Source organism: Amphiura filiformis, chromosome 18 (genome assembly GCF_039555335.1).
Source record: "Amphiura filiformis chromosome 18, Afil_fr2py, whole genome shotgun sequence".
NCBI lineage: Eukaryota > Metazoa > Echinodermata > Ophiuroidea > Amphilepidida > Amphiuridae > Amphiura > Amphiura filiformis.
In genome coordinates, this window is record NC_092645.1 from 17,423,732 (window position 1) to 17,550,806 (window position 127,075).

The 127,075-nt window shown below is 36.5% G+C and overlaps 2 protein-coding genes across 2 annotated transcripts; one reads left to right on the forward strand and one right to left on the reverse strand.

Moving 5' to 3' along the window:
• The first annotated feature begins 6,205 nt into the window (after window positions 1–6,205).
• LOC140139000 (uncharacterized) lies at window positions 6,206–116,312 on the forward strand. Its single transcript, XM_072160781.1, is given in 12 exon segments — window positions 6,206–6,705; window positions 71,005–71,310; window positions 71,579–71,738; window positions 71,741–72,971; window positions 92,545–92,710; window positions 95,377–95,548; window positions 104,431–104,524; window positions 109,235–109,506; window positions 112,546–112,734; window positions 113,544–113,778; window positions 114,177–114,258; window positions 114,261–116,312. Coding segments are annotated over 12 exon segments (3,189 nt in total). The 5' UTR covers window positions 6,206–6,573; the 3' UTR covers window positions 114,411–116,312.
• On the reverse strand, window positions 95,547–97,757 carry LOC140139948 (E3 ubiquitin-protein ligase TRIM33-like). Its single transcript, XM_072161732.1, has one exon. It carries the CDS (start codon window positions 97,731–97,733, stop codon window positions 96,186–96,188), a length of 1,548 nt encoding a protein of 515 aa, XP_072017833.1. The 5' UTR covers window positions 97,734–97,757; the 3' UTR covers window positions 95,547–96,185.
• Window positions 116,313–127,075: the final 10,763 nt, after the last annotated feature.

The window sequence follows — 127,075 nt, forward strand, 5'->3', positions numbered from 1 at the left end:
ACGCCATCAAGTCAACCACATAAGCAGCCACACTTTCATTTGCTGGTAGTCTGCTGGTAGGATCTAATGTGTCGGTAGGATCCAGTGTAGAAGACATCGCTGATAGGATTTCATGCCTTCACAGGCAATGACTACAACTCCTCCTTTTTTTGTAAAGGTAAACAAACTTGTTGGAAGATACTTGAATGCAAGCCTAAATTCCTGGATACCTTCTCCAATCTTGGGGTGTCTTCTGCTGAAACCCTGGAGGCAGACCTTGAAGAATATGTTGCCTTGCTGTATGGCATAAAGTGTAAAAGCGTCAACGAGGCCGGTATATACTCTTTGATCGGAAATTTACCAAACAGAACAAGATCACTGATGTGTCATTGCTACCACCATGCCAGCATACACTGAGACTTTGAGATCAAACTTTATCGCTAGAGAATGGCGCTCAGCAGTCCTTTGTAGTTATGAGGCTGGAAACATTGCTGACAATGGATGGACAGAATCACTAGAACTGAGATGGTTCGAGAAGGTTATGCCTGATGATATGCAAGAACTGTTTATAGATCATGATTGTAAAGACTTTGTAGGCAACAGCGATGAAAGCGATACAGAGGATTAAGTAAGCATAATTGGTAGAACTTTAAAGCAAACTTTATAGTACAAACAAGTATTTGTGCCCTATTTGAACCCCCCACCCCACCCACACAGTATTGTTGCCATCAAGTTTTGGAATAACATATCAACATTAATTTTGATTTAAGGGCAGAGTAATGGGAGAGAACATGGACCTTTTCGAGCTTCATTATTTTCGAATTGTATGTCCAAAGTATATAAAACTATACATTTTTGGAAAGGAAATGAGTCAAGGAATCCCATGGTGACGTCAGATTTGTTCAAAATTCTCAAGTTTTTGAAAAAATCACAAAAATTCACTTTTTACCCCATTTTTTTGTGACAACTTAGAAAAAATCCGTTAGAGTAAAAAAAAATTCAGTTAGCTTTTCATGAAGAAGAGACATGAACTTAGGGAAGGTTTTTTATTTTTTTGAAATTAAGTCTCTTTTTGAAATATTGAAAAAACATGTGAAAAAAAGCCATTTTGTCACTCTATTAAGCTAAAAATTGCACATAATGGTGTATATTTTTGTTTAAAACAAATATTTTGAAAAAATGAAAAAACCTTCCCTAGACTTTGATGTACTCTAAAGGATAGTGCAAAAAGTTTACCCTTTGCTTGCATATTTTTTTCGAGTTATCTTGTCACAAAAATCGTGCAATATTGTCAACAGTGAACTCTGAGAAATCGACGTTTTAGTAAAAAAATGTCAAAATTATGCACAAAACGTCCTTAAATTTTAAAACGGTAAGACTTTCACACTTGTAAAAACTGTATCTGGTGCATGGTCTAAATATGCATCTTTTTGCACCAATGAATCTATAATGTCTGCTTTCAGTGCGCCAAAATTCAAAATAATTAAAAAATCTAAGTGGCATTTTGACTGCAAATTTTTGTTTTGTTTACACCTCATTTGCTGGCGTTAACAACACAATCGAATGCGCCTTGACTGTTGGACATACTGCGCAGAGTTGCGCCACGTCACGCCGACGCATAATTCGCTTTCAGCGTAATCACAATATTTCGCATTCGCATTTCTGACTCATTATTTCCGCCAATTTACTAAGCTGTCTTGAGCCATGTGACTTTTTAGAGTTGAAAAGAGTGAAATAAATCAAGCAAAAATACGAATAAATATTAGCAAGTTGTATTTTATCAGTTTCAAGTGAAAGAATACATCTTAGTGTTGATAAATATCAAAAAATCTCAAATTCGGTCGTGGACGAATGTGTCTTCCATTACTCTGGCCTTAAGTTGTAAGATGTGTTGCATCATAATTATTTGAAATTACAGTATCATACGTTATTACACATTATATTCTCAAAATGCTCATAACGCCTGAATGGCACCCCTGTTTGGGGGTGGGGTGGGGTGGGGAGTTGGTGGCTGGATGTTTGTATGAAGGAGTTTGACTTTCTTGGTCAAGATATACTTAATCTTCATAAAAATCTGGTCATACCAAACAAAGAATACACTTTAGGCAAATTTCACTGGTGTTGTTTTTTAAATAGGGGCCATTTAGAGACCCCCTTCTACACCCCACCCCCATATTGTTACCACATCAAATATAAAGGCTTATTTAAATAAGTGGGTTCAATCTTGGCATTAAAAAGAGTGTACTTTATACTATTTTGTGTTAAAAGCGTAACTTAGGGTATGTTTTCCTTTAAAATGGACCCCGCCCGAAATAGGGGTCCTTTAGAGACCCCCCTACTACTCTTCCACCCTCCAGATTGTTACCACATCAAATATGTTGGGCTTAATTTACTAATTGGGTGTACATTATGAGATTTATAAGAGTTTGCTCTACACTATTGTGTTTAAACGTAACTTATGATATTTTATCCTTAAAAAATGGACCCCCCCGGAAAGAACCCCCCCTTTGTGGGAGCCTGTTCAGGATAGGGGCTTGTTACCCAAGATATTCTTATTCCTCATGAAATTCTGATCTAGAAAAACCATATGGGATAAGTTTACGCTCCAAGTGACACCTAGCTCATCTACAGCCTGGTCTACAGCTTGAAAAATGCATTAAAATGGTACAAACAAGCCTAGCATTGGTTCAGTAGTTCTTAAGATAGCTCTTGATATTTTGAGAAAAAATTTCAAAACTTGAATTTTTTCTGTTGAAGCGCATGGCTAGCACGCAGAGCATTAATTCACCCTACCATCAAACCAAGCTAGCTGCTTAGCCATTTATTGCTCTGATAAAATCAATTAAGTATTCAGCATGGAAATTGCTTGGAAATTGTTTCTTAATTACAGCCATCAGTTGCGTTTGTCTAAAATTCTATTTCCGTAACCATATCATCATCTCACCGGTCGTCTCAACAATTCTGACGACGGAAGACGCCGTATTGTGCTTTTGTACTCATCGACAGGGTTGCCAAACTGGTCATTTGGTAGCCCAATCGGGTGACTTTTAAAGTTTTCATCAACGAATTTTGATCTTTTCCGTCCCATAGAAACCAATGTTAAGACAAAATTTGGGAGACTTATCAAAAATGGCCCTCGTAGTTTGCTGTCTCATAGTTACGAAAAAAATTGGCTGACTTTTTAGCGATTTGGCTGAAATTTTTTTTGGCAAGTCTGCTCATTGAGTGCGGTCAGCTGGTATGGCAGCTGTAATTTAAATAACATGCTATGGTTAGGATAATGTGTAATTGGAATTTTATTGTATAAAATAGACCATAATTATAGGCATTGTGCTTGTTTACTATTCAGTTGCTGTGCGGTTTTAAGTTTCCTGTACCAAAATGTTGACTATAAATAGTATAATTCACATTCCATAGTGAGGTGGCTTATGATCAAGACAGGATTGATCTTGGAAGTGCACCTATTGAGGATTTTTGTGTTCAATTTAATGAATGTCATACACCGTGGATTCAATTCTAAAAAAAAAAAAAAATCAGCCCACCACCCCCACATAATGAGTGAATATCTTTCTATTGTCAAATTGGCTGTACAAGTTTTGTTCCTTGGTAAAGTAGCGTGAAAGTTGATTCGAGTTTATCGTCCCCGCCAAGCGTCACTTTTTGGACACCAAAACACCCGCGTCAAATTGTCAAAAATGCCAAAATAATTCATTATTTTCAAAGTATCAGTGTTTTCACCAGTTTTAGCAATTGGAAACATATATTTTTGTTTGTAAAACATATAAATTTATAACTTGGAACCAAAACCAGGCTCTTTTCTAACTTTTCTAGTCCCTACTCACATAAAAACATGTTTATAAATAACATGTATGAGCGTGGCTTTAAATCAACACGCACTTTAGGTCAATAATGAAATCTGATGAAATAATGAAAAATGAAAAAGTCACCTCACCAACCTGGGAAAAAAAGGGATGATAAACTCGGAATTGACTTCCATGGGCCTAAAGGCATGCAAATTATTTATTCAACGCATCATTAATAGTTTGAATCCGGTTTAGAACTGAGAGATATTTAAGGTTCCCAGTCTCCGACACATATGTGACATGATCAAGGGGAATGGGTCACATGTCGACCCTTGTCGAAAATGAGTTTTACATAGGTTCCTAAAGAGGACATTTAGAGCTTTCAGAAACTGAAAACCCAATGTTGATATGTCTTTCCTTTGTGAAGTTACGTCAATTTATTAATCGCCGAAAACAAAGTAAAACTAAAGAATTTGAACACTTTCTTTGCCAATATCTCAAAATGAATATTAGCGACATGCGACTCATTTCCCTTGATCGTATCACATATATGGAGTTACCTTGTCATCTATTGCATTGTTAAGATGTGTATTGGTTCCATCTGTGTGGAAGAGATGGGTGTGGTGATTAATGCGATTGATGGTAGTGTTAGATATTTAATGTAAAGATTAAACATATCGAAGGGTTGTTGTAAGAATGTGCCATCTGCAATAGCTGCCAGGTGTCATATTCCTATGATATATTTCCTATATATAATGCAGGAATTATAGAATGTCTATAGGGCAGCCATTGCAGATAGGTCTCTTTTACGCTAACTCCATGATGTGAGCATATTAGACTGGTTGATTGGAATTAACATTAGGTGTGATTAGCATGCATTGGATGTACAGTGAGAAATGTGCATAGATTTTTAGCTTGTGATCACAGTGGCTAAAACATCCTATAAAACCATTTATCAGCAAACAGGGACTTCTAGCTAAGAAGCACACACCCTAATTGACATTTTATAAGATAAACCATCACAGCCGGGTCAACTCCTCAAGTGTTGTGTGTACAGGAATCCGGGACACTCGGCTACCAATGTCAGGAGAATTTCTTGCTAGTTCAAATTTTTCCGAAGAGTGAACCGGCTGTCACAATAGAGTCAAGTGCCAGTCTATTCATATTGAGCCAATTTGACTACGCATCAGGGCATTGAAGGAGTGCGTTTATATGGACAGTGTGTGTGACTGAATTTTAGTCAGGCTTGGACAAAATTTGAAATGACATGCAAGCAACATCTGTGGATTATAAGCTGGAAGTTAAGATGATTGGCATTATTTGAAAATGATTTGAAAAGTGAATTTGAGGAGATGAACTGAGACGTATGATGAGCTAACATTTAAAAAGGATGTCATTATTCAGTATAAGGAAATTGTGCTATCGGAGGGAAATATACCAGATTGCTAATAATGAGGATTATGGACTGACGAATTGATATCGAATTATGATTATAAGCAAAAGAGTTGGCTACATTTGAATTGCTGTTGAAATCAAAAGGGATATGCTATACTGGACTGAAGAATTGATATTAAATTATTATCATAAGCAGGAGATTTAGCTATATTTGTTTTGACATTGGAATCTAACAGGATATAAACCATGCTTCATAAATTTTAGTGAATATGGATGGAATTTAATTTGCATAATTATGTGACATGACACGCAAGCAGTTAGTGGTGTAAGGTTGAATGCACTGGACTGTCGTCACACAGTAATGACCGCTGGCCGTAGAACAACTAATTAACAAGGTGCTAGATATATAGTTTTGACGGAATAAGCTGACATAAAAACCTTCCTAAAATTGTTCCAGCTCTAATGACATGTTTACTCTCATAGCCGAGGATCAATGACTCTAGCTGCGACAGAGACAATTAGCGTATCTCCTCGCATTCATGCATGCGTGCAGAATAAAACATATTCTTCCAAGTGTGATGCCTACACTGTGGACCACAATGGCCTCATCCCAATTGCATAGTTCAATAACCTCAAGTAAATACTCATAGTGTAAAATTTGACCTCAAGTTGCAGAGTATGAGTTTTTGTACCAGGTCATTCAATGAATGTACAAATGTATTGGGGTTAAAGAACTGTGCTGTGATAGATGAACATGTTGTGAATCCTAGTGCTAGTACACCCAGCCAAAAGCATCTCATTACTGGTGCTATCATAGATCAATAACCCATATAGCGCAAAATATCAACCTCAAGTTGTGGTGTATGAGTTTTTGTACCCAACATCATCAAAGGTCATTTTGTTAGCATACAAGTATATTGGGGTTAAAGGACTTTGTATTGATAGGTGAGCATATTGGTAATTATGAATTGGATCAACTTTGTGCATGTGTCATTAAAGCTTCAGACATCATGATGGATGGTAGTGGTGTATAGGTGACAGAATATCATGGCTCATAGTCGATTGCGTTATGCAGCGCCAGCTGATCTTGGCACCATAACCTATTCATGACTCTAACTTTGTTCCAACGTCGTCGACATGAGATACTTGAGAGCTCCAATACCTGTTGAGTTATGCGTCGTCTGTATCCCCATGGGAACGACGCCAACTTGTGGATGATTCTCAGTCGAGTTTTGCCGCTCGGTTTGACTTTTACGTACTTGTTATAACCTGCTGTATAGGGATGGCATGGCATTATACTTATAGGAAAGTCCAAGCATTGTCTGGGTGCTAATTTTGTTTTGTTTAACTCCCCACTGGCTAAGAGCTTAATGGATATAGCGTATACTTTATCTTGATGATTAGTTATTTTGATGGTGATGCTTCGTCTCGGCACATCGTGAGTGAGGATATGGCGGGTAGCGCTAGGGTTGTGCGCTTTACTGGCAACCATCACGAGTGGCCATTCTACTATGCTAAAACTAACATGGTACGTATGTAATACTAGTGACGATGTTCTGTGTTATATGTGTAAAATTACTAGTGGCAATGTTGTACTGTGTAGAAACATTGATCCTAAAGAATCCATGGTTATGGTGCAGTGTAAAGTTACTGAATTTCTATAAACATAAGTCCAAAGGATCTATGCTTTAATGCTTTTCAGAAAGTGTTACGTTCTGTTCAGATACTTCTGAGATCAGGTGACACTGTTTCATATGGTAAAATGAGCTATTCCATTTAAAATCTATACTACTCCTGTGGATGATTTTGGAAATATCTTCCACAGAAGGAGTAGGAATTTCAAATGGAATGAGCACATTAAACAGCCTCATTTGAATTTTATACACCCTCTACGAAAGATTCAGCCTAATTCTTCCAAAGAGGAAGGGTGAGTTTCAAAGGGAGTTCCTGATTGTGTTCATTCCAATTGAAATTCATGCTCCCCCCGTGGAAGATATTTCCAAAATTTTCCACAGGTGTTGTGTGGATTTTAAATTAAATTAATGCTGCAACTTTTTTTACTAGAAATTTAAAAGGCTTAGGCAACAAAAAACACACACCCTGTTTTATGGGCCCGACCGACCCAGAGTTTGCATTTGGGAGAATCTTATTTTTTTAAATTTCCATGTTATGTATGAAAAGCACAAGAGATAAAGTAATTTAAACATTTAAACCTAAAATTCACTCCTTTAAAAGGGCATTTTGTGATCCACAGCATCATCCCCCACTTTTCTTTTAAAATTGTTTATACCACTGGAAATCTCTGGCTCCAAAACGTTTATGTCCAAAATATTTCTTGCAAATTATTTCGTTTGGGAAAAATATAGCGAAATTTGACTTGTGCCCACCCACTCCTACCCCAGAAAAGTTGCAGAGGACAACCAAGCAATATTTTGTTGGCCTGTGGTTATCTAAGACCTATTTCTATTCATGTATGAGTGTGTCAGGAAGTATATTACATATTTGTTTCTGCCTGGTTATTAACCCCAGCCTGGATAGATCTGCATGTATACTGCATTTGACAAATCCCTACGTTATTTCATATACTTGTCAAAAACTGTTGAATTTTACATTTTCATGACTATTAATGCATTTATGTAACAAAAGCATACATATGAGTACATGCATACATAATAATGGTGTGACATTTTTCGGCACTTTTACTTCTTAACTGGAGACAGTTTTGTGAATTCTATGAATTTTGCAGTGGGAATTTGAGTGCAAGGTTATACAATGGGCGAATTCACATGGGCGGCTGAATCCGCATTAAAACGCATTAATGGGATGCGTTTCAATTTTGGTGGAAAATGGGCTCTTGCCCTTTTTCTTTTTCTTTGCCTTCCCCATTTTCTCTTTCATTTTTTGTCAGAGGGGCACTTTTCTCTTTCATTTCTTGTTTGGCTCTGCTCCCTTGTTCCCCCGCCGCGCTGGCTACGCTACTGCCATGCCCTACGTGCACTGTATCATACTTACAAGAAACATGTTCATGGCGAGATCAGTGCTGTGTAGACACTTTCTGTTATGGATGCGCAATTGCGCATCCCAGGAGAACGCATTGAAACGTTTGAATGTGATTCGAGTTCTCAATGTGGAGTAACAGGTGAGCGAAAATTCTCAAAAATTGACAAAATTGAGAAAAATGAAAAGTACATTACATTATTTTTCATGGGCATATTTGAAGTATCTGCGAAAAATGTATTCAAATGAGTACAAACTTAGCTAGTATTAGTTCAGTGGTTCTTGAGATTCAATTGAGTAAAACATGCCTTGGTTCAGCGGTTCTTGAAATAGCAGATCTGAAATGGGGAATTTATGTATGTTAATAATTTGACTTTTACAAGGAGTTTCTATTATGCAAAACAATAAATTATTCATATTTGAATGCTCATAGGATTGGTGACAGGAACGTGACATTAGAATTTGGAAATATCAAAAATTGACAAAACTGTTCGAAAGAATATAATCTTACATTTTCATGTGTGTATTTGAATATCTATGAAAAGTGCATTCGAATGAGTACAAACAAGCTTAGTATTGGTTTAGTGGTTTTTGAGATAGGTTTTTTGTTTTATATTTCTTTTATTCGAGTTTTACGGGAAGCAATAAATTATTCATGTTGCAATAGTTAAGGTGACAGGGACGTGACAACAGAATGTGACAAAACACTACAAGCCAAATAATGATCTTTTATCTCCTATAATAATATGCCTAATGAAAGTATCTCTTATTGAACTCGCCAAGTTCAATAACCTCTATCACTATGGACCACAATGGCCTCATCCCAATGCCATAGTCCAATAACCTCAATTAAACACACATAGTGCAAAATTTGATATCAAGGTGCAGAGTATGAATATTTGTACCCAAAGTTTCAAAGGTCATTCAAGGAATGTATAAATGTATTGGGATTAAAGAACTGTGCATTAATAGATGAGAATGTTTTGGATCCTGTATTCAACAAGCATAGCTCAAAAGTTGACCTCAAGTTATGGAGGAATTTTTATATCCACCAAACTCCAGAGGTCATTCTATGCATGTAGAAGCCTATTGGGGTTACTGAATTGTGTACTGACAGATGATCGTATTTGAGGCCCTTGTGAAAGGAAATGGGGTAAGATGGCTTATGAGCATTATAGTACGAGTCAAATTAACCTCAATTCTCAATGTATGATTCATTGATCTGTAACATACTAGTGCAATTTTACAGTTTGACCCTTTTTGGTTGGGGATGAGCTTTGATACACAATCTCACAAGCTTTTCAATGGCTATTACTAGGGTTAAAGAACTGTGCCTGTGGAGATTGTGTTGTAAATTAGAATTTCTTCTCTCAGCATGGTTTAGTAACCTACACTATTTAATTATTGGTAGAATTTTCATAATTATTGGTAGAATTTTCATCAAACTAAAGTTTGTTCGGCTTATAATTGGCGAAAATTATTCGGTTACTGTTACTGCACCTGTCAATCAAGTCCAAAATCTAAACTATGCATGCAACTTACCTGAACTGCTGTGCCAACTTCGTGCACACCATTTTATATCAATACACAATGTTATGAGTCTTATTTTTTTCGCCAATTATATGCCGAATAAACTTTAGTCTTTGTTATCTCATACACCCTTTCCAAAATCATGTTCCATTCATCTTTCTGTAAAAAAACTAAAGTCTGTTCTATAAGTTGGTAACATGACCTTTGCCCCATTCGTATAAGAATCATGCATTTTCATGTAGGACCAACTTACTGGACAGACTATAATGAGTACTTTACAATGATATGAACCAAAATAGTCTCATGTCTAGTGGCACAGTTCATTGACCTTCATAGCTTAAAATTTGACCTCAAGTTGTGGAGTATGAGTTTGTACCCAACACATTGATCAGGTCATTCTAATTTATATGAATGTACACACATGCAAGAACTTGGCATGTGGGCATGTTTGAGATTTGTGTGATAGAAATTAAATCAAAAATCTAATTAAGTATCTTGTCATCAAGTGTTAAATTATCTCAGCACTTGCAGTCCATTGCTTCTGGTTGAATCTCAGATGATTCTTTCATGGGTGAGTTTATATTTTAATATCTAATTTGGTAATTTGTCATCGCTAAATTATTTCAACACTTGGCCATGCTGTTAGTTTAATTAGGGATGGTTCATTTATGGGTCTATATATATTTTGTTAATGTTATGGTCAAAGTCCTTATGTTATAGTCGGTCTCTAATATATGTGTAGTTATACTTTGATCAGCTCGAAATATCAGCTTTTATCACTACGCCAAAAAGTAGACCCACGTTGAGAGTGATATTGTTGATCTTTCTGGTCTATATTTTGCATCTTAAAGAAAGTAGACAAAGAACAAGACTTCAATTAATGATTTGTAATACTTCTGGTTGGATGTCACAAGACAATTGTCCAAATAAAATATATTGATATTAATCCGCCATGTTATATGGCCCGCCGATTACGAGCTGTATCAAACTCTGGAATTATTTTCTGTGTTTTCCAGTTTTAAAAAACTGCAACACATTTTAGACAATTTAAAATTAAAACAAAGCCTCAAATAAAGCTAAACATTAGTCTATTCCAGTTAAAATCCATACACCCCCTATGGAAGACATGACCTTAATCTCCCACACAGGGGTGTAATTTTACAAATGTAGTCACCCATTCAGGTGACTCCATTTGAAGTTCACACTCCCTGTCTGGATGATTAAGACCACATCTTATATTCATAGGAAGCATGGGGTGTATGGATTTCAACTGGAATAGCCAAGTTAAGTGGCATCAATACAGGATTGGAAATCACCGTGAAAAAGTGGAAAAGTAGCGTCGGTTAAAGCCGAAATGCATACGATAAAATTGACTATATATACTGGGCCTTATACTTCTTATGTACAATTATTGGGACCCCATTATTTTCTGTCCTTGTTTTATTTTATTAAATAAGTGTCATGCTATGACCTTGACCTTGTGCCATTCGTTTGACAAAGATCAAGATATTTCAGGCAAACCAAATTTTGCCATTTAGTACTAAAATAGAAGATTGCTGACATATATGCCAATATAAAGTACAATAATATAGCAATTAAAATGTGCAAAATCACGCAATCAGTTAGTAGAACTGACCTTCATCATTATTGCTCAATGTAAGTGACATGTGTCAATAGTGTACTATTTTAACAAGAGTCATAATTATGATATTTAGAGAATAGGTATTGGTTTTAGCCCTGGAGTGCATCTATCGTCTCATATAACACGGGCGACATCATTATTTTAAGTAAAACAACGAGGCGAAGCAGAGCTGTTTTACGCCAAAAATAACGATGTCGCCTGTGTTATATGAGATGATAGATGCACGACAGGGGCTAAAAACAATTCCTTTATTCTCATTCTTATACGTTTCAATTCAAATAGAAATATCATAAGTATTACAAATTTTAATCAAATTAAAATTATAAGGAACTACCTAGGGTTTAAAATCGATCTGTCCCGTTGTTGCTATGCGCCTCCAATTGGTTCAAATAGCGAGCACGCTTATCGCGTTGATGCACACACGCTGACCTGTGTGATATTGTGTCATATCACACAGGTAAGAACCAATGAGATTGCAGGAACGTTCTCAAGTGTTTAAGAATGCTCTATATTGTAGTCAGTATTTGAATTAAGTAGTTGACCCTTTGCTTGAGGCAACCAAAATGAGATAGAGAAAATAACATGGTGGAGAACCAAAAGTATACACTACTCAAAATCAGACCTATTTATTAAACAGCATTAAATCCATATTCAAACTTTTCCTGCAGACAGCAATTTTGTTTGTTGTTTGCATTAGACAGCATTTTATCGATGCTATCATCGGTAGATAGCATTTTGACAATGGCTATCATCAGTAGATAGCAATTATTAATGTCTCTGACAATGCTGCCATCAGTAGATAGCAATTTAACATTGCTGTCATCAGTAGATGGAATTTTATCATTTATTTTTATTGCTGTCAGCAGTAGAGAGCATTTTATTACTGCTATCATCAGTTGATAGCAAGTATTAATGCTTCTCTGATAATGCTGTCATCAATAGATAGCAAGTTTACATTGCTGTCAGCAGTAGATGGCATTTGGTCAATGCTATCATCAGTAGATAGCAAGTAACAATACTGCTGTCAGCAGTAGATAGCATTTCGTCAATGCTATGATCAGTAGATACCAAATCAATGCTGCTGACAATGCTGTCATCAGTAGATAGCAATTTAACTTTGCTGTTAGGATTAGATAGGATTTTATCCATGCTATTGTCAGTAGATTGCAAGTTGCAATGGTTTTGACAATGCTGTCATCAGTAGTTAGAAATTAAACATTACTGTCAGCAGTAGATAGCATTTGATCAATGCTATCATCAGTAGATAGCAAGTAACAATGCTGCTGTCGTCAATAGATATCAATTTAACATTGCTGCCAGCAGTAGATAGCACTTTATCAATGCTATCTTCAGTAGATAGCAAGTATCAATGCTGCTAACAATGCTGTCATCAGTAGATATTAATTTAATATTGCTGTCAGCAGTAGATAGCATTTTATCAATGCTATCATCAGTGGAGCAAGTAACAATGTTGCTGTCATCAATAGATAGCAATTTAACTTTGCTGTCAGCAGCTGATAGCACTTTATCAATGCTATTATCAGTAGATAGCAAGTATAAATGCTTCTGACAATGCTGTCATCAGTAGATAGCAATTTAACTTCGCTGTTAGCATTAGATAGCATTTTATCCATGCTATCGTCAGTAGATTGAAAGTTACAATGGTTTTGGCAATGCTGTCATCAGTAGATAGCAATTTAGTATTGCTGTCAGCAGTAGATAGCATTTGATCAATGCTATCAGCAGTAGATTGCAAGTAACAGAGATTTTGACAATGCTATCATCAGTAGATAGCAATTTAACTTTGCTGTCATCACTAAATACCAAACTATAAATTTGTTTTGTGTTCATGTTGTTAATTACCATTTAATTTCAATAAAAGATAAACAACAAAATATGAACAGCGTTCCAGAACTGGACCAGGCATCTAAATTACCATTTCATGTCTGCGCATAATTCTTGTTTTGCATAATACGCGACAGTTTGACTGTTAGCTTTGCATCTTTGATGCACTCATAATTGATAGCAGTGCAATGTAACTAATTATTGATTTCTACACATGATTAACTACAATGCACATTTGCATTTCATTGTGTCAACACATAAATTGATTCCCAAACATTCCAATGCAATACTGCCTTGTCAAGTAGAAAGGAAGTATGAGTAATTATAAAATATATCAGATGCTGTCTTTTTGTACAAATTTGCATTTTATTATTATAAAAGATTTCATTGGAACAAAACCAAAATTGAACTCACTATAGCCGACTTAGACTGTTCATTCGCCGGATCATGCGGTCCAGCAAAATCATGTCATCAATTGGGACAATGCTAAAATTCTTTGTAAGGAGGATGACGCCAACACAAGAAGAATCAAAGAATCCATTTGGATCAGGAGATAGGTCCTAATGTCATGAACAGAGATGAGGGGGGCCACTTCCTAGCTTAGTCACATGTATGATCCTCTCCTGGCTGATAAAACACCCTCTTCAGTCGGGATACATCCAACAGGAAATAAGGATCTACAACCATCATTCTGATGATGCCTACCGACCATGATAGGCGAAACCATCAATAGTGAGTTCAACTTTGGTTTTGTTCCAATGAAATTTTTATAATGTTTATCAACAAACCTGATGAATTTATTTAGTGATATTTCCATTTTGCTTGACAATTTAATCAAGTGAATTTGTACTCATTTGAATATTTCGTCCTTCACATCTGATGAATTCATCAGGTATGACTGATCATCTGATTCAATTTCCCGGCAAATTGGTTTCCGGTACCTCTTACACTTTTCCAGTCTTTAAAAGCAGATCGTAAACGTTGCTTAGTATATTGTTATCAACAAACCTAATGAATCTATTCAACAATACTTTCTTTTTGCTTGGGATGCAGATGTTTTTGAATCACTTAAAGTAAAAAGGCAGTAACTGACCTTGGTCTGGGCCGGACATTGAAATTGAAAATGAAATTAGAAGAGAGCAGGCGACATCACTTGTCCAGCAGATGAATCTACATTATATGCACAATTTCAGAGGAAACGGATCATGCTTTTTGATTTGATGGCCATTTATCTATATGTGATGTAGTCCTATGGAAGGCATGCCCATAAGGGTGCTAAAACTTTTTGTTAATTGAATGGCAATATAATTTTGTTTAAATTGGTCTTTCAAATTGTCCTGAAAATTTCACAGTATGCAGTATGAAGATGTAGAATCGTAAACAAATAAGTGTTGTTTGAATTCTCTTGCTAAAAAAATCCAAGTCCTATACAGGATAAACAAGCAAGATAAAGTACTTAAAGTCATATTATAACATTTGCTGAGGAAGATGCCCTCACTGAATTTTTAAAATTCCTTTTTACACAATTAAATTGTACTTTATTAAACCAATATACCCTGCAAAAATCAAGACTCTAGGTGCTGTAGTTTTCTCAAAATCCGAGATTTTGAATAAAACGCCGGAACCGGCGCTTTATTATTACGATGGAATTATTAGTCGAACGCATACACGATGTTCATAACACACAGTACGCATACGGCGGTGATATACACAACAAAGGGTCGTACCACAACATGACCGAAGGAGTGGTACATATTGGCAACATGTGCGCTGGTAGTAAATTCCAATTTTCTTTGCTTTGCCGTAGTTTTTCGGCTCAAAACTAAAAGGGGATATATCTGACAGTAAAAGCTAACATTTTATGGCAAAGAAAAGCTAATCTATTTTGTTTGAAAATGTTATAATATGGCTTTAATTAAAAAATGTTCATAGAGGAATACATTTATGATTGAATATAATGACTGCGGCATAGTCTATGGGATGATAGGCAAAATGTAGCTTATTATTATGTGGACAAGAATGCATGTTAATTGAAATAAAAATTAAATTAACCATTGATTTTGTCTTAGTGGTAGAATAATATTAATAGTACTGATAGAATATCAATATACATCAAATGCACATTGTTATTGGCAATAAAGAGTGTTATTAATGAATGTTCAGTCATTCATGTTCAATTTACGGTTTGGGACCGTAAATGAAATTGACAAATTGATGCATTGTTATGGGAGAGATGAATAACTCTTAACTGTGTAAATTGCCATTGGCATACTATAGGAAATGAACAATGTAGTTAGAGTCACATGGTAGCTGTGACCAGCATGTTTTAAAAGTAAATAAACGACTGATAAAGAAGACTAAAAAATGTTACTGCCAAATTCTTTCCACATGGTTAAAAAGAAATCGCCGAAAATCTCAGCATTTTGGGGAGAAAAAAGAATATAAGTCAATAAATAAATAAATAGAAAGATAAAAAATAACCCTTTTTATGTATGTCAATTTAAATTAGATTAATTCTTGGCATATTTCTATCCATTCTCATACATTTTGAAAACTATAATTAAACCAAAATGCAGCAAGAGTATATATGGATCTGTGAATTCCGATGAGTTTGTGAATTCACAGTGCCCCTGAATAACCCTACTAGATTATAAGCCTGCAGTGACCACAGGTTTGAGCAGTTCTGGGAGTATATAACATGTTTGAAAGGCTCTAAAATCAGTCACTGGGATTTAGTAGTTATTGAGTATATTGTGTTTAAAAGGTCCTATAGTAGGGCTACCCTTGAAACGATGGAATAAAGCATCAGGGGAAGACCAATTCAAAACAGATTTAAATATTTGTATAGCATTTAGAACGAAGCGCTCCAAGAACAAAGTAAAAGAAAAACATGACGAAAAAATCAGCGAGAATTGCCTGTGATAGAAAAGCTACAAAAACTAAGGAAACAAATGTGACTTTTGAACCCTCTTGAAAATATCCACATAATAATTGTGATTCCCTAATACCAATTGGCAGTCTATTCCAGGTGCGAGGCACAACATAGGAGAAGGTCCTGCATTCAGATCACATAGGGATTTTATTGTATTGTGCTCAGTCAAGAGGGTAGTATCAGTGGCAGAACACAGGCCAGTATGCACAGGGCAGTGCAGGGAAACACAATCAGACAGGTAGGCCTACTCAGGAATACTCTTCGTGAGACATTTAAACACAGTGACTAAAAGTGATGCGCTCTTCAACATACAGAAGCCAGCACAACTGGTCAACTTTTGCACATGAAAGTTGCCATTAGAATTACATAACATCATGTGCAAGTTGATGCAAACATGGCCCCCATTTTGATTCAGAAGCAAACATGGTCCCCATTTTCAATTTAAACATAATATCAGGAAAGTCAGCTGTGCCTCAAAATTCCCATTAAGCTGTAATTAATGGTTAATTACCTGAATTAGAGGTTGTGAAGTGCTTAGTAACAACACACCACATTATACACTTTTGTTGCTTTTAGATGTGGCCTCCAATGGGAACTTGATCACAAATAGGCCTCTCGAAGCATCTTGGATTTTTGCATTAATAATTGACTGCTTAATGTGTAAAAACAACAACGAAGGAGATATGTGACATTAACAATGTAAATTATGTGTGTTACATGTGGGTGTGTAAATAACAAGGGGAAATACAAGGCTCTTACATCTACTTGGTAAGATCTGCACATGTAGTTGTATGCTAATGAGTCCTTTCTGTAAGGATTCATTATGAAAACATTGTCTTGGGTGCAGGTAGCCGCCTGGGGTAGCCGCCTGGGGTAGCCGATAGCCAAAAATCACTTGTTGGAGCGTTGGGGCACAGGTTTCTTTCCAGGATCTGTGTGAAGGAAGCATATTTCAAAATTATAAAAACGTTACCAGAATGTTTTTTTTACATATTTTCAAAGGTTTTCAGGTTGTAGTCATCAAATATGTGTTGAAATTGTTGCTATATATAAATCCCTCCTCAAATGCAAGTTGATATTATGGAATGATATAAAAGCCTAGGGATTCATTTTCCCTTTGTTTTATATTGTTGTTTGTCTAAAAAATGTGTCTTCTGTAAAGTGTTAATAAGGCAAATATTTCAAGAAATTTTGACCCATCGATATACCAAACTTTAAATTTTTGGCCAAATTTAACACATTGTCTTCATTTTTACAACTTTTCCCAAATATTTGGGGAAATTTTAAATTTGGCAAAATTGGGCTATTTTCCAAAAAAAAAATGGTGAAAATGGTGAAAAAGGAGCCACCCATATACCGTAGAATTCTGTCTAGAAGCATATATGCGTCTAAACGAGGGTTTTTTTTAACGAAAGATATGAAAGGCCAATACCCTTCTCAAAAACATTGCAATAGATTGGTCTAACACATATACATGTTTGTACAGCCGCCTTTACAATGTATCAGTAATATAGTTGTTCAAACCCTTAAAAACGTTTTTGTTGAGAGTGTCTGCCTCTTGTCTCTTGTGTCAAAAAAACCTCGTTTAGAGGCATATTTTTTATATGCTTGTAGACGGAATTTTACGGTACCAAAATTGGCCTAGGAAAAAGGGTCATTGATAACTAAAAGGCCAAAAATACTCCCCAGGTTTGTGGCACTTCCCCTGTATGGTCATTTGTACTAACTATCTCCCCCCGGATCTGATCCCAGGTTTGGCAATAGAAAAAACAAGACCTTTGCCATAGCCAGAGTACACTGAATATTTCAAACTGGTGCCTTATTAGATACCACACACATACACATTATTAATAATGCACACATAATTTGCCAATCATTTATATGCACAGTCACTAGCTTCCTGGTATGCAATAACCACTCTGCCAGTGAGAACTTTGAGCTTGATTAACAGAGCGTGATAAACTTGATGATGTGAAATATAAACATGGTTATTCATATTGTTGCTCTTATATTATTAGTGGGCATTAAAGCCATTATGTGCGATTTGCACCACAGCGACGCCCCTTAATTTTTCTTGAATTTCTACTTTTTGCATGATTGTAATGCCCAGTGGTGTACTAAAATATCATGTGAAAGACTTAAGTCTGAAGTGCTTTAATTACAGTAAAATTTATATTGATTGTGGGATAGGCTTTTACGACAGGAGTTTTTAGGCAGGTCGCTGGGGGACAAGTTTAGAACTGTCAAGCTTTCGACAGGAGTATCTCTGACTTCTTCAGGACAATGTACCTAAGAATGAGACATGTAGGCCGCCCGTACCTACTGGTGACTCTGACAAGAGGCAGTCTTCAGTGAATAGCTCTTTTCAGAGCCACCAGTAGGCATTGTTGTGGTTATTTAATTGCAAGGGATTGCCAAAATGAAAACTTTTTTCTGCAATGGGCTATTCTGTTTAAAGTCCACACTCCCCCAGGTGGAAGATTTTTTGAAATATCTCCCACAGCTCAAGTATTTGATTTTCAAATGGAATTAGCACATTAAACCAACTCTATTTGAAACTCATCCTCCCTCTGGAAGATCTGTGTTGAATCTTTCTCAGAGGGTGTATGAAATTCAAATGGAGCTGCCTGTAAAATGATGTGTTATTCCATTTGAAATTCATGCTCCCCTCTGGAAGATATTTCTCACATCGTCCACAGGGATATGTAGATTTTAAGTGGAACTAAGCCCAGTACAGTCTGTTAATGTTTTTTTTTGCATTACTGATGAAGTCTTCCGATCTGAAGATGAAACGTCTAAAAACTTGAGTAAACTAGTGGACTAGCTTGTAAAGCACAATTTAAAATAAAAAATAAAATAAATTTTGGATTTATAAAGCGCCTTTCTCCAGATCTTAGAGGACTCAAAGCGCTGTAATTTCGCTGCATTGGTGAATCATCACAATCAGATCGCATCAACTAGGTTGCTGCCGAACGGCGCACACCTATCCGCATTTAGATTGTAACATCCATCAATTATCTGTGCAGCTCCCCAAATTCCATTGGGTGAAGGAAGTTTTTGATAACCAAATAACTAATCACCGATTTTTGCGATACAGGAGGAACCCGGAGATCCCGGAGAAAACCTGCGAGAGCGAGCATGGAATCGGGATAAGCCAAGTGCACATGAGTCCTTGGGCCGCACCGGGCTTGAACCCGGGACCTCAGTGGTGCAAAGCGAGGAATTACCGCTCGCTTAACTCGCCCTCCCAATTTACCAATATCCAATAGAGTATGACTAGAAAAATCATGATACAAGTGATGCACTGCTCTTGGTCACACCACCCTTTGCCTTACCCCAGCCTTCAATTATTCATTTTTGATGCAACTCTCGCATATTCATACAGTACTTGACATGCTAACTCTCTCCATGCTGTTGTCGACTGCAGACGACAAGTTTCAATTTTTTATCCAAAATTCCAGAATTGTAAATTTTCATGGCCATATTTGGAATCAATATGTAAAATGAATCAAAATGAGTACAAACAAGCCTAGTTTTGGTTCATTGGTTCTTAAGATAGCTCTTCATATTTTGAGAAAATATCTCGAAACTTTGACTTTAAAGCCTATGATCAGCATGCGGAGCATTAAATGGATGGCTTGCTAACTTGCATCTTGTTTCTTGTTATGTTAACCCAAGTCTATGTGCTGACGACACTTTGGTGTGTTGTTACTCATCTTTGGCGATGTTTTTACTGTACGATGGCCAGGTCTTATTACACACTTGATATTTGTAATTTTTTGTCTTCCCTGACAGCCATTTTGAATATTGAATGCAAATGATATGATATTCCGTTTCCACATAAGAGCACCAGAATTATTGGTGTATTACTTATGTTGATACTTATCTTTGGCTGTGTTTTTACTGCATGATGGCTAGGTCTAATTACAAACTCGATATATGTAGTTTTTTGTTTCTTCACAGACAGCCATTTTGAATATTGAAATAAAATGATATAATATTCCTATCCACATAAGAGCACCAGGCTTATTGGTAAACATTCAGTGCTGTACTATGTTGATACTCATGTTGGTCTGAGTTTTTGCTGTGCGATGGCCAGGTCTTATTAGATTATATTCCTTTCCACATAAAAGCACCAGGCTTATATTGTTACTATTGAGTGCTTAATTTACTAACAATTCTTGTTTTCTGTGGTTTTTTTTCTTTCCATGTCTTACCTTTGGCCTCCTTGTGGAACATACAATTATCCAGGTAAGTTCATTCAACTAATATGTATAGTAATAAACATTGTCAGTTTGATTCAAGGTGCCCGCTAGTTTTTATGCACATATGTGATGCGATCAAGCAAAATTAGTCGGAACTCGGAAATATTGATTGTGAGACATCGCCAAACAAAGGAAATATTTCCTTTTGTTTCTTCTTGTTTTGGAAACTCTTTAATTGCTCATATCTTTAGAACTGGTTGTTCAATTTCAATGGTGTTTTCTGGAAAAAACAGATTGGTAAATGCTTTTTACTATCGTATAAGAAACTAAAAATTTAATATTTCAGAGTTCTGACTGATTTTGCTTGATCACATCACATATGGGTTTTTACTATATTATGTGAAGGTTTATTTAGTTTTGTATGTGAATAGGGGATGGGTATGTAGTATTTTTGTAGGTGCTTGTGGGGGGTGGGTATGTGGAAGTTGTGTTGGGATGAGAGGGTGTGTGTCCAGTTATGAAATCAGAAGCAAGTTCCTTTTTTTAACTTTCCTTTTTTGCAGATGTGTAGAATATTGTTTATTGTTATCTCCTCTCTGTGTGAATTGTTCAATTGTACTGAAAGTAATTTTATGAGTTTTCAAAAAGTTTCTGCCAGAAATTTGGCTAAAAACACCATGGGATTGTGTACACAAGATTTTTTTGGCTATTATATAGCACAATATGATGAAGGTGTATTCACATGGAGAGGTGACAGGTCCCATTGATGGCCTGCCTGCCCATGCCATAACTGGCAACCAAGAATTCTACCCTGGACCAAAGCATCTATGGTCGGGTTGAGAGGGTTCCGTACAGGTCCCTCTTGACACACCCTCCAAAATTAGGGGTCTTTTTGATGATTTGACCCTTTTTTATCTTCTATAGTCAAATGAAAATTGGACTATTCCAGTTAAAATGCAAATACCCACTATTGAAGACATGACCTTATTCTTCCACACTGGGAGTGTAAAATGGGGTTACCTGAATGGGTAACTCCATTTGAAATCTACACCCCCCTTTGTAGGTGATTAAGGTCTTAATATCTTCTATACAGGGTGTATGGACTCCAACTTGAATAGCCTATTTGCCACATATACATAAGGTCAGATTTAATATCAGGGCCTGGTCATAGAATAATAGATTGTAGTGCACAGTGGCCTGGGGAGTCGGTCCAATCAGGAGGCCATCGGCTCTCATACGTCTACTGTCATTTATTTTCAATTATTCCTAATAGCATGGGTGTTCTGGCTGCATTAACGGTGGTATTTTTATATTGTGAGGTGGGTTGGTTTACTATGGTAGCACTTAAATATTGCCAGGTACAGGCCACTGTATTTCTCAGGATTTAGCTTTTTTTTTCTTAAGGAAGAAAAACTAAACTTTATAATCCTTTCACTATGTGATTTTACTTGAGGGTTACAATAAAAGCAGCTCACAGTGAGTATTTTATAGTGACGATTTTTATTTTCTTCAAAATTTATCGTAACCTTTTCACCAAACAGTTTCTTATGGTAAGTGTATTTTAGATACACTAAATTGTAAACCTATAATGTTGACTCTCAACTGATTTAGTGATTTGGTTGGATATTGTATGGGTATTCAACTTTGGTTCACCTGAAATTTGGTATTGACATACCGTATTTCGTCAAACAGTCGCCCCCCTCAAATAAACGCCCCCCACCACTTTTTTCAACCAAGATGTTTCAAAAATGCTGATATTTCCATGCTATCTTATGTAGTAAGCTTACCAAGTTGCACACATGGTCGATAATACTATTATCGACCATGTGTGCAACTTGGTAATTAATAGCATCACTTTTTGGCGAAAATCTGGATTGGAAACCCGGAAGTGAACCAGAAGTCAGTGTTTTTAGTTCATAGCTTGTCATTTTAGCGTAAGTTTTAAGTTTACCTAATGATTTTAACGGGAATTGTCGTTCTAAAATTGACCTTGAATAAATGCCCCCCCTTGGGAAAATGTAACGCCCCCGGGGGCGTTTATTTGACGAAATACGGTAAGTACATATTTCACGGATCGCTGTATCAAATCACACACATAAAGTTAATAGCCGCGCAGCTCACACACATACAAGGGCAGTGTGTTGGCACGTATGTGGCGCATTGGGCTATTCCAATTGAAATCCACGCTGTGGAAGATTTTGGAAATATCTTCCATAGGGGAGCATGTTTTTCAAATGTAATTGGTCAGAGTTAAATATTTTGAAACCCATTCTCCCCTTGTATTATGGCTTTACATTTATCTTTCATAACTGGAGTGAGTATTTCAAATGGAAGTTATACAATTGTCTATTTTATTCAAAACTCATACTCCCTCTGTGGAAGACTTTAGCTAAATCTTCCACAGGGGTAGTGTGGATTTTAAATGGAATAGCACATTACCGCAAAAAAGCATTGCCGTTACTACTGAACTTGAGGTGCCAAAATAAAATATAGAGGTCAATTAAATGCAGTTGAATTATAAACTTTGCCCTCTGGACATAAGATCGCGTACGACGAATTCCCAACATTTCTCGCGGACTAATAATTTCATAGCTAAAGTAGGGACACATTAAGTATAGAATCACAGTAGAGCATACCAGCATACGGCAGGATTTGTCCTCAAAGATGCTTAGTAGATACACATCAGTAATTGTTGATGTGAGGGTTCAGGTACAGGTAATTATCAGAGTAAGCTTACCCCACCAGGAATATGCAGCATGCTGTAATACCTCATTGATTACAACTGAACAATATTTAACCCTTCCCAGAATCCTTTGCAACATGATATATCACCTCATTTCATCAAATGACACTCCCATTACTTTGTTCAGTTTTCCTTTGTTTATTTTTATGAATAGAGAATGGTTAAAACGTGGATTGATAATCATGAAATAAATATATTTTGCAAGATCTGGATGTGCTCTGTTCATTGAGGTACTTTTTGTCACTATCGACCTATGTTGCACTAGATAGCAGGGAGCAAATTGGTATAGAAAATTGAAATGGGAGAAATGCATTATGGGAAGTTTAAGATATCTTCTGTATCTTGTGTTAACTACTCACATCTGTAGGGTCTGGTTTAAAGATAAGGATTGGTAACAGTCCCAAAATGCAACAGGATTTCCCACCCCACTCTCAGTATTGTTGATATGAGGGTTCGGGCACAAGTAATTATTGTAGGTGTTAACCCACAAAGAATATGTAGCATGGCTGTAATTTATGCTTTGCTGTAATTTTGCTGATCACATCCATGCGATCACCCCTCAAATCTGTAGGGTCGGATTCAGAGGTGGATTTGTAGCAATCCCATAATGCAACTGGATTTTGGGTTTTGTTGATGTTGAGGGTTCATGTTAGCTTACCCCACGATGAATGAAGCTTGCGGTAATACCTCACTGATCACTTCCGTGTCTTATTCACTAAACCTGTAGGCCCTGATTCAGAGCAGGATTTGTAGCAATGATCCCACAATACAGTTAGCTATCACACTCTCACTTTTGTTGATGTGAGGGTTCAAGTAATTTACAGTAATTATCATAGTAAACTAACATGCTGTAATCTCACTGATCACATTGAACACATTAGCAATCCTACATTGCAGTGGGATTTTCTTTCTTCATATTTCAATGTGGTGCTACTCAATCTAATTGAAGTTTGGTTTCTTGGGCAAAAGAGTATTTTGCGAAGAGTTCATTTCATCCGCTGGATTTTATATTGCATACTTCATCTGAAAGGTTTAAATATATACTGAGTTGGAATTATATTACTGATGGTTTTGTGCATGCACAAAACTTGAAACGGAGTGTCGACGGACTAAAAAAACATCACCTAACACGAAACGCATTTGGCGGATAATAGCAGGACATATGAAGAACATAAAACGAACATTGACGAACACTAACGGATTTGCTAAAATACCGTCCGTTTCTTGTATCGGAAGACCGATCCGGTGTAGTGTGACACTAAGACGGACTGGGTCAAAGTACGTCACGCCGACTATTTGGGGGGTGAAGGCCTCACAGGAACGTGTTTGCAACGAACACGGGCCGAGTGCAACGAACAAAGAAATCGAACATGAGCGAAAGGAGAGCGAACAAACTCGGCAATATGCAGCACCATACGAACACACATCGGATAAATACCGAACATGTGTATTCGGTACACTCCGTTCAAGTTTTGTGTATGCACAAACTTGCCGACGGACTTAACGAACAGCACCTAACACAAAACAGAGTGGGCTGATGATACAAGGACATAAAAAGAACATAAAAGCGATCATTGACGAACAACAACGGATTTACTAAAATACCATCCGTTTCTTGTACGGAAGACCTATTCGGTGTAGTGTGACAGACCTATTAGGCCCTATTTGACCATTTAAAGTCTGCCCCAAGCTCCCAAAAAAGTCAATTTTCTGAATCATTGCATTGTGGGATGGGTAATGCGCAGAACTAGTCTGTCCTCTAGGTTGTTTTATAAAGTTGAAAATTGTGGGATGCAGGGTTATAGCTAGAGAATTTTTAGTACCGGGTGGTATTTGGGGGGAATTTTTCATGAAATAGACAATTTTAATGAAAATTGCCTTAATTTGGCAAAATTCTATGTGATTTTGCCATTTTTGACACTTGAGCACTGGGTGCTAAAGTTTTTTAAACAATTAAATTTGTTTGTAAGTTACAGGTGGGCTCTAAATCTGAGTGCCGGGCTCTGCCGCCCACTACGGCTTGCCATAGCTACATCCCTGGTGGGATGAGTACTGTTCGTTCTCTAAGCCAGATTATAATATTTTCAATCTCATTGAAAAAGTTGAAATTGTAGCAATTTTTATCACAAGCGTTATCGTAAACTAATCAAACAGGAGGGATGCGATGATGTCGATGATAATTTTTCCATTTAGTAATTACATCGACATTAAAATGTTAAAAGACAACTGTAATAATCAAAAGTGAAAAAGTAAATCATGTTTTGCGGGCAAAGTTTGCAGATAATTCAAACATGCTTGTCACTCATGAATTAGGTTTGCAATTTTGATTGTGTTTTGCATTAAAGTTTATGATTTATTTCTTCATATTAGGTAATTCCAGTTAAAAACTACACCCCCACTTTGGAAGATTTTTGGAATTCCAACTAAATTCAGCAGTTTTAATGATTCCAGATCCAACCATTTTCCTTCATATCAAACAGGTGGGAAAAGGTGTGGAAGATTATGAAATTCCAAACAAAATGGTATAATTTTAGTCATATTGTGCAAAATTCAAGTGGATTTGATCAATTTCTACAACTTTCAACTGGAATTTTAGTTAAGGGGGTACTACACCCATGTGGTAAATTTTTGACTATTTTTGCATTTTTCTCAAAAAATAATAACACACTGGTAACAAAATTTATGTATATTATTGGGGCAAGGAATCCAATTACTACACTGAAATTTCAGTGTTTCAAGACAAGCGGTTCCGTATATATGATAGGAAATGAGGTACATCCTAGTGGTACCTTATTTCTTATCATAAATAACAAACCGCTTGCCTTGGGTCACTGAAATTCCAGTATAGTAATTGGATTCCTTGCCCCAATAATATACATAACTTTTGTTACCAGTGTGTTATTAATTTTTGAGAAAAGTGCAAAAATAGACACAAATTTATCGAGGGGTGTAGTACCCCTTAACAAAACTAAAGTTTGTTTGGCTTATATAAGATTGAAAAAAATAAGGCTCATAACATAGTGTATTGATATAGAATGTCATGCGCACAGTTGGGCGCAATTCTTACGATAGTTGTGCGTCGCGTAATGCGTGACTGGCGCACGCTTATGTGAATTTCCCCGAGCGTGAGTTGGGACTTTATTGATGCGCAGTAGCAAAAGCCGAATAATTCCAGCCTTATATAACCCGGACAAACTTTAGCAATAATTTCCAGCTGGGTTGAACAACTGGAATTGAGATGGCAGTGAAATCTTCCACAGGGGCTGTGGATCTTAAATGAAATAGCACATTGTTTTATCAAAGTGGAATGTAATTTTCGATATAATTCCAACATACTTTCTTTCATGAATTAACTTAAAATACATAATTTACTTTTCACATCGTGTTCTGCAAGCAATTTAAAAACAAGCTAAGCATTGTCATCATTCTGAATTTGAAATTCACAAATTTATTCTTCAGATTGTATCTTGCGGGCAAGTTTGAAGATAATTCCAGTACAGGGAATAAAATTTAAGAAAAAAACCCAAGTTTGAAGATTATCAAACACTTGAATTTTTCACAAATCAAATTTCTTTATTCGTTATTTAGATAAGAGGAAATGGAGTGTTTAGATTATGGTGACTGATTAGGAGATCTATAGTGTTATTCCTTTATGAAACTCAACATTAAGGTGGGTCGGAGGGGAGTATGATCTAGCAGTATTTGCACTCAAATATTGAGACAAATAAAGCTGGCACACAAGAGGAAACGTATGGGTTCTTGAAAGGCGATCACAAGGATTGATATTGTGGGCATTATTTTCATCCATGTTGTTGATGGTGGTCTTTTTTGGGAGAAAAGGAGAAAACACCAAAAACTTTTTGATATTACTAATGGCCTTAACTAAAGAACCATAAGATCTGGAAATATAAATGGGATTACTGGCTAACTGGACTCATTTCCTATAAGATCACTGTATTAATATTAAGAAGTACATTGCAGGTTTTAACCCCCTGAGCACTACCTGCTGATCTAACATTGCCTCTGATTGGTCAATTACATGATATCTTCACTTTAATCAACAATCAGAATGGAGCTTTGCAAATAATTTACCCAATTTTTTTGCATGGTGAAATTATTCTAACAATGTTGCTGATTGGTCCAATTGATAATGAAAACTTCTTTTTGGCCAATCGGCAGGTAGTTCTCATGGGGTTAAGTAAATGACTAAAACTGGATAAATATGGCTGCATCCATCCCACTTACCTTAAGTTTACATGTTGAATATATTATTGAATGATTTAGATCTAAGGGGAAATGAATTGCCAAATGATGTATGTGATTTTATCTCTATATCGACAAGTTAAGTCATAATTGCAAGATTAGTTTACAAATTGTCTCATTAAAATGAGATGCGTGTTTCAAACTTTAAAACCTTCCTATAACTTCAATTTTATTTCCAATTTACAATACACATATACTAAATAACACAATGCTATAGAGGAAGGAGAAGAATTGTCTACCACTACCAGGGCAAATTCCCAGCAAACACAAAAATACAATGATGTATATTCATATGTAGCGGTAAACATAAATAGAAAGCAAAATTATACTTCTGCTGCGTTACTCAAATTTCACTCACCAGAGCACTTTCACCGTGTCAACCAGCGTCTTCAGTGGATGTTATTGCTCTGAAGATTTGTTGTGGCTAGTGATGTTGTTGAGACATCACAGTCTTGCTAAGACTGTGACTCCCTATACACATTGGTGAATCTGGACACAAGCTCGAAAAAGACGCTAACAGAACATAAATTAAAAGCGGCCAGTTCCAAGTCAACAATCAAGGAACATATTGACAGGAGCAAAGGGCACCAGATTGACTGGGAGAACATAAAAGTGTTAGAGAGGGAGTCTAAGGACTTCCCTCACAGGGTCTTGGAAGCTATCCATATCAGAACTAAAAGACCCAGACTGAACCGTGACAAAGAGTTAGACATTGACCCTGTTTAGGACAACCTCCTGACCCCCGGAACCAAGGGGCACCACAACATCTTCCAGTTTGATGTCATCTACATCTGTGACATCATCAAAGCAGTAACATCCGCTGAAGATGCCGGTTGACCTGATTGAAATTTGAGTAGCGTAGAAGTGTAATTTTGATTTCTATAAACACAAAAATGTTTTTAACCAGTATGTGTTCTTTTAACAATTTGTACAAACTTTGACCAAAATCATGCATGCATTATGGATTTTAAAAGTTAGAATAATGGTGTCCCCGATGGTTTCTTAAAATAGCCAAGCAATGGGCTATTCCATTTAAAATCCACACTACCCTGTGGAAGATTTAGCTGAAGTTTTCAACTGAGGGAGTATGAATTTCGAATGGAATAGACAATTGGGTAACTTCCATTTGAAATACTCCAGTTGTGGAAGGTATAGGTAAAGCCATATAATAGAGGGGGGGGGGGGGCCGGGTGTTCAAAAATTATGATTAACTCTGACCAATTACATTTGAAAAACATAATCCTCCTGTTTCCACAGGGGTAGTTCGGATGTCAACTGGAATAGCCCAGCAATATTTGAGTTGAGCAAAAAAAAACCTGATCACCTGCTTGTTCCTTGATGTTACTGGCCTCTGTTGGATACTGTAATGCGTTTAAGTCCCTATCTTGTTACAGGGTGTGAAAAATGGCTTCCGTTGTATTACTCTTCTTCCCATCACCATGGCAACAGTGAGGCGGTTCCTGAGGTGACGGGTTGGACACATGTCGGTGATATCATACCCGGCACTGAATTTATTGTATGCATATCATGACAGTAGGAGGGGCTAAATTGAGGTGTTAGATGTTATTGGCACTTTTCTTGAATTTTGAATTACAAGGGGTATAACTGTATCCATATTGGCCTACTAACTAAGATCAGCATGCCTAGAATCATTCTACAAAGTTTTAAACATCCTTGACCGGATCGACAGCTTCATCCACAATTTTTTCTTCATCTAAACTGAGATTTTGGTATCAGAAGAAAGCTCATATGTGACCATCCAGCACAACTGAGCCCTGAAGTAGCCAATCATCATTTTTGAGATATTCAACCAAAATATTCTGCTTGAAATTAGCTTTAAAATGATGTATATCATGTCTATAGTACTTGACATTTAAGTAGTGAAAAATCAATAAAACAGTCAATAAATCCTTTGTTTCCTATTGTTTATTGTTAAGTTCAATGGAGCATATCTCAATAGTGGCACTGGCGACATCTGGGCTCAGTTGTGGTGGATGGTCACATATTTTCATTACTCCAGTGAAATTTAATGCCTGAGATATTTTTTGTTTGGATGGTGTGAACAAAAATGTAGTGATTTGTGGTTACCACACCAGAAGTGTATAGTACTATCCTATGAAGCATTGTTATACGCATTTTTGGCTTCTCATATCAAAACCGCTGGATATGGAGCAATGTGACTTAAAATTTGGAAACATATTGTTTTAATGGTAGGCCTAAAGATAGAAAACAGAATGTGAAAAATCGGACCATGCCTCTTTAAGATTATACAATTTGTTAAATTTGTGCCTCTACTTTATTTAGAAAAGGCAAGAATCCAATTTGGATTTTTGTTTGCAAGCACCCGAAGTTTGTCACTATGGACCACAATGGCCTCATCCCAATGACATAGTTCAATAACCTCAATAAAACAACCATAGTACAAAATTTGATCTTAAGTTGCAGAGTATGAGAATTTGTACCCAAATTTTCAGAGGTCATTCAATGGATATACAAATGTATTGGGGTTAAAAAATTGTGCCCTGATAGATGAGCATGTTGTGGATCCTAGTTTGTTGTGATGTGAATCCTGATTTGGAAGGTAGGCTACTAGCTATCTCTGCATAATTTGTTTGATACAGGGGAAGAATCGTGATAGCTTGGTTGCTGTTGCCATGCATTACATAGGGAAGGGTTGTGTAGTTGAAGCTCTGCAAGCAAATAGTGTCTATAGATTGGTGTGGCATGAAAGTGACATGAATGCTAATGGGGAGCTGATAAGAGGTATTCAGGGTATACGATGTATTGTTGGTCGAAGCAGCAAAAAAAATGTAGTTCACAGCATCTTGCGAATGGTAGTGAGCTTTAGCAAAAATTGCATTGCTCAATTTATAGCCAGCATGTAGAAGAATTCAAATATCAAAGATATACTTTTGTAGGTCCTGTGGTTCTTGGGTCAGTTGCAAAGAGGGCTGAAACAACAACACTTTTGTAAAATGTACATAACTCATTTTAAACAACAATAAATTAAGCAAGTTTTCAAAGTATATGATTTGTAGAATGAACTTTTGCAAAACAGTGTTATTTTTCAATAATATATTGATTCAGATAATGAAAATCGATTTTATTTTTGGCTGCTTCGACCAACAATACCTCGTTAAGGGCAGAGTAAAGGGAGAGAGAATGTGGACCTTTTCCGACTTCATTCAGTCTGATAAAAAACAGTTCTAAGTAGAATTTCACTAGGTTCTTGAGCTGACCTGTATGTGGAACCTTAAATGAACAATGAACAAAAAAGGGTTCTGGAAAAGTTAGAAGTATTTTACACCTTTGTATCAAAATTATCACTACATAGGTTATCAAACATGGCACTGTTCCTTAATCCCAATGTGCTTCTGAAAGAACGAACATTGGATATACTAATATTGGGTACAAGTACTTGTGATCTACAACTTGAGGGCAGACTCTGTGCATTACTTGTTTAAGCCATATTGTAATATTTGCTATTTAAAATAATTCAGTGGTTTTTTTTTTGTTAACTAACATTAACATACCCTGCAAAAATCAAGACCTTAGGTGCTGTAAATTGTCAAAAGCTGAGCTTTTAAATAAAGCGACTGAACAAGATGTTTAATTAACACAATGGAAATGTTAGTTGAACGGGGGTATACATGCGATGTTCATAACAAAGTACGAATGTGGTGTGTGGGACAGTGATAACATATCAAAAGAACCGACCCGATTCAAAGTGGCTTGCATTGGCTACATGCGCTAATATTAAATAGTGATTTTCTTTTGACTTGTCTGTTTGGGCCAAAATTAAAAGTTGACCCATCTGACAGTGAAAACTAACATTTTGTGAAGAAAAAATACAATTCTATTTCTTATGGAAATGTTATACAATGTGGCTTTCATGGAGTGATAGAGCTATGCTGTTGGGATGAGATCATAATGTCTTAGTTATTGCACTTCATAATTTTTGATGTCTATATAATTATATCTAGCGTCAGGTTGGTCCACTTGCAATGACTTTTTTTGTAATATAATTTTTTGAAATTTCTTATTTTTCCTGTGTGAATTTGTATTTATGCCGTCCACACCACCAGTGGTCTGTGTGGTGTGTTCTGCTTCACAATGTCCTGCCATCTATCTCAGTTGGTTGTTAGCCTGCTCATTTCTGTTAGGGTTGGTATTCCTCTTGCTTGCCCATCTGCTTTAGCACACTCCAGCCATCTTTTACTTGATCTTCCTCTTTTGTTTTGCCTTCAATGCTCAGCTCTGGGTCAGTTGACAAATACATTGCCCAATTTGTATTTTCTGTTCGACAGACAGAAATTACAAAACAAGTGGGCCATTGTAAACCATGTAATGTTGCCTAACTTTCAAATTCATTGTCTGAATCAACTGAAATTTGGAAATGTTTTTTTTCATCTAAAAGAGTACTATAGACCGAATCCAACGAGCCAAGTCATGGTCAGGATTTGGTCGGCCATCTTTGGTTTCCCGCTAGCACCAACCTGGGGTTTTGAGCACCCGATTGTGCAAATAAAAGCCGCCTAACACCTAGAGAAGATGCAAAGACGAGGAAGGTTAATAGAATAATAATATACAATAGAGGTAATCCTGTCGCATCTATTCATACATAGGCCTATAGTCCTTTTGTTCATCCATTTGTATATCTATGAATAGATACGACGGGATTACCTGCTGAATTATCTCTATTGTATTATTCTATTAACCCTCCTCGACCTTCTCTAGGTGTAAAGCGGCTTTTATTTGCACAACTGTTGGAACTGTATTGTGTTGTAAACTTCTTTTGTCTACCTGTGTTTTCGCGGAAGGTGTAAAACGGGTGATGGAATGCAGTTTAAAATTTCCGCCAAGGCGAATCATTTCACATTTTGGATGCATTGTAGCCGACGGGGACCCAACTAAAGGCTGCTAGTCAGGTGTAGGAATGCGTGTATTTGGATTCGTCTATAGAATCATCAAATGCCCCTTTAATCTCTGAAAACAAGGTAATATAATGAAACTGATGCATTTGTATATATGTATTTTAAAAATCAAGTAAGCATATTTTTGAAAATAATTACTTTAATAACCACCACAGAGTTCTATTACTGAGTGCATACTTCATAGCCGTGATTGTCACTGCAGGATTGCAACGTGTAATTAATCTGGCATTTCCAATTTGTCAATGAACGCTGAGGTCAGTGATTGGCATAATGACGCAAAACTGGAAACGATGACGTAGGGATGGTCAGACAGTGTACAGGAATGTCCAGTTCGGCATGGTCATGATGGCGGTGGGGTGTGTTGAGGGGGTAGACGTAGGGATGGTCAGACAGTGTACAGGAATGTCCAGTTTGGCATGGTCATGATGGTGGTGGGGTGTGTTGAGGGGGTAGATGTAGGGATGGTCAGACAGTGTACAGGAATGTCCAGTTTGGCATGGTCATGATGGTGGTGGGGTGTGTTGAGGGGGTAGACATAGGGATGGTCAGACAGTGTACAGGAATGTCCAGTTTGGCATGGTCATGATGGGGGTGGGGTGTGTTAAGAGGGTAGACGTAGGGATGGTCAGACAGTGTACAGGAATGTCCAGTTTGGCATGGTCATGATGGGGGTGGGGTGTGTTGAGGGGGTAGACGTAGGGGTGGTCAGACAGTGTACAGTGTGGACTTCATAGAAGTCTTTTTGGGGAAGGTCTATAAAAAGTAATTTACTTGTTCAGTGGCATATCAGATGTTTGAGAAGACAAAAACAAATCCTGTCGGGCATAGTTTTGGTCCAGTGTTTCTATAATATTGCACATGAAGCACAATTTTTTTGTCAATTGTACACCAATTGTGTGTTTACCACTACCAGGCCAATTTTCAATTTTACACTATTTTTGCTCAAAATAAAAGTAAAAGTTTGTGTTTAATGGGCAGATTTGTTTTGGGGGGATTGGTTTTTAGGGATTTGAATTTCCTTTAGGGGTTAAGTTACACTGACGTGTCCATGATCTGTTCCTGTGGGGAGCTCAGAGTTATGCGAGGGGGCTTAATGGCTAAAATCACCAAAAATCGGCTGGTTTTACATGATTTTTAACAAAGTGTGGGGGGATTCAACACCCAAAGCCCCCTGGACACGCCACTGAGTTAGCAATCCAACTCATGGCGGGTCAACCCCCTAACATCCCCCACAAAGGGGGGACTGGTGAGGGTGTGCTTTTGCAAACACTGGCAAAATGAGGACACACATAAGAAATTTATGTGTAATAGAAGAAACATGGGAACTACATACAGTTCACATTGTTTCTAGTATAGAGCCAAGACATATACCTTTAAGAGAGCTCATTTGCTTTAGAGTAAATTTCATGAGTTTTTGTACCCAGAGTTTCAAAGGTTATTCTATTAATGTACAAGCATATAGTGTTAAGGAACTGTGTCCTCAGATGAGTATCCTTGAGTGCAGGAAAACTACTTTTAAATGGGCTATTCCATTTGAAATCTACACACCCTCTGTGGAAGCCAATACTTTAATGTCCCACACAGGGAGTGTGAATTTCAAATGGGGTTACCTGAATGGGTGACTCCATCTGATATCCACACTCCCTGTGTGGGAGATTAAGGTCATGTCTTTCATAAGGGTTGTATGGATTTCAACTGGAATAGCATAATACATCAGGAAATTTGCAGTTGCTATTACATATTAATTAGTTTCTAACAACATCCAATGACATTCCATTAATCATAGTGTTCTATAGACTGAGAAATAAAATAAGTGACTATTTAGAAAGTTCATTATCAAGTGCTGTGTACAGATGCTAAAGCATTTAGCTGAGCTGTGAAGAGCATTCAAATGAATCCTAAGTTCACATTGTCGGACGTACGCCCAGCGGAACTTGGTCGGCGCAAGCTGCTATAGGAATAGTGATATATGATGCCAGGAGTAGTGGAAGTGTGAACGATGGTCAGCGTAAATTGCGCCAGGCGTACGTCCGATGATTTACTCCTGATAAAAGTTAGGAGTAGCAAGCTAAGTGTAATCTCCACCAGGCATAGGTTGCAACGTGAACGCTACTACACCTGGCACCCAGTGTAAGTTTGACCTTTTATGGTTGGAAGCTAAGAAATTACATTTTGTGTGTTTGAAAAAGGTCACAGAAACACCGGAAGTGGTAGCCAATGTTTACACCGACTAGAAGTGAATGTTTGGTGGAACTGGTCAGCGTAGTTAGAAGTAGGCTAAATGTGGACACGCAGTAGGAGTAGGGAAAATGTGTTCAATTTTTATCAATGTTAGGGTAAGATTACGCCGGATGTAACTCAAAATGTGAATAGGATTTCAGAAGACAGGAGAGACATTACTATACAGATGGTTTCTCCATCACTGTGTCCTCTATGCCAGTGATAACACTTATGAATGTGCTGGTATTTATTCAGGCATTGTAAAGGCTGATGTGTGTGTATTTAGGCCCCATTGATTTAAAAGTTAGGCTCAAAGATCCAGCACATATATTTAGAAAATTTGTGCGTGTTAGTTATGCCTGAATTTAAAAAAAATTATTTTTCATATTTTTTTGTTACTTTTACCATTGAAAACATAAAAGTGGTCGACAGATTACAATTCCAAATATTATGAAGTTAAATGTGTCCAAAATGGGTTTTTTTTTTTACTTTTTGGATTGGCAGTTTGGGGGTGCGTCATACCCCCTGGCTAAGGCTTTGCCCCCGCCTGGTAACACGAAATATATAATGATCACAAACAAATAGTACCTTATCTTTGTTGTTGAAAATCAGTGTGCTAAAGAAAAAACCCTTTTTATGGGGTGGGGGCACAGTATGTGTATACAGTGTATTTCTTAAACACGTTGAGCGAGTCAAGACTACATTCATCCTCTGTGCTTGCATAAACTGGTTGACAATGATTCAAAATTCATAATAAGTAAGATATACATGCAGAACGCCTGATGGTGTTGCTTGTCCAGGCTCAGATCGGCTATTCCAGTTGAAATCCATACACCCCCTATGTAATACATGACCTTAATCTCTCACACAGGAGGTGTAGATTTCAAATGGAGTCACCCATTCAAGTATCCCCATTTGAAATTCACACTCCCTGTGTGGGCTATTAAAGTCATGTCTTCCATAGGGGGTGTATGCATATCAACTGGAATATCCCATTGCTTCTTTTGCTTAGTGATTTGCCTCATTGCCAACGTCAAAGTAAACAATCTTTCACAAATTAGTCTGGCTGGCAGGATTTTCAAATAATTCTCTGCCTTCCCTGTGGCATATTACAATATGTCTTCAATTTTGCGATATGTATGCAAATAAACGCATATGATTCCAAGGCATTTGTAGCAAATTGCAAGATGTGTACAAAATATTATTTAGTACAAATTATAGAACCATTTAATTTATATAAATGGCAAGTTGACTGATGTGCAAAGCATACACTCTCTCTTCCATTTTATTTTGCTCTATATGCCTTTAAGAAATCAATTGCGCTAAAAATTACAGTGTGGGAATGATTATGGTGCTGTTCAAATTGTAACATATTTGTACAGCAAAAATATTTTTTTTTATTTTTTATTTATCAGTGGCGTACCATAGCCGGTCCTACCCCGGGGGAGTGCCAAAAAAGTGAATTTGTCCCCCCTTTTTTCTCTAATAATTCTTTTTGTCACCCCTTCTAAATTCTTCTGCCGCCCCTTCTTTTTGCTGCCCCTACCTTTACCCTGGGGGCTCGCACCCCCAATTAGCTCCCCATAATATGCGCCTGTTTATAGTAAAAATTATGACTGAAATGTCTGCAGAAGAGATGGTAGTAGTGAAAATTAAAATTTTGAGACCTGCTGCCACAAAACCCAGACAAAGTTGCAGAGTCCAATAAAAATGCCAAAAATCAATAGAAACAAAGGAATTTTGAAGCTAAAGATGTATTTTTGAAAGACAATTGAAAGATTGAGTAATCATAAAATGTGATATCATTTTAAAGCTAACGATCTGAGCATTTTTAAATTTGGACTTATTTCCAAATCATTATTTCCTGACTTTATCCAGGATTTCATGGGAGCAGCTCATAATATCATATTATTGCAAAAACACTATATGATACAAACACATAATTCCCACTTAAGCTGAACTGAATCTCCTCACACAACGCAATACATCCCACACTAAGTGGCTTTGTAATGGTATATCCTGGGTCACTATCTTTTATTAAATTATGTCACAACTTAGCGTAATCCTCTTAAATTCCTGTATCCGTTTCTGTAAGTCCCACCTCAGTTTGAGATGGACTAGCATTATAGGATGTTCAAATTGGAGAAAAGTTTCTATCATAACTGATGAAATCTTGATACTTAATTTAGTGAAAATTATCGTACCACTCAAAATATGGACTGTTACCGGCATTAGTGTAAATGTGTTACTGTAACTATACTATAGCTATATGCCGTCTGGCTATTTAACTTCATACTAGGCAATCGCTGGAGTGTAGGATGTTTTTTATGACATCACTCACCCTTATGTTCATGTTAAAAAAAAAAAAAAAACAATGTTATGTTAAAAATATTTCATAAAATATACATGCTTTGTTTTACGCAGACTACAAATAGTTTGCAAAATTTGCTGAAACTATAAACTGTGCAAAAGCGGTTTTTTTTTTTTTCAGGTTTAGCCTGAAACTATTTGCAACTGACAATCATGTTTTTTTTCAATTTTCAAAAAAAGTTACATGAAAAATGTTTCTCCCTTTTGAAGAGTACCAGTCTTGTTATTTTACGCAGACTATAATTAGTTTTCCAAATTTGCTGAAATCATAAACCCTAGAAATTGCTTCTTTCGTAGGTTTTATGATCCTGACACTATTTGCAGTTGAAAAAGCTGATTACTTTTTCTTCCAATTTTCAACAAAAAATGTTACATTGAAAATATTTGCTCCTTTTTAAGTATACCTGTTTGTTATTTTACACTTGCTATAAATAGTTTACCTTGCCTTGTCGTTTAGAAGCGCATGAACAACTCGATTTACCTAGCTAGCTAGCTAGATGATGATAAAAGTGGACATTTTCATGGAAAAAATTATTTTCACTCTTTTCACGCGCAACACAGATACCACTAAAAGTTGCAAATATGTTCTTTTATGTATAGGTCTATGTAAGAAAACTTACAATCGAAAATATAAAAACAAGCAATGTCGTTCAAAATTGGTAAAGTGCGAAAAATTACGCACATGAATATTAGCAGCTTTACAGTAGATGGCTGGTCGCTCAATCGTCTGTACATGAATCGGCCAGGCTAGTCAGTCATGGAGAAACTAGAGACTGGTGGATGATGATGATGACATTGCATTCAGGTCAACTTTGACTGTGACCTTGGGGCGGGAATTGTTTTCAGTGAACTTGAGATGGTGTATTACAGTGTTGTGAGATGTATATCTAATGAGTTTGTTTAAAGGATCCACAGTCTCATCCCACAGCATTGTTCAAAAGAGTTATAGATTTTTTATACCAAATGAAAGCTCTTGCTACATGATATTTATGTCTTTAGTTTCTTGCGTTGTCTGAATTTGCTAAAACCCTCTCAAAATAGCTGCTATACTTAGAGTAGGGCTCGTTAGCTTGATAGAACCAAGAAAGATTTAAAAAAGAAATGAATATATACTGGAAACCCAGTAAATGCAAAACGTTTTCAACATTATTCGCAAAAGGTTAGAAAAGGTTGCCAGAAAATGTTTAAATGTTGGGTTATATAAACGGTATAAAACATTTTCATAACACTCAAAACATTTTTGAAAACTTACTGCAAACTATTCTATTCTAACACAATGTTATTTAAGTGCATTTTGACAAAATATTTGGGATCCACTAGGCACAATCCCATTTCATGGCGTGAGCAGGAAGAGATAGCGGTGCAATGGTAAAAAGCAGGAACCTATACAGTGTAGGTGGAGGACACGCATTTATCAAACAGACCAGAGCACAAGCATTCAAATATGACTGAAAAAAAATAAAAGTGTGATTGTGACTTGTGGAACAACAAATTTACTCAAATACAAAATAGAATTTACACAGCAATTACACACAATTTACATCTAAGTATAAATTACTTGCATGGCTATCTTATGTAATTCTTGCAGTGAAGGATATGGTCAAAATTATTGTGAACACAGTATAGCATACCAACATTATGCCTGCTGTTTCTATATGAGCTGCATCTAAGGTGTAGGCAAGACAGAAGAAGGCTTGCATGTGGATGACAGCTAAAATACATCCCGCTCGCTCATTTTCACCATGCCGTATGTAAAGGTATGTTAATAATTCAAATTAAAACTAAATAGACTGAAAGCAATTAATACGTAATTTTTGATGATGATGCGATTTTGTGAGCAAGTGGAGTCTAAGTAATAAAATTACAAATATCGGTGTTGATGGATGTGGCGATGATAAACGGGAGATGGTAGTGATGTCTGTAGAGTGATATATATATATATATGTATATATATATTGATGGTGGGTAGAGTTTTGTACCGGTATTATGAGTTGATAAAATTGGTATTACATATCGATGCATTGTTGTGATTCCGTACTCTGCTCACAGGGCTTACTGTATCCTGTAGATGAGATAATTTAAGCTCCAGTTATGGATGATGAGACTAAGTTGATTTCTGATATGAAATTGGTAGGTTCTATTAAGGGATTGTTGTTGCTGGAATGATTTATAGCCAAAGATATGTTTTTATATCATTAGTCGATTTCTGTTGCAATGAAGTTGGTAGCACAGAGGGTAGATGTGAAGTCTTGCGGGCTTTATGTATATTAGTTGCAATTATATAAACTTTATGGAGGGTGGGACCACTCAAGTTTCATAGTGTACACATGCATGATCAGAAAAACGGGAATTAAGAGACTGAGCACAAATCATGTGATTCCCGTTTAGGGGGTCAAATACGCCATTTTTCAAGGAAAAGGGTTGTTTTTAAACTTCTAGCCTGGTGCGTTTAGAGGTCATTTTCGAATCCAGCGCATGTTTTGCATCAGGTACATTACCCAATTATTAGACAATTATAAATAAAAACATGTTTATTTTATCAAAAACTAGTAAGGGTGGTACCTTTCAGATAAAATCCTGCTTAATGGTAGGGCTTATCTTTGAGGTACAATCCTGTTTAGGGGGTAAAATTTATTGCAAAATCATGCTAAATTCCTGTTTAGGGGTGTATTTTGCTCAAAAGGACAAATCCTGTTTAGGGTATATGTTATGAAAATCTCTGGTCACGCATGTGTACACTGTTAAACTTGAGTAGCCCCTCGGGGAGGTATGGTGTTCAGCAAGGTCCTTCAGCAGGCAGTGCTCCACTGTATACTCTTCCTTATTATGGTGTAAAGAGAATTAAGTCATGCCTGGTTCATGCGATGCTACGCAGCTTGATCGACCAATGAGGTGCCAATGTGATTTGGGCCCTTGGATCTAAAAATGCATGGACCATTGTTTATTTTCATAGGCTTTTGAACAAGACCTAAAAATAGTGTTAGGTAAAAAGCTGTAAAAACAAAGGAAAGAATCCAGCTCCCACATCATCAATGGGCTATTCTATTTGAAAACCACACCCTCTCTGTGGAATACTTTGGAATTACAACCAAACTCATCAGGTTATATCATGCAATCTAAATTCAACAACTTTTATCCAGAAAAAGTGGTCAAAATATTGTAAAATACAAGATTTTGCAAACTCACTATGGACCACAATGGCCTCATCCCAATGGCATAGTCCAGTAACCTCAATTAAACAATCATAGAGCAAAATTTGACCTCAAGTTAAGGAGTATGAGTTTTTGTACCCAAAGTTTCAAAGGTCATTCAATGAATGTACAAATGTATTGGGGTTAAAGAACTGTGCCCTGATAGATGAACATGTTATGGATCCTAGTGACTATGCGTGCACATCGTCCCAGTAAAGCTATTTTTGAAGGTACAGTCTCTCTAAAAGAAATAACCAGTATATGTATGATGCAACTGCAATTTGTTTCATCTGTTTCCCCGGAATTTTATTCCCCCCCCCCCCCACCCCTGACCAAGAAAGCTGGCTCTGTCCCTGGGCAAAGGTATTGAAGATTTTAGAATTCCAAACAAAAGTGTTTAATTTGAGACCAATTTGTGCAATAATCATCTGTAATTGATAAATCCCTTGAATTTAGTAGCCCCTGAGTACGATTGGGTTTAGCCTGGCTTCGGCCGAATGTTATAAATAAAATAAATAAATAAATATAAAATAAATAAATAAATTCGTAACAATTTACAGCTGAACAATAATGCGCAACTGGAATCGAGACGTCAGTAAAATATTCCACAGGGGGTATGTGGATTATACACTCCTACATTAGCATCAACTCCAAAATGGAAGTGCCACCCCCTCCCCAATTGGATGCCAAGGTTGGAAAAACAAAATGTCAACCATGCATGCTTGTAGATTTGTTCATCTCTCCATTTGGATTTTGCAAACTCATGACCCAGATTGCATAAACCCAATTGCTGATATAAAATCGGTATTACATGACTTTGAAAAGGTGTCAAAGACATGAAAAATTGGAAAAAAGGGTACCAAAATTGCAATTGCTAATACCGTATTTCGTCAAATAAACGCCCCTGGGGCGTTACATTTTCCAAATGGGGGCGTTTATTCAAGGTAAATTTTAGAACGATAATTCCCGTTAAAATCGTTAGGTAAACTTAAAACTCACACTAAAATGACGAATTATGAACTAGAAACACTGACTTCTGGTTCACTTTCGCCAAAACGTGGCACTATTATCGACCATGTGTGCAACTGTAAGCTTACTACACAAGATAGCATGAAAATATCGGCATTTTTTAAACATCTTGGTTGAAAAAAGTGGTGGGGCGTTTATTTGAGGGGGGGCGACTATTTGACGAAATACGGTATCACGGAAATGAAATTTAGGGTATGAAATTTGATTAAAGGGATAAAGTCTCTGTTTAGGGTGTGAAAAAAGGCGCTTGTTGCCTGTTTAGGGTATCGTTTTAGCCAAGGGTTAAATCCTGGTTTAGGGTGCTTTTCAAAAGTTGATTATCGCGGATGGTGTACAGGCCACAATGGGAGTGACCACACTGGGTGCCTTGTCTTCAAATAATAGGACATGGAGAAACTTTGTATATAGTCGCCTGCTTTGCAGCTGAATTAAATGATATGTGCTGGTGAATGCTAGCTCTTGGTCAGCACATATAATGTCATCCATTCTCATAAATCCCTAAGGGGAGAATCCAAAAGATCAATGACATGCTATTAACTATTCTTAGCTGACCATGTCTGTAACGAAACCGGAATTGGTTAAAATAGCGCGTCTCTGTTCTGGCAAAACCTTGTAACTCCAAAAACCTTGCAACTCCAATAGCTGATATGTGCTAAAAGGGCATTTCGTGATCCACAGCCTCATTGCCCCACTTTTTTCAATAAAAGTTGATATTTTTATACCACTGGAAACCTCTGGCTAAATAATGTTTATGTACCAAAAATTTCTTGCAGATTAATTCCTTTAGTAAAAATATCATCAAATTTGAATTTCGTTCTGGTATACCAGAACGAAATAACAACAGTGGCCTATGGAGCAGTGTAATACACATAATCATGCATAACTCGCAAACGCAAAATCGGAATCAACTCAAATTTTGGGAATAAGCTTTTTTCGTGGATATCTACCGGTAATGAAAAATGTCATAAGAAGAGGATGCTAGGATCACAAAATCCTCCTTTGAATATGATATATTGTATTGTAAATTTAACACATAGCAGCTAGATTGGAGTTACAAGGTTTGCCAGAATAATGAGGATAGGAGCAATAAACCAACATTTTAACCCCTCCCTCCATAGCTCTCCCTAACGAAACTAGTTTCATTTATAGGACATTATCCCCATCAATCTTTTGGCTTGTTCCTTACTCTTATCTAGGGGATCAATATTTACAAATTAAGAAATTCTACTGAAAAGCATGTAAGTCATCGAATTTCATCGAAATAAAATCCTGTGTTCCCCCTTAATTTTCCCGTCCCCCTTCAGTTAACTATTGATCTGTATCTTATTGTGTGTCTTTGAACTGGCCCAGTTTAAATAGACCAGATATATTATTGAATGTTTGTTGGCATGATGGCAATTGTTGTCGTCTTTTAAATATTGTAGGTCAAATTGTGATACGAAACATAGAGGTAATTTAAACATTCCTGTTGGCATTGGGTTTAATATGTACAACCATGAAGAGATTCAGGGGAAGAATGAATATTTTAGTATGAGATGCTGTAAGATCTGATTTGTATGCAGTATGCCACATTATACTTTGTTTGACTTAAAAATAGAAGACTCATTATTGTGGATTTATATGGAATGGTGTGCATGCAGTTGGGCATAGCACCTATGATTAAGTTGCGCTTGGTATAATTCTTGACTGGCGTGGTTATATAAATTTACGCAAGCATAAGTTTTAAACTTTATTGATGCGCAGAGTAACAAAAAACGAATATTTTTTGCCGGTCATAAGTTGAACAAAGTATAGAGTGAGGATAACAGAAGAGAGGCGACAATCGCTAGGCTGAGTTCAAACGTGACTGCCACACTAGGTGCAGACATTTTGTGTTCCCATTCAATAATGTGGGACTCAGGGTCATCATGTGAATTTACACAAGCAACGAGCGTAAGTTGAGACTTTGATGTGTGCAGTACTAAGTAACGAAAAATAACAATGACAGACAATTACTTTTTAATATGCAAATAAGATTTATTGTTAGCCCATTTGACCTGTTGAATAAATAAACAGATCAGATTATTTTATTATATTATTTATTAATTTATTCAATTATTTATGATCTTCATCTATGGCATTGTCTTTTTTAAAGATATTTCTTGTTTAGGTCTAATCCTAACACACATTTCTGCAAGTATGAATGGACTGTCAACAGGATTTGAAAGAGAGAAGATCTCACTAGTTTTGTGGTAATGGTAAAATCTATCATCGCTTTCAAGAAATTGGAGAGTGTATGACGTATTAGACTACATACAGCCATCATTTGTATGGCTTTTACTAGAGCTGTTGGGTTGCCGGAACCATTACAGCATGAAGGACAACTGCCGTACCTCACCTAGCCTATCTGAAGCCTTAAAAAATAAAAATATGAATATGATAAAAAATCACCAAAAGCAATTTGGGAAAAAAATTCATATACATTGTTGATTATTTGATTTCTAATGTCATAGTTTTGCATTTTAGTGCTATTATGAAAAAGGCGAACATTATAGATGCATTTTCAAAAGTGCTCTGGCTTTGTTTCTTCAAAACCCAGTGAACCCCTGATTGCCATTTGTGCTATACTACTTTTGACTGGCCTGAGAGGGTTACAAATTCACTCCTATATCACTGACAATCATTTTTTTTTTTTGCTGTATCAATAAACTTGAGATTTCTTTGCTTGTAATCATCATGTTAGCAGTGTATTACAACCTCATCATAGCTAGTGTATGTTTTGATAAGCTTAATGCAGTACGGCTTCTTATCGCTTGTTTGTTTTGCGACACTTGGGTCATGAAGTGGAATGAAATCCTTTATCAGTTAAAGCCGTACCATCTCTGAAAATAGATTTTGTTAATTTTTTTCAAACATTTTTTTTTTTTTTTTTGGGTATATTTGTAATGTTTATACACTTGTTTCATCTTACTGCAATCAGCTAAATTTGTTTGTGTTAGTAGGAAAACCAGACAAAGTTACCGTAAAAACTCCATTGTTAGCATGTGCTAACTATCGAGCGCTTTTAAAACATGCAAACATGAAGAGCCTCATCCACAAAAGTGTAAAGGGTTTTGAGCAAATCATTGAATCGATACACATATATAGTTATGTACAAATAAGTAAACTTGCAAATGTGTGTCTCAACCTCATTAGCTCAGTTAGTAAATTGCCAGACTTTGGTACAATTTCATGTTTTCAAAAGTGCACGATAGTAAGCACATATGCTAACTGTCAAGTTTTTACGGTATTGTAATTGTGATAATAAACGCCCAGATCTCCATGGTTAAACAGTCAAAATAGTAAGTGTTTTCTCTCATTTTGCCTTATAATTTGATTAAAATGCCTGGCCCTTCCTGACAGTTATAATCATTTGATCATTTTTGTGAAAGAGTAACACAACATTGAGTTTTAAGTGACAGAGGGACAGGTCTCTAGTTGGATTCCACAACCATTCACACCAATCACCTGTTTTATTGTATTTTTATGCGAATTGCCCTGTGGTACCTTATGGTGGACAGAATTTTATTTAAATGAGGACAAGTGACATATAGTATTCGATAGGGTCTGTATCAATTTTATAAAGTTATTGTGATACATCATGGGCTGGATTATATGGATCAGGAGATGATGTATAGGAAGAGAGCTCCCTACACTTTATATTATTAACCCAAATTCATATTTAAACTTTCCAATTGACCTAAATGTTTTCTGCATGCTCATCCCTCAGGTCTACATTACATGTATCATTGGATATAGTTCATTGAACTTTTTCCATTGGAGATGAAATATTCACTAGCTTTTTGAATGCATGGGGATTTCTATAGGATCTGAAACATGCTCAACTGTTAGGACTAAGTTCCATAACCCCAATACATTTATACACTCGTAGAATGACCTTTGAATATGTTGGGTACACAATCTCATAACCCATAACTTGGAGTCAAATTGTGAGGTATGATTGTTTAATGTAGGTTAATGGACTGTGCCATTGGATTGAGATCATTTTTGCTCATAGGGAATTAGTTTGTATGAAGTGTTAATGAGTTTTGGGATGACCTACTCCTTGAGGGGAGCTGGAGAGAGAGAAATTGGAAGTGTTTTATGTGTCATATAAATTTGCCTGTGTTAAATGTTGAGGAACTTGGTAATAATTTATAGGGAGGCCCATTCACCACTGCATCTTTCACTGAAAAACTTGCATGTTTTGAATCGCCGTAAAATTGTAACAAAAAATCGCATTGCTGTAATTTTTTTTTTCTGTGCAAATAAATATTATTTCTGTATACTTGCCAAATTTTAGCTTCATTGATGGCGGGAAGTATTTTAATTATTATTATAACCATTGCTAATAATTCTGTCAGCACCAGTGTGACCACTAGAGCGGTCAATTATCTCCCGTAATTCCCCGTTGCTCCTCACACACAGTATCGGTCAATTAATGCCTGGTTAAAATCCCAAATATAACCATGTTTTCTATTGGTCGGCGCAAAAGAAGTTATTTTATTTAGGCCAATCATATTTGGCGTACTAAACGTTAAGGGGACGCCAATTCATTCACAAAAACCTGGAAGGTCGTAGGTCACTCCGATCCGAAGTTACAGCCTGAGAAACACGCCGGAAAAAATTTATCAAAAATTGAAAAATAAATCTCAATATTTTTCCAGTTTTCAATTGTGCCTTCGATATGAAGGTTATACCATGCAAATGCTGACATATTCTAGATATGTCTTGTGGATTTTCGCTACGATAGCAGTAGAAATGTTTGTGCGCCAGCCATTAGAAGTCAGGATGGGAGAGACATTTTTCCATGAGAAATCGAAGAATCCATCATGTAAGCCTATGGTTGCGCCGAGGCGGCAAGGTAAGCTGATCAATCTCATTTCTTCCGATTTTGACACTCTAAATGTGAAATTTACCATTCAAAATATTGAGTTTTGTTGATACTGATACTTATTATGATAATATTTAGCGTTTAAATGAAACATAATTCATAGAAAAAGCATAAATTCTGGGGTTTACCGGCTGAGTAGAGCCTTATTTTACCTGTGTATAGTCGCCGTAAACAATGGTTAATTTCCACAGTGCGGGGGGTTTGTTTTGATTGTGGTACACGTGCGGAGATGCAGTGACATCATTAATGACTCCCTAGCTTAGTAAATTATGGTACAATAACACGATTGGGTCAGAGGGTGGTAAATACGGTGTGGAAGTGGTTGGGCCAGGGGTTGCAGGTCATAACATTTTATTACTGAATAATTATTCAAATATTTAAATGTGCATTTTATGTCTTTATAAAGTTATGGAAACACATACTTTTTAATTTTAAACTGCCTTTTAAATGTGTTTGGTCATATTTTTTGGTCAAAAAAAAAAAAAGAAAGTTTGAAAATGTTTTAAAATAGACTGATGTGATAAATACGCCTAAATTTATATGATAATAACAGAGATTAGATTTTAAACAAGTCAAAATTTTTTTTTAATCAAATCAAAGTCAGATTAAAATCTTGACTTAAAGGTTAAAATTTAATTTCTGCTGTTAATGTAGGCCTATTTATAAAGACTCTATATTATCATGTACTTCTTTCAAACATTTTCAAATCTGCTCTTTTTTTTACTTTGTATAAAATGCTTTGAAAAAATTGTCGGTAAGATGATTAAATAAAATTAATATTTATTTTAATGTCGTCCTATTTTCCTGAAGGTCAAAAAAAAAAAAAAAGGTTAGCCTCAAAGCTCACGAAATTTAAAAACAAATGCGAAATGCAATTTTTTTTAATTTTTATTCCGACTTTTTTTCATGGTATTTTGAGAAAAAAGTCTGATTTTCGCGGATTTTTTCTGGAAAAAACTTTAAAACTTTTTTTTTTTTAAATGAAAAAAATTTCCGCATTTGTTTTTTGTCAAATCGTGGGATTTTACAAGCAGCATAAGCTTTGAGACGAACCTTTTTTTTTTTTGGCCTAAGGCCTACATGTACATCAAATTTTTATTTTTAGATCGTACACTCACTCAGGTTCTGTTATTTTTATTTTCTTATTTTCTTTTTATTAAGGCCTAAAAAAATTGTTTGATTGGCGTAACGTAAAGGAAAATCAGGGTAGGTCGGTTGGCAATTTTTTTTATATTATTTTTTTACACATGCGTTTTAAGCTGTAAATTCATGAATTATTATTTTTTTGTAAAATTTTTTTTTTAAAGTCTAGGGTCGGGCCTATTTTTAGGATCGGTCAGGTTACGCCAATCAAACAATTTTTTTAGGCCTAATGGTAAAGATGGCTATCATTTTTTGTAGATGTTTTACTTATTTTGTTTTTATTATCATTTTAATCAACAGCAAATTTTCTCTTGACAACGTTGAAACATGTGCAACAGTGCTTCTCCTTCGTCGTGACTTCCTTGTCATCAGAAACATACACGTCAGCTCACGATGATTCCACCAGTTCAGAGTTATACAGTGGCTCCAACTGTTTCAATTGCCAAACTCAAGTGGGAGGACCCTACGACAGCTACAGTTGAAGATCTCCTGATCATCTCCATTGCAATGACTCGGTATTGTCGATTGGTAAAAATTACAACGCATGGGCTAAGCGGAACGGCACAAACCAAGCCAAGGCACTTGAAAACTAAAATCTCTTTTGCTGGAGCTCCTTCAAGAATTGATCCCGGCATGTTCTTCTTCCAGTGACGAAGACAATTTGGAGTTAGCAGGAGTCCTTCAGGCAACAAAAAAAGAAAACCCTGTTCTACAGGCCCGACCGACCCAGATTTTACAAGAATTGGGAAACAAATTTTTCCTGTATTTTATGAATGCCGACCCAGATTTTGAAAATATCAGGAACAATTTTTTTTCCCCCAAATTGCAAAATCAACAGATTTTGGTGATTTTTTTGTGTCATTTTGTAAAAAAAAAAAAAAAAAAAGCCAGACCAACCGACCCTACTTGAAAGGTCCGTCCCCGCGTAGAACAGGGTTTTTTTCATCGCCTAAACATTTGGGCAAAATTGAAGCTTAAATTAAATTGGAACAATTACATAAAGCCGTTGCAAAAAAAATTGCATTTTTGAGTAAAAATACAAATTTTAATAAAAAGTGCATTTTGACCATAAAATACTCACATTTAATGGGAAATTATGATTTTAATTTGTTAATGATTATATGTTATATACTATAGTGAATACATAATGGTAAAAATTAATGCTCAAATGAAATTGGAACAATTATAAAAGCCATTGCAAAAAATCACATTTTTGGGAAAAAATGCAATTTTCAAAGAAAAGTGCATTTTTGACCATTAAATACTCACATTTAATGGGAAATTGTGGTTTTCATTTGTTAATGATTATATGTTATATACTATAGTGAATACATATGGTAAAAATTAAAGCTCAAATGAAATTGGAACAATTATATACAGCCATTGCACAAAATCACATTTTTTTTTTTTTTTTTCTATTTTTGTAATAATTAGTGATTTTAGCTCATAATTTTCAGCATTTGAGGGTCACTTTGCTTAAATTTTTCCTACTGATAATGTTAACAACATCAGAAAGAGTAGATATGATCACATTAAGTGTTAAACAAAATAAAAGAACAATGGTTTTAGACATTTTAAAAAACACATTTTTGGGTAAAAATCAGAAATATAGGACAAAATGAGGAAAATGTCATGTTTAGCCTCAATTTTGTACCATTTTGCCAAATAAATGAACCCTGTAATTGATATATATTGATTAATAGTAATATGAAAACTCTGAAAAGTATAATTACAGGATCTGTTTACATATCTTTGCTGTAATAGATTAATTCAAATGTTGTACATTGTTCTCTGTAAAAACTGTAAATATCATTATTTTTAATTAAAAGTGCTATTTTCACATTAAATTTCAGCTACCTGTGTGTACTTGTGATAAATCTTTTCTTTTGTCTTGTTGAATCTATTAGAAACTGCTGCTGTAGGAAAAATGAGGGTCATAGTTGCTTTCATCTTTGAGATAAATGCATTTTAGAAATGGGATTTTTGGGAAAAAATGCATTTTATGCTTAAAACAGTCATAAAAGGCCTTTAATTACACCAATTTTATCATTTTTAAGTCTCGAATCAATGTTGTCTGGATTGGAATTTCTTATATGCATGGTATACTACCAATTTATAAGAAAAAGTGTGAAAAATAATACAAACAGTAAAAAGTCTTGGCCTCTGAAATTGAATGTTTTAGAAATCCACTGTTTTTATCAAAAATCATAAAATTGGCACAATTTCACCAAATATGAAAATTTTGGATTTTTTTCTTTTTTTATCGTTAAATGGCATTGTATGACACACTTTTCAGACAAATTTAAGTTCAAAAATGTTTTCTTTCAAATACCTGTCTTGACCTTCAGATGTTTTATAGCCAATATTCACAAAAACAGTGATTTTGACCCAATATTCTGGCTTAAATACAAAATTTCACTCATCCGATTGAATTTTTCCTTGAAGTGTGTATTGTGAAGCTTCACTTTATTGAAAATTGGGACATCATATCCTAGTCATTAAAAAATTATAACCACCTGAAAAAGCACATTTTCACAATATCACCATATTCGTATATGGGCCTCCCTATAATTTACACTCATGGCTGTTTCATTTCAGAGTATACAATATAGCTAATTAGAGGTTAATAGCTAGTTATTGTTATAGTTCAAATGATAAATACCAATGCATGCTGATTGCTGAGACTGATTTATACTGCACACAATAAGTATGCTTACATTAAAAACAAAAGCAACATCTCAAAAGTACTAAGACTAAATGACCAAATAAAGTAGTCAATAGATGGAGTAATTTGTTCTGCATATTTTGATACCTAATTTGGCATGCAGTGAAGAGAGCATAACAAAAGTGACGAAGGTTTACATAGATTTTCCACTCGAAACATGCAAATTATGAGCACAGCGATAAAGAGCCTGTAACAATAGCCGGTATGAAACGCTCTGAAGGAAGAAATATCCCAAATGTGTCACTTTTGAAATGCTTTCTTTCTCGATTCAAATTTGTATAACAAAAATTTGTAGGGCATATACTCCGCTTGCCTGACCATGAGCCAGTAAAAGAGTATGCATTGTATGTTCCAACTCATGGCAAGAGGAAACCTGGATGGCAACGAACCTTGTTCTGGAAATACATCCAGTGTCTTTAGGGGATGTGGGCAGCATGCTGAGTCAAGGCAAACTATCAGCAATGGCTCATTAGACCGATGTAGCTGGAAGAAACTTGTAGTCGCCTGCTCCACAGCCAAAGGATAATGATGATGATTAAACGAGGTGTCAAAATAAGCAGAATAAAAATTATTCATCTATTGATTACTTAATTTGGAAATTTAGGTGTAAGTGTCTTGAAGATATTGCATTTGGTTTTCATGTACAGATACAATGTACATTTGTGCATAGTATATTTTTAATGCCCAACCTTGAAAGGAATTGCATTGTGATGAAAATAAATAAGTGAGGTATACATAACATTTAATTGTGATTCCTAGAAGTTGATTTATTTTCAAAATTATTATAATAATTTTACCATGGTTACAACCCTCCCAAATTGTGTCATTCTCCTCTTATCTTTAGACCTGAGTCCACCTTGGTGCGACCACCACAATATTCAATTTGAATGTTGCAAACAAAATAATGATCAATAAAAAACTCCTCTTTTGAAATTATTTTTTTCTCTATATCTCTCATTTGCATACTCCAAGATTTGCTGATATTTTGAGAGAAATAGTTCTGTATTCAAGTTGAACATCGACTGAAAAGACACAATGGCGGATGTTATAGTGTTTTTATTGGCAGCACTTGGCAATGTAATTTGACCATCGTGGGTCACATTTTGAAGAGAATTGTACTTTAAGATCAATCTTCAGTCGATAGATATAGAATGTTTTTCTTTTCTCCACTTCTTGTTTCTATGCTTCTTCTCTCTTTTGCCTTCTTCTCCTTCCCAGCTATTTTTCTTCATCATCTTCCTCTACTTCTTCTTTCTTCTGTCCCTATCTCCTCCTCCCTTCTAGTCATTAGCATTGTCTATCTTTGGCGGCTCCTTCCAATTCTCTTCTTGTCTCTCTCTTTTTACTCCTGCTCACTTCTTTGTCCTTCATTTGCAATTCTTCTTTCTTCTGTCCCCTCCTCCTCCTCTCTTCCTCCTCCTCCTCTTTGTCTTCCTTTGGCTCCTTCCATTTTTCTCTTACTCTTCCTTTCACTTCTCTATCCTTAATATGCCCCTTCTTCCTTCTGCCCTTCCTCCACCTCATCCTTCTCCTCCTTCTCCTTCTCCTTCTCAATGTCGTCCTTTGACTCCTTCTAAAGACTTTCTCTTACTCCTCTTTTCATTTCTTTGTCCTTTATTTACCCCTTCTTCCTCCTCCTCCTCATTTTCTTCCTTTGGTTCATCTTCCTCTCCTTTCTCGTCTCTCTATCTTACTCCTCTCACTTATTTGTCCTCAATTTGCCCATTGAATCACTTCACATAAATCTATCATGGTGTAATGTATATGCAAAGAACTGACATCAATGCATAAAATCTTTGTACATAATTCAAAGTGTTTTTGTACTTTTACTGTCTTATCGACCCTGCTATATTGATGCAAGTATTCAAGATGAAAAATAGCATCCAGAGCAGGCAGAAAAAAGCTTTTGCTTGACGTCATCAATTTTTTTCATCAATAACAATTATTATACACACATAGGAATTGGACACAATTTATTTTTGGAGTGTTAAGCAAGTTCATTTGAAATGGGCTTTGTATGAGTATTGTATTGCATGTAAATGACTAGAGAAATAACATGTAGGATGCTGCTTGATAAATGCATGTAATTCTCGCTATTCGCAATAAGGGCGCCGCCAGCGGTTTGCGATGTATCATGGGAAAAATCGTGATGTATCATGGGAAAAGGTTGACATCAAGTCCAGCATAATCTGAATATTACCATGCTATTACATAGGAACACGTGACAATATTTTTTAGTTTGTCAAAATAAAGGTGTTACACGCGAATCGATACTCAATAATACTTAATAATGTGATTTGAAATGTGCACAATTAATTTTTTCTCTATCGATTTGCGTGTAATCCCGTTTAATATTGACAAACTAAAAAATATTGTCACGTGTTCCTATGTAATAGCATGGTAATATTTGTATTGCGCGGACTTGGATGTCGACCTTTTCCCATGATACATCACGATTTTTTCCCATGATACATCGCAAACCGCTGGCGGCGCCCTTATTGCGAATAGCGAGAATTAAAGAGGTTTTATGTTGAACTGATGTGAAGATTTGTGTTTTTGTTTTGTTCCGATGTATTGCCTTGTCTGCATTGTAGCTGGTTGATCATGAAGTTCATGTCATTGTGTGTGCAAGAAGCCCATACAAGTTGTAACAAAAAAAATTATATAATTTAGAAAATAGTATTAGGCACTTATTGATTGTATTAAATTTCCAATGGTTTTTGCACCGTGTTTTAATTAATAATGATAATGATGATGATGATGATGATGATGATGATGATGATGATGATGATGATGATGATGATGATGATGATGAAGATAATGATGATTTTTTGACATAGGTAGGGAGAAGGTTAGGGTGGCTATTGAAAAAGTGTCAAATAATTGACACTATTTTTGTATTAGTACCCTTTTATTATTCATTATTTTCAAGATTTGATTATATTTGGGCAATTCCAAGCAAAAGTGGACATGACTCAAAAAAATGAAATTGCCAATATATATTTCTTTTAACTTTTATATTATTCCAAACAGATGTAAGGTTCAAGTTATAAACTTTTTTCTGCATTTTTCTAACATTTTGGTTTTTTTTTAAAGTTTCTTTGGAGAGTGTATTTTAAGTGAAAAACTCCTGTTCAACTTAGATATTTTCCAAGTGGGCCTATTTTATTAAACATGGGCACTTTTCTTTTAAATTTGATACATTTTATATCTCTGAAATATGGTCTTCAAGAAACATCCAACACATTTTAAATAATCCCCACTAATTTTTTTTTTTTTTCTTTCATTGCGTTTTCATAGCACTAAATATGGCGTAGCACGAGTTACCGAAAGATGCATTTTTTTATGCATTTTCAAAATGTTGGCAATGTAATTGATGCCACCTATTATTTTCCTTCTACTAGTAGTGCCTTGAGTAAAAATAAGAAATTAATATACAAAACACTATCCATCACATAATAATGACCCATTAAAAACTGTAGCACGAGTTACCAGTAGCACGAGTTACCGATGTAGCACGAGTTACCATAGCCCACTTCCCCTGTACCAGCAAAGGTAATGCAAAATCTACCACTTGGCAGCAATAGAGGATCTCCCAACTACATGAATATGCATTTATATGTGACCATGGTATTGGTAAATATTTTTTTTCTTTCATTGCGTTTTCATAGCACTAAATATGGCGTATACGAGTTACCGAAAGATGCATTTTTTATATATTTTAAAATGTTGGCAATTTAATTGATGCCACTTATTATTTTCCTTCTACTAGTAGTGCCTTGAGTAAAAATAAGAAATTAATATACAAAACACTATCCATCACATAATAATGACCCATTTAAAACTGTAGCACGAGTTACCAGTAGCACGAGTTACCGATGTAGTACTGAGTTACCATAGCCCACTTCCCCTGTACCAGCAAAGGTAATGCAAAATCTACCACTTGGCAGCAATAGAGGATCTCCCAACTACATGAATATGCATATATGTGACCATGATATTGGTAACAGCTTTCTAGCAGCAGTGTAACCAGTGTGGGGGGGGGGGCGAAGGGGGCAGCCTGCCCCATGACAAACTAGAATTATGCAATTCGTAATTAAGGTGCCCATACACACACACAAAAGTGTGTAAATAACAAAGGTTTGTAAATAAAAAATAATATAACATGACACAAAATTATGCAGCACATCAGGCCACCATATCCAACCAAACCAAGTTTGAAGTTGATTGGTTATTGTGTTTATAATGCTGCAAAGTGGATTAATGAAAATGTAGGCAAAATTTGTAAATAAGCTCATTAATATTCATAAATATGCAAATAACATAACACAAAACTACACAGCACATCAAGCCACCATTATTCTATCACCATACCGGTACCAAGTTTGTAGTTATTGTGTTGGAGCTGTACAGTGGATTAATGAATTTGCTTCCGCCGGACAGCCAAACAAAGAAAGAAACAAACAAACAACCAGGCAACCACACATGTGTGGGGGACAAAAATTAAAGAGAAAAGTGACCTCCTGTCGCAGGAAAATTAAAGTAAAAATATGGAAGGCAAAGATAGAGATAAGATTCAAGGAGCCAGTTTCCACCCAGATCATGTGCCAAAATAGTGTAAATTTATTTATACCAAATTTTTGTATAAAGTCCTTCTTTTTTTTTAAAAGCTCAAAGACTTTACATTGTACAGTCTCTCTAAAAAAACATGCTATTTAGCATATATCCCACTATCAATACCTGGTCAAAATGATGCAACCAAAATTTTTAGCCCTCCACCCCCTAGGATCTAGCCTAAGAACCAATCAATTAATATGGGCCTCATGGAAGAACAGAGGATACCTTAAAACATCCACTGAATGAGTAACCGAGGCAAAAGAAGAAATAAAACAAACAAACAAAATAGATACTGGAAATCCTGAGATTAACAGCCACGGTGACATTGGTGATACTGAGATGTGTGTGGTTCTGAGATTTGTATTGGAAATTGGTTTGTTGTTGAGTGTAATGAGGCTCATTTTCCAGCTTAGTGAAGTGATTGAAATCGGGCAAACTAGAGTATTTGCACCAAGCAGGAAATGGTCTCAACCAAAAGATGACCAAACATTCTATAACTCAGAAAGCAATTTTTAAAAAACCATGAACATTACAAGTTTTGTGAGGGAATTTAGAGTCAAATAACATGGAAGTAAAAGTTTTATCAATTGTTGACTGTTCAATTTAACTGTTTAAATTTAAGCCCTAGAATAAAATATCCAAACAGGATCAAGCAAGGCGTATTTAAGGCTGGGATGTTTGTATGTAAGGTGTGTGGTACATTGTATGCTGGTACATACACTGAATAGTGTTATTTGTACATAGATGGGTTATTTGGGGGGTTATTTGTACATAGATTGAGTTATTTGATCATTACACCAGTTGTTGAGGAATTGTTATCACAAAAAAAATGACATTTAGATGAACAATACCATTTTATATATGGCGGACAAACTGTAGCACGAGTTACCGTATACGAGTTACCATGTTTTTGCCAGTCAATGTAAAACTATGAGGGGCACAACTTTTTGAGGTATACCAAAACAAACCTTATTATAGCAATTACTTATCATATAATCAATAAGGCTTTAGTGTTTTTTGTTTTAGCACACCATCAAAATAAAAATGAGTGATTTTTAAGCATGTCCTCTGCTCGTAGCACGAAGTTACCGATTTTACAGCTGTCCCATACATACAAAAGTTGATATCCTGAATTAGCAATACTATGAGGATCTAGCCTTGAATGTTGGGTATTAAAATACAAAAAATACAGATTCCAATCAAATCAATTTAAAAGCTGGAGCACAAAGTATGTAAAAGGACGCCATAAAGTGTAGCACGAGTTACCGTGGAATTGCCCATTTATACATAAGGGCTTTTTTGATCAACGCTCAATGCATATTTCTAGTATGTACCAAATGCACATTCATGAAGTATAGTATGTCTTGATTTTTGTTTTTCAATTCTTTCAACCAAGCAGCAGGATGCCTGTGTTGTCCCCCACTGGCGAAAGATTTGCTATTCAAATCTTTAAACCAATGCTAAGAAAGAGTATCAGCCATTGCAACAACCATCATAGTCATGGTCAGACAAACATAGAATTCTGGAGGATTGGCGTGCTTGAGAATTGCAATTTCTATGTCAATCTTGGCATGCATGTCCACACAACTCCATTGCATCCTTGAATCTTTGAGGTTTGGGATGCCTCAGATGACATCAGCTTTGGAGTTATATGACTTATCTAGTATTGCACCAAATTGAACTATAGACGAATCCAAATACACGCATTCCTACACCTGACTAGCAGCCTTTAGTTGGGTCCCCGTCGGCTACAATGCATCCAAAATGTGAAATGATTTGGCCTTGGCGGAAATTTTAAACTGCATTCCATCACCCGTTTTACACCTTCCGCGAAAACACAGGTAGACAAAAGAATGCACACACAATACAGTTCCAACAGTTGTGCAAATAAAAGCCGCCTTACACCTAGAGAAGGTCGAGGAGGGTTAATAGAATAATACAATAGAGATAATTCCACAGGTGATCCCGTCGCATCTATTCATAGATGTATAAATGGATGAACAAAAGGATACTATGAATAGATTCGACAGGATTACCTCTATTGTATATATTATTCTATTAACCCTCCTCGTCTTTGCATCTTCTCTAGGTGTTAGGCGGCATTTATTTGCACAATCGGGCGCTCAAAACCCCAGGTTGGTGCTAGCGGGAAACCAAAGATGGCCGACCAAATCATGACCATGACTTGGCTCGTTGGATTCGTCTATATTAACTATAATTAAATCAAGGTAAACTCAGCACTCAAGAATTGCAAAATGCATCATTCCCAGGAGAGTAGCACTTGAGGACCACTCAATGATCACTGGAGAAAATCATGAAATCCCCTCAATTTCTTGGGGATAAATTTGGGGCAACAGTTCACAAGTTTTTCTTGCTCGACATGGCCTAGATTTCATCTTGGTTTATGAGAATCATATTAGTCACTGCACTTACTGTATGATACAATGAGAGAAGTTGATTCTCACAACCGAAACTTACAAGAATTGATTATGTGACTGGTCAAACTCTAGGCCCTGCTCAAGAAGCGTGTTGCTTAAGCAGAAAGCCCTCGGTGTGGATGTGCTTACTATTAAAAAAGTGACCAGCATGGGTTCTATCAAAAATAGATTTGCAATGGCAATGACATCTAAATGAATTCCAATTCCAAGCTGAGATTTCATATTCTGTGTATGAGGTAGATAGAAGAATTCCTGGCATCTCAAATTAAACATGCTCATATATTACGGCACAGTTACTTGACCTCAATATCTTTGAACAATCACGGAATGACCTTTGAATATGTTGGGTACCAAAACTGGTTCTCAAAAGCTAGAGGTCACATTTTGAGATATGGTTGTTAAATGTAGGTTAATGGACTGTGGCATTGCTATGAGATTGTTGTGGCTTTTTGATGTACATATTCATGCTATTGATGTGATGAAACAGTTACACCTTTGTTGATTGCTGATTAAATGGAAGAATTGCACATCACTGAGCAGTCACAAGGATCCACAACATGCTCATCTATCGGGGGCACAGTTCTTAAACCCCATTACATTTGTACATTCATTGAATGACCGTTAAAGATTAGGGTACAAAAACTCATACTCTGCAACTTGAAGTCAAATTTTGCACTATGATTATGTAATTGAGGTTATTGGACTCTGCCATTGGAATGAGGCTATTGTGGTCCATTGTGAGTGCAATGGAGGGTATGCAATTCAGCATCGAAGTGGTTACGTAATTCTCTTGGTTACCGGATCACGCTATTTTGATATGCCTTCAAGTGCCATATACTTTGTGTGGTGATTGTTTCGATCGTGGTTCATAACTCAAGCGTGTGATCCCGTTGACATAGTAACATTACGTAACTTCGATACTGAATACAATGTCACTCATGACAGAGTCATCCTTGTGTATAAAATCCTGGTCTCCGTATTACTGCGGGGAAATTTGCATGTTAATACAATAAAACAGGTGATAGGTATGAATGGTTGTGGAATCGAATTGGAGACATATTCCTGTCATCTTAGAACTGTCCCCCAACATAGCTGCCTTTTCAATTGTTATACTGTTCCAGTTGGTTTATAGCACAACTAGTGTAAGTCCTGCGCCCAACTGCATGCACCCCATTCTATACCAATACACAATGTTATGAGTCTCTTTTTTGTGCCAATGTATGTCACTCCGCCAAATGGTTGGTTCTTGATGTGTATATGTGATGCGATCAAGCAAAATCAGTCGGAACTCGGAAATATTGATTTTGAGATGTAACCAAACAAAGGAAATATTTCCTTTTGTTTTGGAAACTCTTTAATTGTTCATATCTTTGGAACTGGTTGTTCAATTTCAATGGGGTTTTCTGCAAAATACAGCTTTGTAAATGTTTTTTATTATTCTATATGAAACTGGAAATTAAATATTTCCGAGTTCCGACTGATTTTGCTTGATCGCATCACATATGAACATCCGGTACCGTACTTCATGTGCATATGGTGCCATGAACATCACATACATGTTCGACTAATATTTAGATTGTATGCGGAATTAAGTATCTTGCCCTGTCATTAAAAAAAAATTAAAATCAAGGTGTAATTGTGAAAAAATTACACCTTGAATTTTGAAAAAAAAATGATGAGAGCATCCTCCACAGCAAATGTTACAGTAATGCTTTAAAACCCCATGCATTGATGTTAAAATAACACCCAGATTTACATTCTGCATGTATACATAATAGCCCAGTAGCAGTTCTTTAATATATTTGAGTTACATTTTTTGTCAAAGAAGGAGGCAGCTTATATGTTTTACCCTAGCAGGGCGTAAGACAATGCGAGACAAAAATGATATATGCGAGGATCAGAAATAAATGATGCAAGCCCGAGAATTTTTTTTTTGTCGCACATTTTGTATCAAAGATTAATGTTTTCAAAATAAAAACCTTGTATCTTTTTGATGTTTTGTTTTGAAATGTGCTATATCAACTTGAAATAAGTGAAATTAAGAAACAAAAGCAAGCGAAAATGTGAAAATTGTTACATGGTGAAAAATAATTCTGTTTTACAGTACTCACTTGCTCTAGAGCAAATCTTAATTTAATTATCTGTTTATATATTGATGAATAGCTAACATACAGAGAGTACATTGGTATAAAGAACAGACATTGCTATATATACACACTGCCAATTTAATTAATTTGCTGAATTTGAAGTGGCATTTGAACAGTAATAGAAATTTGAACATTTGGCTATTCCAGTTGAAATCCATATGCCCCCTGTGGAAGGCATGACCTTAATTTCCCATACAAGGGATGTAGATTTAAAGTGGAATCACCCATTCAGGTAAGTCCATTTGAAATTTATACTCCTTGTGAGGAAGATTCAGGTAATGTCTTCCATAGGGAGGTGCATGGATTTCTGGAATAGCCTATTTTTTGTGGTGAATATTACCCCAAAGGGGAAAAGGGGGTTCTTAGTGGAATGGTTGGGTATGGTGATGTGCCACAGAGTAGGTTAGTATTTTCAGGATCACAGGTTTAACAGCAGATTTCAAATTTTACCACATAAATAAGACAATGGGTGCTCACAGTCTTTTCCAAATTTGGCAGAAAATTTGCATATTTTTCATCACAGGGTATATGTTTTTGGCAAATGTAATATTCAAGAGATGATTGCATCCATAACTTAACATGAATTTCAGTGGATTAAATGACCATTTTCTTCCATCACTCACTAAGGTGCTTACTTTTTCCCCCAAATTAAAAAGTACGGAATGGTCCAGTTTATATACCCCTGTTACAATGTTTTGTTAGACACTTTGTTCTGTCCAGAATGGTTGCAAAAAGAATTTTTTCAAATGTCAAGCACATGTGTCATTTTTGAGGCTTATTTTTGTTCCATTAAATTTGTTAAATTTTGGGGTAAATGTTCAGAATCTCAGCCACAGATATCAACCCCCAGGATTCTTACAAAAACCTGATTTTTAAACAGTTGATTAATTCTTTTTTTTCTGTGTACACAGTTAAAAGGTTCTTAATTTAATTACCATTTACTATATTGATAACCAGCTTTTTACAGTGCATTAGTATAATGATGTTGCATATTTGAAACAGTATTTAAAATGTAGAAATTTGACAATTCTAGAATTATCACATAGCAATTACTGTGTTCTTTAGTATTAGAACACTAATACAAATTTTTAATGATTTCCATAAAGACACTGAGGTATTGCATCAAATTAATAATGTGTTCTGTGTGCATTTTACATTATGACCTGCAGTATTTTTTCATCATATTTTGCTCCATGTTTCAGAATACTTATTGCTATGTTTTAGATTATTTTGTTTTCTTCATTTTATCGCATTTTCCAATTACAACAGTGCATACTCTTGAAATGTCCAGAATGTATAGTTTATTTGGATCATATGTTGAATTTTTAATGTGTCAGGCTCATCCATTATCAATGAAAAATGATGGGTACCAATCATTTTGATAACAGTTGTATTCCTATAAATTTCAAATCTTTACATGTTTGCTGGGATCACTGCGTGATAGTGTCTTATCTTACATGTATATTGAAGGCTGTGAACAGTGTGCTAACTGTGCTTATTTAAGCAAATTCTTAAATACAGTATACGAGAATGCCTTCAGTTGTTGGATTTTACGTTGTTTTGATGATGCTACTTGACATGAATTGGAAGGTTTGGGGCAGATTTCTTGCTTTGTGTATCTGCAGGTAGCTTGAATGTGCATTTATTGAGGTCGCATAGCATTAGCTTTAGTGCTTATAATTTAGATAGCCTGAGTCTGATATCGGCAAAAACAGTGTCATGCATACTATTTTTACAGGATATTTTTCGCAGTTCTGAGCAAATTTGGCATAATTTAATGTTTAGTTTCAAAGACCTATTTTAGAAATATTTTCACATGCATTGGGCTATTCCATTTAAAATCCAATCTGCCCCTGTGGAAGATTTTGGAAATATCTGTCACAGGGGGAGTATGAATTTCAAATGGAATGCGTGCATTAGGCAGCTCCATTTGAATTTCATACACCTTCTGCCAAAGATTCAACATGAATCTTCCCCTGAGGGAAAGTGAGTTTCAAATGGAGCTGACAATGGTGTTAATTCGGTTTGAAATTCATACTCCCTTTGTGGAAGATATTTCCAAAATCTTCCACATGGGTAGTGTGGATTCTAAATGGAATAGCCCATTATATTTTGTGGTTCAGAAATAGGTCACAAAAATAAAATATTGCAAAATTTTCTACTATACAGCAATCTAATTTTCTATCTTCACAATTTTTATTTTGCAATATCTAATGTTGATTGGTGAGGCGGAAGATACACAAATATGATCACAACAAAGAGTGTCACGTATTGCATTAAATATTATTAGCCTACATGCTTGTGTTCTAGTCTGTAGTGCAGACCAGACAAGATATCTTAACCCTTCCCAAAATCCTTTGCAACATTGATACATCACCTCATTTCATCATTTGACACTATTCCTTTGTACAAGTTTCCTTTGTTTTCATGTTGAGATATGCTGCAAGATGATCTGGAAGTGCTCTGTTTATTGAGGTATTTTTTGTCACTATTGACCCATGTTGCACTAGCTAGCAAATCAGTACAGAAAATTGAAATGGAAGAAATGCATTGTGGGAAGTGTTCATGTAAGATATCATCTCTGAGTACAGACCATGTTATTAAGAAATTTTCTATGCAAGGCAGGAGAAAGTGTTTTAAGAGAGTAGAAGAGTGGCAGGGATGGCCATCATGCTATATGGCCCAAAGTTGTGCAGTGAGAAAGAGAAATGTATTTCTTTCTCACAAAATGTTAATTTCACTTTCAGATATGTCCCCTTTTCATTTTGGCCCAAACAGATGGATGAAGCAAAACAAAGAAAATCTCTATTATGTAGCCAGTGTGTGTCACTCTGTCGATCATGACTGAGGTCGGTCCTTTTGATGTGTTATAATCTTTCTGTATGCCATGTACGTACAGTGTTACGAACATTACATACATGTTTGACTAATATTTTGATCATTATGTACTTCGCCTTTTCAATTTAGCACCTAAAGCCTTGATTTTTGCAGGGTATGTCAGTTTACTAAAGAACATTATAATGGTGTAAAAATCAGAATTTAATACAACATGGTTTTATAAACCAGCAGTAAATATTGTGCACCAAAATCACGATAATTGTAGATATCACAGTCCCTGCAATACCTACCATTCATGACCCCTATATGACCCACTCAGAAAAAACAGTCTTCGTCATAGTCTAACACGGTATTTCTACCTGGGCTAGATTTTCATTCATGACGTAGATAGTGTATAGACTTTACCAAAGTCTTTTGTGCAAATGTGGTAAATGGTTAGTTTGATGTAAGTCTAGGCAGTGCAGTATTTTTAAAACCGGTATCTGATGTTGTTGTTGTCATTTTGACTATCAAATAGAGCACCAAGGAATTTCTTATCAGATTTACATGTGAATTTTGTCAGCGATTATTTACAATATTTTCAAGTATTGTATGATCAGTGTTGAATATTGAATATCATTTTGTCGTGGCTATAATGGTGATATGAACAAATGTTCATCAATAAATAATTTGCATGTTTACTCTTTGTTTTTGTACTTTATTTAGTTCTTTTGGGAACTATTATTATGTATATATTTTTTTTCAATCATCGAGTTTGGTAATTCAGAACACAGTGCATTGTGGGTAAAAAGCTGGTGCTATATTGTAGCTGAGCTCACACAGTATTTCAATTGTGACAAACTTTGCTCTTTAAACGGCCATTTAAATTTATTTGTTATACCAATGGTAGGATCCGATCATGATGTCCCCACAGAACTTCAGTAACAACAAAGATCTACAAAAACCCACCTTGGAAGTGCAGTGGCAGCGCCCGGGGGCATGAGAGGGCAAATTCCCCAGTCAGAACTCCTTCCCCCCTTTTTCCCCCTAGTAAAAACATAAAATTTCACAATTTGTTGATTCCCCACCCCGAAATTCACTTTGCCCCTCAACTTTTAAACATGTACTTAAACAACATTTAATAAGCCGCCTTTCCAAGCGCTGTAAAAACAAAGCAAAAACAAAAACACATGAGTCAATTGGATGGATAAAAATGAGACTTCAAAACCTTCTTGAAACTAGGCAGTGTACATGCCTCCCTGATGGTTCTTGGGAGTCTGTTCCAGAGTGTGGGTGCCGAAACATAAAACAATTTTTTTTTAGGCTGAAAGTGGTGCGGCCATGGCTGCATCTGCCGCAGCGGTTCGGATCATCACACAGAATTGTTTTTGTTCTCTTGTACCGTCGGCAAGGACCTGAATCCCCCCAATTTTTTTTCCTGTAACAAACCGCGCTATTCTTGTGGCAGTATAGGAAGTCCTGGTTCTCCTGATAATTCCGAGGGGATCAAATATATTAAAACTAAATCGTGAACAGTTTTTCTACCAGCCTTTGGGTCAAGAGCGAGGAAATCTTCAACACAGTGAAGTTCTTGCCAAGGTGATGCATTGAAAGCCCAATCAACCTGGACTTACGCAGTATGCCTGCTATTTTTAGATCACAGGCTTCGGATATTTACAAGTATTTTTTTTATTTTCATGCTGTTTAATTTTGGAAACTATGAATTAAAAAAATATTTTGGACTCATAGGCTATAAACGTTTATTACCTGTTTGAAAGTACTGGAAGTGGAAGATGCTGCATAGTTCGGAGCAGTCGGAATCTTAAAAATTATTACCGGTAAAATATTCCGCTCGTACAGTAAAGTAAAATATCTTACACTACCTTTCTTAGGAGTAATTTATTCCCAACCCGATTCCCATCTTGACCAACGAAAATTGGAAATTTGCAATTTAAAAGTGTGTTGATGTTTTTATATCGACGAGGTGTGAATGATATGCGTCACGAAAAGGAGAGCATTGGTAGTGGGTCATTGATTATGTAATAAGAGTTTGTGCTGTGCTATGGCTATCTGGTGGTGTTTTAATTACTAAACTAGGCTAGCACAACGTATATATTGCCTCTGGTAGGGCGTTATTGAATTTTGGGATGTATATTGTGGTGTTCACACGGGTATAGAGACTCAAAGGATCTGAACTCTTGACGATTAAGTCAGGGGTTTGCCCGTGTGGATGCACTTAGAGGTTTGACACTCCAAGGGAAACTTTGAGGATTGATCCATCTTGGTTTAGTTGAAACTTCAAGCAAGCACAAGAGGGCTTCATTTAGAGGTTCGCTGTATGATGCCAGGTGTAGGGGGCACTTACCCAGGGGACTTAATACAAATGACCATACAGGTATGCTCCCCCGGAAAGAGCTCCCTTTTTGGGTTTCGCAGCTCTGAAAGACCCTCTTTTACCGGCAGGCTGTCATCTCCAGAGACCCAAAATTCAAAATTGGAGGTTTAAACTCTTGAAGGCTCATGCTCCACTGGTAATAGAAGTGTGATATGGATGACCCAATGAAGCCAAAAGAGGACAATATCGCCAAAGTAATTTTTTAATTTTAAGCTTGTTTACCCTTCAAAATCATCAAGTTCTTTATTATGATATACCCTATGTTATCAACGCTATCTTGGCATTTTTGTATGACGTTTTGATGTATTTTACAATAAAGTAAAGTTGATTTTAAAGTTATTTTATTGTGATGAAAAAATTCGAAAATTGACTTTTCATGACATAATCCTCATTTTGCTGATGGGTCACAGTTATCACGAAGTGTTAATCAAATTTTTCGCAGTGTGTAGATTAATAATAAATATAGTGGTACAATATAATTTGCTCCAGTTTATGAGCCATTGGTGACCTGGCAAAACAAATTGAAATAATAATATTGAAATAATATAAATGACTATTTTAGGATGTTTATTTGTAGATTTGACCTCAATTAAAATGTGGCCATATGTTGGGAATATTAATTTGTCCAATAATTATGATAATATGTGATATGTCCATGGCCATGCCATATTTGAGAGTGGCCACACCTTTGATGAAAACGGTTGCGGGTGAATTTGAGGTGATGCGAGAAATACACATGGTAACGTCTCAGTAGAAACAGATCGGGTGAATGTGAATGCATGGAGATGCGAGTGAATCCATCAAAGTGGTTAAAACACGGTTAACTTCGCAGTACATGTAGAAACAGTTTGGGGGACGATTTTGCTGACACTGGAAGTTGAAGGTCACAAAAACTATTTTCTGGACTTCTGCCTTCCACACTAAATATGTGGGTAGTGAATTGTTACCCTGCATTTACAGGGCAGTAGAAACGACATGAAGGTGAGAGGATTAAAATTTGGGTAAAGGTGAAAGCGCAGTAATTTGAGGTGTTCAGTATAAACATGCTGAAAAAATCAATAAAGAGGCTCAACTTCAGCTATATAGTGGCCTGTAAAAAAAGTTTTTCTTATTTTAAAGCCATAATGAACTATTTCTGGTCAAATTTTAATTTCGTTATACTTTGCCAATATTATGAAATTATATTAGTAACATAAACTAAACTTGCCATGAAGATTTTCTGTCCATTTTAAGCTGAATAATGAAGTAAAGTGAAAGAAAATCCACTTACTATCTTAATTACTGGAGTTAATGTTCTAATATGAAAAAAGCCCTTGTCATACAATACAACAAATCTGGCTGAAAACAAAAAAATACCGACTCTACTTGAAAGGTCTGTCGGCCCGTTGAACAGGGTTTTTTTCGTCGCCTTATGGCTTTATATTATGCGGCATGATTATTTGCCCTTCTAAAATGTAATGCCCTGCAGTATTCAACACTGGCATTTACCATGTAAAACCTCCCATTCAATATTTTACATTGATTTCACTATAATTGTACACTACTCCAAACATTTCAGGGGTCAGACTGGTTAATTAGCATTTTTCAAAAATAGCATTGACGTTGCAAATCAAATAAAGTGTCATTTCATTGAGTAAATGATCAGACAACAGAACACATGCACTACTGCAGAAGTCTATGACACTGAAAAAAGAATGCAGATGGACTGAAATGAAAGAATGCAGATGGACTGTTACATTCTGATGGTGTGATTGTATTGTGCCAAACAGTTTGAGTGTCACTTGACCGGAAATGTTTCCTTCCCTTTGTAACATCTTCACCACTGTGTTTATGCATAGCATTTCATATTAACCCTTTCCATGATATAATAATCTCAACATTTTCTGCAGCAGTTTTATTTATTTATTTTTTTTAAATTAAAAAAAATGAAATGAAATTTGAATTTTTTTGCCAAATTTGAAATGCATTCGAATGAGTACAAGGCTATACTTTGATCAGCTTGATCAGCCTTATAACATCGCAGATTAATATCAAAATATTTTATTTTGAGAAATTTCTTGTGACATCTCGCCAGAAGCATCACAAATTATTAATTCAAGTCCACTTTGTCTACTTTCTTTAACACACAAAATAAAGACCATACAGGTCAACTAATAGCACTAATAACGTGGGTTTACTTTTCGGTGTAGTTGTAAAAGCCTAACATTTACGCCTATAACGAGCTGATCAAACTATAGCATAGGCAAAGTGGGTAATGGTGAATCCAACGGACGAGGACACAAAACACATCAAGGATCAATAAATGATACAAGAGGATACCTTGAATATAAACAACAGAAAGGAAAACGAGAAAGGTACACCAACTTGATGTGGGGAAACAAGTAAAATACAGACTAGACAATATGCAGGGGGGGGCAAAACCAGCAAATGTAGGCATAGGAAGTAAGCAAAGTTCGATAGCCAAAAATTACCAGTTCCAAGGCTCACAAAGTGCTAAACCTGCCAAAACAACAAGGATCAATGGTAATACAAAACTGCACTAGAACATGTGATGAAAATCACTGTGCATATAAACAGACACGCTAAACCAAACATCCAGAGTAGGCACAAAAATTGCAAATTCCAGAGCCCACAAAAGTGTCAGGAAAACAGTACACTGGAAGTGATGAAAATCACTGTGTACATAGCAGTCAAACACTAAACGGACAAAAAACAACTGACGTTTCGAGCAGATAAACTGCTCTTCTTCAGGGACAGACAACAAAATATAAAAGCAAACAACAAAAACTACATGCTGTAATTTAAAAACAAATTCAAGTCAAAAACTGAAGGCAAGTTCAAATAGAACTCAGTAGCAAACAAGATAAGCTCAGAGCAAAATAAGCATGTCTTACTTCAATGAAGCACAGTTTACTACCATTTTATAGCATAGGCCTACCTAGTATTGGTTTTCTTTAATTTCATATTTATTTGTATATAATATATACACAGTGTGTGGTGTCAAACGAGGATTACTTGGTGAAGTTCTTATTTTCACACTTGCCACAGTTTATTTTGAAATGCTAATATAAATAGCGGCAAAGATATTATTGACCAATGCGCTTTACGTTTTTATACCGTGAATAAATAGAAACTGCAAACTCTTCAGAACGATTAAAATCTCGAAAAATGAATGCTGGTAAATATACCGCTATATCGCATTTAATTGCATGTTCTTGTTACATGCGATTTACTGACAATCATGTCATCTATCAGGTAATCATTCAAAGCTGTGGATGTAAAGGAGAGATAATCAATGTCATCTACCAGTGTTACCTAAATTGGTAGCCCAATTAGGTGCCGTTTAGGGATTTCCCACATGACTTTTTGACCATTGATTGAGCCACACGAACCAACAGTTAATACAAAATTTGGATGACTATCCAATGTTGGTGCCATTTTTGGTAGCTTAGTTTTTCTGTCCCATGGAGACCCGGTCTCCATGGGACATTAATGGTTTTAAAAATTGGTGACTTTTTGATTATTTGACAACGTGTTTTATGTGCAATGTGGGCTCAAAATTTTCGGCAACCCTGATGTATACATGATTTATGGGATAATAAGGAGTATGGTTGCTAATGAGAATGATTGCTAAATTGTGTTGGTGAATGAAGATTAAGAATAACTTTGGAATAGGTTAGTGGGCATTTTGTTTGGTATGTGTGTGTGGGGTGGGTGGGCACATGTTACATGGATGTAGGGCTGTTTGGTACACATGTATGCTATTTTCAGTAGATAGCAAGTGCGAGTATAGTGCTGAACATTTCTGCGGCTGTGTACCTGTCTGTAGATGCTATCTTCAATAGATAGCAAATTCAATGTTACAGCTTTGCTGCTATCTTCAGTAGACATAACATTGTGTAGAGAGCTGTGTTTATGTGAAAATTCAATATGACTGAAGCATGTTTGTCAGAGGGTTATATCTGTCAAGGACTATTGGGTGTGTTTGTGTGTGTATACTTGCTATCTTCGGTAGATAACCATTGAGTGAAGAGCTGTGTTTGCCTGAAGTCTATGCGACTGTGGGGTGGAGGGGTGTATGTGTCTGTATGACTGTGCCTTTGTGTGCTTCAACTCCAGTACATAAAATTATTGCTACTATTTATTCATAACCTCATGGATATATGCGATGTGTGTGATCCAATCATATTTTATTATTTGTCAAATCGCGAATGCAAATGGTGGTCATTAATTTCACAATTGACTGCAAAGTGTGTATTTCTCTTATTGTTCGTCCTGTTTTGACCTGTTCAATTTTTGGAAAGGCAAAATGTAAAAATTGTTATTTTGTTAAGTGCAGAGATGAACGTGGCGGTTATGAATGAGGTTTTAATAACTTTGCATTGGTAATATGTCAGGCATTGTGTAAACTCTAAACATTTTGCTTTGGACCACGGTCAGGGTCAGGATATTCTAGTGGGGATTATGCACTTTCAGTTTCCCACGCGTTTGAACGGGAATTGGATTGCGTACTTTTTTCGATGTCTAGTGAGCAAATTTCTTTTGAGAAAATGATGTCAAATTTTCTATTCTATATTGTTTGGTAATAATGTCTTTGCCAATAGTATGTTTAAAGTTGTAATTTTGTGTTTTTGATCGCAAAGATCGGATATTTTCGTTCCCGATTCAATTCTGAACCCTTCGCAAGGGTGCCGATTTCGCAGAACTTTGACGATAATTTTGCCTTTTGGACACTAAAATGCATTCGATCCTTAATTTTATATGCACTGATGAAATTTTTTCAAGTTTCTAAGCGGCGCAAATCGTTAAGTGTGTATTTCCCATTGACATCCACAATGGCATAAGCCAGTCCTTAATATACATAGGTATGGCGTATATAGGACTGGCAAGCGAGTCTAGGATATTCCTCGGTTCCAAAGGCAAAATGTTTAGATTTTTCACATTGCCCTCCAAATAACTGATACACAGTTATTAACCTCTAAACTATAAACACCAGATGTTTGTAACATCTGATGCACTTAACAAGTGAGATGATGAATTAATTAATAAATAATTTTAAAAAAATGTGTAGCGTCAGTCAGTTAGTCAATCAATGTAAGCTGTAAAAGGATAGGTCATTAAATGAATCAATAAACCCCACATATATTATACTGTTTATAGCAAGATATTTTTAGTGGTATTAATTTTTCGCAAGTGAAACTAGATACAGTTTGTGTATTATTTATTTGTGGGTTCAAACATGTACGCATTAAAGCAATTGTGTCAAAAATATATTTGCTAGCTTTCAAATTTGTGGTTTTGAAATATACTGAAAGCATGAAAATAAAGTCCTTGTGAAGAAATGTCCAGCTATTAGGGAATGACTTTTAGTTGACATATGTGACTATCATTAATGGGCTATTCCAGTTGAAATGCATACTCCTCTATGAAAGACATGACCTTGATCTTCCACACAGGGAGTGTGTTATTCAAATGGAGTTACCTCAACGGCTGACTCCGTTTCAAATCTATACTCTGTTTACAATTGGAATAGCCCAGTAGTCTAATGATGATTGCTGCTGATATGAGTATTTCATTACCAAATAGTTGTGTGGGTATGTATGATGATGTTTGCTGGGGTGTGTAGGCATATGTATGTGGGGGTGGGGTGAGTGTGTAGCAAGTGCAGGTGTATGTGTAATATGTACTGTGTATATCAGTATACAATACTGAGTACATGTAGGTTTGTGGCTTGTGTGTGAATGCAAGTGCAAGTGCATGACACATGCTGTCTTCAGTAGATAGCAACTGTGAAACTATATATGCAGTAAGGTGTCTCTGTCAGCCACCAGGCATCCACATTTGATTTTGTTTTTGTTACTGTCAGACACTGTTCTCCCATGATTCCTAGGGTGGAGTGTACAGTCTGGTCGGAACTGGCTGCAAGATCTTTGTCATTCATGTGCCCCACTATTCAAATACAGGAATGGAGAGAGCATCATATTATTAGAATAAATTTTTTAATGATTTAAATGATTTTTAATTTTGTATTTGGATGCAGGCTAGATCTTAAATTACAGTATTCATGCTGTAGCTGATTTTGCAGATTATTCTTACAGAAAACTACTATTCTCTCGGTCGGGGCTGTTCCATCTATGGCTCTATGTCTGTCAAACGGGACACCCTCGTGAAATCCCTATTGGTTTGTACAAGGGCTTTCAGTTCAAGTCAATTTTCTCAGCACAGAAAATACCAATTTGCCTTGTCTTTGGTAATTATTTAAAGTTGAATTCGCTGATAAGAAATCAAATTTTTGGAATTGTTTCAAGTGGCATTATTTTATTGCATGTGTTGTGATTTCCCCCATTGAAGGCAATGGTAAGTGTTCCCTTCGTGTCCTAGGGGGCGAGATGGAACAGCCAAATATTGGCAAAGGCAACCAATGGGAAGAAACGATCTATCGCAACTGACGTCATGCTGACCAACATGGCTCGAAAAAGTGGGGAATTTGGGAAGCTCATTCCCAGGAAATGTTGGTGTTTGGAGGAAATTCTGGTTTTGGAGGAAATTGTGTCTTTTTGTATATAAAAACATGCTATAAATTGTGGGAAATTTAGCTTGCTTCCCGGGAAATTAACATTTTTTCGAGCCCTGCCGACCAACAGAATACTTGTGAAAATTATACAATAAATTTATTTAAAATAAGCATCATATTGATTAATTTCTTGTGATTTGTTTGTATTTTTGCTGCAGGCTGGATCCGTGCGCACCAAGATGGCGGCGTCGAGCGATATCATGGAGTGCATCGTTAAGCAGCTGCGAGCTAACAATGGACCAATGGAAACCTTGGAAATTGCCCGCTCGCTGGGATTGCGAACACGCAAGGAGGTGAACCCCACTCTGTACAAGATGTTCCAACAGGGAAATATATTGAAGATATCGGACTCGCCCCCAAAATGGGGTCTCAAACACGAAGTGATTCTCGGACACAACGCGCCGTACAGATCGCAAGATGCGAGCAGTAAGAATGGCGAGTTCAAAGAGCATGGGGCGCCAATGTGAAAGTACGCAACCATTCCGTCATACCCGATATTGAATTTGGGAATAGCGAGGAAAGATTGAACTCGGATAACTCTGTGTTGGACAAAGCAAATAATAATAGCAATCGTCTAGTGGGATCTAACGGAATGGAAGATGAACGCACAGTGGAATATCGTGAACGGTTTGAGCACGAAGATAGAATGGACGAAGAAGCATTGCAGGAAATATCCATGGAACAAAGCGGGGAGTTCCTATCGGTCCCAGCAGGCAGCAGACATAATTCCATAGGCCGATCTTGAGTTCCAGCGACGAAGGTTTGGAGGAACCAGATCCTGGTAACATTCCAGCGCCGGCAGCAATGCTGGATTTCATAAAACCAAACATTGGCGGTGCTGTAGCATCTGAAAAGAGTCTGAATAACCAACTGTTGACAGTGTTGAAAAGCAAAAGCGGGCGATACACTCCAATGATCTTGCCAAATTGGTAGGCCTAAGGTCCAAGAAAGAGATAAATCCAACATTATTTGCTATGCAAAGACAGGGACTCGTACGGAAAGTATCCGAATCACCGCCGTTGTGGGTGATTACTCCGTACGGTCGGCAGCTGACAAATGGGGACGATGCCAAAGCGGCTGCATTTCACCCCGGCTTCCAAGCCAATAACGTACGGCACAACAGCAGGGTGGCGCCAAGATTCGGACAGTCAAATAAATCCGATCCTCCTACCCTGCCGCCGTCGACGCAAGCTCAGCCTCTCCAGCAGCTTAGCGAAAGTGCCATGAACCACAAGGCGACAATGAATGCAAAAACGGAGCATAATTTACGACTGCAATTCCAAAACGCCCAAGTCCAAGGAAAGACATTTCATAATTCAAAGTCCTCCAAAAACGGAAATCTAGAAATTCCCATTTTGCAAGCGGTATCCAATGGCGAAGCGTTCACCACCGTGGATATAGCGCGGTCGATCGGTTTGCGTACGGCCAAGGACGTCAATCCAACAATCTATAGTCTGTCCAAGCAAGGTATGATGGAGAAGTTACAGGATGTCCCACCGGTTTGGAAAATTACGAATCAAGGGAAAGCGCACCTACAGAGTTTCCCCGGACAGGTACAAGGTCCCCCAAATCGGATGATGAAACCGGCTGAGTTTATCCAACAGAACTACCAAATGTGGAATCAGAATGCTACATCTCAAGCAGACTATAGTATACCTGGTAATGGGACCCTAGAGGGCGCTGTTCCACAAGGCCTTGAGGCAGAAAGCAATAGAGCAACATGGGGTGTGCAATCACTACAACAACAACAACAGCAGCAGCAGCAAACTGGGACCGGGTTAGTCGGTAATGGGAGTAATGCAGGTGGCGCAACAGGAAGTGGAGGGTCATCCGGGGTCATGCCCATGGATCCTATGACGTTACTCCACGGTAGCAATTCAAAGAAAGCCCCAAATTCTCCAGCCAATTTCACTTTGGACACTATTGGTGCGACTACGATCAACCAGCCGTCGTCTATGGGATCGCAGAATGGAACCGGGGGCGGTGGAGGTGCGGCTTTGAACAATGAAATGTTTGCTGCCATTAATAAGAATCCAGTGAGTGCATTGACGGAATATGCGCAGTCGAGGCATCTACCGATGGCGATTGATATGGTGCATCAGACTGGACCACCGCATAATCCAAGGTAAGTTGGCATATTGGGCTATTCAATTTGGAATACACATTCCCTCTGTGGAAGATTTAATAAAAGTCTTCTGCAGAGGGAGTATGTTTTTCAAAAGGAATTCGCTAGGGTTAATTATTTTGAAACCCATACTCCCATGTTTATAAAGATACCAAAAAATTCTTTCTCATAAATATGTTGGAAAATAAATGTTAAAAATGTGACACGATCTAATCCATTAAATATACACTAAGCCAAAAAAGAAACTTATAATTTTTCACAAGGTCATATCTTAAAATCCTGTCCATCAAAATTAACCAAAATTACACAAAGGATTGCCTCAATACTCTACTCTAAACTCATGTCCGTAACCAAGCAGCTGTCCAACTGACACAACAGCAAAATGCACTGACATGGAACACCTTCCTGGACCACATTCACAGCGCAACAAATTTCTTTGGCTGGGTCCCAATTATTCGCCTGTGAATGTGATCCCGGAAGCTGTTCCGTGTCAGTGCATTTTACTGTTGTGTCAGTTGGACAACTGCTTGGTTACTGACATATGTTTAGAGTAGAATAATGAAGTAATCCTGTGTGTAATTTTGTTCATGTACAGGCGAATAATTGGAACCCAGCCAAAGAAAACTGTTGCGCTGTGAATGTGGTCCCGGAAGGTGTTGCATGTCAGTGCATTTTGCTGTTGTGTCAATTAGACAACTGTTTGGTTACTGACCAGTTTTTAGAGTAGAGTATTGAAGTAATCCTGTGTGCAATTTTTGTTTATTTTTATGGAGAGGATTTTAAGATATGACCTCGTGAAATATTATAAGTTTCTTTTTTGGCTTAGTGTATAAGAAAATTGACATCAAAAAACTTCATAACTTAAGAACCAAGTATGTTAGACCTTTGGTGTTTTCAGTAAATGATAGCTTATTGTATGTGTAATTCAATAATTACAGTAACTCAATTTTCAAAAATGCCTCTTTTGGCCCCCATGGACCAGATCGTGTCTTAAATTCAAATTAATATAAAAAAATGCATAAAGCAGCCTTTGGATATGCATTTTATATGTGATCAGGTAAAGTGTTACTCAAGAAAATGAGGTTAATTAAGTCAAATGGACTGACGGTTTTGTGAGCGCAGACTTTATACTGAAAGTGAGACATGTCTTGAATGCTTAAATACACTGGGATAAAGGTTCATGCCTCTGTTTACAGTCCGGAGTGCTCACATCTTTTTCAAAGCAACTTGTTGCCACACTCCTCGGTGTATAATGTTGCTCCTTCCGCACAACAATTCTGTTTACTTTCTAGCTGGTACCCATTTACACTTTGGTGAAGTGATCAAACGAGATTAAAAGTGCCTTGCCCAAGGGTGCAACACGTTGGCCAAAATGAGACTAAAACCTGTGACACAACACTTTGGCCACAATGAGACTCGAACCTATGACCATATGATCACTTAGCCGCTAAGCCACCACACTCTATCAGTGCATGAGTCAAAGCCTAAAGATATTTGGTATTCATAGGAATTGAAATTGATTACAATAATGAGGATTAGTTCATGAAATTACCTGGTAAATATAATATTTTTAGTTTCTACAAAAAGGAAAACAACAGGAATAAAAGAGTATTGCTGAAGAAATGTAAAGCTGTACCCAATTGTGAACTGCTGTAAGTGTCCGTACGGACAGAAACCTGCAACTTCAGAATAAAATGTCAAATTATTTGGTTGCATTTTGTTTTATCACTTAAACAGTTAGTATGTTTACTCTAACCTGTCCCCATCTTACAAAATCTAACAGCACAAAGCCACTGTGCATGCATGCATCCCAGGTGATGTGATGATGCAAGTGCCCTAAGAGTCATATATAGGCGCGGATTTGTTGGCCAGGAAAACAACACACCTGTGGCAGATAGTATGCTTGGCACGCGAGAGGGCTTGGGTTTGAATCTGGGCACAAAACAAACAACTTCTTTGTTCATCTTCTCTGTTTTCCTTCCTTCTTTCCTTTCCATTCACCAGAAAGCACAGGGGAGTTATAAAAAAGGGTTAACAAAAATGTACTTTTTACAAAACTGTACAAAAGATGTTTTAAATGTTGTGATTTTTATAGAAAATCCCTGAGTACCTTTAAATGGAATTGCCTAAGTAGTTTTGTGTTAAGCTCAGACTTTGCATTGACATTAAGACATAGTGAATTGAATGCAGAAGCCAATGTATTTAGGACAGGTTGTGAGAGTAAATTGGTATGTAGGGGTATTGGCTTCAGTAGCTAAAGAATGGGCTGTTCCAGTTAAAATCCACCCCCCATATGGAAAACATGACCTTAATCTTCCACATAAGGAATGTGAATGTCAAATGGGGTTACCTGAATGGGTAATTCCATTTGATATCTGCACCCCATCCGTAGGAGATTAAGGTCATGTCTTCCACAGGGGGTGTAAGGATTTCAACTGGAATAGCCCAATATGTGACATGATCTGCTCTAATCAGACAAAAGTTGACAATAATGAAATCATCAGTGGACACAAATCTTCTTCATGACTTTGGGGACATTGTTGTATTTTCTAATACAACATGCCATATTTTCTTGAATAGTCGCCCCCTTCAATCAAACGCCCCCCTACAATCAAGATGTTTAAAAATGCTGACATTTCCATGCTATCTTGTGTAGTTAGCTTACCTAGGTGCACACATGGTTGCTAATGGTGTCGGTTATTGGCATAAATCTGGAAGTGAACCAAAAGTCATCATTCCTAAGTTCATAGTTCGTCATTTCAGCGTGAGGTTTAAGCTTACCTAATGATTTTAACTGGAATTATCATTCTAAAAATGACCTCTAATAAATGTCCCCTATTGGAAAATAGCTGGCATGACATCATCAAAAGGGTCACAACGGGTCAGTCATGACTCATAGGACGACGACGACAACAATTGGAAAATGCAACGCTCCTATTTGAGGAAATATGTTAAGTAAATTTGATGATTTCAAAAGGACACTGTTGATAAACCCCCATACTTTTTGAGTTTCTAATTAAAGGTTAATGAACACATATTACTTATTGGGAGAGAAATTAGACAAAATAATGCACGTGCGCTGATGTTGATGCGTCTTATGCATGAGCCCCGAAAGTAATACAAGTTTATTAATCTATTTCATACACAAGAAGAAAAAAACAAGTGATTTTTACTTTATTTATATAACAAATTATCACGAAAAATGTTGGAAAACAGAACCAAATATAAATGCAACAACCCACCCGAAAAATGAATCAATCATGCGCGTCGCAAAACACTGCGCGTAGTATAGGGAGTGCACAATATACACAATCAATGCATGTTTCATACTTTTCTAACAGCTTTTCTGATTGGCTGCTTTGATATAGGAGTGTATGAAGTTTCAATATACTTGCAAGTAAGCAAAGGAACCCAAACAAATTCCAGTTCAGAGACACTTGTACACTGTACAGGTTTTCCAATGGCTACAAAATGATGGCAAAAAGTGTGGACATCCTTTTTTTAAGGCAATGAACTACAACATTATAACAAATGTCTTTCACAGGCCTCCATTTATGCAAAGACAAGATTCACAGTGCGGTTCACACTCTTGACTCTCACTCTGCATTCGGATGCCTCTGCTTGACTTGCATTCCTGATTTTAATTACTTAGCCATTATATCACCTGCCGCCTAACTTAAGCTTTTGTCTGATGAGGTACAGTAAAAGGGTTATTCCAGTTGAAATCCATACACCCTCTATTGAAGACATGACCTTAATCACCCACACAGGGAGTGTGAATTTCAAATGGGGTTAGCAGAATAGGTGACTCCATTTGATATCTACACCCCCTTTGTGGCAGGAGATTAAGGTTATGTCTTCCATGGGGGTGTATGGATTTCAACTGAATAGCCTATTTGGGTTGCCATTGTGTGCTTTGAATCATTCATCAGTGACAGAGCCATTCACATTAAATGACTTTAAACAAATGTGATTCAATCTATCTGTATGAATTGTTTATTGGTTTTGAGAAACTATTGAAGGAGTGCAAGGGAACAAAGGAAACATGTGATGCAAACATTTCAAGTGCTTGTTATGGGACATGGATTGTGAAAAGGGAATAGAAGGGAACAAACCTCAAAAGTTCGATGCCATCCTATAAATAAAAGTTCGATGCCATCCTATAAATAAAAGTGCTTGTTATGTGACATAGATTGTGAAAAGGGAATAAACGTAGGTTAATAGAAGGGAACAAACCTCAAAAGTTCGATGCCATCCTATAAATAAAAGTGCTTGTTATGTGACATAGATTGCTAGATGGGAATAAACATGGATTAATAGAAGGGAACAAACCAAAAGTTTGATGCCATCCTATAAACAAAAGTGCTTGCTATGTGACATAGATTGCGAAAAGGGAATAAATGTAGGTTAATAGAAGGGAACAAACCAAAAGTCTGATGCCATCCTATAAACAAAAGTGCTTGCTGTGTGACATAGATTGCGAAAAGGGAATAAATGTAGGTTAATAGAAGGGAACAAACCAAAAGTCTGATGCCATCCTATAAACAAAAGTGCTTGCTATGTGACATAGATTGCGAAAAGGGAATAAATGTAGGTTAATAGAAGGGAACAAACCAAAAGTCTGATGCCATCCTATAAACAAAAGTGCTTGCTATGTGACATAGATTGCAAAAAGGGAATAAATGTAGGTTAATAGAAGGGAACAAACCAAAAGTCTGATGCCATCCTATAAACAAAAGTGCTTGCTATGTGACATAGATTGCGAAAAGGGAATAAATGTAGGTTAATAGAAGGGAACAAACCAAAAGTCTGATGCCATCCTATAAATAAAAGTACTTGTTATGTAACATAGATTGTTATGTAACATGAAGTGTCAAATGTTGAAAGTTATGACCCTAAAGATTAATTTTAACCAGTTTTTGGCTAAGTAGGAGTTATTTAGATAGATAGCAAGTATGGTGTAAACATTACCTTCATTAAGTATGATGTAAGAGTTATCATCAGTGGATAGCAAGTATGGTGTAAGAGTTATCTTCATTAGATAGCAAGTATGGTGTATGAGCTATCTTCAGTAGATAGTATGGTATAAGAGCTATCTTCATTAGATAGCAAGTATGGTGTAAGAGCTATCTTCAGTAGATAGCAATTATGGTGTAAGAGTTATCTTCAGTAGATAGCAAGTATGGTGTAAGAGCTATCTTCAGTAGATAGCAATTATGGTGTAAGAGCTATCTTCAGTAGATAGCAAGTTAAGTATGGTGTAAGAGCTATCTTCAGTAGATAGCAAGTATGGTTTAAGAGTTATCTTCAGTAGATAGCAAGTATGGTGTAAGAGCTATCTTCAGTAGATAGCAAGTGTGGTGTTAGAGCTATCTTCAGTAGATAGCAAGTATGGTGTATGATCTATCTTCAGTAGATAGTATGGTATAAGAGCTATCTTCATTAGATAGCAAGTATGGTGTAAAAGCTATCTTCATTAGATAGCAATTATGGTGTAAGAGCTATCTTCAGTAGATAGCAAGTTAAGTATGGTGTAAGAGCTATCTTCAGTAGATAGCAAGTATGGTTTAAGAGTTATCTTCAGTAGATAGCAAGTATGGTGTAAGAGCTATCTTCAGTAGATAGCAAGTGTGGTGTTAGAGTTATCTTCAGTAGATAGCACCTATGGTGTAAGAGCTATCTTCAGTAGATAGCAAGTATGGTGTAAGAGTTATCATCAGTGGATAGCAAGTATGGTGTAAGAGTTATCTTCATTAGATAGCAAGTATGGTGTATGAGCTATCTTCAGTAGATAGTATGGTATAAGAGCTATCTTCATTAGATAGCAAGTATGGTGTAAGAGCTATCTTCAGTAGATAGCAATTATGGTGTAAGAGTTATCTTCAGTAGATAGCAAGTATGGTGTAAGAGCTATCTTCAGTAGATAGCAATTATGGTGTAAGAGCTATCTTCAGTAGATAGCAAGTTAAGTATGGTGTAAGAGCTATCTTCAGTAGATAGCAAGTATGGTTTAAGAGTTATCTTCAGTAGATAGCAAGTATGGTGTAAGAGCTATCTTCAGTAGATAGCAAGTGTGGTGTTAGAGCTATCTTCAGTAGATAGCAAGTATGGTGTATGATCTATCTTCAGTAGATAGTATGGTATAAGAGCTATCTTCATTAGATAGCAAGTATGGTGTAAGCTATCTTCATTAGATAGCAATTATGGTGTAAGAGCTATCTTCAGTAGATAGCAAGTTAAGTATGGTGTAAGAGCTATCTTCAGTAGATAGCAAGTATGGTTTAAGAGTTATCTTCAGTAGATAGCAAGTATGGTGTAAGAGCTATCTTCAGTAGATAGCAAGTGTGGTGTTAGAGTTATCTTCAGTAGATAGCACCTATGGTGTAAGAGCTATCTTCAGTAGATAGCAAGTATGGTGTTAGAGTTATCATCAGTAAATAGCAAGTATGGTGTAAGAGCTATTTTCAGTAGATATCAATTATGATATAAGAGCTATCTTCAGTAGATAGCAATTATGATGTAAGAGCTATCTTCATAAGATAGCAAGTATGGTGTTAGAGCTATCTTCAGTAGATAGCAAGTATGGTGTTAAGAGCTATCTTCAGTAGATAGTAAGTATGGTGTAAGAGTTATTTTCAGTAGATAGCAAGTATGGTGTAAGAGCTATTTTCAGTAGATAGCAGGTATGGTGTAAGAGCTATCTTCAGTAGATAGCAAGTATGGTGTAAGAGCTATCTTCAGTAGATAGCAAGTGTGGTGTATGAGCTATCTTCAGTAGATAGCAATTATTGTGTAGGATTTATCTTCAGTAGATAGCAAGGATTATTAAGAGCTATCTTCATTAGATAGCAAGTAGTATAAGAGCTATCTTCAGTAGATAGCGAACATATGGTTGAAGCTTTAGCTTCATTAGATACTATTTACGGCTTAGAGGTACTATTTACGGATAGGTGTACTGATGGTAGAACTATTTTTGGTCATGTGATCCACTTTTAACTAATCAATGAACAAGAATATATTAATGAAGTATATAATATGGTATAAGGGGGCGCACCACTAAATCACTACGCATTTTATGTAAGAACGAAATTCGGCTAATATAGTCCATAGTGAGTATGAGATTGTAGCGACCATATCTACCGACATGTTCACTTTAAATCACTCAATATCAGCTCATATGAATTGACAAGTGTCTTCAATGATAACATGCAGAAAAAACCGGACATTTTATCTCAAAAGCGATTATGATGTAAGAGCTATCTTCATTAGATAGCAAGTATGGTGTTAGAGCTATCTTCAGTAGATAGCAAGTATGGTGTTAAGAGCTATCTTCAGTAGATAGCAAGTATGGTGTAAGAGTTATTTTCAGTAGATAGCAAGTACGGTATAAGAGCTATTTTCAGTAGATAGCAGGTATGGTGTAAGAGCTATCTTCAGTAGATAGCAAGTATGGTGTAAGAGCTATCTTCAGTAGATAGCAAGTGTGGTGTATGAGCTATCTTCAGTAGATAGCAATTATTGTGTAGGATTTATCTTCAGTAGATAGCAAGGATTATTAAGAGCTATCTTCATTAGATAGCAAGTAGTATAAGAGCTATCTTCAGTAGATAGCAAATATGGTTGAAGCTTTAGCTTCATTAGATACTATTTACGGCTTAGAGGTACTATTTACGGATAGGTGTACTGATGGTAGAACTATTTTTGGTCATGTGATCCACTTTTAACTAATCAATGAACAAGAATATATTAATGAAGTATATAATATGGTATAAGGGGCGCACCACTAAATCACTACGCATTTTATGTAAGAACGAAATTGGCTAATATAGTCCATAGTGAGTATGAGATTGTAGCGACCATATCTACCGACATGTTCACTTTAAATCACTCAATATCAGCTCATATGAATTGACAAGTGTCTTCAATGATAACATGCAGAAAAACCGGACATTTTATCTCAAAAGCGATTATGATGTAAGAGCTATCTTCATTAGATAGCAAGTATGGTGTTAGAGCTATCTTCAGTAGATAGCAAGTATGGTGTTAAGAGCTATCTTCAGTAGATAGCAAGTATGGTGTAAGAGTTATTTTCAGTAGATAGCAAGTACGGTATAAGAGCTATTTTCAGTAGATAGCAGGTATGGTGTAAGAGCTATCTTCAGTAGATAGCAAGTATGGTGTAAGAGCTATCTTCAGTAGATAGCAAGTGTGGTGTATGAGCTATCTTCAGTAGATAGCAATTATTGTGTAGGATTTATCTTCAGTAGATAGCAAGGATTATTAAGAGCTATCTTCATTAGATAGCAAGTAGTATAAGAGCTATCTTCAGTAGATAGCAAATATGGTTGAAGCTTTAGCTTCATTAGATAGCAAGTCTTGAATTTGCATTATAAACCAATGGCGATATCAAAATTATTACATTTTACAATCATATACTGCAAACACCCAAGGTCTAGCATACTTTGTTCTAAAGTTCTGAGGTTTTGTGATGCATTTTTTTTCTTATGTATTTCATTATTTTTACTCCATGTTTTTGCCTTTGTCTCAATTTTAAATTAGCCGCCTTCAGCGACCAATGACCGGATCTTATCATAATTTAGGGTGGCAACTGGCAAATATCTAATTCTCAATCATGAGAGGATTTTAAATGCAATAGTCCACTAAATCTCTAAGAAATAATAATTGGTTCGGATAAATAAAAGTAGCATGCAAACAAGAGACTCAAATGTTTTTATTATGTCAAAACATTAATAACCAACCTTGAACATTGGGTTCACCAGTGACATCTTTGCTGGACCGCCACTAGCCCAATAAATTATGCTTGGAGTTTAGAGATATGGGTTACAATTGAGGGTTAGAGTTGGCAGTGGGGACCACTATTCTAACATTGCTCCCAATATTGTCATCAGGTCCTATACAGCTTTAGCAGAATGTATTTCCTGTGTTTGTCCTCTTTGTTACTTTAAAGCTTCAAGACATAATTGGTTCTGATAATATAAAGTAGCATGCAAGCAAACAAGAGACTCGTATGTTGTCATTATGGCAAAACATTAGTAGACATGAATGTGAGAGTGCTTATTAAGCCACTACCTGACCGCCAGTAACTTTATTAATGCCAGTGTAGCGATAGCTATGTCTGCATGTATTATTATTAGGCCAATCCATATGGGAGAGCAGGTCTGTTTTAAAGTGCATCAATCTGTGCTTCCTTGGTCTGTATTGGGTTATTCTAGTTGAAATCCACACTTCCCTGTGGAAGATTTTAAAAATATCTTACACAGTGGGAGTATGTTTTTTAAATGTAATTGGTTAGGGTTAATCATTTTGAAACCCATACTCCCCCTGTATTATGGCTGTACCTATATCTTCCACAACCGGAGTGAGCATTTCAACTGGATGTTACCTAATTTTCTACTCATACTCCTTCTGTGGAAGACTATAGACAAATCTTCCACAGGGGTAGTGTAGATTTCAACTGGAATGGCCCATTACATCTAAGCAGGTGTACTGTGATACTGTACATTGAGGTGCACACATACAGGTAAATGCTCCCTCAGCATTAAATGCACTTGTCTTGTTCTTAATGTAACAGTTTTTCACCTTATGTCAAGACATATTGAGCATTAGAGAGATAGTGATTTCCAAAACGTAGTATAGAACACCTGTGCAATCTATTCAAAATCCAGTCACAGGAGAGTGATTTTGAATAGATTGCACAGGCGTTCAATACATACTTTTGAGAATCGCAATCTATCTATGAACAGCTGACAGGTTGGCGCATTGATAGCTGTTAACACCCCCTTTTTGAAACTAGCCTGTTTCACAGTTTCTGGGATGTGAGGCAGGAGTGCATTCCATGTATTGGCTGTAGATGGAATAAAGTACTGTTCACTATGGATAGATCTTGGAATTTGAACTGCAAGGTTATGAGTGAAAACGAAGGTCAGGTCTGCAACTGGTTGGGTCCACAGTGACACCCTCATTTTTCTTGGATTTCTACTTTTTACATGATTGTAATGCCCAGTGGTGTACTAAAATACCATGTGAAAGACTAAGCCTGAAGTGCTTTAATTACAGTAAAATTAAGTTTTTATATTAAATCCTGAGATCTCCGGTTTTATTTAGAGTTCACTGATCCAGTACTTGTTATCACGTCACATGAATGTCAGCGCATGTATACATGTATCATTGAATCAGTGATGTATAAATTATGTGCATATCGTTATTTATCTCACGTCTTATGCTATATGTCCCAGCTGTGTGTAATATGATCGGCAAGCTGATACACGCATTGTAGGCGCTGGAATGAAATAGCAATTTTCTTCGTTTTACCTCATTTGTTTGGCTCAAAATTAAAGAAAGACAATGTGATCAATGAAAACTTTAAAGGTCAGTGCTTCTGTTAAACATCGTATGATATGCATTTATGCTGTAGTATTACTATGTGAAATTTGCACTATGTAGACAGTCAAAAATCATACAACATTGGTCCACAGTCACAAGTCCACATTGGTCTAGATTGGTGCAGACTCCCGTGTCCTGTGTTGATTTACCACCCATTATCCCATTTATGCTAAATATATCACCAGAACATGAAATGTGCTTGTGTTTTATCATTCAGTAAATCGTAATGTTCAGTTGACATTAAAGCTATCATATAGCAAAAAATTGGAGTTGGGCCCTTCTTCCACTCAGGTATTCAATTAGATTCACGGTTCCAGTGATATGGTCATTTTTGCATTGCTAAGAACAGTTAAGTAGGTTGATCCTTTATGTAATTATTGCGTGTAATCTAATCCTAACTCTAACCCTAATCCTAACCCTAAGCCTAATCCTAATCCTAACCCTAATCCTAACCCTAACCCTAATCCTAACCCTAAACTAACCTAACCTTAACCCTAACCCTAACCCTAATTTCGTGTAAAATTACATGAAGGAATAACCGTTAAGGACAAAGGAAGTTGAGCACTATTATTGACTATATCTCACTCAATATTAGCGATACACTCTTCATTTAGCTTGTCCACATCACATGTAAGAGTATAGCTATCTTAAGTAGACTGCAGTTTTAGCATTAAAGGTATCTTCAATAGATAGCAAGTAGAGTATAAGCTGTCTTCATTAGATAACAAGTAGTGCCTATGACAGTGAAGCCATCTTCAGTAGACAGCATTGATAGTGCAAGTGATATCTTCATTCAGTAGATATCTTGGCATCAGGGCTAGCGTCAGTAGATAGCAAGTATGGTATTAGAGATATCACAATTGTTGTAATAGAGCAATTGCAAATAATGGTATAAGAGTTATTGTTATCGTCAATAGTAATAGTAGTAATTTTACTGTTAAAACTATCTCATTAGATAACAAGTATATAGTCTTGAGAGTTGTATTTTTTTTCATTCTTATTTAACCTGGGAGAACCCTTCAATGCACTGCCACTGTTCACCCAAGGTAGAGCCCCGATAGAGTTATCATCAGTAAAAATTTAATATTGGCATTTACGCTATCTTCAGTAGATTGCAAGTATAGTGCAAGAGCTATCTTCAGTAGTTAGCAAACTTGTCATTAAACCTATCTTCAGTAGATAGCAAGTATGATAGTTTTAAGATCTATCTTCAGTAGATAGCAATGTTAGCATTAAAGCTCTCTTTAGTTGATAACTAGTATTCATACATAAAGTACTATGAGTGTTATCTTCAAAAGTTGCTAAATGTATCTTCATTAGATAGCAAATATAATCATTAGATAACTAGTATGGTATAAGAGCTATCTTCAGTAGATAGCAAGTTTGGCAATCTTAGATAGCTAGCAATTGTTGCATGGGAGTTATCCTCAATGGAGAGTAAAACTTTACTTGACTTCTATCAGAAGATGAAAAGAAATTGTGCTTTGCGACTATTCAAATTCAGAACAACATTTTATATGATTCATAAGTTCATTTCCTGTGCAATATATCATGTACTTCATTCAACATGAAAGAAGTGAAGATAGAAGCATTAAAATTTCACCTGGTACATCATTCCAGATGTAGAAACTGGCTTGTTGCGTGCAACGTCTAAGATTAACAAATCCCATTTTGCAAGTTCTGTCAACACCTTCATATAAGCTATGTGGATTTGCTCCCTGGTGGAATATTCAGTAGTGGATCCTGCCTTACACTGAACAAATGCACAAAACCTATGTTTGTTTTATTCACTTGTAAATGTCATGCATAAATTGTCATGATTGTTGGAGCGAAGGAAGAAGTAGATTGTTTGTGTGTTGTTTTATGTGCTGGTAATTTGCAAGGTGGGATGGTGGGTTGTTTACAAGTTGCATTAAAGTGTTAAAATATGGTTATTGAAATATAAGAATGAAATGTATGTTTATTTGTTTGGTTATACAGGGTGTCCTAAAAAAAAGAGGCCCCTCATTGCGCCCTCTTTTTCTCCTATTTCAGAAAAGTTGATCAAGTATAATTATGTTGGTATGTAAAGAAGCATTTACCTGTTAGCTTTAATAAACCGAAACAGTTATTTCAATCGACTCATAACTTTTGAAGATATGCCCTTTTAAAGAAATGTATCCTTTTTTCACTCTGTCCACGGAGGAGGTTTGGCTACTAAAAGTGCATATACCATGCATGAATATAAAACATTCCTCGATGATAACTTTATAAAATAACAACTTTATTTTAGGGAATGGGCTTTACCGGTGGGGTTATGGGTTATGAATTTTGTTAGATGTCATTAATTTGGGCGAAATTGATGTGGGATGGGACTTCTTTTGCTATACTTGCAATTACTTATGTTTTTCTCGGTTATTTTATGCCTTTTTGTTTTATTATGTTTCTTACTTTCTTACTTTATTGTTTCTTGCTTTCTTTTTATTGACCACATCAGTCATATCTCTTTTTGGAATAGTTTGTCTTTGGTTCTTTTGAAGTGAGTTTACTGTGCTGCTCTGCCCTCTACCTGGTTGCCTCCTTGACGAATACAGGTTTCACCCGTAGTCCTCATTGCATCAATTGCGTACCAACCTTGTGCACCGGATACTTGCGAATATAGCAGTAATACATTTGCAAATATCTTGGATTTTGCCACAAATGAAGTAATCAAGTGGTGTGAGGTCTGGTGATCTTGCAGCCCATCCCAACCACTCTGTTTGCTATCCGTGGACAGAGTGAAAAATAGGTACTTGTCTTTAAAAGGCCATATCTTCAAAAGTTGTGAGCCGATTGAAATAATTGTTTTGGTTTATTAAAGCTAACAATAAAAGGTTTCTTTGCATACCAAAATACATTTGATCAACTTTTCAGAAATAGGCGAAAAAGAGGGCGCAATGAGGGGCCTCTTTTTTTTGGGACACCATGTAGTTGCATAGCTTTATTATAAGTGTATAGCATTTGGAAGAGTAGACAAAAGTGACATTGCATATTCTGACATGGTGAGGTATAGAAGAAGGATTTTTAAAAAATATCGCACATAGTGGAGGCATTTATTCTAAGAAGAAGATGTCTTATTATAATGCATATCTCCCCATTTCAATTTTCTGTACTGATTTGCTATCTAGTACAACATGGGTCAATAGTGACAAAATGTACCTCAATGTACAGAACACATCCCGATTTTCAAAATATGTTGGGTTTTTTTACTATCGACCCAATAGCAAGTATATTCTCAAAATGAAAACAAGGAACTTGTACAAAGTAATAGGAGTGTCATATGATGAAATGAGGTGATGCATCATGTTGCAAAGGATTCTGGGAAGGGTAATATCTTTTTTGGAATAAAACTACTTTGATGGGGAAAATATAGGGGAGCTAATAATGATCAATTGTTTCAATATGCCAGTTATTTTTAATTTTGTTTCTAAGCTTTGGACTTAGATGGACCGAATTGACAATCAACATATTTAGGGATTCAATCATGTTTCACCATTGTTTATCACTGTTTAACGATGATGCGTCCGTGCCGTCTGCGTGGTTTACTTCGCGAGGGCAACTTTACAAGCAAAGTAAATGCGCTGGAGATGTGCCAGATGCAAGTTGTTAAATGGTGATGAACTACAGTGAGACATGATTGAATTCCTTTCAACAACGAACACAAGCTAAAGATCGTCTAATGAAACTGCAAAATAAAACTTAATAAATGTTTAGCTACTATCTCTCCAACATATAAGCCAAGTTCCAGGCATGACAAATTTTACGTGCTCACACGTAACACATATGCCCGCTTCCGTTAGCTTTCGCGTCACATGTGACTGGAAAAGTGAGGATTCATCACTGTTTAACAATGTTTAGCTCCTGTATAAAAGGTATAGGAAGAGTTTGTAGTCAATGCCATTTGTTTTGTAAACAGGTACAGTCACCATTCACTAGTGACTGCAGCCACCAGAGACCTTACTAGCCCACATAATGAAATGCTGTCCCTTCACATATCCTATCAGATTAAGAAGGACTTGCTTTAGCAAAGATTTTAATCGCTCTATAGGCGATCACTTGTCAACAACTTCTACAAGATGTTAGAGTTTCTTGCTGTTAATGCCTAGATATCCATTGACATTGGGCTATTCCATTTAAAATCCACGCTACCCCTGTGGAAGATTTAGTTCAAGTGTTCCACAGAGGGAGTATGAGTTTTGTATACAATAGGCAATTGGTAACTTCCATTTGAAATACTCACACCAGTTGTGGAAGGTAAAGCCATACACAGGGTGAGTGTTGGTTTCAAAATGATTAACCCTGACCAGTTACATTTGAAAAACATACTCCTTCTGTGGAAGGTATTTCCAAAATCTTCCACAGGGGTCAACTGGAATAGCCCATTAAGACAAACTCAATTGGGTTATGTCTTATGCTAGTATAACAGTCTAACAGATTTTTGTTTTTCATATCTGTCCCCTGAATTATGTTTCATTATCACATTACCTTGGAGATGACTTAAACATGAGGGCTCTACCACCTTTCTTACAGTGCCCTGATTGGTTAATATCATGATAATAATCATCAAAGTAACCAATATATTTAGATCTCTTACACTATTAAGCCCAATCCCCTTCAGCCCTATTGCATGACTATCTTAACATATCGCTGATTGATACAGGCCTTGTCTTTTGAAAATTGCTGGTGAGTGACAAATCACTCTCCTCAAAACTTGTCAGGTGAGCTGTATGTGAGTGATTTTACTCACTTGTACACCAAATGTAGGCGAGTGATAAAAAGCTCTCCTCAGCTTCATTTTAGGCGAGTGATGGCAAGTGATCACCTCACTCGCCTCAAAAGACAAGGCCTATTGATAGCTCTGTTTGTAACCAATCGAAATAGTTTTAAGAAGCTGATAACTTGATCGTATGGGGTATGATAGTGGGCATGTGGTAGTGGGCATTGGGTGATAGTGTAGACATTTTTGTCTGAATATGACATGACAATCATCTATCGCAAACAAGTGAAAACCAAATTGTGACTTTATCTTGTAGTCTTGTCTCATCTCATGTTGGATTTCACAGTGACAGGTTCGAATCGTGGATGCTAACCTAATCCTGTGGGGCATATGTGTATATAGAAGGGCAATATGTCTTTACCCTGGGTGACGCAACTGTGTAAACACACCAATTCATATCTGCTACTGCGAAAGCAACATGGTGCTACACTTAACTTGAGAGAACAAGACACACTATAGTGGAAATGGGTTCTAATGCTAGTTTCTTGATTTTACAAATATGTTGATGCATCAACATCAAGAAAACAGTCTTGATGACATTGTCACAGTATGCAGATACACAAATGAAATGTTCTATATGCACCCACACAAACTACAGCTGCACCTTCCTGATGATGCACAAACTTGCTTTATCAAAATACTGATGTTATGCGGGGTGTTTACTTTCACGCGCTTTGCGGTTATTAACCCCCCTGAGCACTACCTGCCGATCTAACATTGCTTCTGATTGGTCAATTACATAATATCTTCACTTTAATCACCAATCAGAATGGAGCTTTGCAAATAATTAACCCCAATTTTTTTGCATTGTGAAATTATTCTAACAATGTTGCTGATTGGGCCAATTGATTATGGAAACTTCTTTTTGGCCAATCGGCAGGTAGTTCTCATGCGGTTAAAGAACAGCAAATTTGAAAGCCAGTGAAAATATTTTTAGACTAAAAGGCTTTAATGTCTACCTGTTTGATACCTCAAATAATAATATTTTTAAAAAAGCAGCAACCTGTTAATAACTGTTAAAATTATGAAAAATTACTACCGTTAAAAATATCCCTCTATACATGTAGGGTAGAATCTAATACTTAACACCTCATCTCCGAGGCCACAGGTCTTTTACCCCAAATTTGCTTCTACAAACTTGAATTGACCTTATTCAAAGTGGGTATTGAATCTCATCCACAACAGCATGTGGTTGAATCTCAATGCTTCACCTTAAATGTATAATGATACTGGACTATGTAATGAGACATGAGGCTGTTTTGCCTCATATTTCTACTTGATAAATAATACAAAAGATACAAATAATTATGTGAGGGAAAGAAAGCCATGGTTAGAATGGCTGCCTCATGTTATATTTTGAAATTACATTTGAGGAAACCCTAAAGTGTGACAAAAGTTTTATATCCTATGAGTAATTGGGCTTTGAGATTGTTCATCAGGTGATATAAGTTGATTCAGGAAGCATTTCAAGTCCCACTACCCTCAAACTTGACATCATAACCCCATGAGAACTACGGTACCTGCCGATTGGGCAAAAAGAAGTTTCCATTATCAATTGGACCAATCAGCAACATTGTTAGAATAATTTCACCATGCAAAAAAAATGGGGTGAATTATTTGCAAAGCTCCATTCTGATTGGTGATTAAAATGAAGATATCATGTAATTGACCAATCAGAAGCAGTGTTAGATCGGCAGGTAGTGCTCAGGGGGTTAAGTGCTGCAAATTTTAATTTACAAAAGGCAGCTATTGCTCAAACGACTTTCTTACACGACGTGACAAATATTTATTTGACCTATTTCTCTAAGAGACACTTGAAGCCTTAAAAACTATCATTCCATGCAACTGAGTATCATTGTGAGCGTCTTTTTATGCATTTATTACCATATAGTCATGGTGTTGGCAAAAGTAAGTTACCAGTGCCAGCCAGTCAGGCTGTGATAATTTGGTCACGGTAAGAGTTGTCAAGTCCTATCTCAAGTGAATGGCTAATGCTCTGCATGCTAGCCATATGATTCAACATAAAATGTCCAAGTTTGAGATATTTTTTTCAAAATATCAAGAACCACTTAAGAACCACTGAACCAATACTGGGCTTGTTTGTACTCATTTTAATGAATTTTTCATGCTGATTCCAAATATGATAATGAAAATTTACAATTCTGAAATTTTTAATTTTTAAAGAAAAAATTGAAACTTGTCGCCTGCAGTCGACACCCATGTGGAGAGAGTTAATTCATTTATAGACTTAAGTGTTTTTTGAGGGGATAGAATTTGACTTCACTTTAGGACCCCAAAAGTACAATGAAGATGTATACAACTGTATATAATGCGCTTAGGGTTACAAGAAGTACATTTCAAAAGAAAATTTCTGAAAAGAGTTTGTATTACACAATAATTGGTACCTTGTAGCAAAAATTTGACACAGTCTCAGTCTTTGAAATATTCAAGATTTGGGTACAGGCAATGATAGATTGACCTACTTATTATACCTATAGAGAGATATGATGAGTTAGATCAAGTATGTATGCCACATGTCATTAGGCTATTCCAGATGAAATCCATACCCCCTATGGAAGATGTGACCTTAATCTTTTACACAGGGGTGTGCATTTCATATGGGGGTTACCTGAATGGGTGACTTGTGTGAAGTCTACACCCATTGTGTGAAAATTAAGGTAATGTATTTCATAGGGGGTGTATGGATTTCGACTGGAATAGGCCGTTTGAAGAATCCGATACAAGCGGTTCAAATAAAAGTGGGTCTCAAGAAATCTCGATATATTTCAACCTGTTGTGGCACATTGTTTTTTTTTTTTTTTTTTGATGCTCAATAAATGAAAGTCTGTTACATTTTATATTGTAACGATTCGCCTAATGGCATATAATGGCCGCCTTGACATAACTGGAATTTGAGGCACAAACTAAAAGTGCATTTTGTAAAAATCACACCAGCAAATAAGGGCACAGGACCTTAATTCTTGTCAGGATTTTCAGAGGAAGGGCTCTCTATTTGTACATAACTTTATCTTAAGGCCATTCTAAGGTGAATCTTAATGGTACAACACCAGATCTTACTAATACTTATTTTGTGATCCCAGCAGTGGGTCTTAAAATGACAATGTGAGACATGTGACATACCACAATGATTTCTCCTAACTTTTACAATGTGATGCAGCACATCAAAAAAGTGCAGGGGAGGGGGGGGGGGGTAATGCTAACAGTCTGAGCTCTTTCAATTTGAACACATCTCCAAATCATAATTCATAATTTCCTGACTTCATCCAGGTTTCATGAGAGCAGGTTTCATATGTAATTATGAGCTTAAGGGAGTGGGGTATGAGCGTTTGGACAGTATTTATTGTGGGACATTAGAGCACATCAGACATATCGAATTGCATTCTGAATACGAAGAATGTCCTTCTGATATCAAATAATTTAGATTTGTTGAAATTTGCAATGTAATACACATTTTATGGCAAATGATTAAAAATGATATTTTTGATTTTTAACAGTACTCGAAGTAAACTTTATAAATCTGATGATTTATACTTAAAGTGTATGTAGGTGGGATGAAAAGCCGATGATCAATTGAAAATTTTGACCTTTTTTGTATTGAAGATATGGATTTTTTTCCCAAAACACCAAAAAAAAAAAATTAGGTCTTTCGGGGAAAAAATCCATAACTTCAATATGAAAGGTCAAAATTTTCAATAGATCGTCGGCTTTTCCTCCCAGCTACAAACACTTTAAGAATATGTCATTAGATTTATAAAATTTACTTCGAGAACTGTTATATATCAAAATTGTGAAAAATATCAAATTTTAATAATTTGTCATAAAATTTGTATTATATCGTGAATTTCAAAAATGAAAATTATTTGATATCAGAAAGACATTCTTCGATTCAGAATGCAATTCGATATGTCTGATGTGCTCTAATGTCCCACAATAAATACTGTCCAAACGCTCATACCCTTCCCTTACGTGTCCAAATGAAAGATGTTAGCGTAACCATGTATGCAGTGGTATACATAATGGTTTGGGTAACAAACAAACTTACAGGTCACTATACAAACAACACTTGCTATCTGCTGAAGATAACATATATTAAAGACACCTTCATCACATTATATATGTCTTTAGAGTTTTAGTGATTATTTTCCATATCTGTCTATAATAATCTATATCTTGAAAAGCACTTTGCTGCAAAGTCCCCCCATTTTATGCGCTGTATAACAAATGTATATGTAGGGTCTACTGTGGAAAGCTTGTTCAATTTAAAATCTCAGAATATCGCTTTAATAATAAAGCCAACATTATTTCAATAATTATTTCATATTTCTGAATCGTTCTTGTTTCTCAATTATTCAGGTTTACGTTCCGAGTGCAAGTAGGCGGGCGTACTTTCCCAGCTGTGACAAGCAGGGCCAAGAAAGATGGCAAGCGTGAGGCAGCTGACGTCGCATTACGGGTATTGGTGGCAGAGGGCGCTTATCAACCCACAGTGTCCCAAGCAGCAGCTCTTCCAGTACAGCTGGTATGTATCTGATTGGGGAAACCTGGGGTAAATGGGTTCTTGGCGGAAAGGGGGTGTATGGAGATATGGCAGATTTTTGTACTATTCTGTTAGCTATGGTTACAATTGACTGGGTGCATTTTCAAACATTTCTCCAAAAATCTTTTCAGGATTAATCCTGAATTCAGGATTTTTTAGTCAAAATGTCCACACTTTTATTTATTATCAGCCCATTTTGGGGCTTTTAAGCCCAAATTCACACGCTTTTTCAGATTTTCAGGGTGTTTTTTTTTCAGATTTTCAGGATTTTTTCTTCAGGCCTACTTACATCCCAGGCTGTTGAACAGAAATCATTCCAAAGTTTTGTATATACTCAAGAATCTATTCATTTTGACAGGATGATCGAAACTAAGGCCAAAAAGTGTTTGGTTGCCCTCATGACCGACCGAAAAAATTCAAAATCTTGGGTCATTTTTTTTTTCAATCACTTTTTAAAAGAAACCTTCAATTTTGACAGTATCGAGGACAATTTATATTGTTATTCACTCATTTTATTCATTAAATGCATATTTGTCTAACAACAAGAAGTATTTCCATTTAAATGCAGTCTAAAAACGCAAATACTTTTACCGCAACAAGTTCAAGCATTTGTCAATACTAGCCTTTTCAAAATGGAGTGAAAATGGAGGAAGGGCCTGTGAAAAAAGAAGGGATCAACCTATCGACCCTCCAAATTTTTGTCCTGGAAAGGCAATCAAACAATTTTTTATGGCCCAAAGAGAAGTCTTGTATTTGTTTGTTTGTTCAGGATAGGCGGACACACTAGTATCGCCACCTTATGTACAGACCTTTATTATATGTACAGAGTATGAAAATGTGGTGGCAGACAGCTCAGAGTAACACATAATCAGTCCACTTTGTACATGCTTATTTTAAGCGTGTGTTAAAATGCCATGCGGGTTAAGACGACATGTTTGATTTGTGTCAATACAGACATGTCCTACAAACCCAATTTCTTTAATTGTGATGCTTGGTTAAGTTGCCTACTGACTAAACAGAGCTTGTACACTTGACCTTATAAGGCATGCGGTTAGATTTTCTCTGAATGTACATATTGAGGGTTGAGAGCCAGAAAGCCTCAACTCATAACCACCTGCTCCCACAAAATGAGCACAAAGTCGCCAGAGCAACTATAGAAGATACAGTCCATTAATCATGGCAAAATTCGGTTACTCCTTCATGTAATTTTACAAGAAATTAGGGTTAGGGTTAAGGTTTGGATTAGTGTTAGTTTAGGGTTAGGATTAGGGTTATGATTAGGTTATGATTAGGATTAGTTTACACAAAATAATTACATGAAGGATTGACCCAAAATTCAAAAGAAAACAAAAGATATTGTGGAGGAAATATTGATTTTTGAAGACCAAAGCAAGGGAGCCAGCTTTATGGTCATTTTGTGAGAGCTGGTCATAGTGAGTTACGGCTTTCTGGTTCTGAACCGTCAATATCTTAAAAGTGTGCCTCTTTGATATTAAAGCCATAATGTATGATTTCTGTCAAATTTTAATTTTGTTGGTCTTTTCCCAAGATAACTGCCAGGATGTGTTTTTGTCAATTCTAAGCGAAAATAATTAGGTAACGTGACAGAAACTCCACAGACTATTTTGGTCATTTAACAAGTTCTATGGGGGATTTAACACTTCCTATGAATATGTTGACCTACGAGCACAACAAATTTGGCTGATTCCATTTAGGCAGTCAAGATTAATAGGTAAATTTTCACGGGAAAATTTTCTGGACACGTGACCAATGCGTATCAATGTGAGTGTAACCTCGAGCCTGATCTCTGACCCCCGGCGGTGACCTTGCTATTCAAGTCTTAGTAATTTTGAATTGGAATAGTATTTTTGACCGCAATTTTGATAGAAATTTGTGCATTGCAAATTTATTAAATATTATGTTATCTTAATTTCTTCACAATATCATCAAAACGCAATTTCAAAAATATCTATCTACGGAAAAAAATATTTATCTACGGAAACTCTTACCATAATATTATTAACTTGCGACAAGTAACTTATTTTGCATCAAAGAAGGAATTCTTCCTATTCAAATACATTGGAAGAACACCAAATCCATGTATTGCTAACTTGCACATTTCTGTAAATTATGAAATAAACAATTTTTAACATTCAAAAAACTGACAGACCATTTTACATATTTTAAGGCCAGTATATAAAATATCAAGCAGGAGTCCTTTTACAGTGTAATGCTCGCTGGAGATTTTGCAAACTTATTGGAGATCACTTGAGCAGCCATCCAGCAGCACAGCATAATTACGCAAAGTACGCAAGTTTTGTAAAAAGGAATCCTGCTTTTTCTTTTTATGTTTGGCATGTATTTTGCCACCATATGTTATATTCTTCTGGATACATTGTACACACACTGGTAATATGAAGCAATCTTCCAGTTGAAATCCATACACCCCCTGTGGAAGACATAACCTTATAATCTCCCACACAGGTGGTGTAGATTTCAAATGGAGTCCCCATTCAGGTAACCCCATTTGAAATCTACACCCCCTGTGTGGAAGATTAAGGTCATGTCTTCCATAGGATGTGCATGAAGTTCAACTGGAATAGTGCAATGCTAACTTCTTGTGCCTTTTGTTTTGTGTGTGTTAATAGTCCACAGGTAATGGTACTACATTTTATGATCGCATAGCCGGGTTAAGCCACCAAGCATTTAACACCCTGGCTGCGGGTATCCCAGAAAGCATCAGTGGACGTAAAGTGTTAGCTGGCCTAATCATGAAGAGAAGCGAGAGTGATGAAGGAAGCGTCATCTGCCTCGGAACAGGTAATTAACTGTATTTAATTTTTATTTGGCATTATAGCAGGGCTTTTCCTGTGACCCAAATGTCCTCAAAATATTTGGCATGAGCCACAGCATAATACAAATTTCAGACCTGAAACTTTTCCTCTTTTTAGGGATTTCAGGTTTTTATGTTGGTCAAATTTGCATATTTTCTTTTATTTACAGCCCAATTTGAGCCATTTTATCCCAAATTTATGCTGTTTTTCAGCTTTTTTCTTTGAGCATTTTCAACTTTTTTTTTTTTTTTTTATAAAGATTCTATTTTAGGTCTGAAATTTTGTTACCTACCAAAACTAATGTGATGTGTGTGTCTGCTTGTTTGCAGAGTCTGTCAAAGTTTGGTAGGGTTGTGGAAACTACTCATTACAGCTGACTGCGGGGTTAATACCCTGCACTTTGATCTATTATGAAGGTTTACTTAGAGTTGAAATTGAACAAAATCAGATATTTTTTTGCTGCGACAAATGTTTTGGGTACCCATGATCATATCATCGGTTGTTATTTTTGAACAAAGGCACATCCAGTGCCAACCATTTCATGGTATATATATTTAAGTCCCCAATCATATATGATGATATACTTATTATAAGCCCTGGAGCTTTGATTTTTTTAAATATTTTCACTCAAACACTTGTGAAACTGTTTGGAGTGGTTCACTGAGAATGTCCCTTATTTTCCAGCTGAATGGGCTTCCCTTTATTCCTGACTCATTTATCGTAACATCTAGTGACGCCCTAAAAGCAAGAACTTGATAGTCAAATGTATATGTACCATCATTGTTGTCCTGTACATCACATGGGTATCCATCTTGTGTAGCCTGTACTTTTGCTCCACCGGTGCTCATCTTATGTCCAGTCTCATCTACAGTTTGTACAATGGCTTTATTCCACTTGAACCAGCCTTTAGCACTTGGCAGTCCAAATTGAATGGTGCATTGCTGGGGGTCAACCTGTGGTTTCCTTGCTGGTAATGCTGATGAAGGTCTGTTGCTCGCTGTAGTTGATTGTTTCTGATTTATGTCAATGAGCTTAGTCTGTCCTCTCTGCTGAGGGTGCTGAATCCACTCTAAATCATACAATTCCTGCAGTGATTCTTGAATCTGTGCCTTAGCTGAATAATGTTTTTCAGTGAAATTAAACTCTCTCTTATCTGGTGCACTCTCCGGTAGCTCTGCTGTTTCTAGTTCATGCAATCTCTCTATGATTTGGTTTTGTGAAGTCAAAAGTTGGGTAGATTGGCTCATATCACATGACTTGTTGGCAAACTCACAGGCATTGGTCATTTGGGTGGCAAGAGAATCCATAGATTTAATGCTTGCGGTCACATTGATCATTTCAGTGTCATACAAGTTTTTCATGTTGAAGTGAGCATTGTTATAGGTTCTATCAATTTGGCTGTGCAATTTCTTAGCCAATTCCTGCATTTCCTTCTTTCTGTTTGTGAAGTTTATTGTCAGCGTTTCTTGCAAGCTTTCCGCTGCTAATTGCTTACGAGATAAATCTTGGTTTCGCTCTCTTACTCTTGCAGTGGAGTGTTGTATACCATCAATAACCTTTGCAATAGCTGCTGATAACTCAGTGAGATCATGACCCCGGTGGTCAACAAGGCCACATGTTGCACAAACAGGGACTTTGCAGTCAGCTTCTCTACAGTACATAGTCAATTCTTGATTTGTGTGTTTTGAGCAATGCTGCTGCCGTTGAGTCATAGGATTGTATTTCTTTTCTTGGAGCTCAGCTAATGTTAAAAGTTTGTGATTTTGTAGAGGACCATATTGCCTGTGAGAATCGACACATTTATGGCAGAGGAAACGTCCGCAATTATGACAAAAACTTATAGCTGCTTCAACACTTTCACAACCACCACAGGAGACTGATAAGTTGAAAATATCTTGGTATTCCTTCAGATTTGCCACAATGAAATTGTTTGGCAGGCTGTCCACAGTTCTCCCTGGCAGCGTGATCGTTTTGCGACATTTTGGACAATCCAACTTTGATCGCTTACCAGCAATTCTTTGTAGGCATGACTTACAATATGTATGTAGACACGGTAGACATTTTGCCTTATGTTTATCATTATCATATGACTCAGCACAAATAGAACAAGTTAGAAACTCGTCTTTGAAATCTTCCTTTCTCATTTCTGGTGAAAGAGAAGTAGCCATCATATAGAAGTGTTAGCTAGTAATAGTTAGGATGATACCATGGGTCCCATCAGAATATGATTTTGTACTGATTAGTACAAAATGGTAACAGTGTCAAGTGTTCAGCAATCATCATGATCTGTATGGGATAATGCACACTAGGATCCAAAACATACTCATCTGCAAGTATGCAGTTCTTAAACCCTAATAGGCTTCTATATGCAATAGAGTGACCTTTGAATGTGTTGGGTTCAAAAACTCATACTCCACAACATAAGGTCAAATTTTGAGCTATGATTGTTAATAGAGGTCATTTAGCTATGTCATTAGGGATGAGGTTATTAAAGCTCATAGTGGCAGTCAATGCTCATATAAATACACCTGTTGAAGTGTGAAATTTTGTATTTAATTGATTAGGCCAGGAAGAAAAACCTATTTGTTTGTCAGTATACCAACTTTCAATCAGTAAACAAATAGTGGCTGCGTAGGTTTTGAAAAATGATCAATAATAAAGTCCAAGAGAAATAGTTGGTGTCAAACCACATAATATTAATTTATTTGCGTGTTTCTTTGCTCATATCTTCCTTTGTTTTCCGGCATGCAAAAGGTCTTCACACTTGACAAAGGTCTATGACCGAAAATTCATGTTTTATTTTTGCTATGCAAATAAATAAATATTATGTCCAACTATTTCTCTTGGACTTTATTAATTAACTTTCATTTAGTACTATTTTTATTGTAGCTGAAATATGTATACATCCAAGCCTACTTATGAAGTAGAGAAATATTACTTTATTTATGTTTTGAACTTGCTAAATATGCAAAAAAATTTGGAAAAAATGTAATTTAGTATCTAGAAAAAAGTTCTTTAGGCAAGTTTTTTTAGACATTTACAGGAAAAATGTTTTTGCAATTTCAAATATTTGGGGTGGTGTGAGTTGACAACCAACCAAATAAAAAAAAATCCAAAAAAAACCACCAACAACTTGTAATTGCACTCTCTCTCTCTCTCTGTCAGGTGGCGCTGTGTAGCGCTGCTGTGGTCTTCACAAGAGTACGCCATCTCACTCGATCCGATGCCAAGTGTGTTGCACCTTGCATTCCCTGGTTAGAAACCAGCTTCACGTCATTAGTCCAAGATGTTGGTGGGCGTCCTCTTCCTCGTTGCCTTCCATGGCCCCTTGCAAAATCTGTTTTTCTACACCTCCATGTTTCCTGGCAATATGGCCAAAGTACTTCAGCTTTCTCTCCATTATGCCGCTTCTGATGGTTAGACTTGTACCAATCTTGTCAAGGATCCAGGAATTTGTTCTCCTGTCTTTCCATGTCACTCGTAGAAGCCTCCTGTAACACCACATCTCAAGAGCATCTACTCTTTTCCTAAGGATGTATCTACACCCTTTGTAATTGCACAGATGTTGCTAAATGATTTTGTTTTTATGCACCAATAGTAAAGTTAATCAATATGTATTGATCAATGCTAATCAATTTGGTAGGCTGAATATGTGTTATCAATTATGTTTATCATTTATCTGCATGTATCTCATATGAAGAATACTTGTTTTTAACATAATAAATCACTCAATGATAAACAGTGGCTTTTTTTCCAAATTTTCACCAATTTATTGTAGTATTCAAAAATTATACACATACATTTGTACAGTCACCACCATATTATGATTAAAACAACATTTGAATTGAATAGAAGATGTGTCTATGGGTCCTTTTATCTTTTCTGTTTCCGTATATCCGTATTTGTTTTCGTAAGTCATTTTTATTCTGAAGTGTTAGCCTGCTAGGTGTGATCAATCTTTTATTCTAGCCTTTTGTTAGTTACTGATAATTTGAAGCAAGTGAATTTCTGTTTTCATTTTGGTAAGTTATGTTAATTTCTGACATGAAAACCTGAGATGAGAGGGTTAGTGCTAGTCTAGACAAAAGAAGAGTCTAAATTTTACAGTCCTAAATTTGCGGTAATTTGTACGGCTTCAATTGACTTGTGTTTGGTGTATATGCACTTAAAAATAGTCTAGCATTAAAATATATACTAACCATTAGGGTGAATCTGAAAAACATAAAATTTAGATTTTTTAATAGGCTGCTCTCTCATTTGGTACATTATGGTTAAAAAACATCGCATGAAAAAAAATCATATGATTTGAACAAATTTCAAGGTCCCTACTGAGCATTTTATGTTCTATGCCATAGATATTACTGTATTATTTTGAGTGGGGAAAATAATACATTTATTTGTGATTACACTTTCAATACATCTTTCTTATTTGGCTGTATAAATTGAAACATTTTGTTCCTAGTCGTATTTTATTTACACTTTATTGTACGTTAATATTGCCTTATTTAAATTATGGAGTACTTTTATGGGGAAATACATGTAAAACTTACTTAAATAAAATTGTAAAAATTCAAAAATGGGCTATTAGAACGGTGGTAAACGTTTACTATAGAGACCACACAGCGCCATTGTTTGCTAATTATAACATATTAAAAGTTGAAGATATGTATACACTGGAATTAGGTACATTCATGTACAGGCATTCTATAAATGAGCTGCCCTGTTCATTTGATAATTATTTTACCAAGCGTTCTGACATACATAACTACAAGACACGATATGTAAATGACCTAAATCTAACCAAAAATAAGAAAGTCTTTTCTGATCATGCCATACGTACAAGAGGTCCCATTCTTTGGAATTCTTTAGATAAAAATCTGAAAGCTTCAAAATCTGTTAAACATTTCCGCAATCAATTCAAAACAAAACTGATCTCTATATATAATTAATCTTTTCCATGAGCACCCCCCCCCCTTCCCTTGTCTTTTGGTTATGTTATGTGATGTTGATTTATTTTGTTAATTTCATTTGATTTCAGGAAAGGCTAACTTTCAGACCTTTTTGGTCTTCCAGCCTTTTCCTCCATATGTACCGTGTTTATATATTATTTTTTATGTAATGTCTTTGATTTTTATGGAAATAAAATATGAATGAATGAATGAATGAATGAATGAATGTATGCAGTCTAAATCACAATAGAAATGAGGATCATATTGGTAATTTTAAAAAGGAGAGAATGGACTTCCTCTCATTTTAGTCCCATTTATCTTAACATGTATTGAGCCCCAAGTGAAATAGTCAAATGTATATGTGCCATCATTGTTGTCCTGTACATCAAGTAAGGCCCCATCTTGTGTAGCCTCTACTTTTGCTCCACCAGTACTCATCTTATGTCCATTTTCATCTACAGTTTCTACAATGGCTTTGAAATACCGATTCACTTCAAAATTTGGCAGTTTAAATTGAATGGTACATTGTTGTGGGTCAACCTGTGTTTTCCTTGCAGGTACTGCTGATGTAGGTCTGTCTCTCACTGGAGTTGATTGTCTCTGATTTCTATCCATGTGCTTAATCTGTTTTTTCTGCTGAGGGCGCTGCACCCACCCTAAATCATACAAATCCTGCAGTGATTCTTGAATCTGTGCCATAGATGAATGATGCTTTTCAGTGAAATTAAAGTCAGTCTTATCTGATGAAGTCTCAGGTAGCTCTGCTTTTTCTAGTTCTTTCAGTCTCTCCATGATTTGGTTTTGTGAGGTCAGAATTTGGGCAGGGTGGCTCATGTCACATGACTTGTTGGCATACTCGCAGGCACTGGTCATTTGGGTGGCGAGAGAGTCTAGAGATTCAATGCTTGCAGTCACATTGTTCATTTCAGCTTCATACAATTTCTTCAAGTGGGAATGAGCTTTGTTGTAGCTTGTATCAATTTGGTTGTGCAATTTCTGAGCCGATTCCTGCATTTCTTTCTCTTTCTTTTTGAAGTTGGTGGTCAGTATATCTTGTAGGCTTTCCATTGCTACTCGTTTATGTGCTAATTGCTGGTTTCTCTCTCTCAATCTTGCTGTAGATTGGTGCATATCATCAATAACGCTTGCAATAGCAGCTGATAACTCAACAAGTTTGTGACCCTGGTGGTCAAGAAGGCCACAAGTTGCACAAACTGGGACTTTGCAGTAAGCTTCTTCACAGTACATAGTCACTTCTTTATCAGGGTGTTTTGTACAATGCTGCTGCCGTTGTGTCATGGGATTGTATTTCTTTTCTTGGAGCTCGGCCATTGTTGACAGTTTGTGATTTCGTAATGGACCATAATGTCTGTGAGCATCTACACATTTCTGGCACTGAAAAAGTCCACAATCATGACAAAAACTCACTGCTTCGAGACATTCACAACCTCCACAAGAAACTGTCAAGCTGAAAATATCTTGGTACTCCTTCAGATTTTCCACAAGGAAATTGTTTGACAGACTGTTTACAGTTCCCCCTGGTAGTGTGATTGTTTTGTGACATTTTGGACAATCCAACTTTGATCGCTTACCAGCAATTCTCTGTAGGCATGACTTACAATATGTATGTAGACAAGGCAGACATTTTGCCTTATGTTCATCATTGTTATATGGCTTGGCACAAATAGAACAAGTTAGAAACTCTTCTTTTAAATCTTCCTTCTTCTGGCTTGGATTTGGTGACAGAGATGCAGCCATGTTGCTGATATTATAACCAAAGAAGCAGAATTATGAAAGTGTAGGATGATTGTGTAGTTTCATTAAGAATGATCAGGATGTTAAATATACTGGTTTAGATCAACGTTGCGCCGCATGGTAGACTGGTATGGACTACAAAACTTTGCACCTAGTCTGAGTGCTTTGAGATCTACTGTCAGAATATCAGCCTAAATCTGTATTTATGTAGGTATATCAAAACCAAAGTGTACTCGTACTAGAATCACCTGTTATTTCACCTATTATTATCAATCTACAAATGCTCATAATTATTAATATAGTAATAATATAATTTCAAGTGTTTGTACAGATTATTATCTACATTTTATCAGCACACAAGAATTATGAGTGTGAATTTGGGACACTGGTCAAAGTCAGCATTTGTGAAACTTTTGTTATCACTTCAGTTTGACTTGTTGTGTGTTTGTCTGCCTGTCCGTCTGTATGTCCATCGGACCGTCGCCCACACACCCCCACACATGTAAACACCGGCAACCATGGACATTGACCAACTAAACTCCTCAACAAAAGTTTGGAAAGTTTTTTCAAGCATCTGTATCTCCAATTATTTGTGACATATTCATATCGTGATGCATATCACTGGATACCTACAATACTCCCCTTTACAATGACACCCCATTTGAAACAATAACATTTTTCACGGCTGAGTACATGCCTTGTGATTGTAGTGGGGTCTCAAAATGAATTTGCCAATTGACCATTATTCTGTGCAGCAAGCTGCAACCCCATAACTTCACAATCTGGGACCTAATGCAATCCTCCAAGATGACACCGCTCGCCCCACATAGCCACGGTAGTCAACGACTACCTACAGAATATGGGAGTAGAGTCAAAATGGCCTGCCATCAGGGGGCCAGACTTCAACCCGATTGAACACTTGTGGGACCAGCTTGATCGTGCTGTGCGTGCCAAAGAAGCCCATAGGCAACCACATTGAATGACCTGCGACGAATCCTTCTGGAAGAATGGAATTCCATCCCACAGTAACGTGTAACCAGGTCGGTAAGCAGCATGAGGAGAAGGTGCCTGACTATTGTGGCTGCCTGTGGGTTTTCCACCCGGTATTGAGGTTAGTGGCTAGCTTTGTTTGAGCACAGAATAATGGTCAATTTGGCAAATTCATTTTGAGACCCCACTACATTCACAAGGCGTGTACTCAGCCGTGAAAAATTTGTTGTTTCAAATGAGGTGTCATTGTAAAGGGGAGTATTGTAGCTATCCAGTGATATGCAACACGATATGAATATGTCACAAATAATTGGAGATACAGATGCTTGAAAAAACTTTCCAAACTTTCGTTGAGGAGTTTATTATGGTTTTGCTATCCAAGTAATTGTAAACCTAAATTATAAATAGTCCTCAAAATAGTAATGGAAAAAGTAAATGGGATATTCTATTTGAAGTCACTCCCCTGTGGAAGAGGGAGTATGGGTTTCAAATAGAATAGACAATTGGGTAACTTCCATTTGAAATACTCACTCCAGTTGTGGTAAATATAGGTTAATCAATATACAGTGGGAGTATGGGTTTCAAAATAATTAAGCAATTCCTTTTGAAATATACATATATACTCCCTCTGTGGAAGACTTGCTTAAAAATGTGTTTATTTCAATATTTTACTTCTTTGTTTGTTTCCTTTGCATCTGCAGGTAATGCCAAGAAAATGGTATGGCTTAAAGCTGCTGTGCTTTTTTTGTGCAGTGTACATTTATCTCAGAGAAATTGACCAAAAAATACCCCAAAATATTGGTAAAAATATGTTTTAAAAGTATTTGTTGGTAGAATTGTGTGGTTAACACTTCAAATTAGTAAAAAAATTATTTCATTATATGTATTGGAATGTAAAAGTCCGGATCATTCTCAAGCTTATTTTAATGAGTTTGAGTTAGGGGAAGAAGGGGGGGGGGGGGCGCTGCATTACCCATTGGATTTGAAAATATTTACAAGCTTTGAGGCATATACTACTCATGTTTATGGCCTAATTGGTCTGTGACAGGATATGTGCTGAGCCTGGAAGTATGGTCAGTCAACAATATTACACATATTAGTTGTGTGTTTATTTCTTTCTTTGTTTATTCCCAATCTTACCTATATATATATATTTTTTTTTTTGCATGTACAGGTAATCGGTGTGTGACGGGAGACATGTTGAGCCTGGAAGGACAGACAGTCAACGACTCACACGCAGAAATCATCACAAGGAGAGCGTTTCTCAAGTAAGTTTGAACAATTTAGGGGTTCTTTTTCTTAATGCAACATCGCATGGTATAAGTGTAAAGTAGATTGAACAATTTGGTGGTGTTCAACGATATTTATTGACATAAAAATGTGTGATATATATTTTTATGTCAATAAAGATCGTTGAACAGGGGGAGGCCCAGGTGTATTTTGTATGAAAAAATACCAGTGGTATACTTATATTTTGACCCCTGTGGGATATATTCCCAAAAGACTGCGATCACATAGAAGTATACGGTATTCGCTATACGAAATACGCTCATTCGATCAGGAGATAATAGGAGTATACATAGGAGTATACTTCGTATAGCGAATACCGTATACTTCTATGTGATCGCAGCCTAAGGGGAGTATGAATTTGAAGTGGAATGAACACAACTCATCCTCCCTCTGTGGAAGGGAGGATTCCAATTGAATCTTTCTAAGAGGGTGTATGGAATTTAAATGGAGCTGTTTAATGTGTTCATTCCATTTGAAATTCCTACTCCCCCTGTGGAAGATATTTCACAAATCTTCCACAGGCATGGTGTGGATTTGAAATGAAATAACCCATGGTGACAATCCAATATGGTAAATTCCCATTGTGTTACATGCAGGGTTACATATGTGCAGAGTCTGGGCTCTCCTCACCCCCCTGAGCACTACCTGCCGATTTAACATTAATTGCCTCTGATTGGTCAATAACGTGATATCTCCATTTCAATCACCAATCAGAATGGAGCTTTGCAAATAATTCGCCCCATTTTTTTTGTGTGGTGAAATTATTCTAACAATGTTCCTGATTGGTCCAATTGATAATGAAAACTTCTTTTTGGCCAATCTGCAGGTAGTTTTCATGGGGTTAAGTGTAATCAATAGCAAATAAGCAGGCCTTGTAATAGTGCAAATTGATACTGTCAGATCCGGCGCTCTGAGACTCTCGACTAATAGGAACATCATCATACCATTATAAGGCCATTCACATTAAAATGCCCTTGGAGATTTAACGGCAAATATTTTTTGTAGACAAAAAATCATTGGAGAAGCAGACAAACATATCAAGTAGGTTCCCAAATCAACAATGTTGCCATGGAGACACACCGATGATTGCCATGGATACCGGAGAGTATTGATGTTTTGTAGTCTGCGGGTTGTTTTTGAGTAAACGTGGGTGCTGTCACTGAACGTTCAACTTGAAGTTCTGATAACATGTAGCCTTGCTTGTTAACGGCTTGTATGTTAGTTCTGCGCAAATTCTGTTTGATGATAAGACAATAATTGGGCTGTTCCGTTTGAAACCCACCCTCCTGTTGTGGAATATCTTGGGAAATATCTTCCACAGGGGAGTATGGAATTAACACATTAGGCAGGTCCATTTGAATTTCATACACCCTCTTTGAAACATTCAACCTGAATCTTCCACAGAGGGCAAGTAAGTTGCAAAAGTCATACTGCCCCTGTGGAAGATATTTCCAAAATCTTCTACAAGGTTTATGTGGACTTAAAATAGGCAATTATCAAATTGGGACATGTTGAGTGGTCATATTTTACTGCAAAAATGCTTTTCAAAGTGGAAACAATAATTATTTGTGTCCTGATGTGCTATGGAACATAGTTATGGTGCAAAACAAATTTCTGGGGGTTTTGATTTCATGAAAAGACACACCACGATTTACCTTTACAAGTGAGAATTTAATAACATAGCTGCAAAATATCACCAATATCATATTTCTCTTAAAGGGGCTTGGTTCAATTTGTTCATGTTCTGTTTTCTAACCTACATTGAGGTTGAGTTGTATTGCTCAGCAGTTTTGATATGAGAAGCAAAAATGTGTATAACAAAGCCCCATAGGATAGTACATACACTTCCGTTGTGGTAACCACAATTCACCACGTTTTTTTGTTCACACCATCGAAACGCAACATAGCTCGGGCATGAAATTTTTGCTGCCGTAATAAGAAAAATATGAGCTTTCTTCTGATACAAAATCTCAGATTTGATAAAGAAAAATGGGGAATGATGCTGTTGATTGAGTCAAGGACATTTAATGAGGATTTTTTTGATATATTAATGAACTCCTTATGATGGAAAGTTTTGAATATCAAGACTTTTGAGCTGCATTGCTTCACTGTCCTCTTATCACAGGACAACGACATTTTATTTTTTTGTAACGCATCTTTTATCGGGCAAAGCCAAACAGCCTGTAGCCATAATAATACCCTCAGATATGAAATTGTAGCTCTGTCTGATTTCAGTCCTCCGCTCTCAGCTCGTTATGAAACGTAAAACACCGACAGCGTAGTCCACAAGGGACTTGTATATGTATGGCTTACAGGATTTCACATGTTGGGGGCTAGACTTTAATATGAATCTAAAGGCTGCATGGGGGTATAGTTGAAATATGTCACCCCTATGGAAGACATGACCATAATCTTCCATAATAGGGAGTGTGAATTTCAAATTGGGTTACCTGTGTGGATGACTCTATTTGATGTCTACACCCCTGTGTGGGTGATTAAGGTCATGTCTTTCATAGGGTGTGTATGAGTAGCCCATGGTGTGTGTTGCTCTGACCATTGAGTACTGACCATTGACTGAACAGAACTAATCGTGACACAAATGGATCCAATCAGGCCAAAGGAGACAATTTTGAAATTGTCATCATCTTGCCTTACAACCAGGCATCATATTGCTGAACTTGTGTCATCCCTTAAAAGGGCATTTCATGATCCACAGTCTCATCCCCCAACTTTTCTCAAAAAAAGTTGAGATTTTTATACCACTGGAAACCTCTGGCTACATAATGTTTATGTTCACAAAATTTCTTGCAGATTAATTCATTAAACAAAAGTACGGTCAGATTTCTGGTACACCAGAACGAAATTATAACTCAGTGGTCTATGGTGCAGTGTAACACATAATCATGCATAACTCACAAATGCCAAATTGGAATCAACTGAAATTTTGGGAATAAGCTTTTTTTGCGGATATTACTGAAAAAAGGTCATAAAAATAGGATGTTAGGATCACAAAATACTCCTTTAAGTTTAAAGCTTCTATAATGCCTATTATCGTATATATTTTATTTTATTACGTTTTGGGTGTTTTGGGGCTTCCCCTTCTCCACGTAGTGTCTCCCCATAACCTTATTTCATATTTCACACAGCGAATCATTTCATAATTCGAAATATCGAACATTAGTTTCAACATAGTAAACCTTCGACATAGTAGATTGACACCAAAAATTCCATTTGGTTGCTGCTACAGAAATGTATCGGAAAAAATATGGGTTTACAAAATATAAAAATAGCTCATCCAAACCCCACAGCCATGTCTGAAAATATTACTGCATTATAGACCCAAAATGATCTCACCTCCAATAGCAAAGTTCAACAACCCCCCATTCAACAAACATAGCTCAAAAGTTGACCTCTACTTGTAGAGTATGAGTTTTTGTACCCAACACATCAAAAAAGGTCATTCTATACAGTTGAAGCCTATTAGGGTTAAAGAACTATGTACTGACAGATGAGCATGTTTGGATAGTCTCCATAGAATAATTTGGTTGCATATTATTTTTTCCTGAAACAATTATCTTTAAGATTCCCCTACTAGCTCCCCATACATTCACAATGTACTGCTGAGTAGTCTTTGAAATTGTATAGCAAAACACTCCGCTAGCTTCCTCAACATTACAAGTGATGGGGCATAGTCTGCAGACTGACTACACTGTGCAAAATTAAAGTAAGGATTTCTTATTAAGTTGTCAAAAATGTCACTTTCTGAATTGTACATATATACATATGGTAAAATTTGTTTAAACAAGTATAAACTAGTGTCATTTTTCCAGTGGGTCTTGAGTTAGAGTAGGCCATATTTTATGGAAAGAAAGTTGTCAAAAAGATAATTTTCTGCACTTTACACACATCATTTACGCAGTAAAAAATTCTTTAAACAAAGTCAAACTTAACACTAAAAAAACACCTATTTTCACACATTTTTTGGTTATGCATGTATTCATCATTATAATTGATTGGCCTTCCCTGAGTAAGAAATCTTGGCTAAACCTTTTATTTCAAAAACTAATATGAAATGTACACTTAAAGATGTCTCTTTCTCCTGTGTCCTTACAAGTTTATGTATGGGAAATTGGTGACATATAAATAGAACCCAAAAGGAGGCAGTCAGTTAGCTCAATCGTTAAGGCGTTCGACTATGGTGCAAGAGGTTGCGGTTCGAACCCTAGCGGTGCCTAGTATGCTCTCGTGGAAACATTGAGCTAGCTTGATATTCCCTGGACACAGAACTTACTGTCTTGTTGTAACCCATACGAAACTCGGGCAGCTGATCCTGGTTGCGATGGCTATTTGTGGAATGTCTAGGGTGTGCGCTCTTGTAGCAGCAATTAAGTCCCTGATTTGTTGTTAAATGGTTTATGGAATGATGTGGGGCCATAGTGGTCAACGACGACCTGTAAAGTGTGCTGAGGCTTGTGGATCAACATCTAAGCATTGTGCCTGTGCGTAGCGCACTATAAATCACTGCGCTTTTTTCTTGCTTTGCTTTTTTAAAATTTTTTAGGAGACTATATTTGAGAGATGCCATCAGGAATACATTGCATCACACTGTTTTATCTCAAAAACTATATTCAAATGCACCTTTAAAGATCTCTCTTTCTCTTCTCTTCTCTCTCTCCTTCTCTATACAGGTTTATGTATAAGCAATTAGCGGAGTACAAACAGAACCCAGAGCAGACCATCCTGCAGGAGATGCCTTCGGGAAAACTCGGGCTCAAAGAAGGCGTCACATTCCATCTCTACATCAGCACGGCTCCCTGCGGAGACGGAGCGCAGTTCTCTCGCACGGATGCTGGGGACAATGCAGAGGGCCCTTCAGGGCAGGACTTTACAGGACAGTCAGAACACAAACCCACATTTGGGAAAAATATTCAGGGACTTCTTAGAACCAAGATGGAATTTGGTAAGGAAGTGATAAGACTTATGTTTGGGATGTATTTTATAAGTTAATGGAATGTAATTTGCATGTTTGATGGATATTTGCATCTTGACATTTGTGTGATGTGATCAAGGAAAATGAGGCGGTTGATGGGAATGTTCATTTTGAAATAATGCAATAATAGTATTCAACTGTACTTTATTGTTGTGATGAGCAACACAAAAATGGCCATATCTCTGGTATGGTAAGTCTAATTATGATGGGGTTTTTAGCAAAATAAAGTCCTGAAATGGCTCATATAATAAAATTGAAAACTGAATTTTTAAGGGGGTACTACACCCATTGCATTTTTTTTGCATTTTTTTTTGCATTTTGTGAAGAAATGAGAAAAGAAATTGGACAAAGTGGTATGCAAAATGAAGGGGCAAATCTTCTTGTTCAATTGGTGGCATCAGTATCAATGACGCGTACATGCTTCTAATGGTATAAGCCAAAAAGTGGTACATCACTGATGTTTTAAATTCACTTCATTTTGGAAAGCTTACTATCAACAGATTTCGTTAAAATTTTGGATATGTGTTGCTAACACATTAGGGAAATAATGTTGATATGTAAAATGGGAATAAGTGGTCCCTGATTTCTTTTATGACTTCATGAACTTGGTGCTCCACAACTATCAAACAACCAACCGGTTAAAATGCTTCTATTTTCAATGTTGAGCTATATTTTGTATTTTGAACTTGCGACACTATGTCACTGAAACTTAATTAAGCCATAGGTAACAGGTTACCACAACCACACAGCAATGTTGAAAAAGATTGTATTTTTTGTCACCTATACCACCATATTAGGTAGTTTTCCGTAAGCTTCATTTTTGTGATTTTGGTAACTATTTTATATTTATTTGCCCAATCCATCTCAACTAGGCAATCTAAATTGTACTCACCATTTACATCCCAAGGTATTTTAGTATATCCACCTCACACATTTCCATTATATATCCAGTAACAGACAAAATATCAAAATTGATGCCTCATTATGACATGTATGATATCACAGACTATCACATGTATTCAAAATTGATGCCTGAATTTGACCTGAACCAATTGACCTATAACCCCGGGGGGTTCACTTCCATTGTGGCCTGTACACCATCCGCGATAATCAACTTTTGAAAAGTACCCTAAACAATTCTGTGCCTATTTTTTGCATTTTTCTCAATTATAGCGCATTGGTGACAAGTAAGATATGTATATTATAGGGGCAAGGACTACAACTACTGCACTGGAAATTTTTATTTCAGCACAGACAACAGTTGTGGAGTTACAGTCAAAATGAGGAAAACCAATATTTGATCAATAAATCAATAACTACTTTCCTTGAGTTATTGAATTTTCAGTGCAGTAGTTGTAGTCCTTGCCCCTATCATATACATATATTACTTGTTACCAAGTCGTTATAATTTTTGAGAAAAATGCAAAAATAGGCACAAAATTGGCCAGGGGTATAGTACCCCCTTAATTGTAAGAAACAAATTACACTACTATTACTATATATAATTCAATTTGCATCATGTGCTTGTAGGATTAGCATTTTGATTTAGGTTTAGCATTCAGGATTCAGGTTAGGGTAAGGATTCGGGGTTCAATTAGTGTGAATGGGCTATTCCAGTTGATATCCATATGCCCCCTGGGAGACATGACCTTAATCTCCCACACAGGGAGTGTGAATTGCAAATGGAGTTATCTGAATGAATGACTCTATTGTAAAATCTACACCCTTATGTGGAAGAATAAGGTCATTTCTTCCATAGGTGGTGTATGGATTTCAACTGGAATTGTCCAATGTCAGGGTGCAATATGGTACTTTATACATGATCATATTAAAAATATTGTGAAATTGTGCAAACACAATGCAAATTTTTCAACATGTAAGAATATAAAAAATGATACTTCTGGACCCCCCCCCCCCAGTTTTTCTAGTTTTAGAAAAGTGTACAAGTGTGGAGGAAAAAAAGCCTCCTGCATTACAGTAATATGATTAGAAATTAAATTTTGTAATCACAGATTTGCAGATGTCCCTTTTTGGTCACACTGTGAACAGAAATTGCCATCTGATCTTGACACGTACAGAGTGAAACAAAATGAGTTGTACCCTCCAAGTTACTTTTAGGGGTGTGAAAGATTGTATTTTCAGCTGATTCCCCCTGTGTTGTTGCCAAAATTTATTTGCTTTCTTTTATTTGGCATTTTTACTCTGATTTTATGCTGTTTTTCAGCTTAAAAAAAACAATTTTCTTCGTTTTTGGTCCGTTGCCTCTCACACCCCTGTATTTTGAAGTTTTCTTTGACCAATAATGTGATTAACCCCCTGCACACTACTGGTAATCTAACAGCATATCTGATTGGTTGATAACTTGAAATGCTCATTTCAATTGCCAATTATGACTAGGCTTTAAACTATTTATTTATGCTCAAACTGACATTTGCAGATGATCTTATTAATACCTTTCTTGATTGGTTCAAAATTGGACACAATAATCATTTTGGCCAATCAGCAGGTAGTTTTCATAGGGTTAAGATAACATTTATCTTGTCCATAACTTATACCATGAGTTTCAATCTTTGCTAGTATAATCAGCATGAAGATAGTATACCGATACTGCAGTGTATTTAAAACTCTTGTTGCATGTAGGTAATAATGGTATTGGGACACCTGTGTATCTATTCTAAAAGCGATGTTGACCTTAAAGCCATGTTGTAACATTTCCTTAAAAATAGATTTGTATTTCTTTTCCACAAAATGTTAGTTTGTACTGTCAGGTATGTCCCCTTTGAAATTTGACTCGAACAGATCAAGTAAAGCAAAGAAAATTGCTATTTAATATGTCACCAATGCTTGTCACTTTGTTGATTGTGACTGATGTTGGTCCTTTTGATGTGTTATGACCTTCCTGCATGCTGTGTACATACATACTGTGCGTGTACATACTGTATACTTTGTCAGAGCGTAAGTACCAAGATTAAATTAACAAATCCGTATTTATACCAATCTACATTTCAGGAGAGGGCACCATTCCTGTCGATAGCTCGTCAAACACCGTCCAGGCGTGGGATGGGATTATGCGCGGTTGCCAGCGGTTACGTACCATGTCATGCAGCGACAAAGTAGCCAGATGGAACATCATAGGTTTACAGGGAGCGCTTCTCAGTTTCTTCATTGACCCCATCTATCTCAGCTCACTAACATTAGGTAAGAGGTGGTCTAAAGTGCTGCAATATTTATAATTTTTGATGATTTTTTAGGCAATTTAGAAAAAAATTGCAATTTTTCCGACTCCTTTCCGTAGGAGCTACATGGCGCAGAGTCCCAACCATAGTTTTGAAATCTAATCTGGTTAATGTTACTTTTTATGGGCCAATTTTGTTAGAATTGGGTTTGAATTGAATTCATCTTAAGATATATCTTAAGATGTATCTCGAACAGCTGCATCAACATGCCCTATACTTTAATTTGCTGCATTGTAAAATTAGGCATGGAACCGTGGCCAACTTGGGGATGCTGTTGGCTAGTACACCCTGGCTACACTGGACGTGGAAGAAGCGGACGCTTATAAATCCTTGTAAATCCATAGCAGCTTTATAGCTTTCTTAAACTTAATTTGCTGAGTAGCCTTGTACAGATACCACACAACGTCAATGGAGTCACATAGCAAATGGAGCTTGATATACAACTATAACATGCCCTGTAAGAGAAACATACAAGAATGTGACCCCATCAGTCTGTTCCAGTTTAAATCCATACACTCCCATGGAAGATGTGTCCTTAATCTGCCACACGTACAGGGAGTGTGAATTTTTTAATCAAATTACCTGAATGGGGACTCCATTTGAAATCTACACTCATCATGTTGGAGATTAAGGCCATATGTCTTCCATAAGGGGTGTGTGGATTTTAAGTGTAATAGCCCATTATCATAAAAACGTACATTGCAAAGGTTATTACTCAGACAACTATGCAATTTATTGGCTAATAACTTAATTTGCTACTCTTATTTACAGGCTCACTATATCATCACGGCCATCTAGCGCGAGCTGTCTGCTGCCGTCTAAACCATGCAGCAGAAAGCAAAGAGATCAGCCAATCACTGCCAGCCCCTTACCGTGTCAACCACCCCCAGCTGGGTTGTGTGACGGCGATTGACCCACCTAGGGGTACGGAGAAAACCAAGGCGCTCAGTATTAACTGGTTTAGTGGGTGTCCAGGAGCAGAGGTCACCGATGGAACTAAGGGGCGGTAAGTCTTCTGTAGTTGTATTCTCAGTTTTAACTGGTTTATTGGTACTACTTCTGGTGCTTTTCACATCCCTTGCTTTGTTCTATGTGTGTATAGTACATATGGTTAACTGTTCCCCCCCCCCCATGCATTCTAATCCAAATTGCTTCTCTAATCAGTCTTGTTTGCTGATATCCATCTTTCTCAAATACATGGAGCTTATAAGGCTCCGCCCAGTTAATAAAGTGGTTTTCTATTGTAATGTGGTTAGTTGTGGCAAAAAAAATTGAGTAATTTTGGATTTTTCAATCAGAAATTCTATTCAATGAAATTCTGTTTTTTCCTTGATTGTAGGTTAACTTTTTATTCATTTTATTAAACATTGATTGTTTGTTAATTTCCTTCTTTCTTCTTCCCAGAATCCATGGAGTAAGTCCATCTCAGCTATGCAAAGCAGCTATGTTCACAGCGTTTAAGTCAAGTGTGCAGCTGTACGGCCGTCAAAAGATCTCCTGGAGGTCAAGTCTTATCATGAAGCCAAGGAGAAAGCTGACCAATTCAGTTTAGCCAAGAAACACATGAAGGAATGCTTCAAGAAAGGAGGATATGGGGTGTGGGTGGAGAAGCCAGTTGAAGAGGAACTATTCCTGTAAACTTGTGTCACATGATCATCATGTGCTTGTTGCATTTTGGTCATGTGTTGTGATATGCTAAGTGGAAAAAGTAGCAAACTTGGGTCATGTGATCATCATGTGCTTGTCACAGGTTGTTTTGTCACATGCTGAAAGGAACCCTAAACCAAAAAGGAACTGTAGCTGTAAACTAGCAGGCTTGTGTCATGTGATCATCATGTGCTTGCCTGTTGATAATCATTTGATTGTCATATTTTCATCATACAGTGTCACATTCTGGGATATGGACAACCCATCATGAAATGTAATGTATGATTGGATAAAGCATCACATGATGATCACATGATTGCATCACAGGCAGTCACATGATCTAAGGTCTGGTATATATATGGAGAACCCATTCTTGTAAAATTATAATGTATGATTGGATGGAGTATGTATCATGTGATAATCACATGATTGCATCATGAGCAGTCACGTGATCTAAGATCTGGTATATGGAAAACCCATTCTTGTGAAATGTATGTATGATTAAAGTATCATGTGATCACATGATCACATGATCGCACCATGTGCATGCAGTCACACAATCTAAGGTTGGGAATACATTAAGACAAGTCATTAGAGAGAAATTGTTGTATATCAGGTGGCTATTGATTAAATATATCACATGGGGATCACATGGTTTCTGTATTTTGATCACATGATCATCCAATTCACCGGATTGGAGTATAGGTGTCTTTTGTACATTACCCTGTGTCATCAAAATGTTCTCTATGTAATATAGTACATGTCACCAAGTGTATTTATGTATTGTCACATGATAATCACATGTGCATCATATGCTGATCAAACACCATCACATGTTAAGTCATAAATTTGTATCAGCGTTTTACTAGTGTCATCAGTATACAATGGCATGATGTACTTGAACAGTGCCATGTTATGATCACATGTTCTTCACACATTAGTCACATGATCATCTTATGCAGATCACATGTCAATCAGGCATCGGTCACATGCAGCTGAATGGAAGTTATTGCAGTATATTATCAAATGAATGTGTGGACCTGCTTGCAGCACCACAAACATGATGTATATCACATGATAATCACATGACTTCTTCCTCTTAATCACATGTTTATGTCAACTCTCTATAACCACATGTTCTTCTGACTATGAAGGACTCACCGAAGAGGATTTGTTCTCTCTAGGACCGTATAAAGATATTCTCCTCGTTTGTCTTGTACATGTTAGCAGGGTGGTGTTTTTACCCTCTTCGTAAGTTCTTATCGCAGGCTAGGGTTTAAGCTTACTTAATCGAGTGTCTCCTTACTCCTCAATCTCCTCTAGATCATTATCATCTTTAAGATTTAAATAGTAAATAGGCTAATGATTCTTCCGGTGTCTATAAATTACTCTTTACAATTGGCAAAACTTAATTGTGGTTATAACTATCAGGCTCTAAGGAGTTAGTGTACGGTACTCCATTTTACTGTGATGTGAAATGCAATGTCATGAAGATTATAACTTGTAGACCCATAGATGTTTAAGCTTATTCATATACTATATTGATGATAAGTCTATATTATGCGGTCAAAAGTAGGGGATTGTCGGTTTACAAGAAAACTACAATGCCATCGCATAACTCTCACCTGATGTTTGTGATCGTCACATGTTTATTCATAAGTGTCACATGATGGTGGCTTTCACATAGTACATGACTGTCACATAAAAGTACATGACTGTCACATGATAGTATGTGACTGTCACATGATATAATTAAAGACAGAGATAAATGCAATTTATCGCGTCTGATGTCACTGTCAATTACGATCCTTGATTGGTTTACACAGGTTAATCAGCGCGTAAAGGAAGACCGATCTATCTGGTGCTGATCGGAGAAAAGGAATAGCAGCAAATGGCGAAAAAGTTCAGTACTTTTACAAGGCAAAAGCAGCTTTTCTAGGGATTGTGGACATGGTGCCTTCACCAAAGAAAGTTTCTTACTATAAAGCCCTAACTTTTGAGATGGTTTGCATGTCGAAAGGTGCAAAATCAACAATAAGGCGCCCGGTTATAAATCCGCGTTCAGCAAGTCATCAACACGACACTTGTAAACAAACCGTGCTCGAGTTTGATTGACAGGTGACGTCAGACGCGATAAATTGTCTTTATCTTTGTCTTTCATTATAAGTCTGTCACATAGTAGGTTATGACTGTCACATGATAGTATGTGACTGTCACATGATAGTCTATGACTGTCACATGATTGTCCATTACTGTCACATGATAGTCTATGACTGTCACATGATTGTCCATGACTGTCACATGATAGTCTATGACTGTCACATGATTGTCCATGACTGTCACATGATAGTCTATGACTGTCACATAGTTGCTTTTATCACGATATTAAGAAATTAACAATTCTCTGCAATTCATTGGTAATATTGGGCTATTCCAGTTGAAATCAATACACTCTTCTGGAAGACATGACCTTAATCTTCTACACAGTGGGTGTAGATTTCAAATAAAGTCACCTATTCAGGTGGAAGATGTCTTCCATAGGGGGTATATGGATTTCAAGTGGAATAACCCAAGTGGGTAATATTATACTAGTAGGAGAGTTGACCTAGGACTAAAATTGATGCCCAGACAAGGGTGTGATATTCTTTTCCATACTGTATTCAAGTACAGGTTTGCTCTACCACAATATATCTAAGGCACGCCTAGCTGTGTAAACCATAGATTTGTATCCCAGATGAGATTGGCCGTAATTTGAGCTATTATGTCCATTGGAATCCATACACCACTTATGGAAGAATAATCTTCAACACAGGGAGTGTGAATTTCAAATAGTTTACATGAATGTGTGACACCATTTGAAATGTACATCCACTGTGTGGGAGATTATGATCATGTTTTTTCAACTGGGTGGTTATGGATTTCAATTGGAATAGCCCAATGAATGCTTCATTACATAATGATAAAGAAGGAAAGTCTCTTACACATACTGCTATGGTTGCATTTCATAAAAGCATAGGTACATGTACTTTTTGTACATAGTATGTGGAAGAGAGGACTCTTAGGTAATTATACATACCCGTATGGTCACATTATGCATAAAAGCATATAGGATGGAATGTGGTAGGGTTAAGAATTTCACGCCCAGGGACCTGTCGGTTGTTTGCTTATTAACTCACGTTAAAGGTAGACACTATACTAGCGATTCATATATATGTGTGTCTTTTGCAACTTTGATCCCTTATTTATATGAATTCCTTCAATACATGTACTCTTCAAATGTTATAACTATTACATCAATTCCCCATCTCTAGTTCTCTCTCTCTCTCGTTCTCTGTCTATTTCTGCTTATTCGCCATGCGGCTTATAGTCCAGAAATTACGGTACTTCCCTTTTTTCTCTACTTATTCACAGTTAGACATCAGTAGTGTTTGTAGTGTATGTAAAAGTTCCCCTTGGAAGTCTTGTAGGCGTGGGTTCATCGTAAATCAACAACATGTGATCCAATTATTATACCAGACGTTGTCCTCGTTATCGTACGCATCACTTAGAAAACAACGTACGAGGGGGATGAAAAGCTGCTAGAAAATGAAGGGTACTGTATAGCAGGGTTATTTTAGCGGAATTAATTTTTGGCGATTTAAACCGTTTGTGCGATTTCTTTTGCGGGATCAAACGGCTATATATTAACGCCCATAGGTCACAAATATTTCAACATGCTTTAAAATTTGCAGGTTTGGAATTAACAGGGAAAACCGGGAAATTGAAACTTCGCTAAAATCTCCCGCTATGCAGTAGTTGAATACAAGGAAGTATTCCACTTATAGTTCATTAAACAAGATTTCAATTTATTCTTTTCTACTTTGAAGATGACAATTGACTTAATTATATAGATATCTGACAGCTACCTCCTACACATCTCTCAATTAATTCTAGGGTATTCCATTTATTATCCTCACTCCCCCTGTGGAAGATTTAGCTCAAGTCTTTTGCAGATGGAGTATGAGTTTCAGATAGAGTAGACAATTAAGTAATTTCCATTTGAAAGACTCACTTCAGCTGTGGAAGATTTTGTTTATTCTTCTACAGGGGAGGGCAGATTTCATATGGAATAGCCATTGAGATATAGCAGGCAACTAACTGAATGATAAGTAGAAAAAGTATAATTCTCAGTATTTTTTGTCACTTTTTTAACAATAGGAACTTTTTCAATTTATACCAAAGTAGGATTTTGTGTAGGGCTAGATAAGAATGTTTTTAATATTTTCAAAGTATCGAAACTATTTCAGTATTATGATTGGTTGCATGTAGCAGTTGTTTTAAGAAACAGATGCTGTGATTGGTCAGTTGCAGCTGGATGTGTATCTAATATGTGCTCTGATTGGTCCAAAGTCATCAATGTTATAATGACCATCACTTGTTTCCAAAGACAATCTGTATGGTTGGTCAATAAAACAAGATATATAACTAATCTTTGCTTTTATTGGTCAATCACTCTGAATTGTCTTTTTGCTCTGATTAAAATGCATAACATTAATCTTACAGAGTTTGTAGATTTAATAGGTCAAAATATTTGCAAAATAAAGAGAATAAGAAGATATAAATACACAAGTTGCTATATTACTACCATTATTATGTTTATTTAAAAACTTTTTAATATGAAACTATAACTCTTGTTAGATTGGACATTTTGAAAATCTTTACTGTATATTGGGCTCTTTTTTTGTCAATTCGGTAGAAGTAGTGGTGTCCAAAATTTCTGTTGTACAGTTGTAGCTAGAGTCGTAGAAGGATACATGTACAAGTTGACATCAACTGTAGCAAAAAATATATACAAAAATCAAACTGGATATACTGTATATAATCTTATCTAGGAATGTCAACCCTGTGAGTTTTATGTAATACATCTGATTGACATTCCTACCTCACAGCTTTATTTATGCAGTTGAATTGCAGACATAGATGTGTGTGTGTGTTTTAAGTGTTAGTCGTTAGATCTAATTAAACTCTAGGTCCTTACTTTAATTCACATAATCTCTTTTCCCTTGCGTTCTTTAAAAGTGGGCTCATGTTGAATATTCAATGAATAATTCCTCTTTTTGCTAATGAATATTCAGTCAACAATGCAACTCTGTACACATGATGATTGTAGAGTATTAGAGCTAAAAAGCAAACTGAACCATTACCAAGAATATTAGCTATACAACTCAATACATCACAACTCTACTCTGATATGCTAATGAAGCATTTGCATTATTCATGAGCATATTTTATAACAGATGCAGATAGACTTTTTTGAAAGTTGACCTGTTTTGCATGAAATTGGAGCAAGCTTAAGTTTACATGAGTGCTAATATGGGGAATAAATTTATATAAAACCTGTGGAGATTCCTTGGTCAATTTTATAACATTTTTTGTATGTACAACTGGTGTGTCACCACCTGGGTGTCACTATCTGGGTATCACTACCTGGGTGTCACTACCTGGGTGTCACTAGTGGCATAGTGTCATAGGAGCATGGTTGAGGAGATGTACATGCCATCATTTTAAGTGAAAATGTTTTACAAATCCCACTTTACATGGAGCAAACTTCAATCTAGTAATTTTATTACACTTCAAAGCTAACCTGCTCAAATTGGTCATTTTTTGCTGAAGAACAGTAGCCTAGGCTATCTAACTGCATATGGCTTGTACAAGTCCTTATTTTGGATTATTTATGTTGTGAAGATCAGCTAAAACCAATGTCTGAAATACATTGTTCATGAATTAAATATTATACCTTTGTTTTAATTTGTTTCAAGTATTGAAATGTAGTATGGTGTACGTTGTGTATAAATGTTTATGAAAATATTTAAATTTATGTGTGAATAATTACTATCATAATGATAATTATGTTGCTCTTACATGTAGTTTATGATCACAGCAGATATTCTTGCCTTTGCATCATATGCTTGATTCCGGTGTCTCTATTCGCCCTTTGAACGGATCCGTTATCTTGCTACCAAAACGAGGTTCTCCTTGCAAATGTGCATTTTTGTTTGTCATACTTTACTAGCAAAGCGCCAGTACACAGTAATTAAAGCATGCGTTTGACAGGCGTACACACACACAGCACACACTTTGTGGGTAGAACCTCATTTTGAGATGGCTGTGCGATCGGTGAACAAACAAAAACAAGCACATGGCATGTAATTCTGAAAATGCAAGATATAATTGCTTTGACTGAAGCTTGAGTTGCAAATATATGCATAACTATCCTCATACTGGGCTATTCCAGTTGAAATCCATACACCCCTTGTGGAAGACATAACCTTAATCGCTCATGCAGGGAGTGTGAATTTCAAATGGGGTTACCTGAATGGATGAGTCCATTTGTATGGGAAATGAATGTCTTCCATATATAGGGAATGTATGGATTTCAAATGGAATAGCTCATTATTAAATACAGGGGTGTGATTTGTCTGGATTTTTCCGGATTTTTTTGTGGCCAAAATTTATGCAATTTTATTGATTTTCAGCCTGTTTTTAAGGCATTTTTGCCGATTTCACACTGTTTTTCTCGATTTTTTACTATTTTCTGGATATTTCACAAGCTTTGAATCACACCCCTGTTAAATAAAAAAAGTTATGGCTCTATACACCATAGCTATGTCATTCTCAAGTCAGAATGCAGAGGAGTGTTAGTAAATCACATAGTATATGTGACATGATCTGGTCCATGGAGGCCAAAGGTGGCAAATTTGAAATTGAGATAAAAGCAAAAATATGGAGTAAAAAAAGAACCAATACAATACATAAGAAACTAGACATCACAAAACTTCATAACTTTAGAACCTAGTATGCTAGACCTTTGGTGTTTTCAGTAAATAATAAACTCAGTTTTTGAAAATGCCTCCTTCAGCCTCCATGGACCAGATCGTGTCACATAATACGGTCTTCTAACTTAGGATATGGGTGTTTTTGAATAAGTTTACTTCCAAATGGAAAAAATGTAGTTTATGAGAGCAACCTTCCAGATACGCCTTTTTATTTAGGAGCATATACTTTGAATCAGTTTGCTGCCGAAGTAAAATACAGTATCTTGGCATCAAAGAGCTATTTTGATTGTTTACAAAGAGGTTTATATCATGTATTGAGCCAATTAGAGATATGGTAAGAATGGTTTAATGAATTGAAGGAAATGAACTTAACATTCCTGTGAAATCTACAAGCTCTATTTTGATTGGTTACTCAGATGATTGTATCATGTAATAAACCAATCAGGGGCTCTGTTAGAAAGGCACTAGTGCCCTTGAGGTTACTTGTATTTTACTTACAAGGCAGAACTGGTCCACCATGTGTGCTCTGTGTAACCAATGATTTGGTGTGTGTGATGTATTCTTCCTTGTAATATCTGTATAAATCAAGAAATAATGTCGCAAAAACATAGTTATTTTGATACATTTTATTTATTATGTTGCTGTATCCATGTTTGAGCTATACAATGTAAGAGTTAGATTTCTTTTTGCTACAATACACTGCTTTATGTCAATGCTAATTGCCAAATTTGACTTTGCATACCGTAAACGTTCACCTAATGGCGCTATGGGCTCCCTTGATATTACTGGAATTTACTAACTAAAAGTGCCCTCTCACAAAAATCCCACTAGCTAATAAAGGCACATGCCCTTAATTCTTGTTGGGATTTTTAGAGGAGGTAGCTCTCTATTTGCACATGAAATTTACCCCAACGCAAAGAAGCCCAGGTGTGCCACTAGGCGAACGTTTACGGTATGTGAGTATTGTACTGGCATTGATAAATCCTGGTTATCAAATGCTAGTAGCTATTGGGTTATTCCAGCTGAAATCCATGCACTCCCTATGGAAGAGACAACCTTAATCTCCCACGTGGGGAGTGTGAATTTCAAATGGAGCTACCTGAATGGGTGACTCTAGTTGAAATCTACACTCCCTGTGATTAAGGTCATGCCTTGCATGGTGGGTGTGGATCAGGTGTATGCCCTTATGAGTTGCACACATTAAGTCATATTCTTACAGAAAAAACAGTTTATCTTATTACAAATGAATGTTTTCCAACGTTGATCAATTTGTAAAAATTCTTGAATTGTTTCCTTTTTGAGAGATTTGTTACATACTTAGATCTTGTAAAGCACTGAAGAGGTCAAACACCTTCATAAAAAGATATTATTATTGTTATTTTCCCAGTTACGTTTCAGCAAGGTTAATGTACTGTATGCTAGAATTATCACACAATAATATTATTGTGCATGTAAGATTCAGTTATACAAGAGTCGACTATAACGGCTTATTACTGTTTTTGATACAGAAGTGTAACAGTAGTCATTTTTGAAGAAAAGAATGAGGTATTGTATTCTGTGTTATATTATTGTCTTTTCATCTCCATAGGTTTTATATGTACAGTCATTCACAAAATTATAAACATTTTTTTTTTACTAAAGTGCATATCTATAGGATGACATAGAGCTGTATCATTAAAAAAAAAAGAGTTAGTGTCAAGGAGATGAGATTTGGAGAATACGGGCACCGCCATGTTTAGTGTGTCACTCATGGAGGGAACAGTGTGTATTTCTGGATAATTGTGCTATATGCTTGGTAAATTTGGTTCCTATTCTCACCTCACCCTCTCTCCATCCAGTGCAACATGTCCTTGGCTATATTGCTTTAGCATCGTTCCAGCTCTTCCATCGTAGTACTTTCTTTCTCTACCGTTCACCGCCAAGCTGTTTTAGGGCGTTCAACTTGGATGCTTCCCTCAGGAGCCATTGCTGTAATGCAACGGCTGTTGTCTTCCATCCTGAAAACATGCTATTTAATTAGAAAGCCATACACCCCCTATGAAACACTTAACTTTAATCTTCCACAAAGGGAGTGTGAATTTCAAATAGGGTTATCTGAATGGATGACTTCATTTGAAATCTACAACCCCTGTGTGTGAGATTATGTCTTTCATAGAGAGTGTATGGATTTCATTTGTAATGGCCCAAAAACTCACTCTCTAAGTATAAATTGCTATCCTCAGTGTTGACTGCTAGCGTACATGGTTTCCGAATTCAGCAGCTTCATCAACATGATAATAACAGTTTGGTTTCTTCAGTAGCATATCCTTTCCTGATGCATTTGTATATTAAAGACGTGTTAAATGCGCACACAAAAATCTTCAAGTATGATAATTTTTAGCATGTGCTATAGTCTGCATATCACTGATTACCTCCTTAAACACTATCACACCTATGTAATGCTCATGTTGAATTATTGTGTGATTGCACACATTCACTCGAACATTCAGTAGATAACATTGTTTTGGCCCACATGAGTACCAAGAAGCCAATATGGCAGATACCACAGCGTTGGGGCTATATGAAGTCTGTATTCTCCCAATCTTATTTCTGTGCATAGAAGTCATATCATAAATCGCTTGTAGCGTTGATAAAAGCAGTTTCTTGATCATGTAAAATATAAAATGATTTCAAATTAAAAAAAAAATATTATAATAAATGCACAGGCATGTACAGTAAGACAAACTCCAGTGTAAAAAGGATCTTTAATTATTATCTCATATTGCCTTCCAATATCTTCAAAGTTGTTTCTTCTTAAGAGTCATAACTTATATTGTATCATGTTATAACTTCAAGTCAAACTTGAATGTATTAATCTCGTAGTCAGAGACACAGTTTATTGACCTGTGTACATCGAACAGTGTGTGCCATGAACTTGATCTTCTCAGGGGGGATGAGGTTATAAATAAGGTACCCATATATATATAGTGTGCATGGGACATGTTATGCAATTTGTGAACTGTGTCTTCTGGGAAACAAAAAGTCCATTTGTGTAATATCATAGTCAGGGGGGGCACAGTTTACTTACTAAATCACCTGTGTTGTCTAATTGACCTCTAGGGATGAGGTTGGGTACCAAGTATGCATGAGATTTGTGCGGAATGATATGTAAGTCGCTAAACTGTGTCTTGAGCATTGAGAATATTAAATCCGTCATATTTCAGTGTAGTGATAATCATGTTTTCATGTTTTTTCTTCGTCATTTTTCCCTACTACTTTGGATCTTTTTAATGACTTTTTTTAGTAGATGATAGATAGGCTTATTCCAGTTAAAATCAATACACCCCCTATGGAAGACACAATCTTATTCTTCCACACAGGGAGTGTGAATTTCAAATGGAGACACCCAATTCAGGTAGTCCCATGGTCATGTCTTCCATACAGGGGGTGTATGGATTGCAACTGGAATTGCCCATTGGCTATGAATGAGGCTGAATGTTTGATAGTCTCTTGCTAATACCTGTGAGAAATAAAGAAGATTCCTCTCATGATTTTTTGTAAGTGCCGGTATTTTCCGAGGTATTCAGCAGCGGGTGTTTGCCATGAGCCATGTGTGCTTTGTTGTATAGCAATTGACCTTTTTGGTAAATCCCATAAGCCTTTGCGAGTACAGCTGAAAACTCGTCATGCCGACCTGCAATGTACAGTAACGATGTTCGATAAATGATGTGCGCATCAGCCCAGATCGGCGTAATGTCAAATGACGAGTTCTCGGGTGTACTCGCAAAGGCGTATGGGATTTACCGAAAAGGTCAATCACGTTTGCATACTATCCCTGATTGGCTGGTGATAAAGCGGTCATGACAACAAAGAGCGGCTGAACATTATCACTCGCACTGTGCACCTGCAGTGTTATATTGGGCTATTCCATTTATAATCCTCACTCCCCATATGGAAGATATTATTGAAATAGGTTCCACAGGAGGAATATGAATTTCAAGATATGAACACATTAGGCAGCTCCAATTGAATTACATACACCCTCTGAGAAAGTTCAACCTGAATCTTCCACAGAGGGAGGAAGGGTTGCAAATTCCATTTAAAATTCATATTCCCTCTGTGGAACACTTCTTAAATCTGCCACATGGTAGATTTCAAATGGAATAGGCTATTGTTCACAGAAGTTGCAACAGTAGCGTGTGCAAAGGGGGTGCAGGGGGGGGGCACAGCCCCCACACTTTTGTTGGTCATTCGGGGTAAATCAGTCATTCAGGGGAAATTGGAAGGTCCCGTGGAAGGAAAAATCTCTGATTTACATAATGGTGTAAAAAAAAGTATTTATGAAAGAGTCTGTCACTTTTGACGGTGCAAAAACGTCAAAATTTGCCCCGTCAAAATAGGATTCCTTGGCCTTTTAAAACGCTAAAGCCCCAGAGCTTACGGGGATGCTGGACCCCTGTCAGGGGCCCTAAGGCGGACCCCTGGACCCCACCCATGAGTAGCGGCAAGCCGCTCGCAGTGCGGGCTATGCCGCACCTTACACTCCTAATCAGACTCCATTCGAGGGAACTGAACAACCTGGCCCGCCACTTTCAATGTGCTGCGCACACCACTGAGTTGCAATAGGCCATAATATCATCTCTGGGTCATTTTGTTTCTCCAGGTTTTAGTAGATGGACTATAAGATAGTGTGCTTGGTTTACTTGATAGCTTTACTAGTACTGTATAACCTATATCAGTATTTTGTAAATATTTAAAAAAAAAGACAAATTATCCAGATTTCTTGATTTTTTTCTTGTCAATTCTGATTCATTTTGTCAAATTGTAAAAAAAACAAAAACAATCTGAAGTGTGTCTCAAAAAAGTCAGTATCTTGATGTTTTGCTTCGTTTTCTGTTTTTCAATAAAATATTTAGTCAACTGGCTGTCCAAAGATTTTTATCCCATTTGGGCTCTACTGGCCAAATTGTCAGGCTTTAAGAACTATTTTGATTGGTTACAAAGAGGACTATATCACATATTGAGCCAATCAGAGACGTGGTAAGAAGAGTTTGTAGGACTGAAGGGGATTAAGCTTAACATAAGAGATCTATAAGCTCTATTCTGATTGGTTCCTCAGATGATTATACCATGCAACTTGCCAATAAGGGGCTCTGTACGAAAGACAGTAGCACCCATGGATTATCCCTAGCAACAAGCAGATACCAGTGGCATACTGAGCAAAAGGGGCTATTCCAGTTGAATCCATACACCCCTCTGGAAGACTTAACCTCCAACAAATGGATTCAGGTAACACCATTTGAAATTAACACTTTCTGTGTGTGGGGGGGGATTAAGGTCCTGTTTTTCATAGGGCGTATGCATTACAGCCGGAATAGCGCATTGTTATTTCTAGATCTGGAAAGGAATGCAAATCTTCTTTGGACAAAACCACCAGGTTGTTTGTTCATTATAAAAGTGTTTTTATTATTTTTAATCTTGAAACTATTGAACACAAATTGCCTGAAAATCAAGTCTACCTTCCCAGTATATAATACATAAGTACTTGCCACGATATTTGAAGTCCTTGATGCAATCTTCCGTCATGAGTAGCAACTAAAATATCCTTTGCACTAAAAACAAAGGCCCTCTTTAATTGAAATAACACAAAGGGATCGATGTGGGTCGTTTATAGTGGAGTGCTATTCCTGAATATGTGTTTATCACAGTGATATGTTCTGCTTTTTGAATTCAAATAAGGCTATTCCAGTTGAAATTCATCACCCCTATGGAAGACACAACCTTAAATTGGGGGTGGGTTTCAACTGCGTTAACCTATTGTGCAAATGTACACAAATAATTTTTAAAGAAATTAATATTTTT

Coding starts and splice junctions, on each gene's coding strand:
- LOC140139948 (XM_072161732.1), bottom strand. CDS start 97,733: ATGATGGCTACTTCTCTTTCACCAGAAATGAGAAAGGAAGATTTCAAA.